This window comes from Labrus bergylta, chromosome 7 (genome assembly GCF_963930695.1).
Source record: "Labrus bergylta chromosome 7, fLabBer1.1, whole genome shotgun sequence".
In the NCBI taxonomy this organism is placed as follows: Eukaryota; Metazoa; Chordata; class Actinopteri; order Labriformes; family Labridae; genus Labrus; species Labrus bergylta.
This window is the reverse complement of record NC_089201.1, coordinates 9,093,483-9,215,378: the sequence shown is the minus strand read 5'-3', so window position 1 is coordinate 9,215,378 and position 121,896 is coordinate 9,093,483. Positions and strand designations below refer to the sequence as shown.

At 39.5% G+C, this 121,896-nt stretch overlaps 14 protein-coding genes across 34 annotated transcripts in view; 8 read left to right on the top strand and 6 right to left on the bottom strand.

Annotated features, from left to right (window-relative positions):
- The first annotated feature begins 2,192 nt into the window (after positions 1-2,192).
- Positions 2,193-23,848, top strand: ppp6r3 (protein phosphatase 6, regulatory subunit 3). 7 transcript variants are annotated; one of them, XM_065956701.1, is made up of 26 exons: positions 2,193-2,395; positions 5,051-5,218; positions 5,337-5,570; positions 6,526-6,712; positions 6,889-7,026; positions 7,240-7,305; positions 7,615-7,727; positions 8,595-8,708; positions 9,338-9,464; positions 9,864-10,016; positions 10,605-10,754; positions 11,630-11,694; positions 11,932-12,047; positions 13,360-13,445; positions 13,743-13,829; positions 14,246-14,292; positions 15,685-15,739; positions 16,903-17,033; positions 17,554-17,669; positions 18,084-18,300; positions 18,424-18,521; positions 18,806-19,001; positions 20,025-20,042; positions 21,688-21,780; positions 22,402-22,476; positions 22,891-23,848. In XM_065956701.1, exons 3-26 carry the CDS (start codon positions 5,344-5,346, stop codon positions 22,937-22,939), a joined length of 2,724 nt encoding a protein of 907 aa, XP_065812773.1. In that variant the 5' UTR covers positions 2,193-2,395; positions 5,051-5,218; positions 5,337-5,343; the 3' UTR covers positions 22,940-23,848. The 7 variants fall into 7 exon arrangements, with proteins under 7 accessions (XP_065812773.1, XP_065812771.1, XP_065812774.1 ...); XM_065956699.1 differs by having other exon boundaries at positions 14,213-14,292; XM_065956702.1 differs by having other exon boundaries at positions 14,195-14,292; positions 18,207-18,300.
- Positions 23,849-27,593: 3,745 nt separating this feature from the next.
- Positions 27,594-34,316, top strand: tmem170a (transmembrane protein 170A). Its single transcript, XM_020642540.3, has 3 exons — positions 27,594-27,819; positions 29,287-29,457; positions 29,922-34,316. The coding sequence occupies exons 1-3, from the start codon at positions 27,705-27,707 to the stop codon at positions 30,050-30,052; spliced, it is 417 nt and encodes a 138-aa protein (XP_020498196.1). The 5' UTR covers positions 27,594-27,704; the 3' UTR covers positions 30,053-34,316.
- A 199-nt stretch (positions 34,317-34,515) lies between these two features.
- Positions 34,516-43,721, bottom strand: slc41a2a (solute carrier family 41 member 2a). The gene is made up of 11 exons (XM_065956635.1): positions 43,603-43,721; positions 42,228-42,667; positions 41,580-41,687; positions 40,179-40,250; positions 39,894-40,038; positions 38,859-39,005; positions 38,531-38,678; positions 37,186-37,265; positions 36,696-36,827; positions 36,444-36,592; positions 34,516-36,365 (listed from the first exon to the last, which is right to left on the bottom strand). The coding sequence occupies exons 2-11, from the start codon at positions 42,600-42,602 to the stop codon at positions 36,189-36,191; spliced, it is 1,533 nt and encodes a 510-aa protein (XP_065812707.1). The 5' UTR covers positions 42,603-42,667; positions 43,603-43,721; the 3' UTR covers positions 34,516-36,188.
- A 1,042-nt stretch (positions 43,722-44,763) lies between these two features.
- Positions 44,764-57,077, top strand: washc4 (WASH complex subunit 4). Of its 2 annotated transcripts, none has more exons than XM_020641226.3 (33): positions 44,764-44,922; positions 45,635-45,774; positions 45,852-45,905; positions 45,987-46,052; positions 46,460-46,505; positions 46,596-46,663; positions 46,746-46,828; positions 47,052-47,094; positions 47,190-47,293; positions 47,710-47,830; positions 48,025-48,148; positions 48,243-48,370; positions 48,503-48,663; positions 48,756-48,882; positions 49,851-49,976; positions 50,090-50,197; positions 50,298-50,444; positions 50,535-50,614; positions 51,010-51,115; positions 51,353-51,469; positions 51,642-51,810; positions 52,360-52,514; positions 52,690-52,764; positions 52,852-52,956; positions 53,143-53,277; positions 53,764-53,872; positions 53,994-54,060; positions 54,223-54,309; positions 54,612-54,759; positions 54,892-54,988; positions 55,122-55,318; positions 55,806-55,902; positions 56,097-57,077. In XM_020641226.3, the coding sequence occupies exons 1-33, from the start codon at positions 44,862-44,864 to the stop codon at positions 56,156-56,158; spliced, it is 3,513 nt and encodes a 1,170-aa protein (XP_020496882.1). In that variant the 5' UTR covers positions 44,764-44,861; the 3' UTR covers positions 56,159-57,077. The 2 variants fall into 2 exon arrangements, with proteins under 2 accessions (XP_020496882.1, XP_020496872.1); XM_020641216.3 differs by having other exon boundaries at positions 56,094-57,077.
- A 233-nt stretch (positions 57,078-57,310) lies between these two features.
- cnot2 (CCR4-NOT transcription complex, subunit 2) lies at positions 57,311-65,892 on the bottom strand. 6 transcript variants are annotated; one of them, XM_020641254.3, is made up of 15 exons: positions 65,646-65,892; positions 64,456-64,584; positions 64,271-64,343; positions 63,908-64,055; positions 63,570-63,752; positions 63,349-63,428; positions 62,866-62,955; positions 62,524-62,654; positions 62,290-62,407; positions 61,797-61,953; positions 61,132-61,193; positions 59,374-59,423; positions 59,184-59,284; positions 58,837-58,981; positions 57,311-58,728 (listed from the first exon to the last, which is right to left on the bottom strand). In XM_020641254.3, exons 2-15 carry the CDS (start codon positions 64,570-64,572, stop codon positions 58,642-58,644), a joined length of 1,542 nt encoding a protein of 513 aa, XP_020496910.1. In that variant the 5' UTR covers positions 64,573-64,584; positions 65,646-65,892; the 3' UTR covers positions 57,311-58,641. The 6 variants fall into 6 exon arrangements, with proteins under 6 accessions (XP_020496910.1, XP_020496895.1, XP_020496903.1 ...); XM_020641239.3 differs by having other exon boundaries at positions 62,866-62,991; positions 65,646-65,891; XM_020641247.3 differs by having other exon boundaries at positions 62,530-62,654; positions 62,866-62,991; positions 65,646-65,891.
- Positions 65,893-67,893: 2,001 nt separating this feature from the next.
- On the top strand, positions 67,894-71,936 carry lrrc10 (leucine rich repeat containing 10). Of its 2 annotated transcripts, none has more exons than XM_065956692.1 (2): positions 67,894-68,063; positions 68,300-71,936. In XM_065956692.1, the coding sequence occupies exon 2, from the start codon at positions 68,429-68,431 to the stop codon at positions 69,251-69,253; it is 825 nt and encodes a 274-aa protein (XP_065812764.1). In that variant the 5' UTR covers positions 67,894-68,063; positions 68,300-68,428; the 3' UTR covers positions 69,254-71,936. The 2 variants fall into 2 exon arrangements, with proteins under 2 accessions (XP_065812764.1, XP_065812763.1); XM_065956691.1 differs by having other exon boundaries at positions 68,283-71,936.
- A 257-nt stretch (positions 71,937-72,193) lies between these two features.
- On the bottom strand, positions 72,194-75,028 carry LOC109990715 (seipin-like). Its single transcript, XM_020642903.3, has one exon. The coding sequence runs from the start codon at positions 74,759-74,761 to the stop codon at positions 73,490-73,492; it is 1,272 nt and encodes a 423-aa protein (XP_020498559.2). The 5' UTR covers positions 74,762-75,028; the 3' UTR covers positions 72,194-73,489.
- Positions 75,029-77,162: 2,134 nt separating this feature from the next.
- fnbp4 (formin binding protein 4) lies at positions 77,163-86,142 on the top strand. Of its 2 annotated transcripts, none has more exons than XM_020642037.3 (17): positions 77,163-77,307; positions 77,908-77,985; positions 78,074-78,204; positions 78,843-79,014; positions 80,697-80,844; positions 80,967-81,069; positions 81,186-81,530; positions 81,685-81,877; positions 81,971-82,110; positions 82,188-82,292; positions 82,544-82,677; positions 83,698-83,858; positions 84,331-84,632; positions 84,740-84,857; positions 85,023-85,216; positions 85,386-85,543; positions 85,632-86,142. In XM_020642037.3, exons 1-17 carry the CDS (start codon positions 77,304-77,306, stop codon positions 85,720-85,722), a joined length of 2,577 nt encoding a protein of 858 aa, XP_020497693.2. In that variant the 5' UTR covers positions 77,163-77,303; the 3' UTR covers positions 85,723-86,142. The 2 variants fall into 2 exon arrangements, with proteins under 2 accessions (XP_020497693.2, XP_020497686.2); XM_020642030.3 differs by having other exon boundaries at positions 77,249-77,427.
- A 466-nt stretch (positions 86,143-86,608) lies between these two features.
- Positions 86,609-95,451, top strand: agbl2 (AGBL carboxypeptidase 2). Of its 6 annotated transcripts, none has more exons than XM_065956913.1 (25): positions 86,617-86,683; positions 86,933-86,998; positions 87,114-87,196; positions 87,286-87,416; positions 87,810-87,983; positions 88,170-88,277; positions 88,569-88,719; positions 88,859-89,114; positions 89,523-89,924; positions 90,050-90,192; positions 90,813-90,975; positions 91,222-91,348; positions 91,426-91,526; positions 91,688-91,800; positions 91,920-91,998; positions 92,132-92,227; positions 92,805-92,921; positions 93,016-93,078; positions 93,173-93,271; positions 93,449-93,536; positions 94,030-94,173; positions 94,273-94,303; positions 94,532-94,725; positions 94,868-95,000; positions 95,174-95,451. In XM_065956913.1, exons 4-25 carry the CDS (start codon positions 87,308-87,310, stop codon positions 95,418-95,420), a joined length of 3,138 nt encoding a protein of 1,045 aa, XP_065812985.1. In that variant the 5' UTR covers positions 86,617-86,683; positions 86,933-86,998; positions 87,114-87,196; positions 87,286-87,307; the 3' UTR covers positions 95,421-95,451. The 6 variants fall into 6 exon arrangements, with proteins under 6 accessions (XP_065812987.1, XP_065812985.1, XP_065812984.1 ...); XM_065956912.1 differs by having other exon boundaries at positions 92,114-92,227; XM_065956911.1 differs by having other exon boundaries at positions 92,114-92,254.
- A 284-nt stretch (positions 95,452-95,735) lies between these two features.
- tmem17 (transmembrane protein 17) lies at positions 95,736-98,282 on the bottom strand. Its single transcript, XM_020642684.3, has 5 exons — positions 98,062-98,282; positions 97,793-97,902; positions 96,815-96,928; positions 96,563-96,706; positions 95,736-96,464 (listed from the first exon to the last, which is right to left on the bottom strand). Exons 1-5 carry the CDS (start codon positions 98,174-98,176, stop codon positions 96,387-96,389), a joined length of 561 nt encoding a protein of 186 aa, XP_020498340.1. The 5' UTR covers positions 98,177-98,282; the 3' UTR covers positions 95,736-96,386.
- Positions 98,283-98,304: 22 nt separating this feature from the next.
- LOC109989211 (E3 ubiquitin/ISG15 ligase TRIM25-like) lies at positions 98,305-101,161 on the top strand. 2 transcript variants are annotated; one of them, XM_065956916.1, is made up of 7 exons: positions 98,305-98,387; positions 98,641-99,249; positions 99,361-99,456; positions 99,553-99,786; positions 99,867-100,023; positions 100,122-100,166; positions 100,259-101,161. In XM_065956916.1, exons 2-7 carry the CDS (start codon positions 98,674-98,676, stop codon positions 100,777-100,779), a joined length of 1,629 nt encoding a protein of 542 aa, XP_065812988.1. In that variant the 5' UTR covers positions 98,305-98,387; positions 98,641-98,673; the 3' UTR covers positions 100,780-101,161. The 2 variants fall into 2 exon arrangements, with proteins under 2 accessions (XP_065812988.1, XP_065812989.1); XM_065956917.1 differs by lacking the exon at positions 98,305-98,387 and having other exon boundaries at positions 98,447-99,249.
- Positions 101,162-105,324: 4,163 nt separating this feature from the next.
- LOC109990283 (E3 ubiquitin/ISG15 ligase TRIM25) lies at positions 105,325-108,405 on the bottom strand. Its single transcript, XM_020642352.3, has 6 exons — positions 107,797-108,405; positions 107,613-107,708; positions 106,795-107,040; positions 106,540-106,693; positions 106,371-106,430; positions 105,325-106,293 (listed from the first exon to the last, which is right to left on the bottom strand). The coding sequence occupies exons 1-6, from the start codon at positions 108,373-108,375 to the stop codon at positions 105,770-105,772; spliced, it is 1,659 nt and encodes a 552-aa protein (XP_020498008.2). The 5' UTR covers positions 108,376-108,405; the 3' UTR covers positions 105,325-105,769.
- A 6,701-nt stretch (positions 108,406-115,106) lies between these two features.
- Positions 115,107-119,708, top strand: LOC109979416 (E3 ubiquitin/ISG15 ligase TRIM25-like). Its single transcript, XM_029276326.2, has 5 exons — positions 115,107-115,704; positions 115,799-115,894; positions 117,177-117,413; positions 117,538-117,691; positions 117,780-119,708. The coding sequence occupies exons 1-5, from the start codon at positions 115,126-115,128 to the stop codon at positions 118,301-118,303; spliced, it is 1,590 nt and encodes a 529-aa protein (XP_029132159.2). The 5' UTR covers positions 115,107-115,125; the 3' UTR covers positions 118,304-119,708.
- A 155-nt stretch (positions 119,709-119,863) lies between these two features.
- slc15a5 (solute carrier family 15 member 5) overlaps positions 119,864-121,896 on the bottom strand; it is a 3,253-nt gene continuing 1,220 nt past the window's right edge. The window contains exons 3-9 of the mRNA XM_029278671.2: positions 121,878-121,896; positions 121,430-121,650; positions 121,157-121,343; positions 120,801-120,989; positions 120,534-120,665; positions 120,293-120,401; positions 119,864-120,134 (exon numbers count right to left, since the gene is read on the bottom strand). The exon at positions 121,878-121,896 is cut by the window's right edge and continues 151 nt beyond it. Coding sequence (XP_029134504.2) covers positions 119,993-120,134; positions 120,293-120,401; positions 120,534-120,665; positions 120,801-120,989; positions 121,157-121,343; positions 121,430-121,650; positions 121,878-121,896 — 999 coding nt within the window. The 3' untranslated portion in view covers positions 119,864-119,992. The remainder of the gene's footprint in view (positions 120,135-120,292; positions 120,402-120,533; positions 120,666-120,800; positions 120,990-121,156; positions 121,344-121,429; positions 121,651-121,877) is intronic.

Here is a 121,896-nt window from a genome sequence, read left to right as displayed (position 1 = left end):
ATAGGCTATATGCATTAGTCTACATATTAATTGGGCCTATTCGTAGCTGTTTTTATTTGTATTTTAAATTTGTAATGTTACTCAGTATCCTCTGTTTGCATTACTCAACAGCTTTTCTCCTATACCTGGTTTGTACACCAGATTGATAAGAGAGGACCAGTATCTTTCATGGCTCCAGAGGTGGAGTGGGTTGTATTTGATCACCTGTTGAAGAAACAACTGACATGTTGTTGTACCTAAATGCTGTGTTTTGACCCTCAGGACAACTACTGAGTTGTTATTGTGAACATTTGTACTTTATCCTGTGCTATTAAAAATCTAAATGTCCCCTATTCAAACTCAGTAAATACAAGATTTTATATTAAATGACATGTTTTTCTGACTTGTGCATACTTATTTCAAGAACCATGAGATTTATTCACAACCCTTTCATCACAACATACCTCATCATTTGGTATTATGCCCAATTCAGGAGGGTAACATGCAAGTAGGCCTATATCAATTTTTAAAAGGTGAAAATGTTTCTGATATTATGTTCTGTATGTATACCGGTCTGTATTCACTTGAACACAAATGTGTCATTAAGACAGTTCCTATAGGACCACAAACTGAGTCAATTAAGAATCAAATGTTGATGACCCTGGGAATTGCAATACAACTCCTTGTGAAAACATACCACCTGATGAGCTAATTTTTTTTAGCTCATCAGGTGGTATCCAACCTCTCAAATGCTTAAAATATACACACCTTCTACCAGTCTGTGTGGCCAGCACAATCTTTGCTGCGGTGTGCTGGTGGGGTGGCAGTAAAAATGGTAGCAGCCTCATCAAGCTGGTGAGGAAGGCAAGCTCTGTTGTTAGCCTGGAACTGGACAGTTTGGAGATGGTGGCTGAGAGGAGGATGAGGGACAAAATCACAGCCATCCTGGACAACTCCTCTCACCCTCTCCATGATGAGCTGTGGCAGATGGGAAGTTCCTTCAGCCATCGACTCATCCCCCCAGGTGCAAAACTGAGCGCTTCAGGCACTGCTTTGTGCCTATACTACCATCAGACTGTACAACAGCAGTGGGTCCTACAGTCTGTCTTCTTTATCACTGACAGACATCTTGCTTATAATAGTTTTAAATACGTAGTACCTTAATCTTTATTTTAATTGTATTCCTATATATATTCTAATTTTATTAATACTCATATGCATGTTCTTGTTGTTGTCTTTTACTGCCACAGCACTTGAATTTCCCCATTGGGGCTCAATAAAGGATTATTTTTACCTCATCACAGAGAGAAAACCTTTTCTGGTCTTGATTTGGACTATTGCCTTGAAAATTTGAGAATGTAAAAGCACCGCATATACAAAAAATTAGAAAATGTCTTTGCTTGCTTGCAAGAATTGATTTTATTTGTATATAAGTGATATTATATTTGATTGCCCAACTTCAAGGCAAAATCAACTACACAGATAAAAAATAAGCTAAATCATATTGTGTTGCATTGTCCAGTAATTTCTTTATGTACACCTCTACAATATAATGTAAAAAAGGTGAAAAAGCTCTTCCATTATTTCAGTTTTAAGTTTCATTTTTCAGTTTTGTTGACGTAATGGGAATAATAAAAAAAAAACATCCCCAAAACCCTTGTACTCATTGTACACCCAAGTTTATAGCGTACTTGTTAAGCATGACAAGAGAAGATAACTTTTTTATTGCATAATGGCGAATTTATCAAACGTGTAAACATGTCCACTTTCCTGTATCCAGCACATTACAGTTTCAATGTCAGCATATGATCCAGCACCTTTAGTAAAAAAGGCGTTTCTTGTAGGACTACGGGTGTGCTCATACTAAAGCTTCGGTTCGTTTTAATATGCAAAGCAAACATGCGGAGCGGGGTTAAGATTATACATCAGCCGTACGCCGAACATATGCGGTTATATAGCAATTATTATACACTCTAACACATTTGCGTTCCTTCGACTAATAACTGCCTTTTACTTAATAACTACATTGACAAACCATTATAAACTCCGCTCTTCCGGTTCACATGATAATACACCTCGATCAAGCGACACCATAAAGCGGGCATATCCTGCAGCCAATGGAACCTCGAGGCCTGGTTTGAGCGACGGGGAAGACAGCCAATCGGTGAGCTCGGACAGTTTGAGTGACAGACGCTGTGGCTGTAGTGGGGGAAGGGGGTCGCTGAAGTTGACGGAACCGCCATCTTGAAAAGTGCCCTCCGATGATCTCCCTTTTCGCGCCTGTCAGAATCAGTTTTAAACGCTTTATTTTCTCTGCCGGAACACCGTGTAATATCCGTGTTCGTTTTATTAAGGTCGGGGGCTAATGGCAACATAAGCTACATCCTGGAGACTCGTCGTTTACCGCTGTTTATCGGTAGGTACACTTGCCATGCACTTGGTTGGTGCTGAAGATTAGCCAGCAGTCTTCAGTAGCCGGCTAACGTTAGCTGGCTATAAGAAACACACCATCTTACTGCTGTCAGACACTTCTCTCCTGTAGAGGGGAAATATCAGTGCTGTGAGGTTCCGTCATGTTTTATTGATGTCTAACCTTTCAGCTAAGTAACAGTTTTCTTCCATCTCGCTGACGTAGTTCCTCACGTTTAGTTTGATCCTGATGTGAAGTGACCAGGTTAGCTAACAATAGCTAAGCTACCAGTCTGCCTGTGCCGGTGTGTTTCTGCTGCGTTAGCGGTGTTTTGGGCCCCGGTATGTTAATGACCTGACGGTACTGTAAACGTAGTGTTTCGACATGCGAAATGCAAATGTGGTTAGTCTGTGTTACAATCTATAAACCAGTAATTATCTGGACTCGCTAAACGTTTTTATTACGGCGTTTTAATGCATTTTACTGACGACTTTCTGGCGCTGTTGGATTCACCTAAACATAACCACATTCACGATTATTCACGAGTGGTTCTGGTGTAATTTGAGAAGATTTGACAAACATCAAAGCTGATCCCTGTTATTTTTGGTTGCTAAATTACTGCAATATAATTCAGAATTGCTTATTTGTCCGGCTTCAGATTAAGCTGCTGAACCGTGTTATGAACCCGTGTATGTGGCTGTTAAAGCGGTGTCGATTTAGATAAGAAAACGCTGATATCCTTCTGGACTGAGGATAACTACGTATTTACGGAGTTTACAATTCAATCTAACTACCTGGCTTTAGCCTGTAAATGTCTGTAAATGATTTTGTTATGGTCTTGTGACAGCGGATCATGGCCCAGTGCAAAAGTTTGTTTTGTTGGTCTGCTGTACAGTATTGTTGTTTTGCCTCGCGCATATCGCTCTACGTGGAGGCTAATTAAGTAATTAACACGAATTTACTTCAACAAAGTAAGTGTTAAAAACGTGGTGGATGATGTTGCCCAGTAAAAACAAATAAAAGGGATAAACTACAGAAAAAATGGCATGACTGTAAATGGAGGTCATAGTGTCTTTAATCTCATACCAGCAAGCATCTGTTATTTTATTGAGTTGTTGCTGCAATACTATCTGATTCTTCCTTAATATAAGTGGGAATGTGTCTTATGCATTAATGTGCACAACATGCTGTCAACAGAACAAAACTGAGTTTACAAACATAAACAAGTAAATAGAAATCTGCTTGAAGCTGAAAACGCTGCCTAGATTTAAACACATTTTAATATCCTGCTTTGTATTTTCTTGTAAAGCTTAGCTGTTTTAACTCATGTTACTGTATAAAGCTGGGGGGAAAAAAGTCAGTATCTGTCTACTTTATTGAACAGTAGGTCTTTTCCTTCTGTTCCTGACAATGTAATCAACAAGTTCTTATATGTCCTTGCAGAAAGTGTCAAACTTGACTTTAAAAAAAAGAAAAAGAAAAGTTTAACACATCTGCAGAGCACACACTTAGCTTTAAGAGGGTGTCCATGGAAAAAAAGTATTTTAATATTAATTTATTCTCTTACTAAGGGTTGAAAAGCTATAGCATAGTCTAGGAATAGTTTGGCAACCTTTTTTTTATATTTTCTAGTGTTAGGCATGAGTCCTTGAGTGCACAGTTTTGTTTATTTCAATGTTTGAATACTAAGTATAGTGTTTATTTCATTAATATAATAACTAAACCCCCCGTTCCATTTCAATAGGGTGCAATTTCATATTGGAAAAGGCATTGTAAAAAATATATAAATAACGTTAAGGAACCATATATATAAGAATATTCATTAAAGCAGCCGATAACAAGGCAAGTTTTTTTCTGTCAGACATCTCTATCTAATCCCCAATTTATCCAACTTGACAGAGTGGCAACGGGCAGCATAAAGGTGGTGTTTTGAACCATTTTTGACAAACTAAACAAAATACAAAAGAAAATGCAATCATTACCATGAACACAGTACTTCAGTGATAAGCCATTAGTCAAGCACAAGTAGAAAATAGAGAAAACAGATCACACGTGATCTCTAATCAGCTCTTTAACCCGCACTGTTGGAATGTGCCATTTTGATGCCACCAGGGCAGAGAAGATTAACTAGCTCCTCACGAAAATGGTCACCTTAGTTTTTCTCCTGTTAAACTATCTGGATGGACACATCTTCTGTTAGCTGTTAGTGTTTATTAGGCCGGAGTACAAGCTGCAATCACAATTGATAATCACTCTGCAGAAAGCATAGCAGCCCACCAGGAGTGTGGCGTGTTCAAGAAAGTGTGTGCTCAATATTTAGTTTCTGCCACTTTTGAATTGATTGTCGATGATTTGGAACTACATGTATTCATAGGAGAAACAGTTTAAAAAAATAAGAATATCTCATTCATCTTTAACCCCTGACCATTCTTAACTTGAGAACTGCTTCATAAAAATAAAATGTATACATATTGGAAAACCTGCTGTGAAGACAGGTAGCAGAGCCAACACCAAGCCTGTATGTGGCAGGCAACATAAGCACATTCATTTATTGTTGTCAGTGTTATGCCATTTGTAATTACAAATAGAAAAATGCTCAAATAGCAGTGGAACTTTCCATTGTTAACCTTTATCCATGTGTTTTTGTATCTACCCTCCCAGGTGTATGCTGTTGAACTGCTGTATGTGTGCTGCTTGTCAGTCTGTCCATCACCACAGTCTGCCTGTCTGTCCATCCGGCTAGCCTGGAATGGGCCACAACTCCCAAAGACTAGAACACACCTCTTTATAACCTGAGCTCCACCCTCTGGACTCCCAATATACCCGCAGGTAGGGAGAAGAATAATCCCTCAGTTAATCATTAAACTCATCTTTTATATATCCTGATAACCCCAGGTATGAGATGTCATTTTGTGTTTATTCTTATGACTCATGTTGTTTGTTTTAGAGCCAAAATGTTTTGGAAGTTTGACCTCCACACTACGTCGCACATAGACACACTCTTAGAGAAGGAGGATGTGACGCTGACGGAGGTAATGGATGAGGACGATGTCCTGCAGGAGTGCAAGGCCCAGAATCATAAACTGGTTGACTTCATACTGAGACCACAGTGCATGGAGGACCTTGTCACCTACATCACACAGGAACCCTGTACTGATGTTGAGGAAAAAGTTAAATACAAGTAAGAGGACTTTTTACTTTTAAGTGACATTTAACTAAATCATATGTACAAGCATGTTTTTTTTGTAACTACAGCATCAGCAGTAGGAATTGCTCTCTGCTATTGTGTGATTTTGATGATGTTCAGCTAGTAGCAGATTAAGTGAAATATCTTGCATTGTCTACTTTGGTCTCATCCTCCTCCTTCAATCTGCTTTGTTGGTGATTTTTCTGCTCTACGCTCTCTGTACAAACAATGTATTACTTCTTTTGTCTGTATATGAAAAGAACATCCACCCCTTGTTTTAATGTTCATAATAGTGGCACTTAGTTTTTGTGAGCACATCAGTCTCTGGCTCAGTATTTCATGTTGCTTTGTGTCTGTTCAGTAATGTGTCATTTTTATTTCTCCTAACCGTCACTGCTGTGATTTACAGTCATTGCCTTTACATTTTCTGCTAATACTGTAATCATACCATAATGAGGAAGGCTGATCAACAATGTAAAGTATTACATTTTATAATCAAGAACACCACAATGTTTGTTTTGACTTTTGCCACAGAATAGAGTTAAGATGATCACAGTGCCGATATATACACAAAATGAATCTTAGGTGATCAAATCACAAGTGAAAAAAGGCTTTCAGACTGGTGTATTAATCAAAGGGATTTATGAGGATTTACTGCAAGGATACTCAAATAACTATTGCTAGTACTATTCAGACACAAAGCCTCTGTAACTTAAAGGTTTTGTAGCCTTTATTAGTCTCTACATAATATTAAAAGAAAAGGGAACAAAGTCTTCATAATTTGGATGTTTTTTAACATATGACTGCCACTTGTTCTGACTCTTTCCCCTCCTAATGATTCTTAGCGTTGACCAGCAGTTTGTTAGAGCAGTCAGCGTATTTGTCACCTTGACTTTTCATCACAGTAATGTGATCTACACATTTAAGAGTGGCGTTTGTTGTCTATCAGGTATCCCAACATATCCTGTGAGCTGCTTACATCAGATGTGGGCCAGATCAATGACAGACTGGGAGAAGATGAAAAACTGCTGATGAAGCTATACGGGTTTCTCCAGAATGAGCCGCCGCTCAACCCACTACTCGCCAGCTTCTTCTCGAAGGTCCTCTCCATTCTTATAGGACGCAAACCTGAACAGGTTAGTCAGCAAGACCAGGGTGTTGTGTGTCTGTAAAATCTAAAACATAATATCACTTGTAATGATGTTTCTCTGAGTAATACACCTCTTATGAACTCAGGAGACTGAGAAGAAACATCAGTATATCCCCTGTACTGGTTGGAGGTCCTTTATTGATTGTTTGCCTCTTTTAATAGATCGTGGATTTTCTGCGAAAGCAGGAGGACTTCGTAGACCTGATGATCAAACACATCGGGACATCTGCCATCATGGACCTGCTGCTCAGAATGCTCACTTGCATCGAACCGCAGCAGCTACGGCAGGATGTTCTCAATGTGAGTATCAGAATAACACTTCTCTGGCTGTGTTAAAAATGGTTCCTTGGACCATTACAACCCAAAGCAACGGACCAGCAAATTCAATTTTGATCTGGCATTGCTCAGGAAACATTTACAGAGGACAATTAACATTTAGAGTGTGCTGCTGTTCTTCACTGACACATCACCAAGTGAGGCCTCTCTGTTTTTGCTCTGGTAAATGTCATTTAGTGGCTGAATGAAGAGAAGGTGATTCAGAGACTGGTGGACATGGTGCAACCATCTCAAGATGAGGATGTGAGTATCAAGCACAATTTTCTGTTTCCTTCATTTGCCGGCAGGAAGTCAGTCATCTATGGGCTCCTGTTGAACCAGTGAATGTTCTGTTTGGATTTCATGGGACCTTTGGAAGCATAATAGTTATAAATGTTTCAAAATATGTGGTTGGCAATTTTTTTGCCCACTTCAAGCCATGCACAGGGCCATTGGGCCGATTATTAAATTTAAGACCTCAAGCTATAACGACTTTTAGTGTTTTACACTTCAAACCAAAGGCTCATGGTTCAAAGTCATATTTATTCTATTTGTCTTCTTTTCTTTATACAGAGACACTCAAATGCCTCCCAGTCCCTGTGTGAGATTATCAGACTGAGCAGAGACCAGATGTTCCAGGTCCAGGGCTGCTCAGAACCCGACCCACTTCTGGCAACACTTGAAAAGTAAGCATCTGTTTCTCTACAAAGAATCTGAGTCATGACTAAACAGAATAAATCAGTTTAATAATCCAGTTTTTTACCTTGACCTTAGCCTTCATACATACTCAAGTTATTTTACTAATTATTCTAGTAAAGTTACTTCCTTTTTTTAATTTACTCAGCATTTTTTTTGTATAATAATAGATTTAGATATTTTGATCTTTGCCTCCTAGGTTTTTCATGACAACATGCTAGTGTTTTTCGTACATATAAAATTACTTGAAAGCCCCATCCACCATATTTTGTATCGCCCCTCTCTGACATATTTCGTACCATCCCCAGCCCCAGTGATACATGAAGAACACAGTTTTCCAAAGACAGTAATCTGAATTTGTATTTTTAGCTGCAATTACAGCGTTACGCTGATGTGGTGGCAACGCTGTGTCATAAGTCCTGTGCACCAGAAATGGTGCCAAACGTGCAAGGAGAATAAGTGACACGTTTTCCACGGAGGGAGATGCTTTCTATGCTTTTTTTCAAGTGTGAAGAAAAAAAAACACTTAACATTTAATTTAATTTTTTTGTAAGTGTAAACTGACACATTATATTTAATGTTTTATTGAATTAAATTTTGAACAGATGAACAGACATTTATTTTGTATATAATAAAAGGCTTTAATTTGAGAAGTGGGCCGTTTTAAATTCCCCATTATTAGATCCCATTGCTTTAGAAGTGTTGGGTTGAGCCTGTATGCACAGTACACATGCATGTGTACAAGGTTAGAGGGGTACCACCCAAGCCTCATTTTGAGCCAATAAAAGCCCTACATGCAGATCAATTATAACTGAGAGGGTTATGTTCTCATCTTCATGTGTCCCCCTCCTCCTCAGGCAAGAGACGGTGGAGCAGCTGCTGGGGAACATCTTTGACAAGGAGAAAAATGAATCTGCTATTGTCAGCGTTATCCAGATCCTCCTCACACTGTTTGAGACCAGAAGACCAGCGTACGTCCTCTGGCCTCTGCCTCTATTTATTTATTTTATTTTGCTTTGAATTTAACACGTGGTGATGAGTTTCTAGAAGCATGTGGAAAGAGAACAAAACACCTCTTTACTACCATAATATAATACTATAAATAGAATTTAATATAATTTGGCCCAAACTGAGAGTTGTTTGATTGATGAGTGAATGGACTGAATTTCACAGATTACTGCTTTATTAAGTCATAGCTGAAGAACAAAGTGTGACAGAAAAAAGCAGTCATTCAATTGGATATAAAGAAGCCCAAACAAAACCTGATCCTTTAAAGCTCAAAGTGACCACACCTGATGTTACTACTGCTGATAGGAATCATACAATGGACAATTCTGTAGAGACTTAAAAGAACTGTGATCATATGAACACCAAACTAATTTGTTAGAAATTCTTTAACATATTAAATATGAATACATTTTGAATTCACACAACAGTTTTCATGTATGTCTGAAATATCCCCAGCAGCACACCATTATATCCAGAAGTGTTGCCCCTGCTTTAGTGGCAAGGAAAGCATGGCCGACATGCTTCCAAGACTTTCTGCTACAACATTAAGTTTGTAAAGCTAGTTCATCAGGCCATGTGTATCCTGTTTTAGGTTTGAGGGTCACATGGATTGTCCCCCTGGGATGTCCCATCCTTCATTCTCAGTCAACCACAGCATCCTGGAGGCTGTGAGACCCCGACTTAAAGACTTTCACCAGCTGCTACTGGAGCCCCCAAAGGTAAAAACCACTCAGAGTTCTCAAGGTGTTATTTAATAACAGAATCTCTGATATATCAAATGTACATGATTGTGGTGTCCACGTTTCTTTCACATCTAATTGATAACTGATTAAATTTAATGTTATTTACCCACAATCTGATGTTTATGTTTAACTTATATGCAAGACAAACTTTTATTGTCCCCATGAATATTTTTTTCTTGACTCAGTTCAGCTGCTGTTACCACAAGAATACAGAGCAAAAAGTGAACTATTCCACAGGAGTCACATGCATATACTAACACACACATAGTGTATGCACACACACTGTGGCAGAGATAAAAGTGATGTATTGTCCTGTATCAATATTGCATATATTCCTGTCTGTGATCTATTTATTTATTTGTTCTCTACCAACAGAGGAATATGATGAAGACGACATGGGGGGTACTGGACCCCCCTGTGGGAAACACGAGGCTGAATGTGGTCAGACTGGTGGCCAGCCTGTTGCAGAGCAACACACACAGCATCAACACAGAACTCATTAACCTCAACACACTGGGAGTCATACTAGTGAGTACTGCTGTTTGTGAATGTGCTGTGTGTCTTTACAGATAGTAGGCCAGTAAAGGATGGAAGGAAAGAACTACAGTAAAATGCAATCACTTAAAGCTGACAGGTTAGAAGAGTGCAAGAATAAGGTTGGAAAGAGTACTTAATGGTATTCACTGATTTCGGATTATGTTCTGTTTTATTTATTGAAACAGTTCCACTAAGAATAAATGAAATAGTGAATTGCAGCTCTAACTTTGACATCCCTTTATTACCGATTTTTTTTTTTTTGACCCTTTTAAACACAAGTGCATTTATTATATATATTTTTTTGTTTTGTTTGATCATTTAGTGGATTTGACCTTTGATTGAGTTTGAGTTTGAATACATGTAGCACAAATGACTACAACTTTATAAAATGTGATAATGTGGCAAAGCATCCCAAAAACTTTCAGAATCTATTGAAGTTATCAGTAAACTCGCTGATCTACACATAAGAACAAGTTACCGTTTCTGAAACCACAGATATTGGAAGCAAAATAACACTCATAATGGGATTATAACTAATGAGAAGGATTTATTAATTCACTTTTTTTCTTCTCTCCACAGGATATGTATTTTAAATACATCTGGAACAACTTCCTCCACATTCAGGTGGAGATCTGTACAGCCATGATCCTGGCTATGCCTCCTGCTCCCACTGACCCCCAGCCAGACACAGAGCAAGAACATGCAAGGGAAAGCATCCTTATCAAACATGTAAGCTCCAACAACCAGAGTAAGAGTGACATTTACAGCCCTAAATATATATGTGTTCTCCAACTCAACAGTCAGTGTAAACATTTAAGTTAATTCCTGATCATGAAAGCTGATGCAAAGCTGAACTGTTCATTGCAGCAATGGGTGGATAAAGCCTCATGGAGCTTTCGGGCCTTGTTTTTATTCTTGATGAAATGATCTTAAGCTCCAGGATAAAAAGCTCTTCAGACACAGCCATGTCTGCTTTTAGATATGATAGCAGAGGTTGTACGTCATCATTATTATGGACTGCCTCTGCACTAGTTGCAATAACTTCTTCATTGATTGACCGTGGTATTGTGCAGTGTAAAAGGATTAAGTCATGCATTGTTCAGAAAGCCTGTATTTTTTTTTTATTATTTTTTTTTTACTAATGCCAAATGTTAGTGTAGAGTAGACTGGTCTACAGATAGTAGCTGCACATTCTCTGCACTACCACTTCTATAAACCCTTTCGGACACCAGACATCATTAGTAACACTGTGGTCTTGGTTTGCCACAAGCTCCATAACAATTGTTTGCTTCAAAGAGGTCAAGTGAGCATTAAGGCTGTGGTATTGGGCCCCAATGTCTAATATATTGTAGAGTTGGACATATGTTATGATAGTGACAGAAACTAGTTACAGGTTTATCACATATCCACACACATCTGAGTATAGTACACTCTGGCATAATCACTTGATTTCAAGGCTTGATGAAGGCAACAATAATGTAATACCAGATATGTCAGTTAGTGAAGGCTTGGTATTATTTGGTTTTGTCATCAACCAACTACGTCATGGGCATAATAAATTAGTTTTGATTAACTTCCCTGTTGCCTGTTTTTTTCACAAACAGCTGTTTCAAAAGTGCCAGTTTATTCAGAGAATCGTAGACGCCTGGAGCTCCAATGAGAAAGAACAGTAAGTATTCTCCTCTGCTGTAAATAAGTCACCTTTCAGAGTCCAACAGTGTTTTATTGTGCTGGCATTTAAGTAGAACAGAGTAGTCTGTAAAGCCATTTGCTCCTTTACTGTGATCACTTCTGGTCATGTTTCACAAGAGTGAGGGGATCATATTAGTTGGAAAGTTGTTACTGGTACTCATAATGGAGGGTCCTCATGATTGTATTAATGTGTTTTTTTTTTTGTTTTTTTTAGGGCTGAAGGTGGTCGGCGACGAGGCTACATGGGTCACCTAACCAGAATAGCCAATTCTATAGTTCACAACTGTGACAAAGGCCCTAATGGACCCCAGATACAACAGCTCATCTCTGGTAAGGAGACCCTTCTGTCTTAGGCTTTATAGAGCTCTGAACTCCTTTCAGATCCACTTTACAGTATGCTTGTCTTTTCAATAAGACATAATCATAATATGTGGCAGCAGGGTCTAAAATTAGCACTGACCACTCGCTAAATGCAGATACAAATTGAATTTCTCAAGAAAAATAAATGAGGTTGGGCCCCATTTGTAGGTGCCCTTTTTATTGAAGAAAAAGTATAAATGTCAAAGTGGTCCAATCCCAAGTTTAGCCAAAGTAATCCAATTTAAAAGTAACATCACCCAAGGTAATTGATTATGTTGTATTTCATACCACCAGATAATTGTAAGTGCATAACTGTGTACATTACTTGTTGCAGCTTCTGAATGTGGAGCTGATTTTAACTCCTAACCGACTTTAATTGGATTATAACTGATAACTTTTGGCCTCTTATCATAATAGACGTCTAAGCTTATTAGTTCAATGTTTTGAAATAGTTCCCACTCTTCAAAGTTGCTAACCAAGGTCACTCAGTCCATTGACAAAGTAAGAAACCCTTCTGTAATATTTTGGATCAATTATAAAAAAATAGATTTGTTTTTTCTTTCTTATATTTAATATTTACCCTTTTAAACAGAGCCATCTCGCAATAAAAAAATCCCACATTTGTACCTACAGTGATAATATAAACATCTCTAATCTTAAATCTAGACGTAAAGTACACAATCCTCAGACTTAGACTGTCGACTTCAAGTCAGTTCTGAAGTCAAAGTATTTAATTACTTGCGGGGTAACATTTTTTGACATACCACCAGCCAATAGCAAATAGTGTTGCGCCTTAAGACCATTGACTCTGAACCTAAAAATACCATCAACCACTGAATCAATATATCTGCGTACATATTATTTTTTTCACTGCCCCCTAGTGGATTCATCGCTTTGCTTCACTTAGGTCTGTGCAAGCCTGTTTTTCTTTTAACAAGCTTTAAGGTTCATTCATTTAGTTTTTCAGTATCACAGGATTTTCAAAACAAACTGTAAGTCGATGCCACTTTTAGTCTGCATGAAAAATGCATTTTTAATGTTGAAAAACAGAGGATGATTTGAGCAGTCTCACAGAGGTTGCTCTGTCGTCCGGTAGGACATTAGCAGATACTTCTGTATTGCTTTCGAGACTCAGCAGACAGCAGCAGCGCAAACAGCCTGTCGTTAAGATAACCAGTGGCATCTAACATTGACCTGAGAGAACGGTCCCCAAACATTTTTGTTAATGTACAGTTTGTATAGATGGAGTGCAAGGTATGTCTTCTGTTTGTGTGTTTAACAGAGCTCCCAGAAGAAGACAGAGACAAATGGGAGGCCTTTATTTCTGGGCAGCTGACTGACACTAACAAGAGAAACACTGTTGACCTGGTGAGTCACCTCCTTCACATTGAAGTCTGTCTTTCATATTAATGTCACTTTATAAAATGGATGTATAATGCAGTCATTAAAACAGACACAACTTTTTATTTACTGTGTTGTCTCTGGAGTCCAGCATGTAGTGGAGCTTAATTTAAAAAAAAAAACAGGTTCTTTTATAATGTCACAAAAGCCAAGCCTGCTCAGTAGTTTGATGTGTCATGCACATTTGAGGCAATACTATTTATTTTTTTTAAAGTTCAAAGCCAACCCTTTTTGCTTAAATAAATGTATCTATATGTTTTTTAGGTGAATACACACCACATCCATTCTTCCAGTGATGACGAGGTGGACTTTAAAGACAGTGGCTTTCACCAAGACTCTTCTCTACAACAAGTAAGTCTTAAACACACACGTGAATATCCTTATCCTTATCCTTATGTATTTAGTAACTATGTGTCCGCACAGTCACATCTTAATATATTCCATGTTTTAAATTGAGTTACTTAACGACTAATGTTATTTGAAATTATTGCTACTTCAAAGAGAGTTAACTAATTTGAAAGCATTTTGGCATTTGTCTGCAAATGCATGTGTTCTTTCTTTTTTCTTTTTCTTTAGCTATTAACCTGTCTACTCTACATGTTAACATGTTTTTTCACAGATCAGAATATGTATTTGCTATTTTCTGTACTGCAAGTAATGACAAGATTTGTGTAGCTCCAAGACTATATCATTATCGTTGGTCCTGGGTTTGCCAGGCCTTTTCTGATTATCAGATGCAACAAATGACGTCCAATTTTATTGAGCAGTTCGGCTTCAATGACGAAGAGTTTGCTGATCAGGACGATGTTGCGGAGTGAGTACTCATCCTGCATGACTGGACTTGTTGTCTAAGTATAACTGTAACAATGAAGGGAAGGGGCAGTAAGGACATTACAAAGCTAGTAGTGGTGGAGAGGAGGATGCTTTTCTTTTCTGCATTTAAAAATAGCATAAAATATGAAGTAACTGCTTTTACAAATGCTCCATCCTCTTCATTAATATGGCATATAACTGGAAAACAGTTTGATTTCTTTTGTAAGTTATTGTGTTGACAATAAAATCTAAACGCCAAGGATTTTAGGATTGGATCGGATAGCAGTCACTTCTGATAATTAATGGCTAAAACTGATTCAAGACATGTCTTTAGTCCTTTTGATGTGGCTTAAAAGACTAAATATGACTTTGAAACAAGAAACCATATCCAGCTTTTGTAATGTCCTGTCACTCTATACATCCTTTACGATGAGCTTGCTCGGGGGTTTAATCTTGGGGGCTGGGGGCTGTGGAAGGTAGCTGGTACTGATTTAAAAATGTCAGTTTGTGTGGTGAATTAGAACCTTTTTCTTTCTAAATATACCTTTGGCTTAGATTTATAAGACCATGATCAAGACCTCTCATTGGGTGTTGGGTCTGTTCCTAAGGCTTGGCATCATTTCAGCATAACACCATTCAACAGAACAGTATTCACTAACATACAGTAGATCTCTAGTTCATTAAGACACATTTATAACAATGTCATTTTTTTAAATTTTTTTTTACCAGTGAATGATTACTGGCAACTATTACCACAGTAAAGATCAAACAACAAACAGCAGCTAGAGCACTGCAGCACACAGGGGAGCTTTTGTCTTTCAAATAATTTTTTTCCAAGTTTGTCAAAAGTAACAGATCCAGAGTGTTGACAGGCCCCGGCCTCAATGAGGGAATATTATCCTGCAGATGGGAACACACAGCATCATATCTTGCTGTGTAGAGTTGAGCAAGCTCTACATGAAGCTTTTTTGTACAGATGTTGGAAAAAGATGATCAGTAAAATATTTAGTAACATAATCAGCAATGAGGTTATAGAAGAGTGATTTAGTCCAGGGCTAAAACTGGAAGCAGAGGGAAATAAACAAGTGCTGCTCAGTGATGTCATGTTTTGGGAAACTCTGCCATTCGTTTTATTTTCCGTAGAGTACAGTTTCTCTTTTTGCTTTTCTTTGATCAGTTTTCAACATGCATGTTAAGAACAACAATGTCAATAAAAAAACATGCGTCTTCATCAGTATGTTTCTGTTCTCATGAGCCTGGCATGGGGTGAGAAACCTGTTTGAAACTGGAAGTGTTACAGCTACAGTATGTGCTGGATCCTGTCTGAGTTACAATCTATGTGAATGCCTAACGACTCTAACTAAACTAAACTCTGTTCTCTTTAACCTTACAGTATTCCCTTTGATAGAATATCAGACATCAATTTTTCACTGAATACAAATGAAAGTGTAAGTACTTTAACTATTAATCTTGACTTCACATGTTTACTATGAATGAGATGAAAACTTAAATTCTTTCAAAGTTCATTGATAAGATTCATTGAGTTTCCATTAAGCCCTGTTATTATTCAGTCAGAAGAAAAGCAAAACATGGAGAAGTTACAATTCTTGCAGAGCAACAAATGTCTGTTATGAGGAGGAATCTTGATTTTTATTTATTTTTTTTAATCACGGGCAGAAATATCAAGTGAAAACCTGAATGATTAAATACTGGTTTAAATGCTATATCAGTGCCAATGACCGGTGTATGCGTTTTTTTTGTTCTACCGTAAAATCTGGTGTATAAGACGCACTTTTAATACCTATTTTTTCATATTAAAAGTTGGCTGCGTCTTATACACCAGTGCTACCAATACACCAGTATAAAATACTGAAACACGCGCCGTCATTACAGCGGGTGCAGCAGCCACTAACTGCAACCTGACGCGATTAAAAACCCATCCCCATTCATTGTGCATTGAAAGCTGAGTTCACGCTGTGCTGTGAAAGACGGCGACACAGACCAGTCTGGCTGCGTGACTTTTTTCACATCTTTTCTCCCTCACGAGGTCATAATCATGCATTTATAGAAAACAGTGGTAAATGTTTCCGTAAATAAATATTGCGGTGTACTCTTTTGATTGAAAGAGTCCTATATTAAAATTAAAGCGTGACCAGCGGAGTCAGGCAGCGCAACTTGCAAGCTAGGAGTCTGTGCCTCACAACTTTTCCTGCAGGCTGAGAGCTCAACTATTGTACTGTAGCTAGAAGAAGTGCAAACTCCCGAAAGTGAAAAAGGACGGAGCTAAAAGAGCGACACAGCTGCACACAAACTGCACGTTGTAGACATCGCTGAACATAATATAAATCGTCACGCCGGAAGACAGTTTAAACTTTTTTTTTTCTCTCCCTAAGAGACCTTCAGAACAGGGTGCATATTATATACCTTTTAAGAGACATATGTGCTATAGAGTATTTCTATCAATCAGTCCAATTAGGCAGACTTTTTCAAAGAATAGTGATAAAAAATTTCAAATGTGTATGTTTCATTTTGCCACCATCTAATCTTTCTTTGTATTCAGACACTGTTTTATTAAGAATGTGGTCTGTGTGTGTGTGTGTTTTTTCTCCAGGCGAATATAGCTTTGTTTGAGGCTCGCTGTAAGGAGAAAATCCAGCAGTTTGAAGATGCTGGTTCAGATGAGGAGGACATCTGGGATGAAAAAGATGTCACCTTCGCACCAGAGGCACAGAGACGCCCCAGGTCAGCTGGACACACGCATACCCATGCATACACATGTACATTAGTCTTTTTACACATTACAAGCCCACACATCTATCCTAATTATTGTCAATATCAATAGTTTTCTATTGGGACTTTCTGTAACATTTTTCTTTTCCTTAATGTATTTTTTTGCAAACAATAACACAGAGCTCTGTACAAACTGTACAAATAGATATATACACTTGCTTTGCATTTAATTAAACTAAACTTAAATAATGACTTTAACAGTTTGTTTTTGCTCAGTATTGATTAAAGCACAACTCAGTTAAGTGATTAATCAATACAGTCTAAAGTGTACTATTTTTTTTTGCTGATCAGTCACTGCAAATTAATACTCAAAACTGAAAGCACTACCATGAACTTTTTTGCACTGGACCAAACAGCCAAGCCTCATGCATCTTCACTTAGTTTTGTAATTCCACATTAACAGTTCTCCACAGTGTACAGAGAGGATGTTCTCTGATGATGCTAATTGAATAAAACTGTTTGTCCATCTCAGGAGCTCAGGCAGCACAGACAGCGAGGAGAGCACTGACTCTGAGGAAGAGGATGTAAAGAGAGATCAGTTTGAAGCTTCTAACCCCAGCACCGATGACAGAATGGAAGTCGACACAGGTTTGTGGACCCAACGGTGTTGGGGTACCCCAAAGCTTAGAGGACTGCAATCCTCAGAATTCAGAGTTAGAGAAAATAACTTTCTGTTTCATAATACATTTCGGTTTCTTAGGCTTTTTAGTTGTACACGGGCTCAGCAATATGTGGTGCATGCCCCCACTGTGTCCCTCCAGTATCTACAAGCAAAATCACACATCTATGTTGCTTAAAAACTGTTTAAACATCCAGGAATTCAGATAATAGACACGTTCCTGACTGTGTGTCAAGTTTGGCCAGAATTTAGCACATTGACCTCACATGATCTGCACATCTACAAGGTTTTTTTGTGCTGTGTGGCTGGGGAGTGTTAATGCATGCCTGCTTATTTTGTCCTTTTTCTTGAGTTCTTGTATTTCTATATTGTTATTTTTGTAGGCCCAGTATGGACGGCCAATTTTGATGACATCCCCATGGACACAGGTACATCAACAAATCCAGCCTCCAGCCCTAACAACCCTGCCCCCTCTCCTCTGGCCCCCCCCTCCTCCTCCTCCACAGAAGCTCTCCCCGATGCAGCCTGGAGCTCGCCTCCTGCTGCAACAACCAACTCTGAGACAGGCTGGGCCGATTTTTCCAATTTCACCCCCGTCAGGTAGGACGTTATGACAAACTCTTCTTCGATTTCTGTGCCGCTGCTACAGAAAATCATCACTGCTTTTGATTACCGATGTTCAAATCTGAGAGTGTTTATTGGATTACATGTATTCTATTTTAGCCCCAAAGACCCTCTGAGGTGCAACTCTCCTGTTGCTATGGAAACCAGCATAGAGACAATGGACCCTCTGGGGGTCAATGCACCCATGCAGCCTGAAGGTGAGATATGTGCTTATGCACGTACAGGCTCTCTCTAATATATCTGTGACTCTGACTCTTATGGTGACTAGCTGTAACAAGTGAAACCAGGACACAATATGATATGTTCACTTGCTTAATGTCTATTTTTATGATCTCACTTTTGAGTGTCTTTCAGTAGGAAAATCTCAGTAATCTAAAACACATTAGCAATGAGTGAAATACCTTCTATCAGGGTAGCTGTAGGTTCAGTGATTGTGATGAGGTCATATCTGACACTGTTGTTGCCTGTCTTTACTCATCAGAATGTGACGGCTGGTTGGGTACAGGTGTGGCTTCTCCCTCCTCTACCACACCAAAGGATTGTGGGAGAACCAAAGCAGAGGAGGAAACCGCCTCTTGTGAGCAGCGCAGCATTACTGAGACGGTCATCAACGGCTCCATGAAAGAAACAGTCAGTCTCACTGTTGACGCCAAAACTGAGACCGCCGTCTTCAAGAGGTTCGACAGAGACACACACACACACACAAAGATTTCACAGCACAGCAGAGACAATAAAGACGTACACCACTTTTTTATTTACATTTATTTGACAGAAGTGAAAACTCTCCAGTGGCTCATTGGCCAAAATTCTTACTGCTTCTGCCAAGACTTTTCAATAAATCATATTGTCAATCAGATCAAATAAATACAAATAGAATTAACTAATTCAGAAATAAAAACAAATACAATGTCAAGTCCCAAGCAACTGTAGCTTGTGCTTGAATGTACACGGCAGACACATTTTACTGACTGAAATGTGAAGATAAGGCAGATTGTAGAGGGACTCAGGCCCTAAAACCACATGTTGAAAAATCCTGTATTCTGTTCAGTATTCTATTCTAAAATATGTAGAGAGTAAGAACTACTGCTCAATTTGCACAGTCAGCAACTTACAAGACAGACCAGCACCTCAAGTAAGGCGATGGTATCATGTGTTTTGTCTTGGTTTCAGAACAGTTTATTCCCTAGTATTGAGGCTATAAATTATAGTCTGGAAGGTTTTCAGTTAAGTAAATGCTGAGTTTTGAGTCACTTTCTTTGGATGGACGAGTTCACACAATGTTCATTAGCCTGTGGCCCAATGGTAAAGCCTATGTGGGGCCGTATTCTTTTGGATTTTGAATTGAGAGTCTAGACGACTCGTCAGTGAAAAATCACAAGTCTTTAATTTTGCAGTAGTGGTTTGAAAACTTTTGCTTAAAAGTTGAATACTTTTTTCCACCTTCAACTTTTACTATTGAAATCCTCCATGGTAGCTGACATGACTCTATCTATAGTCCCAATTTCTACAGATTATTAAGCCACTATTAAACACAGAGATTTCCGATTGTCCTCTGTCCTTCTGTCCCCTGTTGATGCTGCATTATGATGTCTGTCTGTCTGTCTGAGTAAATAACAAACTGTCTGATGAACTGAGCGACACTTACAACCTGAGCTTCCCCTCTCTCTCTTGCTGTGCGTTGTGGGTGTGGTCTCCTTCAGAGTGTTGAAATCTTATCGGTATGTACAGCCAATCAGAGATCAGCCTGCAGCCGTGATGTAGTCTTGTTGTCACGTCAACCACCAACTTTTCTTTCCCAATTTTAAACTTCTTCTTCTTCTTTGGTTTCAGCTCCTTGTTTGTTTATGTCATTATCTCCATTCTGCATGTTTTTCTACCAAAGGTGTTTTTGTCAAAGTGCAGTTTTTTAGTTTATTCAATTTCAAATGGCTTTTATGTGAACAGGACCAAACTATCTGATACAACTCAAGGGGCCATAATGGATTCTTTATTAGGTGCAAACATTTCTGTTGGTAATTGAATGAATCTTTTTAGGTTTAGCGGTCTGCCAATTACTTGCTTTGGCCTTTAAACATTGTCTCTGTCTTAACATTGCGAGTTGTTATGATTATATTACACAGTAAAAGGCACTGCTTTATAATGTCTAATGTGCACACAGTCACAATACTGGAAAAGTCTTGGTGCTTAGATCATTCAAGCACAGTGAAATCTGATAATGTGTGAACACATTTCTACAGGAGGCATGTTGTCTTGTCATCACAGTGTAACACACTTCTCTTACTCGGCTGTGCACCTCTGTTTGAGATGTTAGAATAAATCATTTGTGTTGCTGTGATTAGTTGCCACAGACATGTGACAGTCTTCACAGCTGAACGGAACAGAACTGCTTCCTGATGACTGAGTAGACTTCTTATGGACTAATCTCCTCACTTTATAAGCACTAGTGCATGATGCCATGCTGACGTTTTACCCGCGACTGAAGTCCACTCTGCATATCTATAAACTACAGAAGCCCATTTAGTGGTGACCGCTCTTGGCTATGATAATCCAAGTTAAGTGAATATCGATTAATTCCTTAAAATGTCCCTAACCGCTAATTAGCATGAATGAAGAGAATCGATTTATTGCCCCGATCTCATCCACTCATTACAGTTCTTTGCAGAAATGCATGGCCTCTGGTGTGCATTAATTAGAAAGATGGAAGATATTTAGAAGCTTCTTATATACATTAAACAAAAAAACATTTATGAACACAGGAAAAAGCTAAACTGAAAGGAGAGTGGAGTTGCTCACAAGTAGATATGCAAAGTACTCAGTATAAAGAAACCAGTATGAACTGCATTTGGTGAAAAGGGCGATTTAAAAACTCTAAATGACTGTGGAGTTGTTGCTTAAGTGTAGGACTCTATTTGAATGTTTGTTGGTGTTTTGCTTTGATTGAGGCCTCATCAGGATTATTGGTGGTTCTCTGAGACAAAAGAAGACTGACGGCTGGCACAATCTGTTTTGGTCTAATCAGTGTTGAATCAGTTTGTAGGCCTATATGCTATCTGCTGGCTCTGTAGCTACAAAGTAAACACAGCATTTAGCCAAACGACCAAATCAGTTTTCAAACTTTCTCCATTTGCTGTACATTTTGATGCTTTTCCTTCGAAGTGTTCATAGTTTTCCATTTCAACACCTCCATCCTTTGTTTTACCGTTTGCTCTGTCAGTCAGTCCAGCATGCATCACTGTTCACACCTCACTGTGTTGTGTGTGTGCGTGTGTGTGCGTGTGTGTGTATTTCTGTGGGGAAAGTGGTTGGTAGCGATCACCTCATGATATTAATGTATATCTGTGTTTGTTTGTCTGTGTGTTTCAGTGATGAAGAGAAGAGTTCATCAGTAGTGGAGTGTGGTGATTCAGAGAGAACAGGCTTCAACAGCTCGGCCGCAGCCTGCTGTCCCAAACCAGGGTCAGACACCAAACACACACCTTAAACTCACACACACTCACCTCATTCTCTCTCTCTCTCTCACTCACACACGTGCACACACGTGCACACGCGTGCGCTCACACACACACATTCACACAGACAGGCTCAACAAATTGTTCATAATAATTAAATCTTAAATTGACATTTTTTATTTAGTGTGAGAATTGTCTTTTGAACCTTGATTGCAATTAAAACAAAGCAGAGTTTGTTCATTTTATTGTTATACTGCTGTAGTAATCCTTTCTTTTATGTCACTTGCACTGCACTTCCATGTGACTTGCATGGCACGTAAAACTGCTTCTAACCAGAGACAGGTGGCCAATGAATGCAGGACATTAGGTGTCTATCCAAGAAATCCTGGTACTGATCCTAGATTACAAGTTATAAATTGTGGCACTGGTCTTCCTTAAGCAGCTGGAGGCAGCAGTAAAGTTAACCCAGACCAATTTCCAATAGAAGGCGGTGAAATTAACCAAGCAGTAGTCGTCTCACATTTTACCATCACTGGTTTGAATGTGACCCAAAAGGAGTAATATTAATAAATTTAAGGCAAGCCGTTCTTTGAACTTCTCTCCCTCTTCTACTGTGTTGTCCTGTCAGCAGTGACAAGTGTCGATCCGCTGTAGAGCTTCCCAATGGTCCTCTGGAGGAAATGTCAGCCATCGAGGAGGCCAAGTAAGTCCCCGACGCCCACATGCACTTTGTGTGAGAGATTAATCTTAAGGTCTTCTGAGCTGCACCACTTCACATATTTTATTCAACCTGTATGCACAGACTCTATGTACACATTACTGAGGCAACTAAGAAGACACATTCAGTTCAAGTTGAACAGTAATAATGGCAGAAAAGTTCATTTGGTTCAAATGCCTGTTACATTTTAAAGATTTATCACCTGATACAAATGTGATGCTGATATTTATTTGCATCCCTACTCTCACATTTGATTGAAGAGAAGCAAAGTGCTGCTGCACAGAATCAAAGAAAGCATCTGTAGTTTAGAGCTACTTCTTAATTTCTTTATTAACTCTGGATTATTCATGTTTGATTTCCTTCTGTCTTTTCTCATCTCCATCTTTGTGGTTCTTTCAGACTGGACCAGAGTGCCGCGTCAGAGCCAGCTGTTAACGGGCCGGCATGAGGTTCACCTGAAGCCAGCTCTCATACCCAGCCTGTTCCGCCTCGCAGGGCCCTCCTCCTGACCAGCCAGTGGAGACTACTGCTCAGAGCTGTACCAATCACACAACCCCCACCCCACCCCACCAGGACCAGCAATACCCCCCCTCGGCTCATCACTGACAGAGAGACGGACAGACAGGTGTACAGACATAGAATGAACTGAAAAGCAAAATGTACCCAAACGGATACAGAATAATTTTTTTTCAGCATTTGTTTATATACTATTGTTCTTATGAGGTGATGTGCGACTGATAACTTGCCACTCAAAATTAAATAGTAATGTTGCTATAGTTAAAGAAATGATTGTATGAATAAAATATTTTATAAAAAGAAAGATGTATACAGGAACAGAAGATGACTTACCACCGGTGTAGCCAATTGGTCGCCCACTGAGCTGGTGTTACCTGCTGGATCTGTGATTCTGCATACAACAGTCTGACACTTAATACAACAGTTGCTTTATTTAAATCTTCACCCACCATTGGTCTGTGTTTTCTGAGCAGAGCTACTCCCAACTATTGAAACATGTTTTAAAACCACACATCAAAGTTTTATTTTGCTGCAGGTATAATTTGTAAATGTTTCCTTTTGTATTCTTATTCATTGAGTAAGATTTGACGAGCCTTTTCTGATATCCTTTTTTTTTTTTAATTTATTATTGAAGTAAGATGATGTTTTGTTACTAAGGAGCCATACCAACACAGCCTCTCCCCTTCTAGCAGGCAGCATTCATGCTAACTGGGTTCTTACCTCGCAGCTAGAAGGCTTTAAAGGAGAGAGGTCCAGTATGTCCTCACCACAGCTAACACTTGGAGCTGTAAATGCATTCTGAGCTTGTGTTTTTAGTCCCAACTAAACTTATTCAGAACCAGCAGTCCTCTTCTTTTTCCCCACACTTCTTTAACATCTCAATCGCTTGTTTGACCAGCAGTTCTCTGATCAGATTCTCCCTTTAGATTTTGTTCATTTGCAGAATGAAGGTGATCAACAGCCAAGTGTGCTCTGATTCCAAGGGGAATTACTTTAATCTGGGCCCTATTTTACATATTTTGGGTCCTAATGACTAATAGATACAAAAACTTCTGGAATTGTTTTTGTAGATCGCTTCAGCAGGCAGCCGTGAAGCAGGCTGTAATTGCTGAAACAATCCTTCAGGAAGATTTTGAACTCATCGAAGTACTTCCACTAAACAGACTCGGACTGAGATTCTAAGGCTGTGTTAACTCTGCAGGCCTTGATGCACAGGTCAGATTTTTTTGTTTGGCTGTTCACATTGTTTTTTTAAATGTGGCTTGTATTAGACTCCTGTAGAAACCCACATGTGACAGTGCCCCAAATCTTATTTGAAAAGGTCAGATTCAGTTTGACTTATGTTCACACTGTCATAAAAAGTCAGATCTGATTCACATTCAGGTCACTTCTAGCTGCAGTATGAACGCAGCCTAAGTGTCTGACATCGTCACAGAAAGGATCCCCAAAGAGATGGTACCTTTTTCAACAACAAAAAAAGCTAATTTTTTTTAACATGTCGCTCTATTCAAAGTCTCCAGACTTTGTTGACAAAATTGTAATGTTACCTCACAGAACATTGGAGTTGTTGGTATTGCCGCCTTGATTGGTTAGTTTGTCTGTTTAGTGTGACTGTTGTTTTTAATGATTAGCTAAGATGAAATGCAACACAAACACATCACAATTATCAGTGTCTAAAGCACTTTCACGGGCCGTTCTTCCATTTGTAAGATCTGCTTGCAAGAATGACCCTGTAGCTGTTACAGCCTGTTCGTGGTTTTATGCTGGAACAATCTACTGAAGACATTCCCAAACTTTTTGTACCAGTTTAACCACAAAATCAGTGACGTGGAATCCAGGTTTAAAAAAAAGACAGATTTCTCTTTAAACAGCTGCTGCATTTTCAGGAATGCAGAGGGACGGTGAAAGGGCTCTCTAAAGTCAAACTACATGCAGGACCATTATATGAAAATTACAAGACAAATCTGAAAGATGAGCCAGTAAGCATCTTGTAGAGCCTGCTGTCAGTCCCATTATAATCAGAATTTATCGCTAGAGATCTTATTTAAATTATACAATCATATTTAAGGCGTCTGACCAAGTACGAACCTTCTGAACCCCTGAAGGCTTAGTTAAGAACTTTTTTTTTTAATCCATGTGCATCGATTTCAAGCTGTGTGTTTGACTGAAGTTTAATCCAAAAAATATTTTTAGTTGGAGCATCTGAGGGAAACTATTTTAGAGCTTTTGTCATTCTGAAGGCATCCTTGTACTCAACTCTACTTAAAAATCAGAGGCACTTTGATATACTTTGAAAACAGACTTATTTAAAGAGACTGTCGAGCATGTGCTCGGTCATACTTGTTTCTATAGCTGTTTCTGTTTATGCAGCCTGTAGGCTTTCATCTGTTCTGCACCCTTACATAAGAAAAGTGTCCCGGCCTTAAGCTGCCAGATGCCATACTTTATAAACAAAAGGAGCAATGTGTTGGGAAAATCAAGGGAAAAAAATCACCCCTAACTCTGGAAGCAGATCTGTTCAGCTCTGCTGCTTAATAGCTGTTAGCATTAGGTAACCATTCAGGCCTAAATGGACCAATGCATCATGTCCTAAGAATTTACTCATTCCTCTGGCAATATGATTATGTCCAAAACAGATAAGTTTGTAGCCATAGGTTGATACATAAGCATTTGATGGAGGAGATGACTTTTATTACAATTCAAACCAATATTTTCTGATTTCAAACGATTTAAACGTGATCTACATTTCTGAAGATTAGTGATGTTTGGAGATCATTTCTGAGGTTTTGTTAAAACACAATTCCACCAGAAGTTCCCTAGAAATGGTTTGTGGAATACTCTTTGACAGTCATTCCTCATCCAGATTAAATTAATCCAGACTAGTTTTGTCCCTGTGAAAAGAAGACATTTCACAGGAGTTTACATTTGATGTGAGCAGTTCTCTGTGGCTGAGAAGGATTGAATGGTGGCTGTAGTTAAAGAGCGCTGATGTCCTTACTGCTGCAGTCATGAAGAACTGGGATAAGGTCAGTGATTTATTTGTATTTTTTAACAAAGGTAATGAAAGCAGAGAAGAAAGTATGGAGTGTTTTTTTTGGGGGGGGGGTGACATTTTAAGTTTTATTTAACTGAAGTCTCAAAAAATACAGCGAGAGTTACAAACAACATTCTAAATTCATATTTTGTACTTTCTAATTCACTACAACATTTTACTTTGGATCTAAAGTACCAATGACTTCTTTCTATATGAAGGACTGCTAAGAGTATAACTGGAGTTGATGTACACATTGCTACTTATGCTCTAAATGCAACGGTTTCATTTGAATGTATCAATCTAAGAAAACATGCACAGCACTTTAAGATTTACCCCCACGACAAAATTTACTTGGTGCTGGTTTAGCTTTTAACTGAGATCTGAAGTGCTTTTTATTTATGTTTACCCGTATGATAATTTTAACCAAATACTGTTTTAAGAGAGAGTGTTTGAAAAATAAAAAAGCTTGAGTGGTTGGTAGTAACCGAACAAGAGAAATAATAAGTCTGTTGTGAACCAGGTGTACTGTGGCTCTGGATTCTCTGACATGTGGAGTGGTGTTGTCTGGGAAAAAGCAGGTATGTGACACCTGACCAGCACTACACAGTAAGACACTCAACTGTATTCAAGTACACTGTACAACATAATTAATACCCCTGCCAGATTTTTTCACAGTCTGAAATACTGAAGTTAAAGCCAAATTCTAAAATGTTAGATTATGAAGTGTCCCGTATTAGTGTAACACTCACTCTAAGGTGCTTGAAAATTCACCTTACAGAGACATTTGTTACCTTGTAAAAATGGTCATAATTCTGAATACTTTTTGGTAACGACTGATAAAAACAATATGCACTTGATTGGCCTTAAAAAAAAGAATTATCTTATGACATTTCACATAGATAAATACTTAGGTTTAAGGATGTATAAATGCATTTGAAAAATAAACTAAAGACTATACAAGTGAAGTAACATGGTCGTAATTCATTAATAAATACAAAGGAATACTACAATTAAAACTTTTTTTTGTCATTTTATCAAAGCCAACATTTGTTTTCATTATGTAGGAACAGTTAATACAGCAGTTAAGTTTAAATTTTTACTTTTTTATAAATCTACTGAGCTCTGGAAAGTGATCTTTAAAGGACTGGGTGAAATGATCAAACTGAAGGTTAAAACCTGCATCTTGTAGCTTTTGTTCGATTTAGTGTACTTATTTTCCTTGAGGGCAGAGGGGGAACAAATGGCAATCCTTCTCTGTTAATAAGTTATTAATTTCAGTTCGTGCAGAATGAGTTTTCTCTGTACCAAATATGGTTATTATTAAACAAAAAATGAACTTGCACTGAATGTATTGACTATTAAAGTTATGAAGAATATTTTTAAAGATATGTTTAATATAATAACTCTACTTAAATATGCAAATGCGATCCAGATCCAGTGAGCCTGAAACCCCCCAGTATGTAATAAAAGCCCCTACAGCTGAGAGCTTGTTTGTAGACAGCTGAGAGCTTGACTGCCTGACAGACCGAGCTCGGGGTGAACTGCTCCTCTGTTACGTCACAACAAGTTGTGTTGACAAATCCTTCACCGTCACCGACTCTGATGGTTTCCCCATCAGCTGGCCATCTTTCATTCCTGTAGTGTTAACTACTTGTTTTGAGACATGCAGGATCGGTATAGCGAGATAGGCTTTGCCCAGCAGATACTGGGTTTGAATTTAGTGCCGAGAAAGAATGGATCACAACGAGGCAACGACACATCTCTCGGCGACTTCTCAGGTGGGCTAATGTTTTGTAGCTCGTATGCTAGGCTGGGTATCATTGTTGAAATGTCTTGCTCAAATGCTAAATGGGCTGTCACACTTGTAATAGACGTCGGATACAATACATTATTCACGTGAAAATGTGTCCCCATAATCTTTAGATAAGTTTTGGATGCCAGTATGTATACATTAGCATCCTGCAGGTACGTCTGTGAGGCTAACGCTAGCTAGCTAACTTCCTGCTTCATCTACCCGGTGTGTTTTATAGTCTGAATGTTCAATTAGTTTCACTCATGTGTAAAGGCAGAAATAGTTGGTAATGGAAACGAGGTTTAATAATATAAGATGATATTTTTATTATTGTTTGAAGGCTTATTACCGACTATTATATGTGAGTAATATTGAAGTCTGTTGTGTAAACTCAGTGTTTGATAAATCTGTCGAAGCTTGAATTCAATGTAGTAAGAAATGCCTTGTAGCTGTGTCAGTGTAAATACTACAGATTAGTGTTTGGGGTTATATAAGAAGCAGATCATATTATACAAAGCACTGCTGTTATAAAGCCTGCTCTCTGAGACAAAGTAAACACAGCTCTGATAACTTGATCACATCACATTTTACCATGACTCTCTCTATATAGAGTTCTGCTTAATGCCATGCTGTGATCAACATTCATTCTGTAGCTCTGTTCAAATATATCCGAGAAAAATATTCATTATTGACAAAAGAGACTAAAGTAGACTAAATGAAACTGCATCCTGTAACTAACATTATCTGTAGAATACACAATCTAGAAAGTATATGCTCTATATAAAACAGTAAATCTGTTTTTCCAAACAAAATCTTAAGTTCTGATTTAATTATCATACATGGAAATCAAAGTTCATAAGTGATCAAAGTATTGAGAAACTGTGTTAACATGTAATTTGTTCAGAAGAGTGCTCTGACTGACTCAGTGGCCGTCAGCACTCTTGAGAGAGTTTGCAGCGTAGCAGCAAAGCAGACAATGGTAAACACCGTAATATGTTTGTGTACATACGTATATGTCTAAAAAAGAAAGTAACGCTTGTTTGGTAGGGTTAATTTTTTAGGAAAGTAGACAGCTGAGTAAAGGTAAGGTCCAAAGTAAGGTTGATGTCAAATTTGTGTAAAAAAAACAGGTAGAAAAGAAAAGTGTTAATTTGATCTGGGATCTCGTGGTTGTATTGGCTCAAGTGGAGGACAATTCTCATTGTTTTAAGACGAAATAATACAGTTTTCCTCATGTATAGAAGCATTCTACTTCTTTTTGTATCTGCAGTAAGCTTCCACCTTTCATTAGTGGTCATACATTTGTAATTTTTTTTTTTTTTTTACAATTGTATATAATTCATAGAGGTAAGAACTACAAATAATACATTACTGAACACTTCAGTGGTCTAACTACTTTGCCCCAATGCACAGCGTGCATGAAGTGATGTGTAATGAACGTGTGTTTGAACAGAGATGTGGTACGGCGTGTTTCTGTGGGCAGCGGTCTCCTCCCTCATCTTCCACCTGCCTGCAGCTCTGCTCGCCCTCGCCACACTGCGACAGCACAAGATTGCCCGGTTCATGCCCATCGCCATCATACTAATGGGCATCGTAGGACCCGTTTGTGGGGGAGTCCTTACCAGTAAGTCTGCTGCATATTTATATGTATTGAAGGTGTTTCACAATAACAAGGCCAATCCAATAGTTATATTCATCTAAATAAATACACATTTAAATGATACAATATATAAAAAATGTGTCCTGGAATAAATATTTGTCATTTGATTGTTCAATATAAATGGTAAAATATATTATTTTAGTAAAAACTATGATGCTGGTTTAATGTCTGGAATATGAAATAAGAGCTGTTGCCTCTAAGTTTGGCACACAAAGTTATTTCATCCACCAGTGTTCATCTTAGCTAATACATATCATATGAGTGAAGGTTTAAGTAAGAGTATATTTGACTCCCACGTGATTCGCTTTTTAAATGTGATCTGCTGCTTAAAAACAGTCAGTGGTTTTGCCCATGTGTCTCCTTCTCTGTCTTTGGCTGCTGCTGCTGCTGCTGCTGAATGCTAATGTTGTCTTCCTCATCTGTTTCAGGTGCAGCCATAGCAGGTGTGTACAAAGCAGCGGGGAAGAGGATGATCTCTCTGGAGGCTCTGGTTTTTGGTGTCGGACAGTCGTTTTTTCTCCTCGTCATCTCTTTCCTCAGAGTACTTGCCACCCTTTAGCAGCACTGAGGCCAGCCTGCCTGGCCCAGATGCTGCCGACTGAGTCTGACAGCTGACACATCTTCTCCTGAACGGGACCTGAGTTTGTCATGGTAACAAGACTTGATTACTGTCAGACCCTGGGACACGTGAACCAGTCAGGCCCGAGACATGATGTCAATTCCTACTGATGGACAAAGACCATACAAGACTTCCTACAGAGTGTAAAGTGTTTTTGGTGTTAACAGCACTAAGCCTTCTGACTTTATGATGTCCACTGCAGGATAGCACAATGCTGCTTTCACATCACTACACACAGTATGAGCTGATGTTTAAATGTATCTTCTCAGCTTATTCCAACATTAAGAGAAACTCCTTAAATAATCATTTACTTTTTCTGATGTGAAGGCAGCAGGACGCTGTGCTCCCCTGTTGCCGGGGGTTACAGGTTGGCAGCAGGACGACACTAACCTTTCTCAGGGACTCTTTTTGTGTTCATGTGCGTGTTTGTCTCAGTCACTGTCCGTATGACTTCGTGCAATGATGCAGAGAGACAGAAAAACAGGAGGACGATGGTTATATGCAAGATTTTGGCTTTTCCCCTCAGAGGCCTTAATTTCTATTTTCTAACTTCCAAAGTGTTTTTGATCTTCAGGGCTGTCTCTTGCTGCTCCTTTTCTTCCTCCTTATATATTTTTTAGTCGAAATGAGTTCATGTCCAACTGCCTGTGTGTTCTGGTTGATTCAAACTTAGTTCAGAGCCACTAACACATGTTCCCTCTAAGCTTTATTAGGATACAAGTGAGGAGTGTTTTGCAGATTCAGTTTGAGTTTTTAGAGATTGTCGACTTGTTTTGTTTCAGAGGTTTGACGACGGGGCGTCAGTGTGCTCCGAGCACTGAACAACCCCTTAAATTGAAATTAAAGTTTGTTGTTAATGAATAATAGGTTGTTTTACTGCTGTGTCATTTTCTGACATTTGAATCTATTCTAATTTATTTCCAGGCCTTTTGAGCTTTTTACTCTTTATGACCAAACATGAATTTGTAGTTAATTTTTCTGCACAAGATGAGTGTTTAATGTTTGAACAACAGGGCACTCTCCTGTTGTTTTAATGGGCTCATCCAATCCCCACAGTCTTCACCGACGGCCTGTAGTTTCTTTTGGTAGTTGACAGGTACAATTGAAAACGCTTCTTATGGGATCTAGATGTAATATTTATTAATGTTTAAAACACTGGCGCTTGGGAGGGATTCAGTAATTATTTAAAATGAGCTGCAGTCAATATTAGTAGACATGTAGGACTGTGGTGTTTCTCAGCAGAGGCAGAGCTCAGTGATTTTACTTTTATTGTGAATTATTTATTTTTCATCTTTGTCTTGATGAAAGGCTGCTTCTGATTCAACACAATCATGAAGAAATCATTTTTAATGTTTTCTAAACAACCGAGTGAGATTCACTTTATGGAAGTTGCCACTCGCCATACAGTCCTCTGTGAGATGGGTAGACAGTTTGGATCATTTCAGCAGCCATCTTTAGGGATTTTCTGTTTCAACATTGTTCCTTTTTGACACATTTTGGGGTTTAGATTATCATCTTGTATACAAAAAGTTGTTTTTATATAGTTTTGGTAGATTGCTTCAGCCCGTTGCAGTGAGATGGCTTATAATGGCTGTTGTCTTTGTGGCAATTAAAAACACATCAGAACTTTTCAATTTTAAGTACTTGTTTTAACGCTGCCTGTTAAGATAGTTTTTCTTGTTTCAGAGCAAGACTTTTTTTAGTATAACTTGAAGCAGCTGTAACACCACTCTCTTTAAAGCCGACTCCTTTGACAGAAACAGTGAACTGAACATTCAGGACACAGTAGTCGCTGGTCTGGTGCTGCCTCGATCAGAACGTATTTATATTACTCAAGTATTGTGTTCAATCAGAGCCGTTTTATCTAACCGTTGTAAAGTTTGTGTGACTTTTGTGTTATTAAGGTTTAGCTTTGAGCAAACACAATATTTTTGTAAAAAATCCAGGTAGCGGTAGACCAACAACTCCAGTTTTCTGCAGGTGAAATTACAGTCCAGTTTGCGACTGCCACTTGAACCAGTCTACTGGAGAAATGTAAAACATTCAGAGTCCCTGTTAAGATGTTTTAACCCAAGATAAGTTAAGATAGGGCCATGTTTCCAATATCCCGTCTAAGGCCTATATATTTATTTTTAGTCTTTAAACACTTTTCCTGGTGTTGCACATGACATTCCATTTGATACTTTTGTTTTTCTCTATTTTAAATCTCCAACCCTGTAATATTGTCCAAACATGACACTTAAATGTCTTCTTGGCCATCTGAACTGCAGCTTTATTTTTTCTTTCGTCGGCCATTAAAAGCAGTCCCCTTGAAGCTGGAGGGACATTTTGATATATTAACCGTAGTAGGATCACAGAACACTTTCTAAAAGCTGATCTCTTCATTGTCCCTGCAAAAATATTTTTTAACCCTCAAAACCAAAGATGGCTTAAACTCTTCATGTGTATCTTACAAGCTACATGTCAGTTGTGTAACGTCGATATCAAGTGTCTCAAATTTGCGTGTAAATATGCAACAAATCAAATCGAAGCTAGAATGTGGAACTTTGGGCTTAAGGAGAAGACAATTAAATTTATAGAATGATGATCAGACACTAATGGGTTGTCTTTGATGACTGTGCATACTTTATAAAGAGTTCAGCAGCCACTTTTGTACACACACTTCAGTTCAGAGTCTTTAGCTTCTGAGCCTCCGGATGAAATCCCCCACGACACTGAACCACGACATTCAATTAAAACTAGAGCTCTGTTTGTGAATCAACCAGTCGTCTTTGTTTTAAAATCCTTGAAATGTGGAAAAGACGCTACAAATTAAAAAGGAAGTTCTCAAAGTGATTAAATGACTATCAAAAGAAGTCAAACAAATAGTTGATTACTTGTTGATGAATCACTGCAGCTCTTATTTCAGTGAAGATCGGAGTTTCCTTCTGAGGAAAGCTGGGCGTGTGGCACCACACTGTCCATGTATGTTGTGTGAGCTGGAGTTATGAAGTGGACATTAATGAAAGTATACATGTTTGTTCTCTCTAAGACTTTATGGATGCAGTTAAAAAAAAAAAAGAATCACAGCATCTCACTGAAGTGCAGTCTGACACACTTGGAAACGAATGAGCCTTGTTCGGATGAATAGTCGATGTGAGCCCTCGGCCTTGCTTTTATGCTGTAAGAGAATGTTTATTTTTTTATGGTGAAATTAGCTCTGTGTGTGCTCTCTGGTTCTGTTACAGCAGCTCTAAATGTAAACACCTTGACATTGATTTCAGTTTTAAAATGTCCAGTTTAAAGTGATTTCAGTCTTCATCAACTGGGCTGCCTCTGTGTCTCTATGGAGATATCGGCATGGTTACTCACTTCAAAGTGATCTGATTGCCATTTTCAGAATTTGTATTCCTTTGAATTGAGGGAGCCCCGACCCTGGTTAAAATACATGTTTTTTTTTTCTCATATTGCACCTTGTATAGAAAGGTCAAATGTAAAAGAAAATAGTTCAATGTAATCTATTAGAGAAAGCATGAAATATGCACACAGACTGAACTGTTTCAGGTAAAAGTCTCCAGATGAGATGGTTTGATTTACTTGGAGCTATTTAAAGCAAGAGGGTAAAAAAAAGTGAAATGTCTTGCAAAATTAAATTAAAAAAGCCAGGCTTGACTTCACTTTTAAATGAAGTTCCAGTTCACACACTACTTTCATTTAGAGGTTGTACCAAATGAAATCAGCTTCAAGAAGTTACATAGAAAACTACATTTTAAATGACCACTCTATCCTAACTGGAATAGTACATCTTGTAAATGTGACTCTCTTTCATAAACAGGATTTTTCATAATGATTCCTGTCTTACATTTGGACATTTTAATGTATTGTTCTGGTATCAGATGGATTCTCATTCATGCCTTGTGAAAATAGAGATATATGCAGAAAATAGGAACCCGCCTTCTGATTTAATGTTGTGATTTATCATTCTCTCTGGAGGACGACCACATTAACGGCAGGCTGAGTTATGTCAGAATGAAATGCTGAATCCTGAGGTGATACAGACGATCTGCTGTAACAGAACCATTTATTTCCACATGATTTGGTCCAACATTCCTGGACTGATTTGGTTCATTTTTATGGTTCAAAATGTTTAAAATTTTGATTTTAACAGAGTAAATTAAGTGCCAATGGTTAATATTTTCATGGAATAAAAAAGTTTGAACTATAATGTTGTGGTATATGTTCATGTTTTTTTGTTTTTTTTGTCGTCCTCTCCAAAAGACCAGGGGGACTCAAACAGCATTACACCCATTACCATATTCTTAAAAAACAGAATGGAAAACATATTTTAAGATATTTAAACTATCATAAAATGTTTCACTTTCTATGACGATACAATATGTAAAAGAAGTCGCCAGATAGAGAGCTGCTTAAGAGTCTATATTTTTATTACAAAAAAAGGGATTTTATAAACTGGATTAAACTAAATTTAAAAACTAATATTTTTCTGATCCTGTAAGGAGACCAACAGTCAGTATTATTTTAAGAAAACAATTGTACATTTGTATGACAGAGTTTCCCAAAGTGTAGTGTGAGGACAGGATATCTTTTAACCTTTGTCATGTATTTGACCTCTGGGTAACATTTTTGGAACTCTTTCATACGAAAAAATTAGACAGACATGAGATATGTTCAAGAAATGGTCGACAGAGTCGTAAGTAACAAAAGGCTGTTGCAGCCTTTGTATCCAGTAAACGTGTGGATGAGATTAAGACACAATACTGATAATAAAAATGTTTTTTCTATATCACACACTTAAGCATATAAATCAATTGGTGTATTCCTTTAGCTGACAGATTTTTTTGTCTGCCCAGTCCAAAATAATCTTGAGATACAAAACCCTTCTTTTCTATGAATTATAAAATGTTCTGAAAAATAAGGTCACAGTTCTGTTTTCATTGGTTAGTCTATCTAAAGTTGTGAAATATGACTGATTAAATGTTTACTGGTTTATTTTGGCATGGTCCATGCACAACACAACTGTTGAGTTAGCTGTAAAGCTAAGTTACATCTGTGGGGCCTTTTGTAGGAAGATGTAAAAAATAAAAATGACAATACAAAGAATTGAACTCAACTTTACAAGCAGTACATCACATAACAAACAGAATACCACATACAGTATGATTAAAAAAGTACAAACAATAGGTGTGCTACAGTTAAGTGCACTTTACTTAACAGAAAAAACAAAGTGTTTTAGTGAACATCCTTAAAGACATACCTGGACGGTTATCACCAATGTAAGCCAACTGAGTCCAATCTCTGTCAAGAAAATCTGAACAGTTTATCCTGAAGTCAGAAGACAAAGAGTGATAAGCGGAGGTAACCGGGAAGGTAAAACCATACAGTTGGTAAACATACAGCTGAAAAGCTGTAGCCTTTTTTCTATTGCAATTCTGCAGCAGTGGGGTAAAGAAGCCCTGTCGTCAAAGCGCCTTTATACTTTTACATTGAATGTGCAACATCATAATAATGGTGTCCCAGAGTGTGATTCACATTCAAACAAACAACAATCTGTTCTGCCCTGCTGGCTCCATCGTTTTATATTGATATGAATGTAACCCTCTGTCTCTGTTTCTACCCCTGATGCCAGGTCAGTGGACTCATCCCACTATTACCCCTCCTCAGGCACAGATAACTTTTGGAGGTATTTATTGTGGATCCACAACAAGTATCAGACTCTAAATGATCTTAGTGACTGAATTTTACCCCACAAAAAAATTCCATGCTTGTTTGGAGGAACTTTCTAGAACATTTCTGATCGATGAAGTACTCACAGCAACAGCCTACAACAGCCCCGTCACCTGACTCTCTCTAATCTTCATGATTGAGCGTAGGCTGGAGGAACCTTTAATCTCCTGAATACTAGCCCCTGTGATAAAGGTCCAGGGTTATTTTGGTGGTAAAAAGCTTTACAAATGTGAAACAAAATGACAAGAACGGATGAAAAATATCCATTTTCTTTGTCCATGTACCTGAAATGTTTGTGGGTTTATCTATGTATGTATCTTACTGTCAATGAGGATTTGTGTAATATGTTCAGCTACACACTGCCTGAGTCACCAACACACCACAGTATGAGAAATGACAGAGCCAGGAGAGCAGTCCCCAGAAGGTCTCCAAGAGCTGTTAGGTAAGGTATGGAGTAACTGTCTGGGTCTTTACCCCTGCGCCACAAACTGTGGACCATGCAGTCGGCTGAACACAGCAGGGAGGAGACCTGGGAGACACAAACAGGAGTGATACTGTTTAACTGAGAGGAAGTATGCAGAGAAAAATAAACACACATGGGACTCACCTGAATCAGAGAAGCAGACAGGAAGGTGACAGTGAAGAGCGGACTGGGCAGAGTGTGACCTCCTTTTATCAGGTGGATGGTGTGTATGAAGACCAGCTGACCAGGTATGACCAAAAGAAGCAGAACCTGAGCGGATCGGTGGTTTGCTCCTGCCGTGACAGAGATTAACAGATCATCAAATGCTAGTTTGTGTGTGGTGCGGAGGGTAAACATGCAGCCTTTATTCCAATGTTTTGATTCGTTGATCTTCACCTGTTCCGAAGAAAGTTCGACATGGGTTGTAGCAACCCTGACGTTCTTCGGGAACCTCTCTAGGAGGGTAATTCAAATGCAAACTTGTGGAAATACGACTGGACTGTATGGAGACCAGGTTTCCACCTATACCTGAAGATGAAGGGAAAGATGAGAGAAGGTTCATAGTCATATTTTGCATTATATGTGTTCAATAATATAGCCTACAACAATGCTAATTTTTTTGATAACAGGAGAGGTTTTATGTCCTGATAATATCAAAATATCTTGTTAGAAATATTATAAGAGCAATCACACTGTTACGATGGGGTCTTATTTATGGGCTTTTATTTAATATGCTGCTGTAACTTTAAAGTAAAAGGCAGACTTTTATTTTCTTCGTCAGACACATTTTTGAGTTCAGCTAAGTATTTTAATGTCCAAGCTTATCTTGCGTGTTTAACCTTTAAAAAGTGTCCTATAAATACAATGTCAAAAGAGGAAAACTTGCCATTGATGACGGGAGCATAAACTATAATTCCTGCCAGGTTTGGATCAGACACAGTCTTGTCCAGAATAAGGCCTCCAACACTGAAAGAAGAAAACCCAGAGTATGTTTTTCAAAGTGACACATATTCAGAAAACAAACAGTGACATGACGTTTACCAGAACAAACTGACCAGCTCTAGTGTCAAACCTTTTCTTTCTATCCCTACAACCCCATGTTAAAAAAGTTTGGACATTTGATACCAGAAACACGTTTCAGAAGGGTTGAGACAGGTTCATGTTTCCCACTCTGTTGTGTCTCTTTTTATTTTTACAACACTTGAGGAGTTTTAGGAACTGAGGAAAGAAAGCGCTGTCATTTGGAAATTTGAATGTTTTACTGTTCTTGCTTAATGCAGGACTTCAGTTCAACAGTTCAGGATCTCCTTTGTCTTATTTTATGCTTCATAAACCTGCAAACATTTTCAATGAGCTACAAGTTGGAACCTCAGCCGGGTCAGTTTTTCACCTAAATTCTTTGATCAGAGAGCATGCTGTTGTAATACGTGCAAAATGTGGTTGGCATTGTCTTTCTGAAAGTAGTATAGCCTTCCCTGAGTAGAAGTTGTCTATTTGGCAACATATGTTGCTCCAAAGCCTGAGTGGTCCAGCATAAGTGATGCCCTCACGTATACCATCACAGATACTGGCATTTGAATTGAGCGCTGATAACAAGCCAGATGGACAGTTTTCCATTTCACCTCAGTCCATTTGAAATCAGCTCAGACCAGAGAAGGCGGCAGTATTTCTTGATCTGGTTTATATACAGTTTCCTCTTCGCATGGTAGAGTTCAGCCACCAACTGTGCTCACAGACAATGCTTAAGTTAGTTAGTGTTAGAGTTCCTGAGCAGTGATGTCCACTACGGTATCGTGTCTGTTTTAAATGCAGGAAAGGAACTGAAGATAACAGCCACCCAATACTGTTTTTCTGCCTGTCCCTGGTGTACACAGATTTCTTCAGATTCTCTGAATCTTTTAATGATATTGTGTACTGTAGATCATACAATCCACAGATTCTTGGCACTTTATGTTTAGAAACATTGCTCTATAAGTGTTGCATTATTTGCCAGCACAGTCTTGGACAGATTGGTGAACACCTCCTCTCTATCAGATTCTTTTTATTTACATTTTACACAACGTTCCAACTTTTCTGAATGTGGGGTTGTATATAATTCATATTTTCCACATTTACTAACATATTTCACCAGCTAATTAACATTTCAATTGATCTCGTATTTTACATTTATCTGACTTGTTTGCTTCATAATGTCTTCTGATACAGCTGTTTATGAAAGTGGAGGTGAGTACCTGCTGATGATCATGGCTGTGATAATGGGTTCCCAGCCAGTGCGGAGCAGGATGAGACTGGCTGAATGTTTGGAGGCGATCATCACCCAAAGAGGAATCAGGCACAATAACAGCAGATCCACCAGGTACAACACATATGGATAAATGTCTGTCAAGAGAAAACATCACGGTTAATCCAATTTATTTAACCAGGAACCTGTCTAAATCAATGTCATGTTGCTGGTCCTCATGGTTGTGTGAGTTCTAGGGTTTGATGTACCATCCCAGGACAAACAGGGAAATTCTCACTTTCCTTCCAGACCAACTTGTCATACTCATATCTGCTCACCTATGAAGGAGAAGAACCACTGACTGAAGCAGGCCAGCAGAGCCAGAGTGATGAGGTCCCCAAAGCTGGCTGCCATAGGTGTGGCTACGTTGTCGGGGTTAATCCCAATGCGCTTGGAACCAATAATTACCCCCACCATGATAATGCCTGGAGAGGGTAAAAAAGAAGTGTTAAGCACTTGTGTTTGTGTATGTTTGGAAATAACAGGTAAACTTTTGAATTGATAAACTTTCTTTTTGACCTAAATAGATTGAATTAACCTCAACTTTTTCTTTGAGTATAATTTCTTCTTGTTAAAGTAGCCTAGAAGCACCTGCTGCACATGCAGGCTTAAATGTCTTAATATATCTCCGGCTCTGTGGCACTTTTGTTAACAGTCTATGCCAAATTTGGGGCACAGATGGCTTAGCGGTTAGGCCGTGCCCCATGTACGAGGCTATAGTTCATCAAGCGGGCTGTCCTGGCTCAAGTCCAGCCTGTAGCTCCTTTCCCGCATGTCATTCCCCCTCACTCTCCCTCTATCCACTGTCCGATCAAATTCCGTAACAAGTGCAGTTTGTTTCCAGATATTTGTGAATCTGCTAGAGAAATAATAAAAAAAATGTTTAACCTTCAAAGGGAAGCTGGGCTGAATGAAGATGAGGACAGACAAATGAGAATGAGCCTTGAATAAATGATGTATGCAAACTTAAAGGAACAGAACATGGGATGATTTTCATCTGTGAGGTTGCAGTCTAAACCTTATGGAAACATTTTCTCCTCAACTCATCCGTCAAAGCATGCAGTACAACTGTGGTAGATGTGAAATTTTCTATTATCAGTATTTGGCTTATCCATTCTTGGCTACTGTAGAAATATGTCACTGAAACATGATGGACCTGATAGGGGAGAATGTATTTTCTATTTAACGGAATTTTCTATTTAATTTAAAAGTTTTGAATAGATGCAATGGTGATGTTTGTGCGGTGAACTTGTCTCGTCTTTTTAAAACATTTAGGCAAGGACTTTGGTTGAAGGTAACGCAGGTTGTGTTACCTTGTAGCAGTGAGGCCATGAAGGCAGTAGAAACACTGGTTGAACACAGCAGCATGACGTGATTCAAGGACATCTTCCCTTCTGCCATCCAACCCAACAATGTGGCCATTAGAGAGGCTAACAGACCCAGCACGGTGGCCTGTAACTGGAGTAGTATAGATAGAGTAATGAGTGTTAGATTTAAAAAAAAATTAATACAAAAATACAATAAATACAATCACACAGTTACTGACACAGATTGTGTTAATTGAAAGTTGAAATGCTCCTTTTAAGAAGATAATGTACCTGCTTGAGCGCCAGGTTCCCAACAATCAGCATCCACTTTTCTCTGGCACTGCCCAGTTTTCCTGAATTCACCTGATGACATGGGATACATTTTTATACATTAATAATCAGACTTTTTAACATCAACGTTTGCATGACACGAGGTAAACTCAATAGGATAATGATAATGCGGACCAAATATGGAAGTTGGTCTGGTAGTTAGGTGCCAGATCACCTCCTGAGCACTGCCGAGGTGTCCCTGAACCACCGAACCATCAGTGACCGCTGTGGGCTGCTCTGTCACTCTGGCTTCTCTCCATTAGTGCATGTCCATATGATCCTGTTTCTGCATGTGTGTGTATATTTCAGCCTATGTGTGTGTTCATGACTTACAGAGTGTAAAAACTGAAATTTCCCCTTGCAGGGATCAATAAAGTTAATCTTAATCTTTGCTAATGTATTAAACAAAACAGAAAGCATTAATAATTGACCTTTCTGTACTCCTATTAATTGCAACCAAACAAGTAAATCTAAATCTTAATAGAAACACTTGATTACTGGATTAAGACTGCATCATAGCCTGACAAAAATATCATCTACTTAGTGCATATATTGCATAATATTTCAAACTGGATAAACTTACGATAATTTCAAGTGAAAATTGAACCATGAAGTTATTCATTGATTTAATGGACTGAGAAGTTAAGATAAGGTTGGTGTTTTCTTATATCTCATCAAAATATATACCTGTGATTCAAATTCAACTGCTTACTCTTGTGTACTTTAAACTCTTGATTACATATTGGGAAACTGTGTGGATTGTGAATCCTCAAAATAAACTACCATTGTTTGTTTGGAATGCATAAAAAAACATGTAATTATTAATAGCTTTTGAGCAACAGTAGAAGGCATTTTCATAAATGCTCATCATGAAAAGTATAAAATCATTATATTCTCTCATTTTGTAAAAATGAAAATGATTTCAGAATATCTGAATTATTGGACTTTTTTTTCTATTTTTTCATTAGTGTGTCTGCAGGATATTTGCAGGTTCCTCTGCTGCTGCGGTGTTCACAGGTCTGTGAGGAGTTTCACACGAGGACAGAGGACTGTGATGTAAGATGGCAAAAATACAATTCTAAGAAAGAGGTTGTAGTTACCCTGTTAATAAGTTTTGTGTTATTCACTCTCATCCCACTTCAACTCTACTACTCCCATCAATGATTTTATGTTTATCGTGTTAGGGTCACCGTCTGTGTCTGTGTGTGTGTGTGTGTGTGTGTGTGTGTGTGTGTGTGTGTGTGTGTGTGTGTGTGTGTGTGTGTGTGTGTGTGTGTGTGTGTGTGTGTGTGTGTGTGTGTGTGTGTGTGTGTGTGTGTGTGTGTGTGTGTGTGTGTGTGTGTGTGATTATAACACACTCACAGCAGTAGAGAGTCTTGAGGCCAAAGTCATTTCCAGGTTCCCCTTCATGCCTAACACAGCAGGGACCAGTATGAAGAGCTCTGTGACTTCCTGGAAGACGTCCCAGTTCTGATGCAAATAAAACCAAAAACAGAACCAAAGACAGTCATTGATTTCATTTAGAGGATTTACCACAGTCAACATTAACACCACAAAAACACAATATTTTAACTTTATTTCAGCCAAGGTGATAAAGTTAAAAAACCAACTCTGACATTTAGAATTTGTTTGTATTTATTTGTTTCTGCCCTTAAAGACCCAATCCTGCTCCAACAAAATGCCAGTTCTCCTCTCCCTTTTCCAACATGACATCCCAAAATTATTTTCTTTTGCTGTCTTGTGTTGCACTTTGAATTGCTATATTAAAAAAACTTGCCTTGCTTTTTTGTCTTTTCCTCAATTTGATCTCATCCCTCGCTCTCTCTCTCTTATTTTACCTTCCGTTTCTTTCTAACTTATTCAACTGTCTCTGTCTTAATTTACTTCAAGTCAAACAAGAATGTTTTTTTTTTAATCATACAGTCTCCTTTCAGTTTGGAAAGACAAAAAGCTGTAAAAACAGCTCTACACTTCATTTTTGTCCTGCTCGGCTTTCCTTTGTTTTCTCACCTGAACAACTTCCAGCAGCATCCCTGCAGAGACCGTCCCCAGGCCTGACAGCAGAAACGGCACTAGGATCTGAAGCACCATGGAGCAGACCGTCTCTGCAGGTGCACTGGAGCCACATGCATCATTTGACCTTGTAGGTGCACTGAGCCTCGACTTGCCGTAGAGTTTATCAGGCAGCAGATAATCCGTCTCTGTGTACACTTGGGGCTCCAAGTGGGGACTTGCTCCTACTGGTGAAATATTCCCATTAGAGCTGAGATGTTGTGGAGCTCCAGAGTGGTGATACAAGGACTGATTGGATCCATACTGATGTCTGGTGTCTCTACCGGATCTACTCGGGGGTAGAGACTCCTCTTGTGAGCCTGGGACCATCATAGTTCAACGTTTGGATTTGGCAGGATATGTTTCCTGCTGCTCTGATTCTTGAGAAACAGCGGCACCTACATCAGTCAGATATTCAAGACACAACATAGTGGTTATAACACTAGATGTAATAGTCAAAAGCTCAAAATTTGCTTGAGAAGTCTTTGTCCAAGAAAACAAGTACTGTGATGTTATGTGTCTATGCCTTTTTACTCCCTTGAGAAATCTGCTGTGTGTGTTTGGTATGTAGAGAGCCTGGCTGTACGGCTGTTTCAGAGTCATCTGATGCCTCAGATTGCTGCATTATCATTCTTCATGCCTGATTCCCATCAGCAACACTGAGGCTGTGTTGTCTGAGATAAACAATGACCTTTATTTAAGATTCCTGAGAGATGATCAGGTACTGCACTGAGGTCATTGAGCTGCAAGTGAGGTTCTCAACAAAATGTATAAAAAATACCAAACTGTTGTTAGTGGTAAACGTTCAATAATGAACCTTAAAAACAGTAAGTTTAGAGTTTATATATGTTAAGTCAAAACAGTGGCTGTCTTGGCAGTTGAGAAACCAAACTTTTCATGAAAGTATGCTTTGTTTCTTTGTTTACAATATTCATAGTTATGTTGATTAAGTGTTGTATAATCCTCACACTCTCCAAACTGCCTGAGAAGTGAAAGGACCACGTTGTTTTGACATAAGTCACTGAAAGCTAAAAGTGTAAATCACTCTATTATTACCCTGTACTGCTGTGGGGTGCATAAGAGTAACCATAGGAAAGTAAGATTACTATATACAGAAAAATGTCCCTCTGCAAAATAAGAAGTTTAAATAGTTTGCAATGCTCAGTTGTTGTTGTGTTTATGTCTCTCCAGCATCTCTTCTAAAGCTATCAACATCAACATCATTATGTGTATAGATTTGCAAATAGATACATTTATTGATTAATAGTAAATGTATTATTTAGAGCTAGATTTCTAAGTCTAATTAAAGCTTGAAAACAGAAAAGAGCCTTACCCTTAAAAGGAAACCATAGAAGAAACGTTGCTGTGTATCCTCACACTCCACTGCTAGTCGTGACTCGTCCTCGAGGCTTCTGCCGTCCTCTGAATGGTGTGCTAAGTATCCAGTGTGACATTACCTAACCCCCCCCCCCACACACACACACACACAAAGAGTAACTATTTGTAGGCTTGAGAGAATAAATAAGTTTATGCTTTAAGACAGTTGTGATGGACCTCGTGTTTTTCCAGAGAGAAGGACCACAGTAAGGCTTCGTCTCTGGACTTCGATCTAATTGTGGTTAAAGCTAAAAGACCTGACGACTTGAGGAGCCGGGTTGAGTTGTAGACTGTGTGCAGGTCCGATATGTACTCAGGAGCTGACCACTGAGAGCTTTATGGACGAGTTAAACTGATTTTGGAAGTGTTCTGAGTGATATGTTAAAATTTTCTTTTACATAACAGGACTGTGGCTGCATAAATTGAAGGTGTCTACAGATTGTTTGGATAATCCTATACAGCTTGTGTTACAGTTTTTGGTCCTGGTATAGAGTCCAGCCTCCTGCCCATAGATAGAGGGGTCAGCTGCAGTTTGTCTTTGTCAGCGACTCAGGGCACCAGATTTCCATGTTGGTGTGTAGGATGGACTCAATTATGACATCACCATCAGTAGCTTCCTTTACATGGAGCCTCAGATTCCTTATTAAAAGTTGAAACTGAATGAAAATCCTCCATATTAACACTTTACCTAATCAGAATAGACAGGTCAAATTGTATTCATGTCAATTTAAAAAAGAAATCTGTGCTTTGGAAAGGCCTGTTCACTGGTGTGGAAACATGTTAGCTGAAGCCCATCCAGACTGTCATACACTGAATGCATGTTGGCAAAAATTACAGTATATTCATTGTATATGCAAAGTCAAAGGGCGCCTTTGACCATAGGACAATCATTGCTCTAATTGCTTTGGAAAAGTAGGTAATAATGTGTACATCCCATGATTCTTAATGGATGTCTTCTCGCTCCTCTCTCCTCGCCTTCGTTTCCTTGAGTCTCTCCATGAAGTCTCTTGTGGGAGGGACTAAGAAGACGTAAGAAAGGGATCTGTCTGTCTGTCAGTCTGTTTATCTTACTGTCTATCCAATATTTGCAACTGATCGCTCTGAACTCCATTTCCCATGAGCACTAGCGACAATTCACAATATCATGAGACCCATCATGGGACCGTGTTGGCCCATTTTTTAGCAGCAGTGTTTTAGCTCTCTTATTCTGGCATTATGGCGGTAGAAACCATCGCACCTGACTGGGAGTTTGATCGTTTTGACGACGGGTCACAGAGTAAGTACCTGTCATGCTTGTTTTGACTCATTATGCTCCACCTTTGCTGCTACTTCCTGCTGCTAGCAGGGAGCTTGGACACCGGGCACCGTCTATTTGCTGGCACAGAATAATTCTTGCTGCTGATTGCAAACAAACGATGGTCAAATGTACATATTTTTTAAAATGATTTCACGCAATATTTGGACTATTTCAGTTTAACACGCCGCGTATTATTGACAGTTTTGATTAAAAATGTTAATTATTAAAATGAATTTACAAAGTGAATCACCGTCATACAGTCACAGCTGTTCTTTTTGACAGCTTAAACACTAACGAGTCATTTTGTCAGTAGCTCATTGTTAAAACTACCCAAACACGGGATACAGCGCCATTTATAAGCACATTTCAGCTTGTTTATTATTTTTAGTGTGTTGTATCTCCTGGAGTTGATACTCAGTGCTCCTCTCCATAGAAATGAAATGGGGTTTACTTTCATTTGGTGCCCATTCCAGGCTCATTAAATGAGTCAGTACGAAGATTTAAAGCTTAGTAAATTCTAAAATCAAAACAATAGCATTACGTCTCTTCACTTCCAGCACTGTATTCAATAAAATGGGTCTGTGGTATGCAGCAAACGAGCTATCGCAGCACTGATGTTTACATTAGCATCAGACTTGAACGCAGCATCAGTCCTGCTGAGGTGGTCTGATGAAAACCCTCCATCCTACAGAAATACACCTTGAGGTTCAGCTGAAGAACTACAGCAGGTTTCTGGAGGAGTACACCTCTCAGCTGAAAGGGATCGAGGAGGCTCTGGACGACTCCATCGGGGATGTGTGGGACTTCACTCTGGACCCCATCGCCCTGAAGGTAAAACAACAAAAACATCAACCTGGAAACACTGACACTGTTTTCCTACAGTCTCATTACTTTCTACTTTCTTTCAGCTTCTTCCATATGAGCAGTCGTCTTTACTGGAATTAATCAAAACAGACAATAAGGTAAGTAAAGACACTCTACGTTTTTGTGTGTTTTCAGTTTTCCTTGTCTCGATAATAATCTTGATGTTGTGTTTCACACAGGTTCTGAACAAAGTCATCACAGTTTATGCTGCTCTCTGCAGTGAAGTGAAAAAGCTCAAGTATGAGGTAAGCTTGAAAAAAACAACTCTTCTCTCTATTGCCCCATTGTGAGTGAGGTGAGTATGGTGTTTGGTTATTATCATATCTTCTTGCTTTAAAAGGGGATCTGTCGAAAAAAAAACTAAAGTTATTTTTACATCCAGTGTTAGCATAACTCCCAATAGCTGTAGTTACTTTGGGGTTCTTACAAATCTGATTCATGCATTTTCTTTGTTTTGAAACATTTGGGTAAAATGATTTTATGACCTGCGTTGTTCACACCTAGGTTAAAGCACAGCTCACCGCTATAGGTCTAACCCTCCACAGGGAACTTAAAGGCGACATCTCTTATAACAGTTGTTGAAAACTCATCCTGTGTTATTGTGTATGATACAAACTCTGATCCTGAACCCTAAATGTATGTTCCCTTGCAGGCAGAAACTAAGTTCTACAATGGCTTATTGTACTATGGAGAGGGAGGTAATAATTCAGCTGTTTGATTAACTTTCACTATAGTTTTTTCTCTCTGAGGTTTAAATAGCTTTTTGATGAACTGCATCTGTGTTCCAGTGTCTGACACCAGTGTTGTTGAAGGAGAGTCCCAGGTTCAGATGGGCAGATTCATCTCATTCCTTCAGGTAGGCATCGAATCATTTTGTCAGATTTTAGTTTACGGAAATCGAGATGACACTGATAGTGTCTCTTTTTGTCTTTCAACAGGAACTCTCTTGTTTTGTAACAAGATGTTATGAAGTGGTTGTCAACATTGTGCATCAGCTGGCTGCGCTCTACAACAGCAGCAAGTAAGAGCCTAAAACTGAAGCCAGTCATGTTGCACAGTGAATCTACTGTTCTTGTTGGGTGGGCTTTAATACCCACATTTATAAAAAGAGCCTTTTATTCACATGGCATGCGGTCATAGGAACAGCTTACAGACTATAAATCCTGTTAATTACTTTTTGCATGTTTTACTCTTGAAATGTTCAATAATAAATTTGAAAGAGACTATTTTTTTTTATATTTCAGAGTGGCTACAAAAATTATTGAGTCGTCAGGTGTCCATTTCCAGGTAGGCTTGAAGATAAAGATGTATTTTTATTTTTTAGTGAATCTTTATTTTCTGTTACGATAAACTTGTCTTTGCATTCTCCATCCTGTCTGCAGATAGTTTATGAACACCTCGGAGAGCTGTTAGTGGTTCTGCTCACTCTCGATGAGATCATGGAAAATCATGGCACTCTGAAAGATCACTGGAAGATGTATAAAAGGTGAACACACACACACACACACACACACACACACACACACACACACACACACACACACACACACTCTCAATCAAACCATTACCACTAAATTTAATAGAAATACTACTACTACTATTATTGTTACTACTATAATTAAACTGCTTTGATAAGAAAAGGCACCAGATCTTTATGGTTTTTTAGTACCCGCTGAGTAAGTCTAACTGTATAATACTGTCCAAAAAAAAAGAAAGTTAATCGTGTGCACTAATTTAAAACACCAGTTCAAGTAGTTTGATGCATAATTATAAATTCAGGTATAACATATCATATACATATTGTGATCTGAAAAGGGAGTTTGAAATGTTTCACACATTTTCTGCATTCATACTTTTATAAAATCGGCTTCATTGTTTTGTTTTTGGATCTTTTGCTTGTAGGATGTTAAAATCTGTGCACCACAACCCGGGCAAGTTTTCCATCCCTGAAGAAAAACTGAAACCATTTGAAAAGCTCCTGCTCAAGCTGGAGGGACAGCTGCTGGACAGCATGATCCTGCAGGTGTGTCTTCTCTTCACTCCTTAATTCTGCTGCAGACTGAATTTCCCTGAGGTTTGAGCGCTGGTTGGAAAGTCAGTGTTATTCTGTGCTTATATGTAAACTGAGATCTTTAATTTAGACACTAAAAAGGTTACTATATTTGTTTTGTATTTGTGTGTACATTTAACCTTGTGATGTTCACATCTGTGTGACAGGCCTGTGTGGAGCAGAGATTTGATGATCCTGGGGAAGGAGTCGCTGTTTCCAAAAACAGTGCCTTTGCAGAGGAGTTTGCCTTCAACATTCGCACCATATTCACCAACGTTGAGTCCAAAATTGGTTCGTCTGTCTTCAAACAATTCTGGTTTCTTTTGTGATGCTCTCTTCTGCAACTTCAAATAAATAAAAGTCTGTGTCTCTGTGTTATTTTCAGGCGAACCTTCAGAGATTGACCAGAGAGATAAATATGCTGGAGTCTGTGGTCTCTTTGTGCTTCACTTTCACATTTTCAGGAGTGTCGACAAAAAGTTCTACAAGTCTCTGCTGGATGTCTGTAAAAAGGTAAATCAGTCCTCTCGTCCAGCCTCTTTTCCTCTATATGCGACATCTCTTACGGGCTTTTCTCATTCACTTGTAGCTTTCCACCATGAAAACATCTTGCTCATGTTTGTCTGCCCCTCTCTCTCTCTCTAGGTCTCGGCTGTCACTCTGACTTCAAACATCATCTGGTTTCCCGACACGTTCCTCATCACAAAGATCCCTGCTGCAGCTAAACTGATGGACAAGAAGAGTTTACAGGCCATTCGGGCGCAGAGAGACACCTTCCTGCAACAAAGAGCTCAGACACTAGCAAAGTCAGTTGGTCAAAAGAACGTCTTTTGTTAATAATTTATTTGATTTTTGTTTTGGAGAGCTTGAGTGTTTACTGTTGTTTTCTTTTTTTCAGGGATGTTCAGTCGTACTACGTGTTTGTAACGTCCTGGATGATGAAGATGGAGTCCATATTGTCCAAGGAGCAGAAAAGTGACAAGTTGGCAGAAGACCTGAACAGCAGGTGTAATGTGTTTGTACAGGTAAGGACTGAAAGTGTCAACTTCCATCCAGGAATACAGAGCAGTGCACTGAACTAGTCTGAAAATCAAAGTTCCATTTGTTCAAAAACTTGGTCGAAATGACTTGGATTTGGAAATCTAACTCTTTGCACGATCAGCAAATCCACCTCCCTTAAGAGTTGTGAGAGTCAGAGCTGGGCTGCTTTAGCTGTTTTTATTTAGCTTTGTATTAAAACAAGAGACAGAAAAAAACACAACTGAACAACAAATACATCCCATTTTTAAACAGCCAGATCTGTCCTACAACAATATTGAATAAAAACAGATTTTTGGGAAATGAATGGGACGAGCACACACTCCTTTAACCATTATAAAACATAGGCCTTTATGAGTTCTGGGTTTGGTTCTAGTGTCCTGTAGAACCAGGGAGACCTCGTACATGCACAAAGGACTGCACTTGTTTGAATATACTTTTGCTTGTGACACTGTAACAAATATAGAGGGTTCAATGTAAGTTACAGTTGTATATTGTATGTGTATACTGCTCTATACATGTATACATTATGTAGTTCATGATACACATGATGAATGGTGTGACCAATTTGAAGGTTTTATAACTTTCATGGTGAAGTTCCAACCACAATCCATCAAAACTTTTCAAATCTGTTTTCCAGAAGCTGCTCAAAAGTTATGAAACGTCATTCTGAAGGTCTGACCCAGATCAAAGCCCAAACTGGATCACGTGCTCTAATCTAATTCCACTGTTACTTTTGAACGGCACATTTTTAAGAGCTGATCAAATTGGACAGCAATAATTAGAGCAGATACTTTTATACGACTGAGCCCTAATATGAATACACCTGAGATTCGTTGACTGTCCGAAAAAAATTAGTCAAATTTCATGGTAAAAAAATGCTGCGAAAATAGTAAAAGTTATAAACATTTGCACTTTCTTGCTAACAGTTCTGTTTGTGTTTTGTCCCTCACAGGGCATCCTGTATGCATACAGTATCAGCACCATCATCAAAACCACAATGAACATGTACATGTCGATGCAACGGCCTATGACCAAGACTTCAGTCAAAGCTCTGTGTCGACTCGTTGAACTGCTCAAGGTGTGTGTGTGCGTGTGTGTGTGTGTGTGTGTGTGTGTGTGTGTCTCTTTTTTAACATGCTTTAGACCTGTGTATTCTCTGTGAGATTAAAGTCTTGTTTTGTCTCTCCTCAGGCTGTAGAGCACACATTTCACAGGCGCTCTATGGTCGTAGCTGACTCTGTGTCTCACATCACGCAGCAGCTTCAGTCACAGGCGCTCAACGCCATCGGTGTCGCAAAGGTACACACACGCTCAATAAAAACTCACATTATTTGTGTTTACAGGAGGTGTTTATCAATGATCTGCTTAATCATTTCATATGACTGTTTTGTCCTTGTAGAAAAGAGTGATCTCCGACAAGAAGTACAGCCAGCAGCGGCTCGACGTGCTCTCGTCTTTGGTGCTGGCTGAAAACGCTCTGAGTGGTCCAAGCACGAAGGAGCGGCGCCTGGTGGTGTCTCTAGCTCTGTGTGTCGGCACTCAGCTGGTATGTTGGGAGAAGCGTCTGTTTTCTGATTTAAAGTTTGCCTTGATTTTCTGCTTAACTTTGAAATGTTTGAAATGGGCTGTCCTGCAGAAAACCTTTAAAGATGAGGAGCTGCCTCCTCTGCAGCTGGTGCTGAAGAAGCTCGATTTGATCAGCGAGTTGAGTGAAAGGTGGGATTTATTTCTCTCTTTGATCATGTTTTTACAAATTTCAAGTGCAATGTTTTTATTCAGAGTACAAAACCCTCCAGGCAGTGGAGAGAAACCTCCATTAGTTTAGATGCAGCCGCTCTGAGGAGCCAGTGAGACAGACACCTTGTGTGCTGTGATGTCATCGCTCATGGTGTTAGACGTTTCGAGGGACAGCATTTAAAATGTAAACTCTTTATAACCAAATCATTGAAATGCTTACGTCTCAGTTACTCTCCCATAGCTTTGGCTGGTGACTTTCATCTTTAATTATGTAAACATGAACGTGTTCTTGTGTTTTTCACTCGATCAGTGTCAGGATTTTTCTTTTACTTTCAGACTCTTTATTCATACTTTAAAACTTGTTTTCCTCTCAGGGTCAAGCTGCAGTGTGACTGTAGTTTCCTCTACTGGCACCGAGCTGTGTTTCCCATCTACCTAGATGATGTGTACGACAACGCTGTGGACGCAGCACGGATACACGTAAGCAGACTCGTGTTATGATATCAGGAGTAAACGTTACATGGACAAGACTCTTAAGGCTCTTACTGAGTGCTTGTGTGTTTTTTATTAAATATTAAAAGTGGATCCATCATTGCTGAATGATTTGATGAAGATTTTTGAATTGGTATCAGGTTTTTGTTGCATATTTTTCTTCTGCTTGTGCTGATTTGCTCTCGTGTTCTGCTCTGGTGTGCGGTCTGTGATTGGCCGGAGCAGTACATGTTTAGTGCACTGAGGGACAGTGTGCCCTCCATGCTGCATGCCAAACACATGGAGTCATGTGACCAGCTACTGGAGAGCTATGACAAGGAGATCATGGATGTGTTTCATCAGGTGAGAGCAGGAAAAAAATAATGAAATAAAATACACTTAATGGTGTAAAAGTGAAATGATATTTGATTTTATTCTGAACTAAATCACCAAACAAATCCTTGAAAGCAGCATCCTGAACCTTAACCTTTTGCGATTTTAATTCTGGTTCTCCCTGTTAAACTGACTCTCGTAGCACCTGCTGGACAAGCTGTGTAAGGAGATCGAGAAGGACCTGCGTCTGTCTGTTCACACACACCTGAAGCTCGACGACAGGAACCCTTTCAAAGTGGGCCTGAAGGACCTGGCCCACTTCTTCTCCCTCAAACCCATCCGATTCTTCAACCGCTTCATCCACATCAAAGGTACCAATAAAAATGTGTCTTATATTGTGTTTGGTATTTAAATTATTTGTGAGGCAAAAATAACAATCTAAAAACAAAAGTTTTTCTGAAAGTGTGAACAAAATGAGTTCATGGGTCAACCTATTAGCTTTATTATGGCTCTAGTTGTTAGAAAATAATATTTGTTTTTTTTTACATCTTAGGAATATTAATTACATATACAGTATATGTCCTGTGTTAACATACAACTTATACTTGTGAAAAGTTAGACTCAGGTTATAATTCCTAAAACCTTGACATTCAAACAACAAATGAAAAGGGATCTTTTACTTTGGCTGAGGTGTTTTCCCTCCAAATGCAGTTATTGTTTTATTGGAAATTAATTTGTTTAAAAATGTATTTGATCACAAAAACATCCATATATTTTCCCATCTTTGTGATATCTAAGAGAGTGTCGTTCATGTCGATGTTAAGTAGTGCTTTGAGTTATGAGATACTGCTGCACATCTTATGACGGTGTTCAAAGTGTAACTGAAATAATAATTTGGAATATGTTTCTTGTCCTCGTAGCCTATGTGACCCACTATCTGGATAAAACGTTCTATAACCTAACAACCGTGGCTCTGCATGACTGGGCCACCTACAGTGAGATGAGAAACCTCGCCACGCAGCGCTACGGACTCACCATGACCGAGGCTCACCTGCCCAGCCAGACCCTGGAACAGGTATGTGTGTGCACATTTTCATTCAATTATTTTCTTTAAATTGAAATTTTTTTTTTTTTCAAACAGTTTGCAAAAGCATCAAAGTCTAAAATGATCCAATATTTGAACAGTATTCAAAGTAATAAAGTGGAGGCGATACATGATTGATTAATTGTGTCCTCTGTGTTCCTGTCAGGGTCTGGACGTTCTGGAGATCATGAGGAACATTCATGTGTTTGTCTCACGTTACCTCTATAACCTCAACAACCAGGTAACGCTTACAGCATCCAAAGTCTCCCTTCTTGTTTTATAAAAAGCAGCTGTCTGCATTGAATCAAGTTGTATTTCTTTCAAACAGATCTTCATAGAGAAGGCAAGTAACAACAAGCACCTGAACACCATCAACATCCGCCACATCGCCAACTCCATCCGGACACACGGCACTGGCATCATGAACACCACAGTGAGTTTTTTTTTAATTTACTTTGTATTTCACCTTTATTTCACCAGGTAGTTAACCCATTGAGAAAAAGATCTCTTTCACAGGGGTGACCTGGCCAGTCACCCAGTGTGTGTGTTTTGGTCTACTTTCAAGAGTACCTTTCTCTCTCAGATTTGCTTGTCTGAAGGTTTGTTCTTCTGTCATCAGGTGAATTTCACTTACCAGTTCCTGCGGAAGAAGTTTTACATCTTCAGTCAGTTCATGTATGACGAACACATCAAGTCCAGACTCATTAAAGACATCCGCTTCTTCAGAGAGACAAAGGACCAGTCTGATCAGAAGGTAAATATACTGTAGGCCCTGTTTTGCCCAAAATGTATACAGACCTGTGACACCAAAAACTTACATACATAAATGGTAAACATGGCAAGAAAATGTTTAAAGCAGGGGGCGCTGGTAGCCTAGTGGTTAGTGCGCACGCCCCATGTACAGAGTCTGTAGTCCTCCAAGTGGGCAGCCCAGATTCGAATCCAACCTTGTAGCTCCTTTCCCACATGTCATTCCCCACTCTCTCCTCCACGATTTCTGACTCTGTCCACTGTCTCTAAATAAAGGCCTAAAATGCCTCAAAATAAACCTGAAATCTTTGCTGAATTATCAGCTTTTTCTTTACAACCAATGTAATATTCTCATTTAGCTTGCAGTGTAGGTACAAGCTTCTGTTATAAAAGATTCTGTTATAAAATCATGTCATATCACCAGGCATGATAAGTTAAAAGCTCATAGCCAGTTCTTGTTTAGCTGTAGTCATCCTTCATTTTGTTTCAGTATCCATTTGAGCGAGCTGAGAAGTTCAACCGTGGCATCAGGAAGCTCGGCATCACTCCTGAAGGACAGAGCTACCTGGACCAGTTCAGACAGCTCATCAGCCAGATCGGTGAGGAAAACACACAAACGTTTTTGGATCTGCTCTTACCATTTAATCTTAGAAAGTCAACCCCTAATCCTGGCAAATGAAAAGCGAACACTGTTTAATTTTTAAATGTATGTGTTATCAGGTAATGCTATGGGCTACGTGCGGATGATCCGTTCTGGAGGCCTTCACTGCTGCAGCAGTGCTATCAGGTAAAAAAGAGACGTTCATGTCCTGTTTGTTTTTTTTTCTTTCTTCTTATCTTAATATGAAGGTCTTGAGCTTAATCATTTTCTGAAGGATTGATCTAAATAAAACTCATCCTCACTGGAATATTTTCATTTCTGTCTAACTTTTTTTGTGTTTGTTTCTAGGTTTGTGCCTGACCTGGAGGATATTGTCAACTTTGAGGAGCTGGTGAAGGAGGAGGGATTGTCAGAGGAGACCCAGAAGGCTGCGGGGTAAAACAGTTTGCTACACTATGCATGTCCCCCAATTGTTTTTCTGCAGATAATTATGATATTTTCTGAAATGGATGTTGGACTGAGTTTAATTGAAGTCCAGTCTCATTTCAAGTATGTGTAGAATTCAGTTCTGGGTTCATGTGTCTCTGCTGCACACAAGTCATTTCTTCACTTGTGCTTGCTGTCAAATAATGTACATGTATTTTCAGTGTATTTCCACATTTCCACCTGCAGAGGGCACCACAGCACTTCATTGATTGTTTGCAAAGCTCCTATTGTGTATTTTGTGTTTCTTTCAGTGTGCTGGATTCAGTGTTGGGAGATCTGACCAGCAACTCTGCCGAGGGGACAGAGTACTTCAAGATGCTGGTGGCAGTGTTTGCACCAGAGTTCCGAAGCGCCAAAAACATGCACCTGAGAAACTTCTACATGATTGTACCCCCACTGGTCAGTTTGTTATTTGTTCGATGCTGCCACCTGTCTTTATTTTTCTTTTGATGTGTTGGTGTTTTACTCAGCAGTTCTATATTTTCTGTTTATATATAATAATAATAATGAGATAACTTGTCTCTCCCACAGACTGTGAATTTTGTTGAGCACTCCATCAGCTGCAAAGAGAAACTCAACAAGAAGAACAAAACTGGAGCTGCATTCACAGATGATGGCTTTGCTATGGGTGAGAGAGCTCAAAACATTACACATCAAAACATTACACATTTTTAATGAAGTGTGTATTATACGGTATCAGCTCGTAGCTTGCTCTGTTCAGCTTTTGACTTTTTTCCCCTTTGGATCTGGCTATCTCTCAGGTGTGGCATACATCCTGAAGCTGCTGGACCAGTACCTGGAGTTTGACTCTCTGCACTGGTTTCAGGCCGTCAGAGATAAATATAAGAAAGAGATGAACGCTGTGGTGAAGGAGCAGAACGTCCAGTCTGCCAGCCAGGATGAAAAACTGCTGCAGACCATGAACCTCACTCAGAAGAGGCTGGACGTCTACCTCCAGGTACAGCTGATGAGGAACGAGCAGAGACGATGTGTCGAAATAAACCTGTCATCCTCAAAGTTCAGTTCTGAAATGACCAACACTGCCTGTTTGAAATACAGACAGCTCTCTCTAAAATACTTTCGATGCAAGAAGAAAACTGGACAAGTTTTATTCAAAGGCAAAAATTATAGCCGATTTAGTAGATGGCAATCTGAAAAAAAGGAAAATATAATAAGATATGACTCAGAGAAGAAGAAGAAACTTTGATGCAAACTGCAGAAATCTGGCACTAAGTGTTTTTGAAGTACCTGAGAGCTCTATGAGCTGTATGATACAGACACTGTTGCCGCTCTAACTGCTTTAGTGGGCGGAAAAATAACCTACTTTTGTTTCCTGAGGTGGTCTGCATCTTTTACTTTCTCTACACAACTCTCTCTCCACACCGGCAAACATCTGATGTGGAATAATTGCTCAATCTAAGCTCTTCATCTTCCTCTCACTTTAGGAGTTCGAGCTGCTCCACTTCTCGCTGAGCAGCGCCCGGATCTTTTTCAGAGCAGACAAGACTGCAGCCGAGGAGACTCAGGAGAAGAAGGATAAAGGTGTGATGATTAATTGAGCATTTTAATAATGCAAAGCCTCTGACACACCCTCGCTGTTATACGGGCTTCTTGAAGATGATTTTTCATGCATAGAAAGATTTCACTCTGATTTATGAAGGATGGAGTGTATGAAGAACGAGGTTCATCCTTTCTATAGATCTCACAAATAACTTTCCCTCTTTCTCCACCAGAAGAAGCTGCCAAAGCTGGAGGGGCTTCAGATATCTCCATCCCCACTGAAACTTCCTCAAAGTGAGTATCACTGTGGGGCTCCGTGTTCAGAACTTGGAGGAGTGCTCGCTTGCAAAGTGGCCAGAAGAAGTTTCAGGATGTCCCGCAGTGAAAGCACTGAAATGTGTCTGGAGGAACTTGTTTTAAAGACCATCTTCACTCGAGAATGAATGTTTACTTAAAGCGTTACTGCAGGAAGTGTCTCTTTTGTGTCCATTATGAATGAAACATCCAACAGTGTTCGAAACATCCAATAAATTCAGTTTGAATTTGTAGCATTAAAACAAGCAAATGCGGTTTGAAAAGTCAGGTGGTGAAACCAGCGTATGGTTTATTCTATGTTTTGCCATGCTGCCTTTGATACATTCAGTCTGTGTGGACTGTCTTATTTTTCTACTATAGAAGCCTCAGCTATGTGTGAGCGTTCAATTAATGACTAATATTCAACTGATTTCATTTCAATACTTCCTGCATCTTCATTGGTGTCTAATGTACTATGATTGTTCATGGCCTTTAATGGCAGCTCTGTTCTTAATGCCTCTGCAGATGATAGCACAGTGACGAGGATCATGGAGAATATTTTCAGTGTGTGATCTGTTTGTTTTAATTTTCTTCTGTCCATTTTTTCTTTTACATTGAATGATATGATGTATGTGTGCCTTTCTAATCCATCATTATTAGTTGTGAGGCCTGAATATTTAAGTAAGAGGGCATCCAAACACCCAGAAGGCTGAGTGTGGTGAAGAAACAGAGATTCATTACTTCTCTGTCCCAGTAGAGATGTTTCATTTACACTTTTATTCCCTGATTTTGTATCTATCAACATGTGGTACATGTGAGAAAAAAGGCCATGATCTGGTCAGAATTACATTCCATGAATTAACTTGATTGAAAAGAAAAATCTGTAGTCTTTGAAGACTAATAAAACTTGCACTTTCAAAAGAGCTGAATGTTTCAATCATGACTTCGAACTGAATTTCTTAGAACTCAAAGGTAAGATACAAGAGGTTGCATGCTCTATATATTTTCACTATCTGTGTCTTATGGTGTAAACTCCTGAAAATATTTTACAAAAATGTCTGCATTTGTTCATTCTGCTTACTTACATAAATACAGAAAGAAGTTGGAAGTTGTAAAGAAACCACACATTTTAAAAAGAATAAACAATACACAGTGGTTCAGGAAAGCCTTTTCTGCTTTAATACAAAGAAAAGAAGCATTTTACTTCAGAAAATACAAGATTGGTCTGGATTTTTTTTTTCTCCTAAAATTGTCATTTTTCCATTTCCTATGAAATGCTGTTCACTGCTGTTCAAACAGTTTAAATTGAAATACATCCATTCTTTAGCTTTGGACTCTAAACTTGGGGGATGATCTCCACGTGTGACTTTCTTGTGTGTTTTCGGCCGAGAATCAGGCCTTTCCTTAAATGGCATTTAAACGTTGTATTACTTTGTTGTAAGTGCCCGCAGTGCCATGTGACACCCTGTCCAGCAGATCCAGAAATGTCCTGTTACATCCACATATTGCAACCATGCTCACCTCATAAAAACGAGGTACAAGGCAGGGCAAAATATCTTTCAAAATAGATGTCATATATATATATATACATACATATATATATATATAGCAATCATATATACACATTCGTACATATACATATACTAATTTATGTGATGCAAAGAAACAAAAAAAATGTACACATTTCTTACAAAATTGTAACAAAGTCTGGAAATTGTTTTGTTTGCTCTGAAGCAACATCTGTGAGGATTCGCCCACGTGTGGACACCAAAGTCGTCTCCCAGATTTGTGTCCATGTTCAGCTGGCACAGAACTCACAGAGAGACAGAGGGGGAAACAGAAGATGAGACAGAAAACAGTTTGTTGGTGCTAATACAGAGGTATTTCAATGAAAGGAAGAAAAAAAGGGGAGATAAAAAGGGATGCATGTGGAAAAGTTGCATGAACCCCCTGACACAACAAATGGAAAAGGAAAAATAGTTTCAGGGAGTGTTCACATAAAAAAGCACAAACAAATTTTGTGTTCTTTTATTACTAAATATAGTGCAACAATAAACATTGCATTTCTTTCAACCTTAAACTTGCGTCCGAGGATATCAACTTTGCTTTCCTCGACTTCTTTCTGTTCTTAACACTTGTGAATGTGAGGCATAACCCTTGTTCTGTCACTGTCCTGTGCCACAAGGTCAGTCCTCCTCTCTGCAAGCAAACAGGCTTCAGATTCAGAGACGTAAACATAACACAGACCCTGCTCAAAACAAGACAAAAAAATACAGCAGGAACATAAAGAATAAAAACAGAACAAGTGTTGGTGTTTTGGGCAGCATGTAATTTGGAAAGGCAGGGCAGTTCGGATGGTGGCAAAAACCCCCGCAGTCATATAGCCAAATCCTTAAGGAATAAAAACCAAGCTGTGTGAGCCACAGCGCCCCTTCTGGACAGCAGTGCTGTTGCAGGAACAACTGTGGCCTTTGGACTGGTTGGGCCTTAGAAGGCCTGCTGGGCTGGGTTGTAGTTGAATGTTGTTGGCACGTGAGGCCGCTCTTCCAGCTTCTCGTACTCCAGATGAAACTCCTTAAAGATGCAAACATGATGGAGAAAGGCTTAACCTCTTACAAACGTCACACAAGCCGAACACAGATGTAATTTTTCCAGAAAATACGAGAAGAGACAAAACTTTACCTTGGCTACTTTCCTCCAGTTAAGACAATCAAAAAAGTAGTAAGTTCCCCTCTCATACGCGTTGGTCTTTAGCGTGGGCTCCATGCCAGGGGCTCTTGTAATCCAAACCCGCTCCTCTTTGTGGTACCTCCAGTCCCGGTTAAAGCTGGACAGTGAAGGTACAAGTTCAACCAAATGAAAGTAAAAGGGGAAATCTAAGCGTCTAAGCTGTGATTCTTAAACCCTCAAACACCTATTTTATCCTTTTTTATAATATTTAACAAAAGTGGAAATTTTATCAAGCAAAACTTTTATAGTGGGAATCCAAAAAATATATCATATTACAAACCAGTAAGTGGAATACTTACAGCTCCACTGCTGCCAGAAGCTGTAGCAGGTCTGCACCATTCATGTAGTACAGGTAGAACAACAGGTCTTCACCGTATCGCGCCAGTTTAATTGCAGCCAACTAAAGGACAGCAGACAATAAATTTGTTTGGTTTGTTTTGTACCCATGAAGACTGCATTTACTGATTGTGTTCTGATGCTCATAGTTACCTTGTCCCTTATGTGGATATTTGTTAAATACTCCGAAGGAACATGGAAATCTGAAAGGTGAGCACAAATACAATATGTCATCTTAATGTAATTATAAGACTTTTCTCAGTCTGCTATCCTGACAATGGGGAGATTTTTGCTCTTTAAGACAATAAAAGTCATTATACAAAACTTTTACAAAAACCCAGCTGGCGTCACAACACTGCAGCTAGTTACCACAAATAAAAAAAACTGGCATGCCCACACAAGAAATATGACAACTTGTTACACTGCAACCAACTTCCTGCAAATCAAGGAGTTTTTTTTAGTTTCCCTTATAATCAAATGAAAATTAATTGAGTGCTAGTTCGCCCTTTCAACTACAACATCAAATACTTTGATATTTTTTGGTTCTGTGTGAAGCTCCAGATGTTTTGGTCTGAAATGTTTCTCTGCTTCTCAGATTTTCATGGTTCTGATCACCCTCCAAACCCAGAAACAGCCATTCTAGGCTGGTCACATCTGCTAGAAAGCTCTAAGCTATTGCAAATCCTCATCAATCCAGTATGGAATACTAATGGCAAAAGACACTTCCCCCTGCTTTGAGGCCTGGTTTACATAATGCTCTAGTACCTTATACATGGAGAAAATCTGATACTACTTGTTAGGAAAACTACTAAATTCAAACAGATATGGCAACCCTTCTTTGACTACTTCACAGCTCTGAAGGACCCACGTGACACGTCAATGCCTTTCAATTTCATTTCCTCATTACAACAACACAAAGGGAGGACCATAGCAAGATGTAAATTAGACTACTCCACACACGTGTTTTGTCTTCCTTTGCATCTGTATTTTGCAGAGTGTATTTCTTTTTTCTCCTTACATAAATATAGGAAAATAAAGTATTTGAAAAAAATACTCTTCTCTTATCAACACTAAGAATTAGGAAAAATCCTTAAGGTGTCATAATTGAATGCTTTCCAAGATCCCCTCTCTTTTATTTAATGGATTCATTCCCCTATTTGAGTGAGCTGCCAGATGTTTTCTACTTGCATAGAAAACTGATGCCATTATTTAAGGAACAACACCATTCTAAATCTTCCCTGACAATTATCTGTCAACATTAGATTGACTTCAAGCCCTTTTCATACAGATGTTTTACAATATTGCAATAAGGAATCATGCCGTCTATGTATTTTTCAATGGAAAGAAACAGCAGTTTCAGAACACCGTGTACTGGGAGCAAGAGAGGCAGGATGTGTAGAGACAGTACTGGCATCACTTACATACACAAAGTGTGAATTTGGCCTTGTTACAAATCCTTCTGACAGCTTAACGGCAGAACAACTCTGCCTGACAATTCTGTCGTTTATACAGAATCCAGAGGCACAATAACTACAAAACAGCCTGATCATGAACAGGCCGGGTTCAAAGGTTGTTTATCAATCATCAAATACAGCAGCAGCAGATTGCAACATGAGGGCCATTGCACAGAGAGACAACATTTCAGGAGATCATATATCCAGATATATTAGATATAGCCAATTCTACTGGATATTTAGAGTTGTAGAGATATTTTTAGTGATTCACACCTCCCTTCCTGAGATGAAGAAGCTTAACAACTACCTTTCCTTACATTGACCTTCGGTCAGTCATAATGAAACTGTTTACACTGAAGGCCAAATCTTGATCAGGATCGCTGAAATGCAAGTTCAAAATGTGATTGTAAATGTTCAAAAGTCATCGTCCCTCACACACTGTGCGTGAATGTCTTACCGATGTCTTGAGGTCGACACGGCGATGAGGCCCACGGAGAGGCAAACTTCGGGTACAAGTTTCTGTCAGGAAATAAAGTTGCAGCAGGTTCTTAAGATTGTTAACATTTTAAAATATCATTACAAACATGTAGAGACAATAAAAGTTATAACTAACAAGAAAGAGAAAATCTAGCCAATGCTATGATGTTTAAAAGGCAGCCAACTGAGGAGGAAAGCTCCTCAGAAAGTGGAGTCTCTTTCTTACTCTTCACAGGTACTAAGGGAAAGACAATTTAAGTTATTCTCTGTAGTAGGTTCATATCACATTTAAAAGAAATACTTGATTCATTTTTTGCTATTTTAAGATATGATCATAAGATAAGATTAACCTTTATTTATCCCACAACAGGGACCTTTACAGTGTTACATCAGCAAAGAGAAAGGATAGACATAAAAAGAGCACAAGGCAAACAATTCAATAGTAGAAGAGCAGTGACAGAGCTGCAGTCCTTGCACATGTAGTTTGAGCATTCACAGAAATACAGAAAAAGACTATCATGCACACAGTGCACATAAAAAACGTCAACATGTCATTGCACCAATTCCGTGTATTATTGTGACTCAGACATCTCCTGGCTAATGATACTTCATGTGACTGTTTTCATGATGGAACGTCTATCTTACTCAGGAGAGTTTAAGTTGAGTCCCAATGTCGTGAGGTCACTTCCTAGTGCCAGATGGACCATTCCTGGATCAGTCTCTGCCGCTCGGATAAACGTCAGCAGGCCTATCATGCCGAATTGGTCTGTCACCATGCCTGAGGGAATGTTCGTCACCCGACCTGCAGCAGCCGCAGGATATGTCAGAGTTAAACATTCTGCTGTAGCTTTTCATTTACAGTTAGTGTTTGCTGTCATACATTACCTCCACATTTCTCAACCACACGGTGTGCAAACATTGGAGAGCAAACAAGCCAATTTCTCTTACAAGTGATGGAAAGATGAAGATGGTCTTTATCAAACTGAACATATTCTCTTGGTTTCCTTTCTGTAGCATACCCTTTAATTATCTAACCCCAAATACAGGGTAGAGAACCCAACTGCCTCACCCAAGTTGTGGGATTAAGAAGGGATGTCTCAGTGGAATTGGAGCGATACGATTGGCTGAGAAGTCTCACCATCGGGCAACACCTGGATCCCTTTCTTCTGGTTGTTGTTCTGTGCTGAGGTCGTCTTGTCCCCGGGGAACTTGGGACCATCTGCGTTCGATGTGCTCTTGCTTGTGGAGTTCAAGTTCTAAGAAACCCCAAAGGAAAAACAGTTTTAAACACAGAAAAAAAAACAACCTGAAAATTATTTATAGGAAACCTTGAAACATATAGAAATTAAATCCTTTGCTGTCTGTGACTTACACTTACAGTTTTGCTGTCATCGTTGCTCAACGAGGGGTCCTTGTAGTTTGGGCCAGGCAGTGCGGGGAAGTCCTCGTTATGAATGGAGAAATCCTGTGTCTGTTCGTTTGAAGGCTTCGTCACCATGCCAACTTGATAATGATAAACACAGTGAAGCGAAGAGAGATTATTATTCCCTGAGGTGTAATACGCAGCAAATCACATAAGTGGTTCTTATTTCTGTGGACTTAGATGTTCAATAAAACCTCAGCTAGAGTTCTGAACCAAATGGAGTGGCTGAATTTCATGCCTCTACTGCTGTATGTGGGTAAAAATAAGATTTTCTCCAGCCTAATGGCCTACCATAAGGAGCCCGTCCAGCCAGTGGGTTGAGCACCGGTGTTGGGTTTCCAGTCCCTTCTCTCCGACTCCTGTCTGCTAATGCAGGAAAGTCTGACAAATCCAGTCCCGTTACATTTTCACTCCCATCTGCAGCAGTAGGAAGGTTAGGAACTTTTAATGTGTAATGTCGCCTACAAAACAATTTATCCGTGTTAATGTGGAAAGGATAAACTAGGTGTCAGTAAATTAAAAATAACCCTAGTCTAATTAAGAACTATTTACCACAGTAGAAGTAGTAGTTGTCAAAGATAAAACAATGCTCACAACATGGCTTTGCAAAAGAGACTGGTCCCTTTTACTGGTTTTTCAGTGACATAATGTATCCATTTATCCAAAAGTAGTTGCACTTTCTTTTTCAAGAGAATCTGTAAATCCGAAATGAAATACAAACATAACAAAAACGATTGATCCTTGAGCATATCCACCTGGGTTTAACAGACTAACCTGTGCCATTGAAGATGTTGTTTGATAATGAGTTGTTCATCCCAAAACCCTGATTGCGGTTCATACCAAATCCTGACATGCTGCGGAAAAAAAAAGAAAACCAAAACAACAGATGAGGCGTGTTTCCAAACAGAAACTTTCCCTACAAAAGAAAATTCTCCATAGGGGACCTTTAAAGGACAGCGGATCTCAACACTGAGAGTCAGACAGAATCTGTGTACCTGTTTATGGTGAATGGCTGGCGTGCTGGCTGCTGTTTGGGCATACAGATGATGCTGGGTGAGCTGCGGTTGGGGCTGCCAAGGCCCGAGCTGCTCATACTGTTGGTCCTGCCGCCCATTCCGATGCTCTGACCGACCTGAGAGTGATTCAGCATGTTCCTCGTGTTCATCGGCAATGTCCCCCTGTTAAAATACCCCAAAATCTGGTTCAGTGGATTTCAATTTCTGTTTATGTCCTGTCATATGATATTACTATTTCCAAATTATTCATTACAGTTATAAAACAACACAAACGAGCTCTCCTCTAAAGCTTTAAACTCAGACAGCTTTACACACACCTGCTTGGTGAAGGGGGGGTATGGAGGGACATGGTGGGAACCCCCGTTGTGGGGGTGATATGACTTGATAGCTGTGTGCCTTGCGTTAGATTTCTGTTTAACTGAGGCGTACTGTTTCCCATGCCCCTTATCGAGAAACCAAGTGCACCTAAAGAAAGACAAAAGTGAACAAATGTTGTCAGGCAAACCAGAAAATAGTCTCAAGTGGAATTTTATACATTCCTACTTTCAGTTACTTATCATAACTTGCTACGCTTTTTAAGCACTCTTGGTCACACTAAGTCAACAATTCATTGTCTCTCAAGTAACGCCAATGTAGAAGAAAACACTAATAAAAGTTAGTGTGGGAAAAGAAACACTTACTTTGTGGGCCGTACAAACTTGCGCCGAGCTGCGACAGCTGCCCTGATGACGATGGTGAGGGAGACGAGAGCATCTGAAGGGACAACATTTGAGGACACAGGACGGAGGAAAGGGAGTAAGAAATCATCTCGTTTGCTGTTACCTCAAGAAATAAAACAATGTGCATGCTCTGGTAAAATACTTACGTCTTTGTCCGACCGATGTGGGAACATCGACGGCTGGTTGTAGTACATGCTTTCATCTGGGAAGTCGTTGTCAACAACCTCGACGAACTCGACAAATTTCTTTCTAGCACCAAACATGCCTTTGGTCGCCTGAAGATAGAGTAGAACTGTTGTTAAAGATGTGCAGGGGGAGGGAGGGGGGAGGGGGAGTAAGAGAAATAAACTAATAACATAAACACAATTTGAGACACCTCACATCTTTAACAAAGAAACAACTGTTCCTCTTTTAGCTCTATTGTTGCAAGTGCATCTATACATTATATGTGCACCCATAGTAAGTTATTAAAACAGTGTTAAATCATAACTGAGAGAAATACATTTTATATAATAATTATTATTATTATGCATCTGGTGATAGTCTAATAAAATGATTAATAATCTTTGTTTTGATAAACAATTTAGTATTTTTCTGAGTTTACCTTGTATCAAAAGAACATTCCCGGATGGTAAACTATTCATTATAACTGAGACATATAAAACATCTTGGTTTCTTAGTTTAAAATAAAGTTTATAATAAAGTTTATAATAAAGTTTATAATAAAGATTGTTTTGTAATGATTGGACGCATAAGACATAAAAAGTTCAACTTTCATAACAAAATGAAGTATTTATTTAACCCATGAGACTTGTTGAAGAAGTCAGCTGACAGTAGAGCTAAAAGTTTAATAAACTTGTGTCAGTATTGGTATTTTAAATAGTTAAAGTTGATTAATTTCACTCTAAAAAAGCGATGCTAACCTGCTGGTTAGCCGACGGTCGTGTAGCTAGCGTTAGCAGGCTAGCTGTAATCAATCTGTGTTAGCTACGTTAGCTTCACATCCGCTCACAGAGGGATGCCCTATCAAGGAGATAATTGCCTTCATAACTAGTCCTTTAAACTGAACTAAACTACCGGGCGGCAGTCAGTACAGGGCAGTAACTTGTGCCCTCTCTGTGTGTCCATATATCCACAGTAAGCTGCCTGTTTCTGGGCTCATTGTCGCTCCTTGTCGCTCCAGCACAAGCTACAACCTGCTGCAGCTTCAGGATAACGACCTCCGGATCAAAACCGAGCACGGCAACATGAATGTCTCATGCCCACGACTTCTATCTCTACCACAGCGATATAACACGAAGAGAAAAAGTAAAAAAAAAAAAAAAAAAATCCTCACCGCATCAATTTCCCTTCTCTTCGTTGGATCCAAGATGGCTGTGTGTGTACTCTGAATCGAAAGAGGGATAGCATTTACCCTCTGACCTTACAACCTGCTGACCACTTCCGTACACAAACTCAACCTGTCAGATTACTCCGTCCTACAGGGGGCCTGCTGGATACTTGCCAAGAGCAGAGCAAAGATCAGGAACATTATTAAAACGTGTACATTTAGGTGTTAAGACAAAAGGACCCCGCCGTGGAGCTCTGCCTCCCTCCTGTGATCACAGCATGTCTTGCATCATGAAACTAAAGTGCTGTGCTCACTACAGAGGAATGTCTCTTTAAGTAATAATGTCAGCGTATTTGTTTTAAACAATCCCTGTTTGTGTAATTCAGTTCCCCAGAGAATGAGATACATGTTTTACATTAATGTTTTTCAAATGTTCTCTGTGCCCGAGGCAGCTGTGACATGATACTGAGGAAGAAACTATTTGTTCAGAATATGTTTATTCAAAACTTTTCCATATATGTCAATCCTCTTAAAAATAATTTTAAAGGCATCACAATTCATGTTAATGATTTTCTGTGTTCTTCCTTATTAAGTCTGCTTTCATTTTGAGTTCAAAACCCAATATTAGTTACAGTCAGTTCAATAACTCATCCCAGGATTATAATAAACAGACATTAACAACTACTGTGGAAAAAATGTGTAAGGAGAAACCATGAAAGGAACAAGAAATTGGTCTTTTTCTAACATCATTTTTATTATTTTCAATATAAAATGTCAAAGGCACTGAGCATGTAGTAAAATATACCATCCACATATCAGCGTTATGTATAATCTACAAATAAGACAATATGGGTACAGTAGTTGTGAGTTTCTTAGGTATACTGTTTATCATTTGTGTAACAAATGTAAATCTGAGGTCTGGTGGTGTCATACTGTTGATGTTGTGTTGCAGCTAATTCTTGCCCTAAGGCTCATTTCATACAACAGTTTTTTAGGCGCCTCAGACAAATAGGCTAAACCCTCTTTTTTGTGCCTTCATAATGAGCATGAAATTGGTGTTGAGAGACCATGTGACGATGTCTGTGGTGTGAAAACGCAACAAAATCTACGGCTGTCCTAAAATTCAAGCGACTGTTCATTGATGAAAGTAGTTCTGTGAATGATATCTTTTGTTGTAATAGTGGTTAGATAGATATTATTTTAATAGCATAAAGGTTAAATTCATCTCCAAGTTCCCTCCAGTAAGCCCTCTCATCACTCACTTATTAGCTCAATCATTGTTGTGCCAACGCCTCAGAATTTTATGACTGTATATTTTCACATTCAGCATCACACATATGCGTTAACAATTTGGAAAATTGTGGGCCGAGACAGGAGCCCTGAGGTGCACCAGTCACAAAACTACAATTTCCTCCCCTGTTCCTCCAGTTTAGGGTTTACCTGTCAATAAACCAAGTAGCTAGTCATGGAAAGTGTTTCCCTGTGCAAAACTTCTGCGTTTGAATGGCACTTTTCCAATGGCCATTGGTTACATCTGTGTTTTTCTCTGCAATGACAAATTAAAACATTTACTCTGAACATAGTGTGTTGTGGAAGTCATATGGCTGTTTGCTCAGGCTGTTTGGAGCCCCAGGGATGTGCTAAAAACAGTGTGTCAGTGAGTGAAAACAGACGACAGACTAACATTGCCCCTTGTGATAAGGGAAATGAAATTCCTGCTCAGTTTTATCTAGTTGGAAAATAGCTCTAATGAAGGTATGCCTGATAGCATGGGGATGGTAACACCTCTAACAGGTGGGGATGACATGCTATTTCCTTCAGTTCAGGAGAAAGACCCTGTTGAGAATTATACATTGTAAGTGATCTTAGTATTCTTCAGACCTCTTAAAAATTAATTATTTTTCCCTCTAAGACATTTTAAATGAAGTCAGTGGACAACACTCTCTTCATTCTCAATTTGATCAACATTTTTAGAGGTTACTTGAAAGTGTTGGCCTACTTTTCTGTAACACTGGCAAATACCCAGAACTTTGTCCAAGCTGACAAAAACAACATATAAATAAGATAACCTTTCTGCTCTCATTACAAACCACACTGTTCTTACGCCTAGCCATGGCACCCTGCTCCTTCCCCTTCTCTCTCGCTCTCTCTCTCTCTCTCTCTCTCTCTCTCTCTCTCTCTCTCTCTCTGTCATTGTGTAGAAGAAGGGGGAAAGTCATTAGGGAACAAATGGGGAGGAGAGAGCAGCCAGTGGTTGCTATCACCATGAAAGTCAGGGCATAGCTTAGAGACACTGAGAGATAGTAAGATGGTTGCACTGGGGAGTATCTGCCCAGAGAAAACAATGCGTTGAAGTTGGATAAACAGAAGTCTTATTGTGGGAGATGTTGGGAGTAATGGACATCAGATGGAATACATCAAAATGTAAGTGTTTATTTTAAATTGTCATTATAATCTCCTTTACATATACTATGATTCCTTTAGCATTGGCCAATGACATTGCTTATTTTCTATTGTTACAATTAATCAGCATGACTTTTATTACATGTAAGGGTATAATTCAGTATCATAATTAATGACACAGCTTTATATGCTGATGCAGTGCATTGTCACAAACTTGTTTTGTTTTTCACATATTATCAGGATCAATATCTCCACAGGGGCAGAGGAGGAGCATTAATGGGATGCCAACAGATTCACTTGAGGATGCCCACAGTCTGTCTCAGGGCAACCCTTGCCTGGCTCTAAATTGAGGAAGAGCATCAGATGTGTCAGAAAAAGTGACTAAAATGGGTAACGCCATGCGAGGCCTCATCGCCTTCATCCCCTCAGAGCGCTGTCAACGCTTCATAGTAGGGGACCTGAAGGAAATGCCTCTGGATCGGACTCTGGACCTGAGCAGCCGACAGCTGCGTTGGCTGCCTCTAACCGCTTGTGTCTTCGATGAGCTGGTGAAGCTCTACCTGAGTGACAACAACCTCAGCAGCTTACCTGCTGAGCTGCAGGGCCTGAAGAAGCTGCAGCTCCTGGCCCTGGATTTTAACCATTTTGAAGAGCTCCCTGCAGCTGTTTGCAAATTGACCCAGCTCAGCATCCTTTACCTGGGTAACAACAGGCTTTACTCCCTCCCCCGAGAGCTGGGAGAGCTCAAGGATCTGAATACTCTGTGGCTGGAGATGAATTGCTTCACTGCTTTTCCCAACGTGGTCTGTGACCTACCTAATCTCAAGACCCTGCACCTTGGTTACAACCAGATCCAGAGTTTACCCAAGGAGCTGGGGATGCTGGAAGAGCTGCGGAGTATCTGGCTCGCTGGTAATCAGCTGACAGAGTTCCCTCAAGTGTTGCTGGACATGCACTTCCTCGCTGTCATAGATGTGGATCGAAACAGAATCCACCGCTTCCCAGGCCTGTGTCACATGCAAGGGTTGAAACTTGTCATCTATGACCATAACCCTTGCGTCAACGCTCCTGCAGTGGGCGAGGGAGTCAGGAGAGTTGGGCGCTGGGCGGACTGTTCAGATGACGAGCAGGAAGATGACGGGTCTAAAGCAGCAAGTGACACAACAGCAGAGGTCACAGAAGTTCACCCAGAGGAGGAGGAAAACATCTAGGGTGAAGGAACAGAGTGACCTTCAGCTGTGGAGAGACCAGGCAGCACTGGACTGTATTCAAGTGGGACACTTAAAGTGGAGAGGTGTTTTTATCACAACAGGCTGGTGGTGGTTGGTCCATGTGGGGCAAAGTCAGGGAGTCAAGCATTAATACATAAAGTTGTCCAGAATGAGGTCGTATGAAACCTGAAAAGAAATTTTTTTTTACTTTATTTGGTTACCTAAACTTTATAATTGTTAATCTCTTGTTTGAATTTTTTTTTTAAAAACCTCTTTGTACACCTTGCAATGATCGTTTTATTTCTTGAATTTTTACCAATGGGAAATTTTTGGTTTTGAAGCTTTATCCTCATTGTACAACACAAATATATTCAATGTTTCTTATTTACAGAGAGAATGGTTTGCTGATAAATGGTGTAAACCAAAACCATGAAGTTATTGCCTCATAAAGAAAAGTTACAGATTAGAGTCTATTAAGTACAATTTAACCAGAAGACAAAGTTCACAGTTACGCTCAGGAACATTTCAATTAGCTTCAGAGACTGGCAGGTTTAATGCCACTCCAAAGGAGGACAGAGTTTGTTTGTTGTTCCAGTAAGGTGAGATTGCAAGAATACAGCAGAGCCTTAAAAAAATGAGACAAAGAAAACAAAGAGCCCGACAGATACCTACATTGTTACAGTCAAATAGTTTTACTTTCATTTCAGCACAAATCTCACTTAAGTACTATTTCACAATAATGGGTAAAATAAGCAATTTGAAGTTATTTCAAACTTGTGTTTGTTTTTGGAAAGCATCTCGCGACACCCTCCCAGTGTCTCGCGACCCCCACTTTGGGAACCATTGAAGGGATGTGCTTTTTAGAAAAATGTCTTCCATTAATGTTGCTTTCTTTTAGTTGGATGATTTTGCAAAACTTGAGATGTTCTTCAGAAGATAAACCTTATGGCACAGAGTTTATCTGCAAAGCCCGGAGAAAGACAGAACACATTATTTATAACCGAGCTGTGAAAGGAACATGCAACTTTGTAATTACTTGTTATTAATTGTTGGATCACTGTTATTGTATGAGGGTTGGGCACTTTGTGTGAAGGGCACGTAAATAACATACAAACAATCAATCAATCAAAACTTTATAGAATTTTAGGATATCTTCGGGAGCTGTCTGTCTTCGCAATCTTCTTTTTCTATGTGATCAATACATCTGGTGGTTTCTCCTGACTGTAAAACATTATGATCATTTCTGTGCAATTGACTATGAAGTTCATTATTGCTGAGGCTCTTTTAACTGTCATCTAACAATGTGTCCATTACCTGGTTTCAAACGATCCAAACAGAACACAATTGTTAAGTAATGGAAAAGTAAATGTTACAATCAACAAAGGCTTGAGATATTAGGATCTAAACTCAAAATAAAAGGGATACATTACTCATTCTCATACCCTCATTCTAGCAGAGATTATATCTGTACCTGCTTTAGGCTAAATACAGAGGGCTTTTTAATACCTCTGATTGATGGTCTAAGTCCATTAGTGCACTTCTTGTTCAGACCAATGCATAATTCATCTGATAGATCGAGGATGTGGTTTTCTGCTAATGGGCCTTAATATAATTTCCACAAAGTTCAGATTTCAAACACATCATAAATGCAGCTTTCCACTTCCTGAGCGTATCAGGGAAATGTAGGATTAAATGTCAACACTTGTGTCATTTAGGGTATTTTAAGTCCTTTTCACCAAAGCGTAGGAAAGAGATTAAAACATTCTGCGCACCAGCCATTTTAGTGGAAAATGTGATTATTTCAAATAGCATGAACACACTGAACTACTGTATTTCCAGATTTAATCAGCATCCTGTTCCAAAAGACAACCACTTTATTGTATAATTAAGGGACACTTTTTTTCTCTCATATCATTCAAATACAGTTTACTGTGTCAATCAACTTTTTGATTCTATTATACTGCCCCCTAGCTAACTTTGACCATAACATTCAAACTTCTATCTCACATCATGAGCAGTAAACTACAGTATGAGACCAACTGGGGATCACTTTGTGTCATTTAAAATAAGGGTCTTTTGAAGTTATGTTCATTAACACATTTTTTATTGATCATTTATGTGTTCTTTCTGAAAGTCGTGGCATTGATCTCTGTTTTGTAAACTCATTTTTCTTCCTTATACCACATATATAAGACTTTGTATTTTTCCCACTCTATATTTGATCCTTTTTTGTTTTCTGTCATTAACTTTTGATTTCAAACTTCACTCTTGTTGTTTGAGAAGCTGTCTGCATCAAACTGCACTATAAATGCAGACACTTTATTTACCCTGTTCCTATCCGTGTGTGTGTGTGTGTGAGATATCATTCTGGATTGATTGTCATTCATCTTCAGTCATTTCTGACTAGATTTCACCAAAACCACCCCAGTTTTAGGACAATCATTTTTTTTAAAGAATTTACAAAAATGTGTGTAAGAGTAGCAATGACCATAGTGTTTTATTTTATTATGATACATTTCCAGAAACTGTTATTTATGTTGATTGTTTATTTTTATTATTTATAACTGTAAGAACATTTCTAAAACAGGTCGGATGGACATGCATCACATTGGATAACTTTTTGATTTTACCCACAGCTAATATTGTTTGACTCATGGTTAAAATGTTATGAATCAAGTATTTAAGACAGATTAAGAAAAGAACAAGCACATTTTTGCATTTTGAAAATGTTCTGTAAATGTTTGACTGTCATACTTTGAATAAACAGTTTAGATAAAACTCCATGATTTATTCCTTAAACGCCTCATATATACAGTATGAGGCTATGGTTCATACCACAAGGGTTTCAAGACATTTTTTCATTTATATTGATACCTACCTAATATATTATATATATTTCATAAGGAGAAATAAAGCAGTAGACAGAGACAGTAAAGAAAGCAATGTGCATAGCTGTACGTTTATTTATTTGTTACATGTAAACACACACTAATGTAACTCAACAGGCTTTAACAAGGAGATTCTTCAGAACAATCCATGATCCCGATTTCGCAATATCTTTGGTACGATTTCCTACATCAAGACAACTTGCACACAACTCTCTTATAAACGTGTTTAAGCTCAAAGCTTCCCTGGAGTGGAGGTTAAATATGTAGAGACTGAAACATATTACAACAATGCTTCGCTTAATCAGCTCTAAAAGCCAACACCCAAACAGTAACTTAATGTATCCTTCATTTGTTCCTTATGTAAAAAAAAAAAAGAACATTCAATTGACAGGCATCATAACTAACAGAACTAATTTTAAATACCCAGTTAAAAGACATTGGAGCACAACACTAAAGTGCAGACGGCAAAGTGCACTGTAACAGATACTAATGAATACAAAGATCTGATGGCATAGAAGACAACCTTTAAAGTTCACAAATTATTTTTTAGCGTGCCACGGCGGTGATGTGATCTTTAACAACAAGACAGACTGTCTCTATGTGAAGGTTGAAAGCATGATAAAAGCATCAAACCTCATAATACCCTCAGGCAGCAGCCTTTGCGTATTTTCTTTCTAAGAAGTCGTTACCGACAAAGACTTTATTCAGGAACATCTCCTGAATCGAATTGCTCTCAGAAAAAGTGTCACGAGGATTATTCCTAAATCCTCCAAATCGCTCAAATTCACTTTTGGAAATCCAACATTAATTTAGCTCACAGCACGAGGCAGCTACATTCCAAAACAGAATTCATTCTGCTCAGTGTTTGACCGTGACTATTTCTTTAGGGAAGGAGTGCTGGGATGGGTGACTCATCTAGTGTTGGAGCTGGCCATGGTTTGAGAAAATGCTACCTTACTGACGTCATTGTAGTAATAGATGGACAGGTTCGCCTGACTCGAAGAGGGTGTGTTAAATCTGTAACACCTGCTGATGGTTATGCCGAAGTCCTTCAGGGGATACAGTGCGAAAGAAGTTAGAGCTGGAATGTGGAACCTCCTGCTATGGACTTCTGCAAAACTCAGATGGTACAAACATGTACAAGTGCTACAGTACAATAAGCAGAGAGAAAACGAGCAGAGGTTACAGAGACAGTTACAATGAGGTAAACTGTTTTCAGTACAAGACAATAAGCTGCGGTTTGTTAGCTAAAGCAAGACAAGTTCTAATATTTTCATGCGTATGTCGAAGCCAGAAAAAAACAATGGGTTCTGCTTTTTGTAAAAGCCTACGGGTACAGGTGAATGGTTCACTGGCTCATCCAGGGTCCAGGTCTCTGTCGGAGTTCTGTCTCCCCCTGGTGTGGCAGCTCACATCGTTCCAACCCGCCTTGGCTGTCCTGTTCCTCGGGCTCCTCAGAGTCATGAGACTCTTCATCCTTGGAATCTGGCTCATCAGCCCTGGAGGCATCTTGGACCAAAGAGGGTTCCTCTGATGGCAGGTCATCTGCTGTGACATTTCCCTGGAATTCAGAGACCGCAGTCACGGTTTCTATGGACATAGAAGCATCAGGGTCTTTCTGGGAGTTTTCCTTTTCCATGCGCTTACGGGCCTCCTCTCTCTTCTGCTGGGTGCGAGTGCTGTCTCCCATCATAACCCTGACTCTCACTTGGTCTGGAGGCAAGAGCCCACCCCATATGAACTGCAGGTAGCTGAACAGCACGATGACACTGAGGAAGGCAAAGTTGGTGGCCACACCAATCACTGCAGAAGTCAGGGGGAAGTTGTACAGAACATATCTAATACCAGTGAAGTAAGCATGGATACGGAGCTGGGATGAGTAAATTTGCACACGTTTTGACTGGATCTCAATGACTGCGCCAACTGTGGGTTCATAAGAATTCATCTTGTAATCTGCGAATAGCTCAACATCTATGAGCTGCTTCTGCTCAGTCATGCCAGTGAGAAGAAAAGGAGAGAAGAGTAAAGTACCGAGGGTCTGCAGGAGGCTGGAGCGGTAATGCAGCATAGTAGACCGGCCCACTGATGAGACAATCTTCCCACCTTTGGTATAAGCAGACATCTTGACCATAAACATACCCAGCTGCTCATTCACCGGAGACTCTGGCATTTGTAGCTCTAAAGATATGCGATAGGGCTGACCGTAAGCCATCACCTGGTCCCTTTGATTCTTCATGAAGGAGATGTTGGCCTTTGGGAAAGAGCAAAGTCCTGACTCTGAGGCATCACAATCGGAGTTGTAGTAGAAGTGCACAGGGGTGGAAAAGCTCACAGTGGGCATGTAGGAGTAATAGAAGCTCCCGTAGAGAAAGATAGACACCCACAGGAGAAGAAGCAGCACACAAAACAGGATCGCAGCCTGGAACAAAGTCCGCCGGGCCTTGAGGAGAGTGACAGCTGCCACATCTTGCACCCAGTGTAGAACCGGACCCATCACAGCCCCCATCGTTTCTGATCCGGAGCACACCGACCTGTTTCTGGTCCTGCTTGGAGAACTTGTTCCTTCTCGGAGACCTGCTGACTGCTGCCTCTCTCGTGGGTGCTCTTTAGGTTCATACATGAGTGGGTGGCACCACTACGAAGCCGTGTAATTGTTTATCTTCGCCCTCCCATGTCAAGCCTGTTTAACTAACTCACTACTCTCACTCAGAAAGGTCTTGGAGGTTGTCAGGCTTTGTCAACTGCGAGCTCGTTTTAGGAAACATCCTGGGTAAACTAGTCGACAGATTAAACGACCATTGACTTCTTAAAGTGGGATATTTAGGTGTTTCCTTGTCACCTCCTCCGAGGGTGTGTAAGCTTGTTAGCTATCATCTCGCTACATACAAAACATGACCTAATGAACCGGAAGTTCAACCCGCACATGCTGCATTCAAGTCCTCCTTGAGTTGGAAAGTTATTCCTCCGTGATAGGTTAATTTTATACTTCTAAATTCTGTTCAGAAATGTCATATTTTAAATGTTTACATCACTGGTCATCAGATTTAGGCTCATACTTGCAGTTTTAAAGTACGGTTTTCATTTTTTAAGACTTTAAATCGGTAAAGACATTCATTCAGATGGAATGATTTCACCCAGAAAGGGGCGGGGCCGGCATCGTTTGGGCAAAGTACCCGGATGGGTTGCTCTCATGAATTGTGTTTCATTTGCTCAGATTGTATGTAGTTCACTCTTTTGGACCAAGGAGCCAACAAGGCAACTCGAATTCCAAAACGAGTTAATGTCTTATGACTTGAAGAGTTTAAGGTCCGGCTTGAAGGAGCCTTCGAGTGGATTTTCTCAGTTGATACTACTTTTTCCAATTATTCTAAAAGCACGTAAACTCAGGGACAACAACACTCTACAAAGAACATCAGTGGAAAAGTGCTGATTATTATTTCAATATCTTAGGACAGAACATTTTATAGAGAGAATTTAGTCATTATTATCTTTTTTTTGTTGTAACTTAAGTTTTTATTACCTTTTAACAGTTTTTAAAACAATGCAGCACATCTTATACCAAAAAAAAAAAAAAAAAAGGTATAGAGCACTTAGGCAGAGCATGCGAGTCACCTCCCAGCATGAGATAACAAAATAACAAAATAATGCCACAGACATAAGAGAGGTACAACCACCAACATGAATCCATTCTATGACCTTATTTTAACATGTTGCCAAAACAGATCCCATATCTCTGTCATCTTACCACCAACATTCATTTTTCCCAAAATGTTTTCATATGAAGAGATCTTAACCATCTCGTCAGTCCATTCCTTCACAGTGGGGCGCCTGGGGTCCTTCCAATTTCGCAGTATAATTCTCGCGGCTGTGATAAATCCAACCTTTAAAATGCTACATTTGGGATTCGTAACATTAGGCACAAAGCCTTAGGTGCACTGGGAGAGTGACACCAATCCAATCCCCCAGTATCTCCAAAATATTACACCAAAATGGATGCACCATAGCACATTCCCAGATCATATGTAAATATGTGTCCAAGTCGCTCTTACACTTCCAGCACTGATTGCTATCAGCAATTCCCATCCTATGTAATCTAGTTGGCGTCCAATGAAATCTGTGTAATATTTTATAATGAATAAGTTTCCCCCTGGCCTTTATTATCTTTTTTTGTTGTTGGCAAAATTAGTTAATGTAGGCTGTAGTTAATGTAGTTAATATAGTTATTGTAGTTAATGTAGTTAATGTATTTAATATAGTTAATGTAGTTAATATAGTTAATGTATTTAATGTAGTTAATGTATTTAATGTATTTAATATAGTTAATGCATATAATGTATTTAATGTATATAATGTATTTAATGTATATAATGTATTTAATGCAGTTAATGTATATAATGTATTCAATGTAGTTAATGTATATAATGTAGTTAATGTATATAATGTGTTTAATGTATATAATGTATTTAATGTAGTTGATGTATATAATGTAGTTAATGTGTTTAATGTATTTAATGTAGTTAATGTATATAATGTATTTAATGTAGTTAATGTATATAATGTAGTTAATGTGTTTAATGTATTTAATGTAGTTAATGTGTTCAATGTATTTAATGTAGTTAATGTAGTTAATGTATTTAATGTAGTTAATGTATATAATGTAGTTAATGTATTTAATGTATTTAATGTATATAATGTATTTAATGTATTTAATGTATATAATGTATATAATGTATTTAATATAGTTCATGTATTTAATGTATTTAATGTAGTTAATGTATATAATGTATTTAATGTATTTAATGTAGTTAATGTATATAATGTATTTAATGTATTTAATATAGTTCATGTATTTAATGTGTTCAATGTATTTAATGTAGTTAATGTATATAATGTATTTAATGTATTTAATATAGTTCATGTATTTAATGTGTTCAATGTATTTAATGTATTTAATGTATATAATGTATTTAATGTATTTAATGTATTTAATGTATTTAATGTAGGCTGTAGTTCCGGATCCACACTCCACGCCAGTTAGAGGTAGTAATGCACCAAAACGTTGTTTGCCAACCTCCAATAAACCCCACGAAGAAGAAGAAGACGACGGCCGCTGCATCGACGACGGAGAAAGGAGAGGGCCGCTGGAGGACCGAAACACCGCGATGGGTAAGAAAACTCGGCTCACAGGAGGCACGGTCGGTCGTAGAACCATCCTACAGCTTTCACCTCCCGGGCTCCGCGGTGGGAACGCCGGTGAGAGGGACGAAGCTCTGTCGGGATCTGATGGTATATGTTTAAACATTTCATCTGCATGGCGAGTTAGCTGCAGGCTAAATGTGAAGAATGGACCGACGTGGTTACAGAAAATCCTCTATCTTAACCTTGCCGAATTGTAGCCGAATAAGTCGCATCCAGTTGCAAATAAACACATTCAATACAAAATGGTTCAAACCTAGATATAGCTTTTAAAAGTAAGTCATATTTTTTTCCACAAAGCTAGCGTGCTAAGTTAGCTGTTAGCATGCAATTAGCTTTGTAAGGACGCCAACATAGACTTATGTCAAAACACATGATCTGTTAACTGTGATTCACCAAGCTAGTAGGACCGATACGTGTGTAGTTATTTAAGAGAATACGGATGACAGCTGTGCGGTTTGAATAGTTTAACTACATGGTTCGTGTTTAACAGTGACAGTGGTTGTTGTAGTCTATCTTACTTTAGTTCAATGTACCTGCTTTGATCACTTGTGATTGTTTGTCTTGTAGATGAGCAAGAGGGCGATGGACAGAAATTCGTGAGAGAAATCCGCACAAACATGAAGCACCCCGCAGTAAAAGCCACAGGTAACTTGACTCTGTGTTTCTGTGTGTCTCAGTCATTAGAAACACTTTGCTGTATGACTTATCACATTTGTTTTATGTCTACCTGCAGTGGGCTTGTCTTTGCTGGGCGCCTATGAAGACAGTGATGAAGAGGATGCTGGAGACTCTCAGCGTTTAACTGGAAATGCTCAACACAACCAGTCAGCTGACATCGACAGTACACTGGCCAGTTTTATGGCTGTAAGTATAAATTGCTGCATATCTTTATCCTTCATGTACCTTCAGCGTTATGAAGTTCATGCATATCTATAATGTTTCTTGTTCAAAGCAATAAAAGCATTATTAACCTAGTTGACCTAAATGCAATATTGAACCATTTGGTATATCTGTATACCTCAGTCATCCAGGTCATGGTAAATCAAAGTCTAATCCAACCGAGTCCAGTTGCCTTTTAGATAAGACTTTGAAGTGGTATTTATCCTGCAGTAAGTGATGTTCAAAGAGGTTTGGTTCTGTTTGATTAAGAATTGGATGGTTCATCCAAAGAGTGTTCCTAATCTTTTAGAGAAACACTACAAAACAAAGGTAGACTGTAACAAGTTTCTTTGGCCATATTGGTTATATAAGTGATTTATTAATATCAGAAGTGTTGTCTGTTATGTTTCCATTATACATTAATTAAGGTTTTGTGATTGTTGTACAAGTTTAAAATCAATGTTGCAGAGTTTAAAAACGAGTTCCTTGTAAATTTCAACAAATAAAGCAGATCATTAATGGAAAAGGCGTAGTGCTTGAAAGAGTGTGACTTGTTTTGAGAATTAGAAAAAAAACTGTTATTTCATATGTATGACTTCCTTTTACCATTCTTCCCATACCAGGAAATTGATGCAATCACCACTCAACCAAGTTCAGAAGATCCAGCTTCTCATCCTTCAGTCCCAACTCCGACCCCCCCTAGACCTGACGATACTCAGCCACCAGCTGCCAATGAGGACCAGAATCAACAAAGCACAGATTTCGAATACAATACTCAGTACTCACTGGCTGGAGGTAACTGTCTGTGCTGTATTTAATATCTAGCAGGGTGGTACTCACCTGTTGTGGTGAGGTCACCAAATTATTCACTTTCTGGAATATGTTCATATTTGCATACTTATTGGCATTCTTAAAAGTGCATAAATTAAAGTGTTCAGTTATGACTTAAAAAATTATATATTGACCTTATTCAGGCTACTTTTATAAATCGGCATCTTGAAACAAATTTCCAGGGCTAATATATAGTGCTGAAGAACTATCAAAGTCTAAACATTTGTAAAAGTATTCAAATGAATGCATTTACCTGAAAAAGAGAGACAAGAGAGGACATAAGACTTAATCATTATTATAAGATGATACAGAAAAGGCACTAATTGGTACATCAGAATTGATCAAAATGCAGTAAGAAATGTTTGTTGCCAAAGATTTTCTTGTGGAGGCCCTTCAAGGCAATCGCGTCCCCGATAAAGGGTTTATATATCTTCATGTCTTCTCTGATTAACAACTGGCCCCCTCTAACAATACTGTTCTCTAATGTTTAATGATATGAAAAGTACTGTACAGCTGTTTGTAACGTCAGGATGCAGATACATTTTTTTTCTTTGGGGGGGGGGGGTTTGTTTATATGTCAGATCCTGGATTACTTGAAAACATACCAGCTACTTGTATCGTTTGTGTCCGCCTGCCACGCCAAAGCGACCTCCCACCCCTACGAAAGAAAGACACAAAATACTTATATATTATGTAAATTCCATAAATTGTGTCCTATTTGTTTTAAGAGAGCATGAGCATCTTTCATGTTGTTTTGGTGACCTTAGCAATGTCTCTGCTCTGCTTGTGTGTTCTTAACGAAAGCTAGTTTTGACATTAACACACTGACTCACGCATATCCTTTGTGCTTTCACTGCACCAGGATACAAATGTTGGCTGATTCTCTAACCTGCAGAAGATACAACTGTTTACTTTTCTCATGATATATTCTATTGGCTTTTTTAAAACAGTATTTCTCTGAAACAGACTTTTCATATTTTAATTCTGTTCATGAAAATCCCATCTTTTGAAGATTTGGATGGAATTTGGTATATAATTGATAGTAGAGGCAGAGAGGGAAAGGTATTTAGTGGGCGATCTACATTGACTTTAAATAGAGAGAGAGATATTCGCAGAAGAAATGGTCTGTTTGTGCTTGAAAGACACTTTAGAGACAATCTAAACACGATCTATAGCTTTTTATATGTTTATTTCATAGGCGTCAGTCACTGTGGATGAGATCGATGAGTGTAGTCCTTGATAAGTTGTCTGACTTACCTGCGGATGAAAGTTGAGCCATCACTTGTTGTCCCATGAACTGAACCCTCTGTCCTACTCCTGGCAAAAGTAACATGACATGCTTGCAAGTGCATTAGTTTAAACAGCATGGGCCAATCCCGACTTTTTGGACTGAGGTGGTCGAACTTGGGCCCTGACTTATGCTGGGATGGCATGAAGTTTGTGTGCATTCATGCAAAGTATCATCATTTGTTTACCTTACTGTCCCCAGCCATCATATCTACTTCAAACAATAAAATATTTTAAATATGATGAGGTGTAGATTTTAACTTAATAAATTTACAGTAAAAAAAAACAAAAAACCTTTTGTACAGCTAAGACTTGTGGGTTGAGAGAAAATATTCTCACACTTTTTGCTTTCCTTGCAGTGGGTGTAGAGATGGGAGACTGGCAGGAGGTTTGGGATGACAACTCTGGCTGCTACTATTACTGGAACACTCTGACCAACGAGGTGTCATGGGAGCTGCCGCACTATCTGGCTGATCAGGTTCAAAGCCTGGAGCAATCTGCCAACAGGTAGGTGCTTGCACCAGCCCAAAATAATAACTCTTCCGATATGATGCAATGTATTTTATTCCTTTATTCTGTCTGTGTCTCCAGCCCATGTGTATGATGTGTGTTGTTTATTCTGTTCTCAGCTCTAGTGTCAATGGAAATGGCACAGCACATGCAGAATATCATACTGAGGAAAAGTCCACATCTGCTGCAGCTCCAACATCAGCTAAAGAGACACAAGCAAAGGCAAGTTTAAGTTCATTTATGTCTAACAGAAAAGTGAAGAATGTTCATTGTGTGGTGTTTTAAATAATTTTTATTCTTGACCTTAAGAGATAAACCTTTTTTTTTTTTGTCTAAAGGAGGTCATTGAGAGTGTTGTAGGCCTGACAAGTGAAGAGGAGGAGCGCCATGGAGTAGCTGCATCTCTGCTTGGTCCTTTGATTCCCCCTGAAGTGAAAGAAGCTGAAGAAAAATGGAGAAAAAGACTGATTAAAGGCCTGGATGACACTGAGAACAGTTTGGATTCTGAAGGCGAAGGTGTCCCCTCTGCAGGATCCCCTTCTACTCCTCTGCAGGACCCTAACTCAGTTCCCACTGCCTCAAAGGACATTGACACCAAGAAGCCGTCGAGAGAAAACTCAGATGCTGAGGAGGAGACAGAAGAAGACACAGTGGAGCTGGAACTGGCCCTGGAGCGGAAAAAGGTGGGATTTTAATGTGTTTTGGTTGTTTACAGGAAGAAACAACAAGAAGCTGTTTTTATACTGTAAAACAGTTGTGCCTCAAATTGTATTGTATTTTGAATTATTATCGTTATTGACAATATGACCTTGCTCTTTCTTGTTGTCTGACTCATAGGCTGAGCTCCGGGCACTGGAGGAGGGTGATGGAAGCGCTGGTGGCTCCAGTCCTTGTTCTGAGACAAGCCAAGATGCCTCTGGTGCTCGTGGTGTTCTACTGAAGAAAAACCGGTGGAAGACTGCCTTCCCCTGTGCTGCAAGCCCCGACTCTAACAGCAGAGGCTCAGAGCTGCAGGACAGCACAGAGACGGGTGTGTTCAATTGAAAAATGCAAAAGAAATCCCTGTCGTTCAGTATTTTTATCCTCAAGTTCCTTCATACTTGAATGCCTCTCTCTCCTGTAGCCCTTTCAAAAGTCCTGGACAGTGTTGCAGAAGTAGAAGACAAAGAAGCAGACGATTCTGATGAGAAGACGGGTTCAAAACCTCCAGTTAAGGAAGAACTGGAAACCCCTGAGCTCAAAGTGGAAACACCTGAACTCAGGGTAAGATCTTAATTATGCCTCGCAGAAATAATTAGTGGCTTTTAATTAAGACTCATTGCTGATCCTTATAAATATAGTTTCAGATCGGAGAGCTGGCTAACACCTTAACCAGCAAGATGGAGTTCCTTGGGATAAATAAGAAGACAATCTCAAACTTTCAGTTGCTTCTGCTGCAAACGGAGGTGAGAGTTCCAAGAAGGACTTCTAAAATATTCAATGCTTAATTTTCTTTCATATCATTAACCATTCAGCTATGTGATAGTACTTAATATTTAAATTCTCATTAAAATCCTTACAAGGTGTCATTCTTGAGTTATCACTGTAAAAAGATGTTCATCTTTTTTTTGTGGCACTTTTTCTCTTTACTTCTACTTTCTGGTCTTTACCTCCCTCCTCTCTCTCTCTCTCTCCCCCCCTTCCTTTTCTACCCCAGACTCGAATTGCTGACTGGAGGGAAGGCGCTCTGAACGGGGTCTATCTTCGCCGCAGGCTGCAGGAAGCTGCTGAACACATAAAACATTATGAACTTAACGCCGCCCCTAAAGGCTGGTCCTGCCACTGGGACAGGTACGCGCTCCTTACCTTTCACATCTCTAAACTCCCTCGTCCCTCACAAAAAATATCATACCGTGTGACTACAACCCCTACCAGTGCCGAGGGTGCAGACTTTGTTACATGACTTGGGGAGAGGCTTAACCAGTGCAAGAGGATCTAAATACTTACCAGAAACAGACTCACCAGGTTTCTGTGATGCAATCCCTGCACTCTGCCTTGAACGTGCTGGTAAGGGAGCATCCACTCTGGGCCAGCCTGCTTCCTGTTAAATAAAGCTGCCTGTCCCTGTAACACAGACTCTATAGCCCTTTGCTGTGAGGGCGTTTGTAGACTGTTTATGGGTCCAGTCAGTGGATAAAGTGGGTGGGGGTGTTATACTAGGAAGGTTGGTTGCGTGGGAGAGCTTTGCACTTTACAGGTCTTCAACCCCCAGAATGCAATGCAGACAGAGTGATGCCCTGGAAGTGAGGAGTGTCACGCAACAAATAAACGGTGAAGATGGAGGAATGACGGGAATCCAGCAGGTCAGACCTACTCTATTTCATATGTCTTCCTGTTTTTTTATTTTCCTCTTTCTCATGTAAATCAAGTTGACTCTGTATGGATGTTATTACCTGACCTGTGTTGGTTGATTATGATGATGATGTTGATGTTGATGATGTTGATGATGATGAGGATTCCTCCCTGGCGTCTTCCTGTGTCTGGGAGGGAATGGTTGTCAAAAAAAAAGGAACAAATATGACAACCATGGTGTGAGCTGCTGAATGCTACATTCAGGACGTAAAGCTGATTTTGTTTTTCTTTCTTTGTTATTGAGAGTAAGGTGGGTTCCCTATCCACTCCCCTGACCACACTCTAATCAGGCCCTTCTCTTGGATGGCTATATTTGCCGTCCATACCAACACTCCTGCCCCTTACTGTGGCCATTATGTCCACTCCCTTGCCCCTCTCTCAGGGTATCATGTCAAGCAGCCAGTTGCCAGGCCAGCTGTTGAGACTCTGTCTTTTTATCTCTGTTGTCCCACTCTTTAGAGAGCACAGGCGATATTTCTATGTGAACAACCGGACCAATGCCTCCCAGTGGGATTTCCCAACAGAAGAGGAGAAGGATGATGACCTGAAAGGAGCCCAGACACAGACGTCTAGCCAAGGGGAAACCAAAACATCCTCTGCCTCCCCTGGAGGAATTACAGGTCAGTCTATTACTCCTGTAGTTGCTTTCTACTAACTTCCCAAGGACAACACACTCAACTCATTTCTGTGTTTAAGACCAAAAAGATATTTGTTTCTCTCCTGCAGAGTTGTGTTAAGTTGCTGCTGCTGAAAACAACCGATTTCCTGAAATGGCTCTTTCATGAGAAACATGATAAGAAGGGGCTTTTATTGTGAAGGATTTTTTGGAAATAAAAGTGTTCACCATTAGATGACCTGAGCTTAAACAGTGCTACAATTAGCAAAGATTTCAAATAACACTGTAGGGAGTTGGAGCTCCTTTGAGCACAAGTCACAGTCCACTTTATTTAATCATCTTGGACAAGCTAGTGATCGGTTTAAACACAACTTCAGCATTTTTGCCCCTTTGTAATGAACGTTGCCTTTTTTACATTTAGAATTTGACTAAATCCTGACTAACGCAAAATGTTCTCGACCTTTCTTTAAAAACAGCACCGTCGAGTTACACCGCTCCTGCCCCGCCTGCCCCTCCCCAGCCCAGTGCTTCATCTTTCTGGCCCCCATCTCAGCCTCCTCTTCCTGACAGCCCACCTCCACCCTCCCATTACCCGCCACCTCCGCCTCTCCCCCCAGACTCCCCACCTCCACCTCCTCCCCCACCTGACAGTGATGGAGAGATCATGGAGGTGGAGATGGATGTGGATGATGACAATGATGGGGAGCCCCCAGCCCCAGGGACAGAGGAAGACGGCAGTGGGAGGCCTCCGTTACCCCCAGGCACTGCTAGCATGAAGGCATGAGATTTTCCATTTGATAAGTAGAAGACTAAATGCGTTGCGTGTTAAAATGCTGCATGTGAAATATCTGCTGTACACTGATAACTTTCTTGTCTCTAACACAGATTGTGGAATCATCGGGTTCATTGGGGAAGGGTCAGAAACGTAAAGCCAGTCAGTTGAATAAAACCATCACTATTGGAAGCAGCCCCATTCTCTACACCCAGCCTGCTGTCAGTGCAGGTAACAACATTACCATACATCACTAGTTATGAGTGCATTATTACACATCCTCTATAAAAAGATTAGAGGCCAATCTCTGTTCAAACTACACCTCAAAACAAGTGACTGGAAAACTACCAGATACATTCTTTTATATACCTCATACAGTCATGTCCTTTTCTCCAGCTCCCCTCATGTCAGCTGCCACATACTGGGGTGTGCCGGCCACCACTGTCCCTGTGGTCCCCTGTGAACCTCCTGCTCCACCTCTCCCCGCCCTGCCTCCTCAGCCACCTCTGCCACCACCACAGCCGCCTTGTGAGCCTCCTGGAGTCAAAGCTCTGCCCCCTGATAAAACCAAGAAAACCAAGAAGGATAAGGTCAGTGTGGGAGTTCAAATGTCGTGTTAAAAGAGAGCATTAGATATAAAAAACAGTTTGAATACCTGCAATGTTCAGTGTTAATTGTCTTTTTTCACTTAACTTGTAAGGCTGTCTTAACATCTGGTTGCTTAAATAAAACAAACTCTATCCCCCTGTGTGTCTGTAGTCAAAGAAGAGTAAGATCAAAATGCCTTCTCTGGTGAAGAAGTGGCAGAGCATCCAGAAAGAGTTGGATGAAGAAGAAAAGAGCAGCTCAAGCGACGAGGACAGAGACCAGCTTAACAAGAAGACCATTGAGGACTGGAAGCAACAGCAGTTCATGACGTATGTTCCTATATTTATGTGATAAGCATCATTTGTACTTTCATAGTTTTCAGTCTTGCCTAACAGTTTTACCATTTTCACTTCACAGCGGAAAAGCTTCAAAAAATGCAAACTTTGAGGCACTTCCTGATGACTGGAGGCAGCGGCTGAAGAAGCGTAAGACGACGAATAGCACGTAACCTCTGTCCTGGGTCATACATCGCCCAATAAGCAGTTTTTAAAATCCACTCCCAGTCATTACCATCCTTCCTCAGCTCAAGTTTCATCCAAGGAACTATGGACTAAACTGTTTTCTGTGTAAATGATTAGGAAATTTAGGGAACTTTTCGTGGCAGCCCATTTACTAAAAGGGTTTCAATGTCCTTTTCTTGTTTTTGTTGTCACTATTGTAAATGTGCCAAAAGTCTTGAATTTGTCTGAAATACTTGTGTAAGGATGACCACCACACTTTTTTGGGAGGGGTTATCTATTTTATTGAGCATTTTTTACAATTGTGTACATAAAATGTATGAGGGGACAAGCCATTTTTTGGAAAGGGGAGGGGGAAGTCACTGAAATTGTATATTTGTAAAAAGTTATTAAACAGTTTTTCAAATCCATCTCTTTGTATTCTGTGTTTGTTATGTGATTTGGGTTTCAGGTATAATCCAATAAAGTGTTAAGTGGAAATGTTTCGACCCTTTCTGTCAGTCAGAAAGAGGTTGGTTTCAGTAAACCTTATAATACTCCAATTACTAATTATTTATATGAACGTAACGCAGTTCAATAATGACTGTCAGAAATCCCTCAGTACACCATAAACTGAGTATTTCATTTGTAGTTCTTCATCCAGCAATGCATCATGGAAACACAGCTCAACTGATGGCCATGACATGAACGACACAGAACAATAAGTCGTGTGGTGTGAGAAGGATTTTTATCCTATGATCTCCTTATACTTTCCTCTCCTTAAAAACTATATAATATAAAAAGTAGTGAATGAAACAAAGGATTCTTCTGTGTTTAACGTCATCTCATCAGTGTTACGACGAGCCGTAAAGACTGTTGTTGGTTAGACTCACCATGGGAACCGCGGTGTTTGTGAGGCTATACGTTGCTAGGTAACAACGCACATTGAGATTTTTCCACAAGTAGTATCAGGTAAGTTGTCTTTTTGCTCTAATTTATAGAAACTACTTTTATATGAAGGAGACTCGTTTTCATTGTCGGAGAGGTGAGTGACTTTCAGACATTGATAATAAGTAGTTTATTGTAAACATCTTCGTTGCGCCCATCCATGGCGGTGAGTTTAACACAAAGCTAAGGAGATTGTTGACTACACGGGAACACTTTTGTCAGGATTCATGAAAGTGGTAGTCCTCTTTTTATTCTGCTCAACCCAATGCACAGAGCTACTTCGGCTGCAGGAAGGCAGCAGAAGATGCCGGATGGAATTCAACTCCCTGAACCTTTCATGTGAGTTTTGTGAAGCAAAGTTATTTTCTGCCTCTGAGAGAATAACACACAGGCCCAAGTAATAATAATAATAATAATGCTATTTACAATTGCCGTGATTTTTTTTTCCCCGCAGGATGCCACATGTGTCTTGGATTAATGAGAACAAATGTCAAGAAAACTTACTCCAACATTGGGTCGATTGTTGATAAGTTAAAGGTATGTAACTTCCAATTACTCCCAGGTCAGCAACACAACATATCCATCCTCCTAAATAGGATTTAAGTTGTTTGACTGATTTTTTTCAGTCAGGCAGAGAACACACCGAACATGGCTGTCTCAGCTATCAGGAAATGGTGGATTACCCACCAGTTGGACAAATCCGACAGCAATGATCTCATCACAGAAGATGAGGGAGAGGAAGACAGGAGGAGGCAGTGTATGTTGATTTAACACATTCAACACATGTTGTAAGAAGCTTTATGGAGGCTAAACTGTGAATTGAATTTTGGTCTGTATGAACTTGAATATCATGGTGTACATGGTGAAATCATGTTACTAACTGGCATGTACAGGTTTGGGTTTCCTGCAGGGAAGGAGATTTGGTCAACAGTTCCTCCCAATGCTAGATCATTATATATTAAACAAGAGCTCTATTGTGGTTGAGATAATTGGAACAATTAGGTGCAGCATAATCCCTTTTGAATAGGCAAGCTTCTTTGACCAGGGTGAGGTAAGGGGGCTGAAAACTGTGTATTTATAGTGCACCACTGGAAAAAAACAGCAGCATGAAATAACAGGTGTTCAAGGTATGATTCATGTCTCTTCTCAGTATGTGTAAACCTGAATCAAGCTCTGCGGACCACACAGCTGCTCGTAGACTTTGATGGTGGCCGACCCATTCTGCGTCTCACTGCACCGTTGGACCTGGTTAACTTTGCATCTGTATTCCATCCCCGCTGGCCCATAGAGTGTGAGGTCATCAGTGACATTATAAATCACATCGGTAATTAAAAATACTGTTAACCCATTATGTTACTTGGCATGTTGATAAGATGTATTAAATGTTTTTTGTTAACAAAAAACAGGGTGGTGATGCAAAATATCAACAACTTAAAAACTGTTTAAATGTTATCTTCCCTTGTGCTTTTATTGTGAACATGCAATGACACCATGAGATTGTGTGTTATAGAGTGGGACCCCCCAGAGCCAGAGCCTTTCTATCAGCCCTCAGGATATGAGAGGGCACCCATGCAAGCAGGAGAGGAGAGAGGGAAAGTGGTTTACTGCGTTGACCATGGTAATGTTTGTGTGATGCCACATTCCATTTGATTTATTGTACTACAAGGTCACATTCGTGATATAACTCTGTAAAACATAATGTTATCTTGGTATTGTGCAAAATTCATCTAAAAAAAGGAATCATTTTAGGAACTTCATACTTTGAGTTACCTAAAACCAAATCTGTCTTTTAGAGAATAGACTGTCTGTTTGAATTCATGCTTTAGGATGTGGATTTTAAAATTGATATCACAAACTCACCTGTGAATTTAAGTGCTCTATTACAATTTTTTTTCTGTACTCTTTTAAGCCACTAAGCGCCCCTATTTCACCTGCTCCCGGGTCCGAGGAAGCAGGGGGCCGATTAAGAGTGCAACTTCTTATGATGTCAGTCAATCAGACTTCATCCTGGAGTTTGAGTCACGCTTCGAGTGTGGGAACCTTCAGAAGGCTGTGCAGGTGTAAGTTTCTACAGTTCCTTCTGTTTGTTGTTACAGCTTTTTTGACATTTTGAGAATATCCAGCTAGTTTTTACAGTGGCTGCAGGTGAAGTTACTCCCTCTCTCTCTCTGCGTCTACCCTTATTGCTCCACTACTCAGGGGAGTCTATGATTATGAGCTGACTCTGCACACAGACATGTACACCCTGAAGCACACGCAGTGGTTTTACTTCAGGGTGAGGAACATGAAGCCTGGAGTAACGTACCGCTTCACCATCATCAACCTGAAGAAGAGCAGTGGCCTGTACTCTCAGGGGATGAGACCTCTCCTCTACTCTGAGACTGCTGCCAGGGACAGAGGTGTTGGATGGCAACGCACCGGCTCTAACATCAGATACTACCGAAACTGTAATCAGGTAATTAAACTGTCTGACATGAGTTGACTGGGATTAAGAGCCCATTACCTACTTTGTATCAGCTTTCATCTGATCCCCTTTAATCATCAATCCTCCTGTATTAAGGAACTTATCAGACTGAGTGTCGAATGGAACCCGTAGGAAAACTAGTTTGGAAAAATAAGTGCCTATATCTATTAGCAAAAAAACAAAAGGAAAACATTTACATCCCTTGTACTAAAAATAAACAAAGAAAACAATTTCAAGTAAGTTTTTGGACAACAATAATAAGATTATCAGAAATTAAAGTAAAACAGGTGAAATGACCAGGATTTCAAAAGCACAGCAGAACGATACGACTTCAACTACTACCTTATTTTAGAAAAGGAATTCCCCTTAATAAAATTGCACAACCCTCTCTCTATTTAGAACTCAAAGGACACCAACAGCGACCCGATCACCTTGTACTCGCTCACCTGGACCCTCCAGTTCCCGTATGACTCAGACACCTGCTACCTGGCTCACTGCTATCCATACACCTACTCACGGCTGCATCGCTACCTGAGATGCATCTCTTCCAACCCAGCAGTGGCCTCTTACTGTAAACTGCGTGTGCTGTGCAACAGCCTGGCTGGAAACCCAGTGTACGTGGTGACAATAACATCCCCCGGCGTCGGCAGGGTGGAGGGCAGGAGCAGGAAGGCTGTGGTGGTGACAGCCAGAGTGCACCCTGGGGAAACCAACGCATCTTGGATGATGGAGGGGTTTCTGGACTTCCTGCTTGGGAACTCAGAGGACGCTCAGCTACTCAGGGACACTTTTGTTTTTAAGGTGAGGGAGCTCAAACTAATGGTATATTACATCTTTCCTATCTTTCACTGTGTTATATTTCAGATCAGGTTGTGTTGAAATGTTTTAAATTGCTTTGGATCTTGTTTGGATTTATGATGCTGCAGGTAGTGCCAATGCTGAACCCAGATGGGGTTGTGGTGGGAAACTATCGCTGCTCTCTGGCAGGAAGGGACCTCAACAGGCAGTACAAGACAGTGCTCAGAGATTCCTTTCCCTCAGTGTGGCACACACGAAATATGGTAGAAAGGTGAGGCAGAAAAACACATTCAAATACAAAAACACCTCATGATTTATGTACAGTTTTCGATAGCCGAGTTATCGTTTTAAGTATTTTGATTATTTTTCTGCTGATTGAAGTCAGGCATACATGTGTCTCTTTATTGAGGAAATTGTTTTCAATCCAAAGGTAATATATAACAAATGATATTTAATGTATTCATTGTAAGATTTCATGTAACAGAAAATAAACAATCATTCAAGAGATCAGATTTTATTCATTTATAACTCTTTTCTGTATTATTTTTGAGGGTGTACGTAGATTAGAAAATCGGTGAATGGATAGATGTCTGACCTCCACTTGATAGGAAGTCAACGTCTTTGTATCATTTCCCAGAAAGTCAGTCTTTCTTTTATTCTGTAGTTGTCAGTAAAAACAGAGACAAACAAGAGAGACAGAGATGAAACAAATATCCCTGTTAGCTGAGTAAATGTGTAGTAAATGCCTTTTTTCCACACAAATGTCTGCTATACGTAAGTGAACATTAGGATTTTAAAGACTGAACAATACACGTAGTAAGATGGATCCTATTGTATTTACTTATTGTCCATTTCTCTGCTACATCTTGATGTGATGGTTTACTTCCACAGGCTGGCGGCTGAGAGGGATGTTGTCCTTTATTGTGACTTTCATGGTCACAACCGTAAAAACAATGTCTTCATCTACGGCTGCAACAGCCGAGGGGATGATGCTGGGATGAAGCTCCACGAGAGAGTTTTTCCACTGATGATGAGCAAGAACGCCAGTAACAAGGTGAAATAGAGTATCCAACTCTACACAAGAACCATACAAGTTCAGTTTTTTTCAATAGTTTTTTGGCTTTTAGAGACCTGTTATAGTTCACTTAAAGCCTCCATTATATTAGACACCCTGCTCATTTATTCATTAACAATATGTGGGACACTTAATATTCCCCCCATGTTCCAGGGGAAGGGTTTATTCCTTAATGTTCATTTTCAACATTTCATTCCTAACGTCTTAATCACTTCCGTTATTTAGTTCTCATTTAAGAGCTGTAAGTTCCGAGTACAGAAAAACAAAGAGGGAACCGGGCGGATCGCCATGTGGAAACTTGGCATCAAAAACAGCTACACTATGGAGGCCACGTTTGGAGGCTCCACTCTGGGTGAGTTTCCACATGTGTGTCTGAGTGTAAAGTTTGCAAGTCTCTCCTACAAGGTCTAACACGGGTGTTAATGTCAGGGGACAGGAGGGGAACACATTTCAGTACTCGAGACCTGAAGTCCCTTGGCTTTTATTTTTGTGACACCCTGCTGGACTACTGTGACCCTGATCCAACAAAGGTGAGAGACAGAGCGGCCTGTCTGATTACAACATATACTGTATAAATGAAATGCAGAGCCCTGGACAATGTTTTTTAAGTAGGATTTTTTCTGACTCGTAATAGAGTTTTAGCTGTTTATGATTGTTTTTTTTTTATGTTGCTTTGTCCATTTTATTCAAGGTCACTAACTGTCTGTCAGAGCTGGGAGTGCTGATGAGAAAGAAGGTCAGGGAGAGGCTGGGCAAAGATTTAAGCTCTGACTGTAACATCTCTGTTTCTGACCTAGAAACCAGGTGAATGGACATTTCTTTAAAAATATATCTTAGGTACACATGCAAAACATTCTTTGGAAAAATAAGATAAGAATTACAAAATGCTCTTGATTGTTAAAGTCTCTTGTTTGCACTTACAGTACCAGTGGTTCAAATAGTTCAGATTCTGACGGGCCCCCAGTTCATTTAATGAACCAGCCACAAACTGCCAACCCAGAGGTAATAAAACTGAAGGAAATCGTTTTTACACATCATCACTTTATTGATTGATAACATTAAATTGGATCACGTGATCCCTGGGCTCAGTTTTAAATCATGTCTTCACCTGTATCAGTCTTTCCTTTCTCCACAGAAACCCCCAACGAAGAAGAAAAAGAAACGCCTGAGGAGTCATAAAGAGAGGAACAGGCTGCGACCGGAGAGAGTGAACAATAACACACAGCCAAAGGTCTTTCAAAGCAACATCACAAATATGGTATAAGAACCCAAATCAGAGCCAAATTATATAAATGATGAATGAGCTTGCAGTACCTTCCAAGCAAGCTTCTCAATGTAAAAAAAAACCCTGCTGTAAAAATGTGCATATCAGTACACATCCTTCAAACCACGTGTACTCTGTATACATTGTTAAATCCAGAGTAGTGTAGATTTGTTTTGTTTTGTCAGAGAAGTATAACATTGTTAGTTGGCAAATCAGACGAAAGTCGTGTGCAATCTGGTGCTTTAGAGCTTTCATCTTTCACTACATTGATTAAGGATGTAATCCAAATATGAGATCACATTGTGACAACCCTTAGTTAAGGCTCTTATTTTATTTGATCATCAATACATATTTCTTATTTTGCATTTGAAGTATAATGAACATTATGTTGTTTCTATTTTAAACATTTTTAAGCATAATGCTCACTTGATATGCATTTGAGCCATGGTGTTTTATAGGATTAATCTGACAGAACAATGTGGTGCACCGCTTTGTATGCTAAGGTAGAGTGATGTACTGGAGTATGTTATGATCTTTTATGCAGCAGACAGCAGTGAAGGACAAAAAGAGGCAGGTGAAGTGTCATAAAGACATGAACAGACTTCGACCAGAGAGAGAGAACAATGATACAAATGCCCTGCAAAGCAACATCACAAATATGGTAAGACTGAATGTCACATCAAGTAGTGCAGTTAAACTGATTTTGAACAAGACTGATTAGTACATGATGCTTACAAGAGTCTGAACTGCCTCAGGAGGACACTTTTAAAGAGAGCATCCAGGAGCAGCCTGCTGGAAGTTTCAGGAAAAAATGGCAGGTATGAAGCTGAGTTTAAAAACAGTTAAGAACACAGAGCCAGTGACACTAAGATTTCCTGCTCTGTCCCTGTTGACGTTTGTTTCTTTGTGAAGGTGAATGGCCTGATAAGAAAAGGTGTGATGCCTCATGCCACCTCTCACTCAGGGGAGCTCAGTCAGGTGACTCTGTGGCAGGGCTGCAAGCCCGTCAAGGTAAAGATAACTGAATCTTCTCACAAAATCACTTTATGTTAAACAATAAAAGGCACATTAGTGGTCGGTATAAACATTCATATTCACTCACATATCCACCTACAGTTTTATCAATGCAATGAAAACTTTTGGTTTTGTTTTTCACTTGGATTTTGGAATATCTTCTCTTTTTTTTAGGGAGATTATGTGGAAAACATGAGAGCTGTATACATGCATCACAGAACTAAAGCATTTTCTCATCATAGCTCATATAATCCTCACACAGGTAATGCCTTTTACTTCTGAAATGTGTCCTCACAGCCACAGCATATAGTTCATCCTCAGTGGATGGTAATGATCCAGTGATTCTCAACGTATGGGCTGCTGCTCCCTAGTGGGTAGTGAAGGTACTGCAGGCAGGCTAAGGGAGGTCGTTTACATTTTGTAAATACAGACTTTTATTTAACAATATAATTTTGGTTTTACTTGTTTTATTGCTTAACAGTTTTTTTCTACATGTGGTCTGACTATTTATTTGCACTGCAATGCAGTAAAGCCACTTTTACAATTTTTAAATTGTGTTTACTGCATTAAAATATCATCATCCTAGACTGCACAATGTTGCTGAGAGTTGTGTGACTAAAGGTTTGGAAAGCTCCAAAATGTTTTTAGATTATTCCACAGCATTCTGATGTAGGTTACAGGGTTAATCATGTTGCCTTTGATTTCCAAATATCCGACACATGGCGTTGATCGCTATGCTTGGCTTGCTGTTGTAGATGTCCCGGTGATCAATACACAACAGTGGAGATGCTGCACTCAGCTACTGCATCTCAGTCCTCACCTTCAATCTTCACCACAATCCAGTCTGCAAGCCCATCAGGGCCGTCGACCATCCTTAGTCTCCCGTAGAGACCACAGAGGTTTGTCCATGAAAAATAAACCAATGAATCATCTCTCTGAAATTCAAGCCAGCCTCAAAGTGTAGCTCTTTTGTATTGAAATGTGCCTCGCTCTTTCAGGGCTGCAACCTTCCCTTCAATCACCTCAAAGGTAAACATCCCTTATATTGTTGCTTAGTGCTGTGCTCATGGTGGATTAGTGTTGGATCTTTGTGAATAGAATAACAAAGAGTAAGGTCTACACTTTTTGTAAAGTGACTTGAGATAAATGTTGCTACAAAATAAAGATTGATTAATTGATTGAAATATCATCGAATAGTTTGTAACTGCATATTGAGGTGTTATAGAGATGGTAATTGTTATGTCTGTTCCCTGCCAGGTCTCCCCCCATGCATATCCAGAAGATTCCAGACATTAACTTGCTTTCAAGTTTTACCACTCCCAAGTTCAACAGCAAGTCCCTTTTCAGCGAGAGAACCTCAGAACTTTACTTTTTTCCGGAGGATTCCTCACATGCAGGTGTAACCAAGACCAACAAGCAGAACGAGGAAAAGAACGAGAATTCCTCAGAAGGTGCAATATGCATTACTTACAGATTAAATTAAAATGATTTATTGTAGCGATAGAGTTGCATTATTTTTTCTGTACAAAACACTGTTTGCTATGCTCACCTCTTCCTGTTTAATCTTCCTCCTGATCTTATCATTTTTTTCAGAGGGATTGTCCGTGTCAAAATATGGAGAGGAGAACCAGAGTGATCCCAGCCCTGACACCCACCTGAGAGACGCAGAATCACACAGCAGTTTATTTGTGCCTGTGCAGAGGGGCAAAGACCTTAGAGGGAAAGGGTAAATTCACATTTAAACCTTTTGAGTGCTCTCTGTTATTCTCTTTCTCTGCTTAATGGTCAGGTTGCCATTGACGATCTAAGTAAGGTCATAAGTGTTGATCTTTGTGCAGTAAAAAGATAACCTTAATAATAAAATAATAATAACATTGATCGTTTTTTCACTTCCCTTAGGTTAAACAGAGGGCATTTCAGAGACAAAAGGCACATGGGTTTGATATCTCCTGTGTTAAAACCTGCAGGCCTCTCACAGTTGGAGCTTCCACCATCACAGACAGACACCCTCAGTAAGCGGGAGTCTAACATCAGGCACCATCCCTCTGGAAGACATCGCCACATTAGTTCAACAACACAAGGGGCAGCTGACCCAAGATCAACACGGTCCGCGCCCCCCAAAAATCAAATGGAAATCCTTGTTTAATTAAAACTGCAAGCAGCATTAAATGGAATCATTTAAACAGTTTGTCTTGTCTTCTTATTTAATTGACAGGAACAAAAATACGACCATACAGTGAGAATAAGTGTGCACAACTGGAGTGTTTTTGTCCATTACATATATAATACTTTAATGGTAAAAATACTGGCAATACAACTTTAATTAAATCCCACATCATTCTGCTAATATTAGTTGTCTTGTTACTTTTTTTGGGACATTTGCTTAAAGAAAATTATAATTAATACAGTATTGATTATAGCAAGCCACTGAAAATCAAAGTAGACTCGTGGTTTGACAGAATTCAACAAACAATTGATTTATTCATTACAACAAACAATCTGTCAAGTTTGTTGGAATTTAGCTTCTGGAGGAACAGAAGCAGATTTTTTCACATTAAGTTTTTTCTCATAAGTTGGTGGTCTGCAGCCAGCCTGCTTTTTTATCTCACAGTTTTAGCTTCCCTAATTCTTGTAGTGAAAAACAGAAGGAGAGGTTCAGAAACAATCAGGCTTCCGTAGCAAGTGCACCAATTACAATAGAGCCTTTAAATTCTGGATAAAATCAAAGGAAATGTTTCTCTGTGCTTGTCTTTTACATGTTTTAATTGATGGTTGTTGAATAATCATACTCCAAAACATAATAAAAAATGTAAAAAAAAAAAGTGTTTAATAACACTTTTACAGGTCAGTAATCAGGTAACATTAAGTTAAAACTACAAAAAAGAACAAGAAAACACTGGAACATGAGGAGAAATATTGTGTCAATGTACATCCATAGGACACACAAATCCATCATCCATTTACACACAAATGAGACATTTGTGTGTTTTGTAATGCAGAAACATCTCATGTACTTGTCAAGTTTTTGATGTAAGCCTCTCAGGCTGGGAGGAGTGATGTACACTTGTTTTGCGGTTTGTTAGATGTCGTAGGAACTCCAAAGCTTCAGAATTCAGTGAAACTGTCTGAGATGAAACTGGCTCTCTGTGTGTCTGACCATGTCCCGGAGTGCCACAAAACCAGAGAGAGCCTGTTCAGACCAGGAGAGAAGATATTAGATACAAACTTTGCTTTGATTGGAAACAGTAGGACTACAAAAGCCAGTTTGTCAAAAGAGTTTTTTCATACCTGTGATAATATAAACAATGCTAGAACTATGTGGACGGCCCTCTCCAGTGGCTGTATGAGAATGGCTTCATTGAAGAGCAGAAACAGGATTAGTGGAAACTGAAGCAGGATACTCAGCAACCAAAATCCAGCCAACTCTGGAACCTTTCACAAACACAGACATTACAGGAGTTACACATTTTGCCATTTCCTTTCTTTGTGTATGTTTTCCCACTCAAGTATTTCTTAAGGGTGGCTTGAGTGATGAACTACCTTTTCTTGCAGGTTCCCAGCATAACCAAGAAAAAGTCTAATGGCCTCAATCAGGGTCATCAGTATGAGAACAGTTACAAGGATGAACTTGTAGTAGTCCGGCAAGGCAGGATACTGGAATAAAATGAAAATGAACAGCAAAGTGTTAAATGAGACATGGTCAATATAGTGCAATATATTAACAAGTTTTCAGAATATTTTGCCCACAAATGAACATACATGTGGGGAGGAAACTATTATGAACACTTGGAAATGTAATGCACTACAGTACACCACCACCCACTATGACTTCAATAATAAATAATGAGTACAATTAACCTCTTTCTGACCATGTCAACACACACTGAAAATGTAGAAGCTTCATAAAAGTTTAATTTATGGTAGAGCGTTTTTTTTTTTTTTGTTATGTTATTAAATTGCACAGGTCGTCTTAATGCTATTCATTAACATCATGTGTTGGAGCTATTTACATTTTTATAATTAAATTATTTTACATTTCGTTGTTTATTTGTTACCATTTTGTTGCGGCTATAGGATTCAGTTTAATAACTGTAGGGTAAATCTATGAGTATTTATTCAAGCTTTTAATAGATCTGGGGAGTTCGGACAAAGGGTGTTGTGTGTGTTTGTTTCTCCCAAGCCAGGAAGAAGAGGCAATGGGCAAAATGTGCAGGCACTAAAAGGTGAATGTTTTTGTTTTGTTTTGGGTTTTTTTTTTTGCCACTAAATGCAGGACAGAAAGGTCAACGAAACACGAGAAAGCCACTTATCACTGACTATAAACCAAAGTTGTCACCTCACCATTTTTATGGGGATCTTTGCAATATTTTTGATCTGATAAGACCCACTGTCCCTGTGCCCCAGTGGCCGGCAGGGTAGCTTTTGTTTTGGTTATTTTTGCTGATTAATACCAATTTTTGCATTTCAAACTTAAATGACGTTTTGGGAACAACTAAGACACATTTGATGGTGTTTTACCTTGAGGTGCAGCATTATAGTTTCGCTGATCCACCACAGGGGGAAGAACCACATGTTGAAGTACAGAGACATCTGGAGGTGGAGACCTGACAGAACCCGTTTGTCTGAAACTAGAAAAACAACAACCATTTATGGGCATAACAATTACATTTTAGCGATAGATGCTCTAAAATCATGCCTGAGACTAAGCTTGCCAATCGAAAGTTAGCTAGCTACGTTAAGAAGATCGCCATTGCCAGTCGGCTACATCAGCTGCTGTCTGAGTTTACCGTAAGGCAAAAACGTGTCATTCTCTTTTGTGATGGCTTGAGTCCGGCTCTGGTCGAATAAAACGTTTCGAGAAAAGTCTTCCAATCGTCTTCTCATCGTGTCCGGCATCTCCATATTGTAAAACGCTCTCTGCTAACACAAACATCGCCAGAAAACTGAACACACCACCTCTTTTCCTCTCAATGCACAGATACCAAACGCTGCCGCCGTCTCCTAGGAAACCACAGAAATCTCGCGTTCTGCTCAAATCTCGCAAGTGTCTCCGCTGGTTTCCTCGTTCCATAACATCCTTACGTCGTTTGTATATTAAGATATATTAAGATGTGTAAGTATGACACAATGTATCATTAACGAAAGTCTTACTTTTTTTTTTTTTACTCCACAAAAACAAATATTGTTAATCCAACGGGAAATAAATATGTTTACTGGTAGGCATATTATAGGCTACATTTTAAAACATTTAATGTATAGGTAGGCTAGTTGTGTCAGATTTAAGTTAAACTTAGAATTACGTGAATTTGACTATACAACGTTTTTAGTGGCTAGAAAAAATAAAGCACAAGTCACTCCCATTTCAGAGAAAGTGAAAGTGAGATGTTGCAGTCAGGAAAATGGCAGAGAGCTGTAAGGAGCCAGGTCCTTTGTCCTGCCCAATATGTTTGGATATCCTGAAGACTCCTGTGACTCTGCTTTGTGGCCACAGCTACTGCATGGACTGTGTGAGATGCTACTGGGACCAGGAGGACCACAAAGGTGTTTACAGTTGTCCCCAGTGTAGACACACCTTCCTCCCTAGGCCTGTGTTGAACAAGAACACAGTGCTGACTGATCTGGTGGGGAAAATGACGGAGACAATGGAAGCCAGCCCTCATGAGAATGCAGTTAACCCAGGGGATGTCGAGTGTGATTTCTGCACAGTGAAGAAGTTCAAAGCTGTAAAGTCGTGCCTTGTTTGCCTGGCTTCCTACTGTGTCACTCACTTGCAGCCCCACTACGAGTCTGCTGCTTTCAAAAAGCACAAGCTGGTGGAAGTCACCTGCGTGCAAGAGAAGATCTGCTCAAAGCACGACAAGCTGCTTGAAGTTTACTGCCGCTCTGATGACCAGTGCATTTGTCTGCTTTGTGTGATGGATGAGCACAAGGGTCACAACACTGTCTCAGCTGCAGCAGAGAGGAAAGAGAGACAAGTAAGGCAGTATTTCTTTTTTTGGCCTCAGCTAGTGGCTTACAAGTGTCCTGCTGAAATTATCTTACTCATATTGCTGCAATAATTAGGTTAATGTTGATTGTATTTCCAGAAACATTTTGAAAAGAGAAAACCAAGCTTCCACCAGGGAATTCAGGAGAAAGAGAAAAAACTGCGACAGCTGAGACAGAAAGTGAAAGAGCTGCAGGTGAACTATCCTGCACATTTTGTTAGCTGACTTGAATGTTATTAATGTGTCATGTGTCCCTTTCCTTTAAAGTTGTCAATTTCTGTAATTTTTCAGAGTTTTGCAAATGCAGCTGTTTATGAAAACGAGAGAGCCTACAATGAAATGGTCCAGTTGGCGGGTAACAGGCGTTGTGCTGTTAAGGAGATGATAAAAGTCCAGGAGAAGGCTGCGGCGAGCCGAGCAGAGGCCCTCGAGGAGCGGCTGGAGAGGGAAATCTCTGAGCTGAGGAAAAGAGAGGATGACCTGAGGCAGCTGTCTCTCACTGAGGATCACATTCATTTCCTGCAGGTACAGGGACACATATATCGATAATAATTAGTATGGTAGAATGAAGATCATGAAATCATTTTCTGTCTCCATGTCTTTAGAGCTGCAAGGACATTTTTGACTGTCCACAAACTGATGTGGCCTCTGATTCAAACATTGATCTTCACACCAATTTTGACTTTGTGACAAAGGCCAGTTCTGTTCTGAAAAACACAATGGAAAATCTGAGAAAAGCTATTGATGACATTTCTGAAGCAAGTCAGTAAACACTTTATAAAGTAAATATTTACATCTTCAAATGTGATATTCTTAAAAAAATAGTTTAAAAAAATATGTTTTCATGTTTATTTTTCTAGTTCAAACTGATCCTGATCCGAAGACAAGACAGGAGTTCTGCCTTTGTAAGTCTTTAGTGCAGCATAAGTATTTATGACCATTCTCTGCTATTCAGTTTACTTTATTCATCAGCATGAATATTACCTCTACATTTCAGATTTCTGCCTCCTCACTCTGGATCCCAACACAGCCTTTGAAAACCTTCTCCTCTCTGAGGGCAACAGCAGAGTGACCTGGATTAGAAAGGCCCAGAAGTATCCATACCACCCTGATAGATTTACCAAGTATGATCAGGTGCTGGGCTCTGAAGGTCTATCTGGAGTTTGCTACTTTGAGGTTGAATGGCGGGGTACCAGGGTTGAGCTCGCTATGTGTTATAAAGGGGCAGAGCTGGAGGAAAGTGGATTTGGATTCACAGATCGGTCTTGGTGCATTTCCCTTTCAAGTTCTGGTTGCACCTTTTGGCACGAGGGAATCAAGACCACAGTATCCAAACCATGCTCCTCTAATGTAGGAGTGTATCTCAACCACAAGGCTGGGATTCTGTCCTTCAACAGCCTGTCTGATTCTGGTCAAATGAGCCTCCTTCACAGAGTCCAGACCAACTTCTCCCAGCCTCTGTACCCTGGGTTCATGGTCTCCAAAGGGGCCTCACTTAGGATTCTGTCCCCGAAGTAAGAAGAATCCAGTGTCACACCTGAATTAGCACGTCACCAGTATGTTCATTTTTTATGCACAGTTTCATTTAGCTTATTATACTTAAAGCTTGTATTCTTATAATTTCGTTGTACATTGTATAATGACAAAGACATTCTATTCTATTCTTTGTAATGTGCATCGTTTGCAAAGAAAACGCTGAAGATCAGAATGGCTAAACAGGGTTTTTTGTGCTTCTGAATCTGTTCATTATTACTCATCCTGTAATGAAACCAATTCCACTGTAAACTCAGCTCTTAATTTTAAGTCTCTGTTAAAGTGTTAGTAACTTCACAAAAAAGATAGAAACGTTGTCAGACTCATCATGTTAAGTCGTCTTTTTTATTAAAAAATCTTCATTTAGTGTCTGCTGTTTTATTTCATTCTTACATAGAAAAGTAAAAATACATGGCTTCATATAAAACTGAAGGTATTCAACTATTTATTTGAAAGCTTGTGTATGCCTTTATTTGACAGGACAGTGAATAGAACTGGAAATTGGATAGAGAGCGGGTGGGGAATGAAATGCAGAAGCTTAGAGTCAGACTTGAACCCAGGCCGTCAGTTTGCCAATGCTGTTTTCATTGGCTGATCTACCAGCACACAAGAGCAGCCCTCCTCTGGCAACCCTGCCCCCCCAAAGACTTTCAGAGAGCTGGCATATCCGAAGAAAAAGTGGATGTGGGGAAGGGGGCCTTTAAGAGACAAATGCCAGTATAAGATGATTAAGAAGTGTTTTGAGCTGCAAATCATGCAAAGCTACTCAATAGGTTTCACAGACTGACATCATGAAAGGTGAAAATGAGTACAATATGGGATCTTTAAAGGATACAAGATCCTAAATTAATGTGTACATGTGTTTGGTGGCCAGACAGAGTAATGGATGTGGCTTTTATACATTATTTTGTTACATGAACTCCTGCCTGAAAAGTCTGATGACACTCGAGGACTTTGTCAGCACGATCAGCTGTCAGGAGCAGGTCTGGGGTTCAATCCCAGAAGCAGCACCGCTAAGGTACAGCACCCATCTCATGCAACCAATCACTGTTTTCCTAAGTTGTACATTCACTTCCTTAACATTTGAAATACAAATGCAATACAATGCCTCTGAATATTTTTATCTCCTTTTTAGATCATTCATGGGAGTAAAGAAGACATACACTTCTTCGGACCTTTGCCAAAAGATCCCACTCATCTCTGCCTTCAAAGGAGCAATATCAGTCCGTGATAACCACCACCACAAGCTACCCACTACTGCCCCCCAGTGTTCAACTGTTAACATGTGGGCAAAAATTGTGATTACTAGTTGTTTTATATATAGAGTATCTCCTCAGTTGTAATCAGTATGACGAAAAGGTGCCAAATTATTACTATTTCTCATTTAAAAAAGGAGAGTGTTTCTAAGTTTTAAATAATCCCACTCCTTACACAAGCCATCAAAATCAGAATCAGAATCAGAATCCTACATTTACACATACAAGAAATTTGTCTTGGTGTTTTGTTGCAAAAACAGTTAACAAGGGAAATAAAGCTGCATAAAGCTGGTGGTGTACAGGTCATGGAGAGGTGGTAGATTGCCGCCAATCACCTTCTCTGCAGAGCGGATGATACCCTGCAGCCTGCACTTGTCCTTTGCTGTGGCTGCAGCGTACCAGACTGTGATGGAGGAGGAGAGGATGGGCTTGATGGCGGTGTAGAAGTGCCCCATCATGGTCTTTGGCAGGTTGAACTTCTTCAGCTGCCGCAGGAAGTACATCCTCTGCTGTCCTTTCTTGATGAGGGAGGTGATGTTCAGCTCCCACTTGAGGTCCTGGGTGATGGTGGTCCCCAGGAAGCGGAAAGACTCCACAGTAGACACCGTGGAGTTGCCGATGGTGATGGGGCTGGGGGCAGCTACGTTTTTCCTAAAGTCCACAACCATCTTCACTGTCTTCAGAGCATTAAGCTCTAGATTGTTCTCGCTGCACCAGGTCACCAGATGGTCAAGCTCCAAAGTGTAGGCAGACTCATCTCCACCAGAGATGAGTCCAATGAGGGTGGTGTTGTCTGCAAACTTTAGGAGCTTGACAGACTGATGACTGGAGGTACAGCTGTTGGGTACAGCTGTTGGTTTACAGGGAGAGGAACAGAGGAGAAAGAACGCAGCCTTGAGGGGAGCCAGCTGTCCGAGACATGCTTCCCCAGCTTCACCTGCTGTCTCCTGTCAGACAGGAAGTCTGTGATCCACCTGCAGGTTGAGTCAGGCACGTTCAGCTGGGAGAGCTTGTCCTGTAGCAGGGTTGGGATTATTGTGTTAAAAGCAGAGCTGAAATCCACAAACAGGATCCTGGCGTAGGTTCCTGCTGAGTCCAGATGCTTGAGGATGAGGTGGAGGGCCAGGTTGACAGCATCGTCTACAGACCTGTTGGCTCTGTAGGCGAACTGCAGGGGGTCCAGGAGAGGGTCTGTGATGTCTTTGAGGTGGGAGAGCACAAGGCGATCAAAAGACTTCATCACCACAGAGGTCAGGGTAACGGGTCTGAAGTCATTTAGTAGTCCTGTGGTCCTTTGTTTTTGGGGGCAGGGATGATGGTGGAGGTCTTGAAGCAGGCTGGCATGTGGCATGTCTCCAATGAGGTGTTAAACATGTCTGTAAAGACTGGAGACAGCTGATCAGCACAGTGCTACAAAGTGGAGGGAGAGTCTGGTTCAGCTGATTTGCACGGGTTCTGTCTCTTGAAGATCTTATTAGCATCTCTTTCAGTGACAGAAAGAGATGTTGCTGGGGTTTGGGGGGAGAGGGCTGTTGGGGTGGACAGTTGTTGAGGGTCCTGAGCCCCTGTTGTGGTGGGGGTGGTGTGTTGTGGAGTGGAGTTGTTATTTAGGATCGTTTCTGGGCTTTCCCATTGTCTTTCAAAGCAACAGTAGAACTAGTTGAAGTTGTTTTCCAGGCGCAGGTTACTCACTCGAGTGAGGACTTTTAGGCTCGTAGCTGGTGAGTTGTCTGAGACCCTTCTAGACTGAGCCAGTGTCTTTCTCAGTAAGCTGATATTGTAGCTTCTCAGAGTATAGATGCTTGGCTTCTCTCACCTCTCGCTGAAGATGTATTTGGCCTCTTTAAAACTCTCCCTGTCCCCACTCTTAAATGCCTCTTCCTTTTTCTGCCTTAATCGTCTGAGTTTAGCTGTGAACCAGGGCTTGTCGTTGTTGTGACTCACCGTAGTGCGTGATGTTACACACAAGTCCTGGCAGAAGCCAATGTATGATGTCACAGCCTCTGTGAACTCATCCAGACTGTTCGTGGCAGACCTGAAAGCATCCCAGTCAGTACAGTCTAAGTACTTAGGGCGCGGTCACACTGGCCTCCATACCGTGCATGTATCGTGCATGTTTCACATTTTACTTGAATTAAAGAACTCAACTTTACAGGATAATATTTTATCACACATGGAATTAGCTTTTTGGAACTGCATTTTATGTGCTCAATCGTTTTTTCCCCATCTTGTACATATCCTCTCCCCATGTGCACTATGGTGGCCATATAACTTTCTCAGGCAATGCTGGCTGATCCCCATTAATGGTCCTTCTGCATGACAGTGAGTGTCGCATAAGTAAACCAGATCTCTGGATATTTGCTATTAAAAAATCTAACAAGAAGAACATCTCTTCATAAATCATCCCTCCATTTCCTGTGGAGCCCAGCATTTTGCGTCTCTCACACCCTTACAGTTAAGTAAGTTGTGAGATTAAAAAAAAAAACTTTAATTTCATGTTTTTTGCTAAATCTTTAAACTAGCAAGCACTTGACAACAGGCATCAGCACTATGCTTTATCAAAATATACATTTTAAACCATGCCGATCAGGTTGTGGCCGTTTTTTCCAGCCCACCGGGCCTGAGCACAATTACCTCTTCATCATGTTCACAAACATGGCTTATGTTTACAGAGTCAGCACAATGGAGAATAACACAGAGTACATTACTGCAACTTCACAGACTCTGTGGCTTATCCTGAGTTTTTTTGGTCAGATACAGCATTTTAACACTCCTGAATTTCTGGGATATAGCCTATATGCAATGTGGGGTTGATTATAATCCATGCCTACATTGTGTACCAGTGTTTCTGCTCATACATGAGCAACTGTACCGGACTGTACCGAAGCCCAGCTCTTCCAACAGTGCCAGGGCCAAAAAGTGTACCGTGCAGAGCACTCATGCTTGTAAAACAAACTGGACTTTGGGGGTCAAACATGCTTGGGTATGGATTGCCTAGTGAGTGTGAGTAGAAAAGATGTCAGTCCCCGTGAACAAGGCTGGTAGATTTTTCCTCAGTAGAGGGGCCTGATACCTGAAGGCTCTACCTCCCATGTTACTTTAGACATTTGGAACCACGAGCAGGTCTGTATCCTGAGAGATGAATTTTCTAGGAAGTAGAGCACTTTGGGCTCTTTATGAAATTGCTAAGAACTTTGTAGATGATGAGATTGATTTCATATTTCTTCTCTTAATTTAACTCAATTGCTGGTACAGTCAAAGTTCCACAGACATATCATCTGTAAAGGAGTTTTATTGATTTGTATGTATCAATGAGTCTGTGATTATAAGAAATACAAAATAAGCACAACAGTGGGTATATCTAGCATAAAATACACTGAAAAAAGAGGTAAAGAAAAAAACACAATTGAACACAGTCTTTGAATAAAACAATTTTTAAGCATCATTTAAGAAAATGCCAAAACAGAGCAAAAATAAAGGATTTTGATAGATCTTAAATGTTAATCGGTAAAAGATGGCACATATTTTTTGATGTATTGACTTTACTTATCTTGGTTTCAAGTCAGTTGCTCTTTCCCTCTCAATCATGCCATAAAATGTAAACACAATCAAATGTGCAAAATTAGAATCTGTTGGGAATATTTCATAGTGCACTTGTTTTTATCCCTGAATCCCAAACTACAGCCTTTTCTGCAACTCATATTTCATAAGCAGAATGGTTAGATGTGGCATATTTTGAGAGTTGAACCCAAATCAACAGAGAACCCGGGATAGAGAGGTTCAATGAAGGTGGTCTGGATCTTGTGCAGCAGTGTGAACCTATCAGAAACACTGTAGAAGGCCAGTGTCCCAGCTTCGTAGTCAAGATGAACACCCACTTTTCGGCAGAGAGCCGGAGGAATTTGGCCTTTGTGAAGACTATCGTGCCAAAACACACACCCAGATGAAGAGCAGGTTAATTTCCAGGAAAGTTTGTCATGGCCAAAGCAGGAATATTTCCCTGAGCCCTTTCTTTGGATGCCTTTGTACGACACGGCCAAGTCCACAAAGCCACCATCCCACTCCACCTCCCAGTAGTGGCTCCCACTGAGGGCGTTCTTGCACAGAGCCTGGTAATGGTGGGTGAATCTGTCAGGGTGATCAGGATGAGCCTGGTCATGGCATCCCCAGGATATCTCATCGTTTGTGTCAGACAAGCAAAGACATGCAGCTACTGTGTTTGGATCCAGCTCCAACTTGACGACTGCAGGGAGAAATGAAGCACTCATTAACTGCTGAAGCTTTTTACTTATGTTTGTGCTGATATTACCTTGCACTTACTTTGATGCAAAAGGTATGTCCTTGATGTTATTTCCTCATGCTGCCAGGGTCTAATTGACACTGATGAAAAAAAAAAAAATAATAATTCTCTGTAAACTTCTCCACAGGAAACACACTCTCCAGATCAAACTAATTAAAGGCTTTAGAGAGCCAAATTGTTCATACTTACACTCATTATTATCAGAATGTCTGAATAAATCATTCTTTACATTGTCGTGAATACGTTTCATGTTATTTCTCTGTTCCTTGACAAACTCTGTCAATGTGTCAAGTTTTTGATTTGAGTCTCTGAATGCAGGGAGGTCACCCAGAGCCTTAAAACCCTGCGTGAAGCAAACAAATTAACAGATTTAAAAAAAAAAAAAAAGAAGACAAACAATGAATAAATAAATAATAGAACTGACTCCCAAAGACTGATTGTCACCTGAAAAAACAGAATGGGGTTCTCTGTTTGTGACAGCTGTATAAGTTTCTCCTCTTTCCTCCTCAGCTTCAACACTTCACGCTGGAGTTCCCCAAGATGGCCGTTGGTCCAGTCTACTCCAGCTTTCTCTGCTTGCCCAGCTTTCTCTCTCATCTCAGAGCTCTTCCTCTCCACATAGCGCACGTATGAGCGAATATTTCCCGCACATAATCGCTCAAACTCATCACATGCCTCCCATGCAGCATCCTTGAAGGAAACAAGCTAGTGTCAATCCTACATGAACATGTGGCATTAGTCTGCCTGTAAAGAGAATGTTTGTTTCATTCGGAAAAATACTCTTTCTACCACTTATTTACAATTTTAAAAAAGTTTGATGGACTCATAAATTCTCTTGGTTACATGTATCATAACAGTTAGCAACTTGATTTTGAGTTTCGTTCCCATCAGATATGTGGCTGCAGGAGCTGAGGATCGAACCCCCGACCTTCTAGATGGGAGACGACCGACTCTACCTGAGCCACAGCCACCTTTCAAAATGCTATTTTTGGTGTGTATATCTGGCCCTGAGAGATAGAGACAAATTCTCCTGCAGGAAATAGCTTTTGTTAAACACATCTATTATTACTTATATATATGGGACGTGCTTAACCCAATATGATGATCTTCTTAAGATAAGATAAGATAATCCTTTATCTATCCCACAATAGGGAAATTTACAAACAATGGGGAAATTTACAACAATGGGGAAATTTACAATTTACTTACAACCCTTTGAAAAAAAAGGAAATATTTGGCACTAATAAACGGGTCACACTCACTCTTATCGAGTCTGCAGCTTGCCTCAGCTCCACCATTTCCCTCTCATTAATCAGCACCCTGTCTGCTATGTCCTGCTGTGTCCGCTCCATTTTTTTCTGTTGAACACAAATCAGTGAGAATTTCCAAACCTTGGTGAAATAAAAAAAGCAAAAACAACTTCAGTATATAGCGGAACTGAAATACCTGCATTTCACACTTTTCTGCTGCGACTGTCACTGTGTCATGACCTTTGTGCTCATCCACCACACACTGCAGACAAATAAACTGCTGATCAGTGCGGCAGTAAATCTCCAGAAGTTTGTTGTGGCGCTCACAGATGCTTTCTTGGATCCTGGCAGAGGCTTGAATCAGTTTGTGTTTTTTTAATGGTGGTACTTCAAAGTGAGGCTTCAGATGAGTCTCACAGTAAGAAGCCAAACACACAAGACAAAACATGGAGGCTTTTCTTTTTCTCTCTGTGCAGGCATCACATGCAACATCCCCAGATTCAGCATAGGTGTCTTCAGCTTCAGCAGCAGCTCTTTGACTGTTGTTTTTCCTTTTTTCCTCCAACAGGGCAGCCAGGAGTGTGTTCCTCTTCAGCAGAGGTCTCTCTGTGACACGTTGCCTACACTGAGGGCAGCTGTATCCTCCATTGTTATTTATATCCCAGAAGGCATTGATGCATTTCATACAGTAACTGTGTCCACAGTTGGTTGTCACTGGATCCTCCAATAGTTCAAAACAGATCGAGCAGTCAAACAGTTCTTGACTGTCAGCCATTTTATCACACCCAGACTGAAAGGGTTAGTTTCCCTCTCTCTGAAGGAGGAGGAGCTCATTGCTTCTTGTGTGACGCGGACTGCTGTGTGAGGAAGCTTTAGGAACAAAGTTCAACTACAGTACCAGAGCCAACAAGAAGGATTCTGTTTTAATAAGAGTATTTAGCTTTAGATTATTTTATCACAGGTTGAATAACTTGCTTTAAGAAATGCTCAAAGCTTCCTTGATAAGTATTTACATGTCAAGAATGGATCCAATATCACATAATCACCATTTCTTTCTCCTGGTTAAAATATTGAAAATTAAAGCACTTTCAGATTTCCTTCAAATGTAAAATGCGTTATTAATAAAAATGATTCATTATTGTTAGGCTAATTAAGAAATAATCCAAATCTAAATTTAGCAGGCCTAAAAAATAGTAATAATTTGACAGCCTTTCTTTTGGGAAAAAGTAAGGTAGTAACAAATATTTTCATTCCAACCGCGAGTTCGCTTTATTTATTCATTTATTCATAAACCCGAACTTTAGCACCGTTCAAGCTTAATAAACAAATGCAAAGTAACAAAACCTTTTAATGCAGAAGTGGAGATAAAGCAGAGTAGAGAGAGGCTAACCACAACAATGTCAGCTGTTTGCAGAGTCCAGCAATGCTCTGAGTCCGTAAAAAGCTGATCTGGACCCCCAAAACAATACTTACATGTCTGAGGGTGGTTAACACTGCTAAATAGGTTAGCATTACTTAACATGTTAGCTGAGGCGTACAGTTCAGCTACAGACAGCCTTCACATAACTAATGTATCCGTAGCAGCTAAAAAGTTGTTTTCAAACAAATAAAAAAGACAATAAATGAAGCGTACTTACAGGTTGTGGTTGTGAACTTCCAGAAGCATCAGACTCTCCATTAGTAGAGGAACAAACCCCCAAAAAAGGCTTTAGTTTTCGAGATACCCCTACCCGAGGTAGAACAAAGCACAACCATATTTTTTCATAACTTGAACATGTCTAGTTTATGAAACGGATTGTTGTATAAAAATATTTTACTGCAAAATAACTTTTTTTGGATGTTTTATGCATTTTACCAAAAAACGAAAATAGGTCAAATTAGGGCTTCTCCAAAAGGGACAGCTCTAGCCTTATCACATGTATCTCTGGGAATCAGAATCAGAATTTCACCAAATTTGGACAGGATGTTCACAGATAGTTATTAGCTACAAAGTTTTTATCAATACCATTTTCAATTTTTGAATTTTTCACACTTAAACACACATGTAGTTTAGGCGGAAATTGAAAATTGAAACAACAATTCAAAAGGTATGTATATCAAAGTCTGTCATTTTTTAAGTGAGGACACCAAACATTAAAATATGTCATTTGTATCTTCTTTAGACTGTTATCTAAACATAAAAGTAAGTTATTTGACTTTTCACTTGACCCTATGCTGTCACCAGCCCCTAACAGGAAACTAGTGCAGCCAGGATTTCAGGGCGACCTGGTACAATGGGGCCCTATAGATGTGTATGTGGGAGGAGGCAGCCACAAACAATTGATTAAGACTTAAAAACAAGACACAATATAATTGTATTCTATAATATATATATAATTAAACATTTTATAATTATTCCTAATACATTTTGTCTCATATTTTCTATCTTACATATGATTTATATGATGACACTCAGAGTCAACCCGCTGCTTTCAACAATATTGTCACCTATGACATTGTTTCTATTTCATTCTAAAAAATGAAAGCATTGATATATTATACATATTGATATATATAACCTTGAGTTCTTAGAAATTAAATATACTTCATATAGTTTATTTGTATATCGGCCATACAGCCTGTTGTAGTTTTTTAAATGTATTTCAGTCATATAAAGATGGTGTGTAGTCACCATAGCTCCTGCTTTTAAGAAGAACCCTAGTTACTCCAGAGGATACACTGGATGAAGGGAGAGTTTTTATAATACCCTAAGTATGATAAAGTGTTAAAAAAAAAAGCTACAATAGCTATTTTTGTTGAATGATTTATCAGGCAACCAATGGAGCTGGGTTACAAAACAATTCTTATGATGGTGTAAATGTGTGTAAGGTAAATTAGGATAACAATCATGCAAACATGTTTATAAAAAACTTCTTTATACACTTATTTTACCTCATATATATATATATATATATATATAATGACATTTGATTTTAAATGCTAATTACAAAGGATGATTTCCACTTTTAGACAATATGGCTATGAACCTGAGAGCTTAACACCGTACAATTAAAAACTTTTGTGTCACACTAAGCATCCCCTGGGGACAAAGTTTGACCTCTTATCTCTTCGCTGATCTTGTCCTGTGCTTGTGTAAGTTGTGTTTACTGATGAAAAATCTTCTTCTGCCAAGTTTGAACCGTCAAATATATCCCTAACTCTGAATCTTGGCTGTAGAAAATGACACCAACACGCTGAAAGCAGTAACGCATAAGAATAACTTCACAGAAGAAAATATATTCTATTTTAAGGTCTTGTTTGCTTTTGTAAACCATTTCACGATATCAGTATAAGTTTAAGTGAGCTCCATAACCAACCAAAACAATCCTCCCAGGAGCTTTAAGAAAACAACTGCTGCAGAAAATAACCATCAACAAGGTCAACCAACCAAACAAAGATAACACAACCAAATCAGGACAACATAACAAAATCAGGACACCATAACTAAATTAAGACACCACAACCAAAGGCAACACAACCAAATCAAGACAACATAACCAAATCAAGACAACATAACCAAATCAAGACAACACAACCAAATCAAGACAACACAACCAAATCAAGACAACATAACCAAAGGCAACACAACCAAATCAAGACAACACAACCAAATCAAGACAACACAACCAAATCAAGACAACACAACCAAATCAAGTCACCAAAACCAAATCAAGACAACATAACCAAATGAAGACAACACAACACAACCAAATCAAGACAACACAACCAAATCAAGACAACACAACCAAATCAACATAACACAACCAAATCAAGACAACATAACCAAATCAAGACAACATAACCAAATCAAGACAACATAACCAATCAAGAAAACACAACCAAATCAAGACACCATAACCAAATCAAGACAACACAACCAAATCAAGACAACATAACCAATCAAGAAAACATATCCAAATCAAGACACCATAACCAAATCAAGACAACACAACCAAATCAAGACACCACAACCAAATCAAGACAACATAACCAAATGAAGACAACACAACACAACCAAATCAAGACAACACAACACAACCAAATCAAGACAACACAACCAAATCAAGACAACACAACCAAATCAACATAACACAACCAAATCAAGACAACATAACCAAATCAAGACAACATAACCAAATCAAGACAACACAACCAAATCAAGACACCATAACCAAATCAAGACAACATAACCAATCAAGAAAACATAACCAAATCAAGACACCATAACCAAATCAAGACAACACAACCAAATCAAGACAACATAACCAATCAAGAAAACATAACCAAATCAAGACACCATAACCAAATCAAGACAACACAACCAAATCAAGACACCATAACCAAATCAAGACAACATAACCAAATCAAGACAACACAACCAAATCAAGACACCATAACCAAATCAAGACAACATAACCAAATCAAGACAACATAACCAATCAAGACAACATAACCAAAGACAACACAACCAAATCAAGACAACACAACCAAATCAAGACAACACAACCAAATCAAGTCACCAAAACCAAATCAAGACAACATAACCAAATGAAGACAACACAACACAACCAAATCAAGACACCATAACCAAATCAAGACACCATAACCAAATCAAGACAACATAACCAAATCAAGACAACATAACCAATCAAGACAACATAACCAAATCAAGACAACACAACCAAATCAAGACACCATAACCAAATCAAGACAACATAACCAAATCAAGACAACATAACCAAATCAAGACAACATAACCAATCAAGACAACATAACCAAATCAAGACACCATAACCAAATCAAGACACCATAACCAAATCAAGACAACATAACCAAATCAAGACAACATAACCAATCAAGACAACATAACCAAATCAAGACACCACAACCAAATCAAGACACCACAACCAAAGACAACACAACCAAATCAAGACAACATAACCAAATCAAGACAACACAACCAAATCAAGACAACACAACCAATCAAGACAACACAACCAAAGACAACACAACCAAATCAAGACAACACAACCAAATCAAGACACCACAACCAAAGACAACACAACCAAATCAAGACAACACAACCAAATCAAGACAACACAACCAAATCAAGACAACACAACCAAATCAAGACAACACAACCAAAGACAACACAACCAAATCAAGGCAACACAACCAAATCAAGACAACACAACCAAATCAAGACAACACAACCAAAGACAACACAACCAAATCAAGACAACACAACCAAATCAAGACAACACAACCAATCAAGACAACACAACCAAAGACAACACAACCAAATCAAGACAACACAACCAAATCAAGACACCACAACCAAAGACAACACAACCAAATCAAGACAACACAACCAAATCAAGACAACACAACCAAATCAAGACAACACAACCAAATCAAGACACCACAACCAAAGACAACACAACCAAATCAAGACAACACAACCAAATCAAGACAACACAACCAAATCAAGACAACACAACCAAATCAAGACAACACAACCAAAGACAACACAACCAAATCAAGACAACACAACCAAATCAAGACAACACAACCAAAGACAACACAACCAAATCAAGGCAACACAACCAAATCAAGACAACATAACCTAATTATTATTGATGATGATGGTAATGACGATGGGTTTTGTTTGATAAACATGATTTTAAGATGGTTTCTATACCCAAGATCAGCTGTCAATGTTGTGCTTTGCCTCTGTGCACTGCCTGTCAGCATTAGTGTCCGATCTGACTTAAAGCTGTTCATTTGCACTTACTGACATCGTTTTCCTCCTCTCTAGATCCTCGCTTTTGTTTTACTTACTCTCTGATGTACGTTGCTTTGGATAAAAGTGTCTGCTAAATAAATTGTAGAATTGTAGAAATGCATTCAACACAATCAAATACAGCAAAATAAAGGCAAGGCATCAAAAAGTAGACAATACTGACACAATAACCACATGCAGCCAATACATCACAATGCAAGGAAAAGGCATTACCATCTACAGACAATCCAGCCACAGACAATAGAACATAGCTAAATGTATTTTTAAACAAAAAAGTTGTGTGTTTGGTTATATGTTGTCATTTGTCTGAGAATAGATTATATGAATGGAGAATCTGAAGGGGGCTATTATCTTTGGAGGCAGGGCAATGTTGATCAGACGCTAAATACTCATCAGACTAAAGCCAGTGGGTGTACAATTGATTAGGGGCTGGTGACAGCATAGGGTCAAGTGAAAAGTCAAATAACTTGCTTTTATGTTGAGATAACAGTCTAAAGAAGATAAAAATTACATTTTAATGTTTGGTGTCCTCACAAAACACACTAAAGAGCATATAAAACCAGAAAAAACATAATATGGGACCTTTAAGATGCAATCTAGCGGAAGAAAAGCGACTTTAAAACAGCTCAAAATGAAATATAAGAACATAAAAGGCTCATATAGATTTAAAGTTATGCAGCCCCTTTATACCGAGGCTTGACTAAAAGACGCTATGTTTGATAAAATAGTGTGTTTTATACGCTGTAGTGATGCCTACCTAACATATCATATTAAAACAACCTGGATTTTTATTCAGACAAACGGTGAATCTTCACTAACATGAACGTAGCGAATGAAAGAATGAGGAAATGAAACAGCGTTTCTGACTCTGAAAGAGGGAGGAGACCTTGAGAAACTCAGGGTTCATTGAAGAAAACCTGCTCCCGACCAGGTTAGGTTCACAGACTAAGAGTTTGCAGTTTGGCGCAGTCAGTCCCGGCAGTGCTGAAGGGAGAATTTTGTGGCCGGATACTTGCTCTGATTTTAGACTTGATGGTTGGGGAAGGGTTTTTGGAAACAGCAGAGGTAAAGTAACCTCTCCCTCTGGAACGGGCTGGAGTTACCCCTCTTTCTCGGGTTTGAGTGACCTCCTCTTCTGAAACGGATAACTCAGAGTTTCCCTCATTTCAGGGTTAACGGACTCAGAGTTTACACAAAACCTTCTTTCAGAAACGGGCCCCAGGACTCCTTAGTTATTGTCCTTGGTGACTTTAACGAAGATAATTTAAGTCATGAGTTTCCTAAGACAGTTTATAAAATGTCCGACCAGAGAGAGGAATGTTTTGGACCACTGTTACACAAAAGTCAGCCACGCTTATTGCGCTGCACTGGGCCACACTGACCACGTCATGGTCCATCTGATTCCTTCATACAAGCAGAAATGAAAGCTCTGTAAGCCTGTTGTGAGGACATCAAAGCAGTGGACCAGTCAGGCCGTGGAAGAATTAAATTATGTTGGACTGTTCCTACATTGTTGTATATCATTTCCTCATACACTCCCAGGGACGGCCCAGTCAGAATCTGTGCCAATGACAGCAAGCAACAACGCCCTCCTCCTTCAAAGTGCGGGAAAAAGCATTTTCATCAGTGCCCTCCTCCTTCACAGTGCGGGAAAAAGCATTTTAATCAGTTTGAGCAGGAGAAATGGCTGACGATCAGGATTTTTTCGATTGTCCGATCTGTTTTGAATTAATGCAGGATCCAGTGACGACCACTTGTGGACACAGTTACTGTATGAAATGCATCAATGCCTTCTGGGATATAAATGACAATGGAGGATACAGCTGCCCTCAGTGTAGGCAACGTGTCACAGAGAGGCCTCTGCTGAAGAGGAACACACTCCTGGCTGCCCTGTTGGAGGAAAAAAGGAAAAACAACAGTCAAAGAGCTGCTGCTGAAGCTGAAGACACCTATGCTGAATCTGGGGATGTTGCATGTGATGCCTGCACAGAGAGAAAAAGAAAAGCCTCTACGATTTGTCTTGTGTGTTTGGCTTCTTACTGTGAGACTCATCTGAAGCCTCACTTTGAAGTACCACCATTAAAAAAACACAAACTGACAAAAGCCTCTCACTGGATACTGGAAAGGATCTGCAGACGTCATGACAAACTTATGGAGCATTACTGCCGCACTGATCAGCAGTTTATTTGTCTGCAGTGTGTGGAGGAAGAGCACAAAGATCATGACACAGTGACAGTTACAGCAGAAAAGCATAAAATGCAGGTATTTCAGATCAGCTATATACTGAAAGTGTTATTTGCCAGTCTTTTTAATGTCACTTAAGTTATGAAGAACTCCTGCTTTTGTGTTTCAACAGAGACAACTTGACTGGACTAAACAGGAAATAGCAGACCGATTGCTGTATTTGGAAGGGAAAAAGGTGGAGCTGAGGCAGGCTGCAGACTCTGTAAGAGTGAGTCATTACTTTCATAAGACAACTTCTTTCTCCTTTTTGCATATTTTGTGTACTATGCTCTTTCTAAAATGTTTATACCAGATAATAAGAAAAGAAAGTGTTTGGGTAAACTGCAGTTTAGTCTTACTGAAGAAGGTTTTGTTCTGTGTGTGAGTCAACTATTGGGAAACAATAGTTTGTCAGCAGAATCATTTCCATGCTGTGTATTCCAGAGACAGTTAATCTAGGGCGCGGTCACACTGGCAATCCGTACCGTGCCTTAGCACGCTTCACTGCTAAAGTCCAGTAAATTTGACCAGTGTGACTGCTTAACTACGGTATGACAACATTGCCAGTCTGACGGCACTCTTAGTTTTAGGGCACGGTCACACTGGCCATCCGTACCGTGCCGTACTCAAGCACGATTGGCCCCCTGCTGCGCCATGGCCCAAGACTGTATGGCTGCATCCTGGTGCTCTCTCGTTTGTGCGCTCTCCTCTTGTGGGCTCTCGCCTGGATGCATGAATCTGAGCCCCCTGAGCTTCTAATTTTCAACATAAAGCCATAAAGCTGTACATGTAATATATTACAAACATACGAGGTGTTTATATACGACGGAGGATTAGGGCCATGTTAAAAAATAAATAAATAAAAAAGATTGAGATTAAACTCGTAAATTTACGAGATTTAAAATTTGCGACTTTAATTTCCACGGGTACCCCGTAGAATAGCTGTTGTTGTTGTTGGTGGTGTGCATCGGGCTTCTCACTCATTTCTCATCAGCATGTAGTTGTCATATTTTTTACCATCTTTAAGAAAGGCAACACCATCTCTCAAGAGGCTGTGGGCTCGACACAGAACATGTAGGAACAGAAGCATTCAATCTTGTTCCAAATTGTTACTCACTACAACCCCTAGCGAGCAGGATGTGTAACTACAATTAGCAGTACACAGCATAACATCAAGTGCTTCAGAGATAAGATAGATAGATAGATAGATAGTTTTTTTTCCAGGGACTAAATAGAAGGGTCCAGACCACTCAATTAGAAAGAGATGATTTTCAAGAAGTGCAAATTCTTTTGAACTGGCTTATAGAAAAATATTTTTGAGAACGCAAAGAATGACATTTATATCTGCACCTTATTTTTCTATGTAAATACTTGCTGCTGTTTTTTATCCTGCACTACAACGAGCCAAATGCAACGAAATTTCGTTCTTATCTGCACTGTAAAGTACAAGTTTGAATGAAAGTTGAGCTCAACCGGTCATGGCTGAACATAATATTCTTGTTTCCTACAAGGACGCTGCTTGGCAGGGGTATGGTGACTTTCAGCGACGGTGTGAAGAACACATTCGTTTTGTGCAGATCAAGTGCTTGGAGATGAGAGAAAAAGCTGAAGATGCAGAGAAATCTGGAGCTGACCAAACCAACGGTCATCTCGGGGAACTTCAGCAAGAAGAGTTTGAGCTGAGGAAGAGAGAGGATAATCTGGACCAGCTTTCATTGAAAGAGGACCAGCTTATCCAGTTTCTTAAGGTGATGACATGTTCAAAGTCCTTGGAAGCGTATTCCATTGTTACTTACAGTTTTGGGGTTTTTTTGCAGTTAATTTTGAAAATGTTGCATAATAACTCATATAGTGTATTTGTTTGTCTTGCAGGGTTTCGTGGCTCTGGGTGACCTCCCTGCATTCACAGACTCACATAAAAAACTTGACACATTGACAGAGTTTGTCAGGGAACAGAGAGATAATGTGAAAAATATTTTTGAGAACGCAAAGAATGACATTTTCAGCCATTTTGAAAAAAATGAGCGTGAGTTGGACCTTTTTTCTTAATTTCTTAATAATTGAATTTCTTAATTAATGTGGTCTTTTAATGAGTGCTTCATTTCTCCCTGCAGTCGTCAAGTTGGAGCTGGATCCAAACACAGTAGCTGCATGTCTTTGCTTGTCTGACACAAATGATGAGATATCCTGGGGATGCCATGACCAGGCTCATCCTGATCACCCTGACAGATTCACCCACCATTACCAGGCTCTGTGCAAGAACGCCCTCAGTGGGAGCCACTACTGGGAGGTGGAGTGGGATGGTGGCTTTGTGGACTTGGCCGTGTCGTACAAATGCATCCAAAGAAAGGGCTCAGGGAAATATTCCTGCTTTGGCCATAACAAATTTTCCTGGAAATTAACCTGCTCTTCATCTGGGTGTGTGTTTTGGCACAATAGTCTTCACAAAGGTCAAATTCCTCCGGCTCTCTGCCGAAAAGTGGGTGTTCATCTTGACTACAAAGCTGGGACACTGGCCTTCTACAGTGTTTCTGATAGGTTCACACTGCTGCACAAGATCCAGACCACCTTCAGAAAACCTCTCTATCCCGGATTCTCTGTTGATTTGGGCTCAACACTCAAAATATGCCACCTTTAACCAGTCTGTTTTAGAAAACTGAGCTGTAGTTTTATGATTCAGGGATAGAAGGAACCACAATAGTGAATAATAATCACATTTGTGAATGCCTGAGAGTTAAAAGAGATGAATAGCCTACTGTTACTTACAGATAAAAAATATATGGTTCATTTTTGATTGTAATGATTATTGTAATGTGTCCTTTATGTCTGCATATGTTGCCAAGTTGGTTATGTTGAATCCACCTAGTTATGTGATGTTGGTTTGCTAGGAAATAAAATGAAGAAATGTCGTGAGTTTTAGCCTCATTTGTTTTAGGGTCTCAGGGTTGTCGTCACTTTTGTTTTTCTTATTTATCGAGTATCATTTACTGTCAGTTGTAAATCAATTGACTTTAGATTATTTAGAATGAATAAATTAGGGAGTATTGTGATTATTATGGTTGTTTAAAAGTGATATGAATATGCTTATCCAGAGTTTGAGGTAATAATGTAATGTTTTAAGCCATTGTTGAAATTGAGTTTGAACAGCTCTGGCAGCCTGTTGGAAATGTTTATCTCTAAGTATGTGATTTGACCATAGCAATAAACCAGAGCAATAAAGGATATGGGATGCAGACAAGTTATGATCAAGAAAAATGGTAGATTTTGATGAGTTTGTAGAGTAATCTGAGTTCTGGGGAATCACTATATGGTAAGATGGTTTCTTTGAATGATGAAGGGTTTCTTATGTATAAAAACATGTAATCTGAGTTCTGGGGAATCACTATATGGTAAGATGGTTTCTTGGAATGATGAAGGATTTCTTATGTATAAAAACATGTCATCTGCATAAAGACTAATATTGTAATTTGTGGTTCATGTTTGAATTCCTTTGTTACCTTTTTCTCTAACATGTTGCTTAAATGGTCAGAAAACATTGTGTGAACTTTTTCCATTCCATATTTGTTTTCAGGACTACTCCATGTAGTCACTATGGCTGTGTTTATTATGTCTTTTGGATGGTGTGACAGCCCTATGGCCTGTTTGGTTTTTGCCTTCTCCTCTCTTGTTGCAGGTACATCTAATTAGGAGGTTGTTTAACCAACCTGACTGAGAGCACCTCGGCCCAATGCTCCCAGTTAGCTGCCATTGTAGTCTGCTCACAGAGACTTTCTGCATGTTTAGTGTTTTGTTACTTCATCTTCCTTTTTCCAATACACGCACAATACTTTTCATCCACCCAAATCAATATCTAATTTTTATGTGCAATTTATGTTTTTTGTAAATTATTCAGTCTAATGAAGTGCTATTTTGGGTCTTTCCCCTTTTTTGTTGCCATGACCTTTTGAGCTGGTCACTACAAATTGGGGTTTCATACAAGATGTCAAAGAATCAGTCACGCAAAATTAGTTTGATAAGCTTGATTTAGTCCAATAAAGACTTATGCTTTCCAAATTATATGTATTTATAAGATTTACTGTGCTTTTAATATTTTCTGTTATGCCTTAGAGTAAGGAATATATTTGTGTAAAAATTGCAAATAACATAATGATTGTATCAACAACAAACACATATACACAAGTACATTTAAAGTACTTTATTTAACAGTTCAGCCCACAAATGAATGTAACAGGTTTTCACATAGTAACACGCAGCGCCAGCACCACTTACAGGACATCTTCATAATCAAGACACTAATGAAACAGTTAAAATTGTTTAACCACACAGATCAAATAATAGATTCAATAGATGCGTGTGTGTAGGAGCGCTCCACAGTGTCGTAGAACCGCAGACAGGCCTTGTAACGCAGCAGCTTCTCAGTCAGAGGGCTGATTGTAAGAGCCTTACCCTGCACACTCAGGTCTATGTACCTGGACAACATCAGGATAACAAGAAAACACAAGTATTTAATTAAACAATGTTTAGAGACACAAACCTGCTGAAATTAGTCTGTTTGCACCACAAAAAGTTTATATATGAGCCATAGCATGGCATCTTATAAGCTAGGCAGTTAGAAATCATACTGTACCTGTAAGACATGTTCCAAAACACAACAGTATTTATAGCCATGAGTGTAGCAAGGACGAAGAAGAACCTCTCCAGATTACCATCATGCAATGTGTTTGGGTAGAAGTTACCTGAAATTAATTACCATTGGGGTTTAATCAGCATTAGCGACTTGTGCTAAACTTCATTATGATTTCATTTAAATTGCAATTTCTTAAGTTATCTTTAAAAATAATGAAATACAGATCTTTTAATTATTTCACCTCCAGAGAGAGCGTGTGCCAGCTGAATGATGAAAGCCCCGAGGAAACAGCCACCTCCATAGGACAGAGTGAGGAAGTGCAGGGAGATCCCTCTGATGTGATTAGGGGTCAGCTGGAAAGATATGAGGGAACCTGTGAGAAAGGCAGAAACAGCAGACATCTGTGAGTTTCTCTCCCCAGTCAGGTTGTTTTAAAGATTTTGGGCAGGATGTGCCATGTAAGACCAGCATCAAATTTAGTAATGAAGGCCTAGAGTCAGTCACTCACATGCAGGGGTGACGAGAGCCTCTGCCAGACCGAGTAGGATGTACTGAGGAGCCAGCTGGAAACACGGCATGGACGACACTTGCAGGACTTTCCCCAACAGAGTCTGTTCCACCAGAGGGTAAGACTTCCTCTGCAACTCGGACAAACCTGCCACCAGCACAGACAGAGTGGCACACACATGGCCCAGAGCTGGAAGTGGAGGATGGACAGGGAAGGGTGATGAAAAACAGGGCTGAAGAACATTTATAGGAGAAAAGGGGGAGGATTACAGACGCAGAAAGGCAAAGGGGCATAAGAGGATTTAAGTGAAGGTGAAGGTGGTACCTTGCATGGGATGTATGCATAGACATACTTACTGATGACTTTCGCTGGTGCCATAGGAGTTTTACCCATGGAGAGGTACAAGGTGGTCACACATTCGATCAGTGGCGCTAAGAGCAGCAGAGGCACAATGCTGATAACATTCATGGCACCAATGGGCAGCAGAAGGTCACTCAGATGAAGGTTTGAATTCATGGTTTGTATGTAGTAACTTGAGGGAATCTATAGGAAACATGTTGTTAGCATGGGCATGATCCTTTTCAATGGTTTATGATGAAGACTTGTTATATCTACATTCTGTGACCTGCCTGTGTGATGCAGGCTCTGTACAGCAGCTGAAGGCCATACAGAGGGAAGAGCTTGGCCAGGACTTTGACATTCTCCACATGTGTTTCACTGTATCGGCCACCATTGTTCTCCTTGGCCCGATCCAGCCAGGAAGCAACATCTCCACTCAGGTGGCGATAATAGAGGCAGCACATCTTTAGAGAATTAAAAAAAACTCCCAGTGTGGTTAACAACGATCCACCTATGACGGACACAAAAAGGACAGAAGGAATTCTTTATCAATCAATTTTATTTCAATCAATTTTTATTTGTATAGCGTCAACTCATAACAAGTGTTATCTCGAGACACTTTTCAAAAAGCAGGTAAAAGACCTCACTCTCTGTTTGTTTATTTAGGTTTATGCGCAGTGCATTTTACAACCATATTTGAATATCTGTTTAACTCGTCTCACATTGTATCTATGTTACCTTTCTTGGGTTTGTAGGT

Excerpts from the sequence above, each read along its gene's own strand:
- LOC109990715 (XM_020642903.3), bottom strand. The coding sequence starts at position 74,761 with ATGTATGAACCTAAAGAGCACCCACGAGAGAGGCAGCAGTCAGCAGGT.
- ppp6r3 (XM_065956696.1), top strand. The coding sequence starts at position 5,344 with ATGTTTTGGAAGTTTGACCTCCACACTACGTCGCACATAGACACACTC. Across the intron at positions 7,027-7,239 it reads TACGGCAGGATGTTCTCAAT|TGGCTGAATGAAGAGAAGGT; the intron begins GTGAGTATCAGA and ends AATGTCATTTAG. Across the intron at positions 15,740-16,902 it reads CACTGAATACAAATGAAAGT|GCGAATATAGCTTTGTTTGA; the intron begins GTAAGTACTTTA and ends TTTTTTCTCCAG.
- fnbp4 (XM_020642030.3), top strand. The coding sequence starts at position 77,304 with ATGGGTAAGAAAACTCGGCTCACAGGAGGCACGGTCGGTCGTAGAACC. Across the intron at positions 81,878-81,970 it reads GCAGGACAGCACAGAGACGG|CCCTTTCAAAAGTCCTGGAC; the intron begins GTGTGTTCAATT and ends TCTCTCCTGTAG. Across the intron at positions 83,859-84,330 it reads CTCCCCTGGAGGAATTACAG|CACCGTCGAGTTACACCGCT; the intron begins GTCAGTCTATTA and ends CTTTAAAAACAG.
- washc4 (XM_020641216.3), top strand. The coding sequence starts at position 44,862 with ATGGCGGTAGAAACCATCGCACCTGACTGGGAGTTTGATCGTTTTGAC. Across the intron at positions 50,198-50,297 it reads ACGCCATCGGTGTCGCAAAG|AAAAGAGTGATCTCCGACAA; the intron begins GTACACACACGC and ends TTGTCCTTGTAG. Across the intron at positions 54,061-54,222 it reads TGCTGCAGCAGTGCTATCAG|GTTTGTGCCTGACCTGGAGG; the intron begins GTAAAAAAGAGA and ends GTTTGTTTCTAG.
- lrrc10 (XM_065956692.1), top strand. The coding sequence starts at position 68,429 with ATGGGTAACGCCATGCGAGGCCTCATCGCCTTCATCCCCTCAGAGCGC.
- tmem17 (XM_020642684.3), bottom strand. The coding sequence starts at position 98,176 with ATGGAGATGCCGGACACGATGAGAAGACGATTGGAAGACTTTTCTCGA. Across the intron at positions 97,903-98,061 it reads TGACACGTTTTTGCCTTACG|TTTCAGACAAACGGGTTCTG; the intron begins GTAAACTCAGAC and ends TTGTTTTTCTAG. Across the intron at positions 96,707-96,814 it reads CTGGGAACCTGCAAGAAAAG|GTTCCAGAGTTGGCTGGATT; the intron begins GTAGTTCATCAC and ends TGTTTGTGAAAG.
- LOC109989211 (XM_065956916.1), top strand. The coding sequence starts at position 98,674 with ATGGCAGAGAGCTGTAAGGAGCCAGGTCCTTTGTCCTGCCCAATATGT. Across the intron at positions 99,457-99,552 it reads AGAAAGTGAAAGAGCTGCAG|AGTTTTGCAAATGCAGCTGT; the intron begins GTGAACTATCCT and ends GTAATTTTTCAG. Across the intron at positions 100,024-100,121 it reads TGATGACATTTCTGAAGCAA|TTCAAACTGATCCTGATCCG; the intron begins GTCAGTAAACAC and ends TTATTTTTCTAG.
- LOC109979416 (XM_029276326.2), top strand. The coding sequence starts at position 115,126 with ATGGCTGACGATCAGGATTTTTTCGATTGTCCGATCTGTTTTGAATTA. Across the intron at positions 115,895-117,176 it reads AGGCTGCAGACTCTGTAAGA|GACGCTGCTTGGCAGGGGTA; the intron begins GTGAGTCATTAC and ends GTTTCCTACAAG. Across the intron at positions 117,414-117,537 it reads AGCTTATCCAGTTTCTTAAG|GGTTTCGTGGCTCTGGGTGA; the intron begins GTGATGACATGT and ends TTTGTCTTGCAG.
- cnot2 (XM_020641239.3), bottom strand. The coding sequence starts at position 64,572 with ATGTTTGGTGCTAGAAAGAAATTTGTCGAGTTCGTCGAGGTTGTTGAC. Across the intron at positions 64,344-64,455 it reads CACATCGGTCGGACAAAGAC|ATGCTCTCGTCTCCCTCACC; the intron begins GTAAGTATTTTA and ends TTGTCCCTTCAG. Across the intron at positions 64,056-64,270 it reads AAGTTTGTACGGCCCACAAA|GTGCACTTGGTTTCTCGATA; the intron begins GTAAGTGTTTCT and ends GTCTTTCTTTAG.
- tmem170a (XM_020642540.3), top strand. The coding sequence starts at position 27,705 with ATGCAGGATCGGTATAGCGAGATAGGCTTTGCCCAGCAGATACTGGGT. Across the intron at positions 27,820-29,286 it reads ATCTCTCGGCGACTTCTCAG|AGATGTGGTACGGCGTGTTT; the intron begins GTGGGCTAATGT and ends GTGTTTGAACAG. Across the intron at positions 29,458-29,921 it reads TTGTGGGGGAGTCCTTACCA|GTGCAGCCATAGCAGGTGTG; the intron begins GTAAGTCTGCTG and ends CATCTGTTTCAG.
- slc41a2a (XM_065956635.1), bottom strand. The coding sequence starts at position 42,602 with ATGATGGTCCCAGGCTCACAAGAGGAGTCTCTACCCCCGAGTAGATCC. Across the intron at positions 41,688-42,227 it reads TGCTGCTGGAAGTTGTTCAG|AACTGGGACGTCTTCCAGGA; the intron begins GTGAGAAAACAA and ends TATTTGCATCAG. Across the intron at positions 36,593-36,695 it reads TCGAACTTTCTTCGGAACAG|GAGCAAACCACCGATCCGCT; the intron begins GTGAAGATCAAC and ends CTGTCACGGCAG.
- agbl2 (XM_065956911.1), top strand. The coding sequence starts at position 87,308 with ATGGCTGTCTCAGCTATCAGGAAATGGTGGATTACCCACCAGTTGGAC. Across the intron at positions 91,999-92,113 it reads CACAAACTGCCAACCCAGAG|TCTTTCCTTTCTCCACAGAA; the intron begins GTAATAAAACTG and ends CACCTGTATCAG. Across the intron at positions 92,255-92,804 it reads AAAGCAACATCACAAATATG|CAGACAGCAGTGAAGGACAA; the intron begins GTATAAGAACCC and ends TCTTTTATGCAG.
- LOC109990283 (XM_020642352.3), bottom strand. The coding sequence starts at position 108,375 with ATGGCTGACAGTCAAGAACTGTTTGACTGCTCGATCTGTTTTGAACTA. Across the intron at positions 107,709-107,796 it reads CAGAAAAGTGTGAAATGCAG|AAAAAAATGGAGCGGACACA; the intron begins GTATTTCAGTTC and ends TGTGTTCAACAG. Across the intron at positions 106,294-106,370 it reads GACATACCTTTTGCATCAAA|TCGTCAAGTTGGAGCTGGAT; the intron begins GTAAGTGCAAGG and ends TTCTCCCTGCAG.